This window comes from Dicentrarchus labrax, unplaced genomic scaffold (genome assembly GCF_905237075.1).
Source record: "Dicentrarchus labrax unplaced genomic scaffold, dlabrax2021, whole genome shotgun sequence".
NCBI classification, from domain to species: domain Eukaryota; kingdom Metazoa; phylum Chordata; class Actinopteri; family Moronidae; genus Dicentrarchus; species Dicentrarchus labrax.
The window spans coordinates 15,666,394-15,810,572 of record NW_026136704.1 but is presented as its reverse complement, the minus strand read 5'-3'; the positions used below and the strand labels follow the sequence as shown (position 1 = coordinate 15,810,572).

Sequence of the window (144,179 nt, the reverse complement as noted above, 5' to 3'; positions counted from 1 at the left end):
ACTGTTTCTCAGCAGATGCAATAATACACTAATGTAGTTGTGAGATATGTTTGTTTGTGTCTGATGCAGCCAAATATTAGTCATAAATAACAAAGTGCACAACAACACAAAGTCCTCGGCTACATTAAGATTTAGTGTGAAAAGAATTGTGGGTACTGAGGTAGGTAACCACAGCTCCATACTTACAACTCAACGGCACATTCAGTTCAACTGTGGACTGTTGACACTGTTCTTTTGATATGTTGCTTCTGAAAGACAATGGTTTTGTGTTGTATAGCTGTGTAACTGTATGTTTATTTGTAGTTGCGTAGTCCCTTGATTTCCCTATGAATCGATGACTAGAATGACGTTGGCATTAATTTTTCATTAATGAATCTGAGAGAGAAATTTTGCACAAAATAAGAAACTTGTTTTAATAATGAGTCCTACCTGTTTGTGTTGATCATGAACAGCATTGAACGTCACATTCAAGAAATATGAACGTGTTTTTGTAAAATGTGGACTTTAAAGTGTTTTGGCAATACAGAAGAAGCACTGATAAATGTGGATTGATCGCTTCCTTGCAGTGACTTGAAATTGAAATGTATTAGAGGCAGCAGTTCCTCGCTGTGGTTGTCACAGTGTACCGATCGTTAGGATTATCATACCACTGACATTCTCTAATCCCAACTTGTGACCACGCAGCGAGGGTCAGCGATGAATGTAGTATTGGTTGAATGTACGTTGTTTGGTATATTACTGTCAAAAAAAATGTGTTGCTGTTTTGTTTTTTGTTTTTTGAATTAGTGCTGTCACTGAATTGTTAGTATGTGTGAAATCTGCACAGGTGTTGAGAAAACCTGTGCATCCAAAATCATTATTCTTTGATAGAGAGGCTCGTGACTACATTTCTTTTTAATGAATCTACTATATGAGTATTTTGATTACCTGTGCTGTACTGCGCGTACAATTGTTTTGCATGCCTAAATGAATATTTAAGCTGTTGTGCTTGAATATGTTTCACCGAACCAGTTTGTGGGTAATGGCTGCTAATGCTTAATGCCTATCAAAATGCCTTATCCCACGTGGATACTCCAGGAAATTACATTTAAATTGATTTACTGAGATTATTTAAGAAGTATTTTTTTTTTTTTTATCAATATCAATAAACACCTAAAAAATATTGTTACAGGAGTTGTGTGTATGTTTGTATGTATAGATATTTGGTAACCACCTGCAGACTGACAGGAGGGGGCACTGTAGACTGGAGAGATTTTACAAGTTTTCTCTAATACGGAAAAGTTAATGATGCCGGACACGTTTTGTTACATAAAAACCGACCGCACAGACATTGTTTCTACTCATTTTTAAGAAGAACCGGTAAAGTCTTCGGGCTCTACCCCTGTTTAATATTCGTCCATAAAACTACACACTTGGCTGAAAGTGTACATTCTACACAATTTAGTAAAAAGATCCCAGTGATATTATTGGTTACTCGCTTCCGCTCTCGACCAATAGGCTCAGTGTTGCTATGCCGTAGCGGTTCTCTGATTGGCTGATTCAGCTGTCATTTATCCATCAAGTCCACGGCCAGAGAGGTTTTTGCCAAAGATCGTCACCTCGGGCCGTCAAGATGGTTCACGTCCTCCTGAGTGTGCGCCCAAGACCCGTCGTGTTAACGGTTAAGTTTTAGTAGCAGTGAAGTCACAAAGTAACGTTTATCAACCACCGTTGAACTGTATGAAACAACAGACGTTGTGTTGGTTAGCAACGGTAGGAAAGGACATCTTTTCTTTAAATGAGGCACAGTTATGATAGTAGCTAACCTCTATGTTACTTGTAAAACCGCGAACATTGCACATCTAGCCATATATTATAAACAATACATAATGACTATCGCGTTCATTCAGCATTTAATAATTTAATACAAACAGTAAATGCAACAAATGGACATTCCCGTCACTAAACTCACACTGAGCATGCGCGACATGGTGTTTTGATAATATTCGCTTGTATGTTTACGTATTACAGCAGCATAACGTGAAGTAACTAACGTTTTAAATGGCACTGCCACAACAACCAGACACTGGCCAGAAACCTACGGCGCCCTGTCCCAACAAAAGAAGCCGTCCCAACTACACAACAGTTTCACTACGAACACGGAAGTGAGAGGGAGTGAGCGCTCTCGCTCCGGCTGGCTGTTTCATCACTCTCTCTTTCTGCCTCTTCTAAACTCTGCTGGGCATCGTTGCGCGTCAAAACATTGCGTCTCTGCAGGACTTGCCAGAGAGGAGAGGAGAGGAGAGGAAATTTGCCTGGGAAGGAATGCGAAAGGGGTTTTAGGATTGGCACTGCCACGAGGAAAACGAGGAGGTGCGACATTTTCTAGGCTACGTGGAGATCCGTTTTTTCTTCCCTTCAAAGGTAAATGATTTCCTCTGCGTTATTTTTTAGTGGTGCATTTGTTGTTACGCACTGTTATTATATCGCTCTATGAAGCTTATTCCTGCGACGATGTAGTTCTCAGTACTTTTTTAACAGAGTCAACTTTTAATATAAAAAGACAACTTTAAGGTTTTGTTTGTAACATCATTGTGATAAGTGTTTGTCATGCCCGGACTGATGTTGTCTTCGTGGGATGGGATGCTGAGGTATACTGTGCAGTGTGGCTACAGTATCTAGTGGTTATTATTAGGACACATGCTGTCTGTTTGTGGTGGCGGTCCTGCACGTATGCGCCATCATCCCCCGTGCGCGCGCATGGCCGTGATGGTGCACGTCAGTGGCGATCAATGCGGGTTATCGTGTAATACGCTCATGTGATCATAAACTCTGACGGCAATCACATGATTCTCATCGATCTGTCAAAGTCACTGCAGATGTTAAAGCCTTTCAGAGCGGGTGGCGTGTGTGTGTGTGTGTGTGTGTGTGTGTGTGTGTGTGTGTGTGTGTGTGTGTGTGTTTTCAGCATTGCTGAGCTGAGGCATCCCCGCCATCTGTGCTCCGTGTGGTGGCTGAAGTTCTGCCCCAGATGAAGTGCGCCACTGCCTGTGACCTGATTCCTACCAATAATCACACACACGTACAGTAAACCTTAAACCTTCGCGTTTTTTTGTTTATTTATTGATGTGTTACCCCTGGTGATGAGGCACTGCTGTGACTCTACCATCCCATAGGAGTCAACGACAGTCAGGCCAGCAGGTGGAAATGCTGCATCTACCCCCCCCAAAAAAAACACCTACTGCATAAATAAGTCCATGTGAGTCCATATGGACAGTTGAAGAACAGACACTTTTATCAAGTCACAACCTTTGCTCTCTTTGCGATCTATTTCCATTGCAGAGCGTGCATGCAGATAGTTATTGATCATGCCAGCAGTCGATACACAAGGATCGAAGATGGTGGTTGGAGAGTTGCAGACCTTGAAAGGTGATCCTTCACCGCCAGGACTGTACATAAACAGAAGTTGTGTACAATGTGTTGCGCCTACAGTTTCACAGGTCTGAGTCTCTGACACGTCACCCACTTTGTTTTTTGACACTTGTTATGGCTGTGCTCACTTTTTATCGTCTGATAGCCACACACAGACACAAAATGGAGATTATATGTGAGTATGAACTGAGAATATATAAGTTCTAACTGCATTAAAGGAGTGTCTCCTTCAGGCTTTTTACTGAACTCTGTAAGAAAACACACACAAGTATAAGTTCCTGTAGCTCCTGAAAATGAGCTCCCTTCCTCTCCAAAGACGTAAAAACAGAGACAGAGAGAAGAAAATTAGAAGTGAGCACAGATCAGACGTAGCAACAGTAACCAGACACACACACCTGGGATGCAGGAGCATCGCTTCATCAGTGAGATTTGATACGGATGGGGGGAGGAGGAGGAGGAGGAAGAGAGGAGTGTTTTTTCTTCTCTAAGTCAGTGATGTCATGCTGCTGTATGCTGTTGGCCTTGGTGTAAGACTGAATGGTGAGCAGCATGAAAGTACATGAAGTACAGAAATCGTGTCGGTGCAGCTTGTGGGCAGCGTAGCACACACACACACACACAGCTCATCTGACGCTGAGGGGACACACGCTGCTTCTTCTTCCCTCTTTCTTCCTCTGCTCATTTAACTATCTGTTCCTCTCCAATTTGACTCTCATCTTTCCCCTCCTCCTTGTGTCTCTCCCTCTCCTGTCGTTCTCCGGCTCTCGATCACTGTCAGGAACAGCATCAGCAGCGGCAGCATCAGTGCGTTACATAACAACAGTTTTTGTGTTGGGATACAAGGGCCCTTTTGGCTGCTGAGACTCGTGGCACGTAGCCTTTTGTGATGACACCCAGAAATGACCAGAATGGACAGCTCGGCGACCTCAAACGACCCGCGGCAGAACTGATGAATGGACAGAGTGACAGCAGAGAAAATGAATATACAAACAGGCTGAGAGGCGCAGAGACGGACGAAGACGAGACACATGCAGGCAGCTTGAGAGATAAACTGGTATAAGACGGACAAACACCAAAGACACACACTGAGGTTGTACAGACAGTCAGTTGTGGTAACATTTCCCCGCTGTTGGAGCCTGTCGGTGCCTGCGATCGGTTCTTCTAGTCATCTGATCATTTATGCAATTTGTTGTTCTGTCAAAGAAGGTTGTTTTTTTTTATGTGCAAAGCAGCCCAGACTCACTCTTTGCGTCAGCGTTTTACAGCTCGTCAGCATCCTCTTTCCCGCAAACAATGTTGCCTTGCACAATGATTTTCGAGCATGTCCACCCACCAAGATAAGTGTGGTCCAGTTCTTGGAAACTAATTGTTGTAAAATGTCAAACAGAATTACAGTCCAGCCTAGGACGGGTCCGGGACATTTTCATGTTTTAATGTGGCACCAAAAACCTCGACCTGCTTTCTGTGAAACATTTCTTGTACTTTATGTTTGGTGTCTTCCTTCTTTTTGAAGTTACTTATTTCCTTTTTTCAACATTGTTAGTCAGTCACAACAAAATATAGCAAATAAGTTTTTTATTACGGTCACAATGTATATACAGTGTTATACATTGTCAAAGAAATATCATGGCCAAATCTGTTATTGCTATTTTATGCTTGTTAAGTTAAAGCCATAACATCTCTAGGGCTGCAACTAAACCAAATGTAATGTATGTAACCAAATGCTTCTCACCAAAAAAGGGCAACTTCATCGTCATATAAGAGATGGCAGTTTCGTCTCAGCTTCCTCCCACTGTACAAAAATGAAGTGAAAATATTCTGCATATGGATCTTGTGCTGGTGACATCATCCGGAGCCAGATGTTTTGGCTTTACTTTTGGGGAGCTGTCATGTCATCCATCTTTATATATGTCAATGGACAAACCCCCCAATGAATGGTATAACCCATGGGATCTCCACATATGCTTCAGATATGTTATATTGTTGTTATTGTTATATTATGCTACAGGATGTTGTATGTAGTCTGCTGTCTATATGCGGGTCAGTTAGCTAACTAGCTCTTCCACAATGTGATGCAAATGTATCAACAAGTAATAAAAGTTCAGACGATATGGTGATGTCATTTTAGTCATATTTATGCAGCCACAACAGCACAGACACACAAAAACATTTTCCTCCAGAAGGGCTTGTGCATGTCTTTGGTTGTTCCCAGAGTCTTCAAATATCTTGTTTTGTCCAGCCATCAGTCCAAATGATAAAATTTGTTTAAGGACAACAAATCTTCATAACTGAAACAGAGGAACAGTTGTAAGTGTCAAGCCACTGACATGCACTGGTACTCTGTTGTTATGAAGTGATTCTTCAGAGATAATACACAAAGAGGACTGCACATGGATTATGTATGACCCATGAGAAGATATGTAGCACGTGCAATACAATCCAATATAATCCAGCATTGATGTTGAACGTCGGTCCGTTAAGGGCACATTGTACCACGATGCACTGTACGTCAACACGTTGACAGTTTGGTGTAGCAGCATTGCACTGAGCTTTTTCCACAGCTGATTGTGTGAGTAAACATATCGCCTGTCGGCTGACGGCTGTCACAGATTCTCACCCATACAGCACATTTACATTTTAGACAGTCTCGACATGAGTGACTTGTAGCAAATGCAGCGGTACAGGCTTAGAGGAAGAAGCTTAAATTTAATGTAATTCAATTTGAAGCTTTAGTTTGAAGCTTACCTTCTCCTTAAGACTAATTACTGAGCCATAATCAAGCAGCTTTGTGCAAATTTAAGAGATTTTCTTGATTAGTTGCTTAATTGTTTGGTCTATAAAATGTCTTCATATAGCTTGTTTTGTTTGAAACTCAAATATATTCAATCTGCTACCATAGAAGCCTTAAAAAAAAGAAGCAAATATTCACATTTAACTAGTAAAGCTTTGTCATTTATGCTTTAAAATGGCTTAAACAATTCTAAATATTAAAAGAATCAGGTGGCAAACGTCTCTAATTACATAAATAAAGTTGCCAGTGTGTCAGCTCTGTACGGCACGACTCAAATCTCAGAGGACTGGATGATGCATAAACTTCTTTCTTGTCCTCAGTCCTGAAATGGCAGAGAGGATGAAACACGCTTTTGGTTAAACATCAGTCTGTGTGTGTGTGTGTGTGTGTGTGTGTGTGTGTGTGTGTGTCAGGGGTCAACTCTGACAACTGTACTGAGTGTGTCTTTGTGCCCCAAACCCACGCCGCTGGCACCGAGTCAGAGGAGAGAAAACAAGGGCACGTCTCACTGTCTTATTTATTTATATCCTTCGGTCCTTCCCATCAGCACTGGAGCCTTTATCAGCCTCCGTCCAACTCTAAAAACAATCATATTGCAGGGCAGTAAAGTAAAGAGGCCTCTCCCTCTCTCTCCTGTTTGTCCTGAACTCACAGAGGCCTCCTGCTCCCGTTCAGTATTTTATTAGTTTTTCCAGATGGTTCAGTAAAGACAGACAGGAAAGAGAGGAGACAGAATGGGACAACATTATGTGTTGGTGATGAAACACATCATAAAAAACTGAGTTAGTAAAGTCATTAGAGAATCCACCTGTAAACTATAGAAATTATTGGTTTTGTTTAGTTATAAAGGTCGTTTGAAACTGGCTGGTAGACAATAATATATACCATTGGGGAGAGGCTCCTCAATAACTTCATGAAAAGCAGCACTGGGGAATAAAACATTTTGTGTTTAGCAGCAGAGCTACAGTGCTGAAATCACAATTAAAGTTGCATTAAGCAATAAAAACAAAGATTATGACTGCACCACAAGGTGGAGAGTGGATGAGGCCCCAAACTATTTAGTTTCCCCTGTGCAGTTAGTCAAAACATACTCCTGTCCTCCTGGCCCCGAGCCTCCGGGATGGGCACCCAGGTCAGCTCACTAATCTTCTCAGTCACCAGGGCACACCAGCAAAAGTATTTTAAGGGCTCGGTCTATTTGGATATCATGGAGTGAGCAGAGCACGATCCTCACAGTTGTGCTAGGCTAAGCAGATTATCTCCGCAGCCTCACAGACCTAAACACAAAATGTGAGCTAGCTCTGCTGCCTGTGTACGTTGCATTGAGCTGCAGGAGGGTTCGGTTAATGGAGACATTGATTGTTTTCATCAGCAGTTTTCATTATTATTATTGTTATTATTGATTATTATTATTATTATTATTATTATTATTATTATTATTATTATTAATGTTGTTTAGTCCAAGCTGACTCAAATGAATTCAGTTAACAATAATATAAAACAGAGGAAAGCTGCAGGAACCAGGAAATGTTGTTCAGACAAGCAACAAACAGCTCTTTGAGGTGGTGCTTTGAGCTAAATGCTAATGTCAGCATGCTAACATGTTGATTGGCAGGTATAATGTTTTTAGTGTTCAACACTTTAGTTGAGTGTTTTAGAATGATAACATGATAATGCTAATTTTGATTGAAGACACCGCTGAGGCTGATGGGTTTGTCATTTAGTCATGAAATACAGATGGTGATGGTTGATGGTTGAGGATTGTTCGTCTGGGAACCGTGAACGTCCCGACAAAACTGAATAGAAATTCATCCAGTAGTTGTATATATTAGACCAAAGCAGAGCCACAGACTGACATTGTCATCCCTGCAGCTCTTCTGCTCGCATGGCTGCTAAGCAATGATCAAAATAGTCACCCATTAGTTTTTTGTCTGTCTTTGCTTTGGTGGCCCAGACTGTCCTCTCAACCAAACAGGACTCATTTTTGGCCTCTTGGTAAATGTGTTTCTGTGTGGTAGAAGCCTGCACCATGTTTAAATCTCATCTTCTAAAATTATCTGTGTTTTCAGCTTGAATCTGAAATGTGAAATTTGGTGACACAGCCTGGAACGCAGCTTCATTAATAATGTATGAAGTCTCACCACATCATAGCTTTGTGAGGTTTTAAGTGTTTCACTGGAGAGCAGACTTTAATCCCATCAGCGGAGATACACCTGTGGCTCAGTCTGCAGCACCAGTTTAAGGAAGCAGCTGTTACACAACCATGTAACCATTAGCTGCTCTCTTATCGCCCCGTGCTCAGGTGTTCGCCTCCCAACCCACCGCCCACCACGGCCCTCACCTGTGTGTTGCGGTGCTTCCCTTGTGAGCCGACCTGGGCTGGCAGTCCCTTCTTGCACCGCCCGCCAACTCCGCCCATGGTCAGAATGACGCGCTCCAAGACTTTCCAGGCATACCTGCCAAGCTGCCACCGAACTTACAGCTGCATCCACTGCCGAGCTCACCTGGCCAACCACGACGAGCTCATCTCCAAGGTAACCGGTGGCGACAGCAGCACTCTGCTCTAGACTCATCTTACCAACAGTGGTTGCCCCTGGAAACCATTAAGACAGGACTTACATTCAGGCAGCTAATTGCTACTGACTGAATAAGAATATAAGAAGTTTTTGCATCCTTAAATTGACAGCACAGTTCATTTTGCAGAATATAATTTACAAGCGTCAACAAAAAATATAGGGAAGTGATGAGGATTGAAAAGGAGGGAGAAGGGATGAGGAATTATTCATATAAACAGCAGGCTAAACACCTGTATGTCTGTGTCAGCCGCTGTCACACTATTACCTGTGGATGGATTATGTTATAAGCTGGTTTGTGAATTGGATTATGAGCGCACTATCACTTTTTCCACATGCGATTATGAAAACACTGCTTACCTGTGCACAAAGGCCTTCTGCCTGTCGTCACATATCTGCGCTGTATAAATCTATTTAATGTGTCGCTTCAATTGCAGCTTTCGTGTTGTGGCAAATAAAGACATTCAAGGAATTACTGCATTGCCAGTCATGAATATAGAAATAGAATATAGAATAGATACTTATGCATTAGTCAGCCATGATGTTATCAGTAGCATATGGGCTGTTACCAAGGGACTGTGCACCAAGTAGATATTAAAATAGATTTTGTCTACAGGTTTTAAAATAAGAGCTCCTAATAAAGTAAAGGCCTGTCTTAAATCAACATGTGGGCGTTTTTATAAGGAAGCCAATCCCAGGCTCTTATTGGACTGCAGCATTATGGCTATATAATAGCATGCTTATGTCATTATATAGAGTAATTACACTGGATGAAAGAGTCTTGTTTGAACCTTTTTTAATCTTTGTCTCATTTTGTCTCTGCAGTCGTTCCAGGGCAGCCAAGGCAGAGCCTACCTGTTCAATTCAGTGTGAGTATTTCTCTAAAAAAAACCAAAAATTTCAACCCACTTCTTTGCAAACGGCAAATGCAGTTGACGTTATGCGTTCGGAAAAAATGTCCCGCATACTGGACCCAGACAGGAGACAAGTGATTTAACATGCTCAGATTTAAAACAGGCTAATAATACATATTGTTCCACACAGCCGTTACGTTGTTTTTGAAGCCCCGGTGTAGACGAGGCCAGCCTGTGCCTCGGAGCGCTGTCATTATCAGCTGAATTGAGTGTGAAAATTAGGCTGTTTGAATCTATGCTCCGCGGCCTGGTGCCCTATCAGTATGCGCTGTGTGAGTGGGTGTGAAGCAGTGACTCACTCTGAGCACATCATACAGTACACTCAACCGAGCCACTTGCACAATACTCATTTTTAACTTTTGTCTCTCTCTGTCTCTGCTTGTGTCTCCTTCCTCCCCACAAACCCATTGTGCCTCTCTCAGGGTGAACGTCGGGTGTGGCCCCGCAGAGGAGAGAGTTCTGCTCACAGGCCTGCATGCTGTAGCAGATATCTACTGTGAGAACTGCAAGACGACCCTGGGCTGGAAATACGTAAGTGTCCTTGGCAGATTTGATGCACAGCACCGACTAGCTGCATCCAAGGTTAGAGGATGATAAACCGGGAGGTTGTTATTATAGCACACCCTAATTTTATTTGCACCCTAATTATATTTGAACCTCGTCTCATCTTCTCTCAGGGTCAGTGCAGCGGTACGGCTGTTGGCTGAATTCAGTATAAGATAGATCGTTTCAAACACACGGATACAAGAAGGAGAAGTATTTGTTTATCTTACGTGACTTGTGATGAGTTTTTATTGTTTTTTGTAAATTAAAAACATCCGGATCAGCAGAAAGGTTTTCATTTCATTTATCAAGCAAAGCTTAAGATTCAGATACAAACACTTAATTATTTAGGTTTTAAAGCCACTACAAGGATCCTTTAAGTCATATAGATGCATTAGGATTAAATTGAGACTTTTTCATAACCAGTTCAAAACTCCTTGTGGTACATTTAACAATAGATGTTGACTTTAGTTCATACGGCTGATTTCATCACAGCTGTTATTGCTAGGTGGTAATAATGTTGATTGAACATACAAACTGGCAGTGTAGTTGATTTAGTTTCAGAGTTAAAATAACATTGACAGGCTCACTATGTAGCTTTGGCTAGCATTACAACTACATATACCAGTCCCTCCAGGAAGTTTACTTAAATTCACTCAATTCCTGCAATTTTGTCCAATCACTCCAACCTTTCCTCACATTTGACCAATCATAGCAGTCCCCTATGTAACGTTGAGCTATATGCCACCAAACTACAACCGATTTTACTTTCGCTGGAACTCTTTGAAATTATTCTCTTTTTTTATCGCAACTATTTTTTAAATTTTCTTGCCTTTTTCTCCTCCTCACTGCAACATGCACTACAATTTGTTTTAGAAAAGCTGCAGTGAAATAAGGCATTTTAGGCCACAACAGTCCCTAAAAAAGCCTGCGCAATCATGGGGGGACTCTGTGATACAGGATGTTAAAATATACGCGCAGTATCTTTAGTATAAGTGGTATTTTAGGTGCAATGTCAGTGTGAACAAAACAGGATCCACCACTGTTAGCTTCATATACCAACAGAGCCGAGCATGTGCAGCTGTCACTGGTGAACCCTGTTCAGCATGGAGGTGAGAGTATACACTATAGGCCACGTGACTGCATCCTTAAAGGGTTAACACACACTCATATACACACACAGTATCCTTGTTGTTTGACTTCTGAAAAGGCTCCATTGACCAGCACTCTTTGCTTAACCTCTAACCGCAACATTCACCGCCACGTGTCAAACCTTAAACCTGATTCTTTAACCTTCCACCCTAAAAATAACTATTTTCCTTATGATGCCTGGTAAACACCTGGTAAACCAGCTCCAAAAGTAGATACTTTTCTGGGTAGTTTCTATTCCTGTCAGGACCCCACAAGGCAGAGAGGTCACATGCATGCACAAGCACACAGACACTAGATAGGACTTAATGGAGGGCTGCCATTAATATCATTTGCAGCAGTATTGATTTTCTGCAGTCGTCAAAGTTCTATTGAGAGGCTTGACCTACTGCACTTCTACACCGAGAAATCTGATAACGTGCCTCTGCAGCTTTGAACCAAAATAGCCAAAGACAAAACAGGTACAGACGCTCCACAGTGAAAGAACATTTGTATGAGCCTACTCAGTGACACTGTTTTTTAAGAGAGGCTTACAGTGACTGAGTGGCTTTTAAGCAAGAACACATGGTTGTTAATGGACTTGGACAGAAAGCAGAAGTTCTCATTTTGTGTTATTTTTATGGCATTGATTAGACACGCTGTTGGAAAATGAAAAAAAATAAATAAATAGTTGTGTGTCAAAATGACTTTGTGTGGTTGGGTTCGCGGCATGCTGCTGCCATCATTGTCAGTCACTGGGGCCAGAAATATCCAAATTTGGGAGGTGGAACTGGAACAACCTGAGGTGGGATTAGCAGCCACCGCAGCTGAGCGTGATCATGTGACCACCATGCGAGACATCTGTTAGGCTAATTAAAACCATATACACACTCCTGTTTAAACATCTTTTAGTTGAAACAACACATTGAGACACATGTTATATGTTGAAAATTAGCATTTGAGACACAAATTGCTAACGTTATCGTGTTAAAATGCTAACATACTGATGTTAGCAGGTATACTGTACACTATGTGCGTCTTAGTTTAGCATAGTAGCATGCTAACCCTTGCTCATTAGCATTAACCACAAAGTGCACACAGCTCAGGCTGATGGGATTATCTTTAGTTTTTCGCCAAAAAACACAATAGCATCCATTAGAGAATCTTGCCACCTGGTATCAACTTTGGCATCATGAATTGATCTTTTAGTTTTCATTCTCTTTTACTAGACTCTCTGACTGGGTTTACAGTATCTCAGTAAGCTACACTAATGACTGTTGCACACATGCTTTTGCAGTCAACATGAAAAACTAAAAATGAATAAATATTATAATAATAAGCTTCTGCATAGCTCAGACTTTCTTGTATCCCATTCAATCTCTCAGAGGAATTTGGATTACATACCTAACAGCAGAACTACATGTTACAGCCTGCAAAATAAGAGCAGGCTCTACATCTGTGTTGGCTGTTGCGAGGCTTGAACCGGTGGCCTTTTGGTTGGTTTCTTAGTTCCTGCCAGTTTAAGGATCCAGCCCGGTCAGAGTTTGGGTTCTGCAGGCTCCTCTGCAGTGTTTAGTGGCCGACGGTTATATAACCAGCTTCCAAAGAGCCAGTAGGAGAGACAGGCCAGGATTGAGTCAAGGATTTTCATGGACAGCTGAAAATACTCTCATGAGCAGTTGTTTTTTTTTTAATGCTGCTTGTGTCTTTTTCTAATTATCGTACTGTCTGTCAAAGATATAAAATGTTATTATTCTCTGTCCATCTGTCATTTGAATTAAATGCTGTCTCTCCTGTCCTCTGCCACACCCTCCAGGAACATGCCTTTGAGAGCAGTCAGAAGTATAAAGAGGGCAAGTTCATCATCGAGCTGGCCCACATGATCAAGGACAACGGCTGGGACTGAGGGACGAGCAGCCGGGACACGACCGCAGCAGAGGAAAGGAGGGGGCGGTGGGGGTGGGGGGACTGGGTGACTGGATGGATGGACGGATGGATGGACAAATGGATGGACAAATGGATGGACAAATGGATGGACAAATGGATGGGAGGGAGGGAGGGAGGGAGGGAGGGAGGGGAGGGGGAATCGTGTGTGGTGGGTGAGTGTGTGACTTTGGTTTGGCTGATTTACCATTAACCTCTGTAACTCTCTGCCCATCCCTCCCTACCACGCCTCTTGATGTACACACACACGCGCCCACACACACACACATCGAGGTCCCAGACATCCCAGCTTGACAGAGAGACAGACTAGGCAGGCTTGTAGGCAGCTAGCAGGACTAGGTGACTGGCCGGCAAGACAAGACGTCTCATTTTCATGTGTTTTATTTCTTTAACATTTTAAAAAGGTGGCGACGCTCCCTGCGTACCTGCTAGGAGACATCTTCACGTTGTCTAACAGTCATTCAGTGGAAATTTAGCCAGAAGGAGGCCAGTTGGGTCGGCCTGGTGGGGGGTTCATCGGCCTCGGTTGAAGAGCTGACGGGCATTCACTCTGTCTGAATGAGATGACCTAAGATGATTATAGCAAATCCAGCTGATCGGGGCCATGCCAGCTGGGCCAGTGATGAGGCCTCGGCGCTGAGGCTTGGCACGGAGGCCCGAGCACATGGGTGTTGGGTTGTGGCAGAGGGGGTGGGTGCAGGGATTGCCGCCCACCAGGCTGCTCCCTCAACATGGTGGGGAGAGGAAGATCCTGATCCAGTTATGCAGTGGCTTTGATGGCTTCTGGCAGGGATCCACTCCTTGTCTTGCCAGCAATGCAGCTCAGAGCGGGCAGGGTGGGACGAGAGTGAAAGAGATACGGACAGACAGCCACCAGCCTGTCCTAAAACCTCACAGGAGTTTGCCCTCGCATCAGCAAAGCAGCTCCCCCTGGGTTTAATTCATCCTTCGATACAAACGAGTCGTGTAAAGTGATCTGCTGATCCGTCCTGTGTATGTCTGGTGTCGGCGGACTTATCACTGCGTCCAACCGTTACTTGGTCAGATAGAATTACACAACATAAGTGTGTCTCAGGTGAACAACTTTGGCTGGGATTCCCAAAGGTTTGCGAGCACTGTGAGCATCTTTCTGCTGTTGTAGGTCGATGAGCTAAGGTGACGAGGTTCTGCAGGCTTGGTGGGGTGGGGTGGGGTAGCCAGCGATCGGTCAGACACAAACACAACCCTCGCTATCATGCGGAGAACAGTTTGATGTAAAGAAACTGACAGACAAATGGCCAATGCATGACTGGTTTCATGGGCCAAGGGAAAATGCAAATAGTAAAAAAAAACAACAGAAAAAGTAAGTTATTACTTTATCTGAAGTTACGAGGTATATACATGACCACAGAGGTGTGTACTGTAGATACATATGTATGAAAGGTAATACCTATCACTCTTAGGCTCTCTTTCAGTCTGGGATGACTGCTGTTCAACTGCTGTTACACTGGTCTTTGCTAACTGGCCCTCACAAAACATAATAACAAACCTAGTGGGCAACATTATGAAGCAATGTATTAGATAGACCTCCTTACTTATTCTTTTGTTCCTTAACGCAACAAAATATTATCTTAGGTTTTGACCCAGTTTTAGATCATTTTTCTTTCTCATATTCTCCCCGCCTCTGTTAGCTTCTTAAATATTCCTCGTGCATCATGGGCCTTCGAGTTATGACACCTGGGTAATATTTGAGGTAGCATTAATGGGAAGCATTGCTCAGGTACCGATGCTAACTTTTCTTTGCTAAGGCCAGGATCCTACTTAATGTGCTGGATGTGTTATTCTCGGATGGAAATGTATTATTTTCAAATGAGAGAATCCATTGCGGCTGACTACATCCCGTGGAAAAGCAACGTTAACACATGCATGAAGTAAAACAAGTGTTCAGGCCAGTTTTGTGCTCGGTCCTCATCACGTTTTTGTGAAAAGAACATTTTGTGTGTATTAGAGTTGCAATGAAACCTTGTGCTATACAACATCTTATCAGTTTCCTCTCAGCACAGAAGCATTACAGATTAAATGTGATCCTGGTTTAGAAAAGTAAAAGTAGTTGCCCTGTTTGTCACACGTACAGTAGTTTCCTGTTGTTGCAAACATTGCTCAAGAAGTTGCCCCTATATACATATATATATATATATATATATATATATATATATATATATATATATATATAATAAGTCCTCTCCAGTTACAACCAAACCTAAACAGATAACGCTCTTCAGTAACACTTCAGCAGCTGATCGCTCAGTCGGAGGCTGCAACATTAAACCCAGCACAACCAAAGAACCCACCCATCAACAATAAATTGACCAAACAAAAGATCTCATTTTGCTTGGACAAACAAGGGGGTGTGTATAGCTGAAAGCCAAGGTTGTGGATAGCCTTTCTCTGTGATTATATATAATGCATTATGATTTTGTAAACAAAAGATCTTAATATATGAATATATTCTATTTACTGTATTCACCATGAGGATTACCATTCATGTCAACCTCTGTGTTACAGACTGTAAATAGTGTTAATGTATTGTGTTTTATCTATGATCCATACGATGATGAATGAATATGATTTAGGTCATGTCATGCTTTCTCTCTGGTACCCCACATTGGCTGTACGATACTACTTTTTTACTGAAAATGTTCAATTTTAATGTCTTTTGTAAAGGAGGATGCTGATGTTGACTATATATCATTGGATCTTCATCTAATAAAATGCACCTTGATATCTGTATGGAATATAATGTTTGTTTCTTCTCATGCAACCTTAAATGTTGATATTGGGGGCGTCATGCACTTTAAAGGGGCGCTCCACTCCAATTTGAGTTTACATGAAACAGATTTTTTTCTTTTAAAGAATGATTAAATTTGGTGCAGCCGAGGCTCAGATCTGCTGAATTGCGTCCCTGGTATGAGTCAAGCTCTAAAAACTCTTGGAAATATTTGAGATTATTCTGGTTACATCATTTGGGTTTTAAAGTGAGACTATACAAAAGTGACAGTAATGGGAGAGCATCACTTGTATATAGAGTACTACAGAAACTATAGTTTTAGCCAAAATGTGTAACAGATATGAGATTTTGTAAAACTTTGATTAATTATTTACATTTTTGGGTGATTATTAATAATTGTTAGAGCCCTTACGTAAAACTCTCTTGACCATTTGAACTAATGAGCTAGTTTAATAAGTAATCTTTAATTGAATATATAAGTTAAAGGTAGTTTAACCACATTAAATCGCCACCATAGTCGGAGTCAGTAGAAACAGTAGCTAGTTAGGTTTTAGCAAAACTAATTTATCTGGTGTTTCTTTCTTTATTATTTATCTACTGTTTTATTTGTGTGGTTTTGCAAAGATATTGAAACATCACAATAGATTTTCCAATTCCAAGAAACCGTAACAAAGTTGAATAATTAGCTTTAGGCTATCTCAACTACTGTCAAAAGTCATAGTATGTACTGTAGGACAGTGTCTAAAGGTAATATTAGTAAATCCATCATAAGCTACTGGTATACCAGATAAAGTAAGGCTGTAGTATCATGGTTTGAACTGAACAAGGGTGTGAATTCAACTTTTCATCTGTGAGAGGAAGAATGCTTCTTTTTTTTCTCTTTCAAATGTTATATTGTCTTAAATAATTGTGTTAAATTGGAAAAAGCCCCTTTAAGACATCTAATTGGACCATGTGCACTTATTGCAGCCCTATCTTTAAAATAGATGTCTCATGAACATTTGGTAGTGTTTTGTTTTTGCAGACGGTGCCAGTACAGTCTCTGAACGCTAATAACATTCTTGCCTAATTAAAACTCACCAATAATAACAGTAATGGTGAGAGGAATTAGTCATTCACACAAACTAAGAGAGGTGGATGTTTATGTGGATTGACCAGGCATCATCGGACAGCGTGGCCACAAAGCCTGCTGTGACTTGATATTGGGGAGGACAAAAAAACAATAACCACAGCACCTTAATACAGAAAATGACATGAGATGTTCATCAGATATGTGTGTGTGTGTGTGTGTGTGTGTGTGTGTGTGTGTGTGTGTGTGTGTGTGTGTGTGTGTGTGTGTGTGTGTGTGTGTGTGTGGAGGAGGAGGGTTATGAGTGGGTGGTATAAGAGTCACACCTGTTAGTCATACATTAATCAAGCTTCTCATCATACTTGTCTCCCTCCCCATTCTCCCTTCTCCTCCCAATTCCCACTCTCATATCTTGCTTTTCTTTTCTCCCTTTCATCTTCCACTATCACCCTTTCTCCCTCCATCTCCTCCCTCTCCTCCCTCTGTCCTCTGTCCTCGTCTGTCTCTCCTTGTAGTGTTGTTTCCAATGATCCTCCTGGGCTGATTTGTCTCTCTCTCTCTGTCCGACTTGGCTAACCCACTCCAAATATCACTGCAGCAGATGGTGCTGTGTTTGCATTGGGCCAGGTCTCCTAGCAACCCCTCTCCCCCCCCCTTTCCTAAAGCAGAGCAGTGGAGGAGTCAGTGTCATGCACTGTCTGGGTCTGCCATGCCCACCCCCTCCTCTGTCTCTTTGATTGACCTCACCGCCTCCCGGTGTTGATGTCTATGTTTACGTCTGCGCTTCTGTCTCTCCCTCGATGCAAAAGTAGGGCAGGGGCTGACAGTCTGGATTACTATACATGTGTAATGATTAAATTTGATGTGAAAATGGCCTAAGCAGGACACAACAGCCAATGTGATTTGTAACCCCATGTGACCTAGATTTTTTACAGATGTTCATGTATGTTGTGGCAGCAGAGAAAGATCACATCTGGGTCATGCTGGGTTTAAATTTTACCCACATGCATTGTATCTCTAGAGGATGAAAGCTGAAAATGTTTCTCTTTGTCATCCCAGGATATAACATTTAAAATGCTTATCATCACCATACTGGGAGCCACGCTAATGAAAACACACCTTCAGAACTGCATGTAGAGACGCAGCAGATACAGGCTATAACATACAGTGCTCTGCCCACACACACACACACACACACACACAGCACAAAGACAGCAGGGCAAATAAGGACTTGTATCCTGACATGGCATTTGTTCATGTGCTTTCATGCTGCCTCTGGCCTGCAGACACTCACTCACACACTCATTGGTTTATCTCAGGTTTGGGGAAATAACTGCTAAGTTCATTATTAAATCCACGTTTCTCTTGTGTCTTATTTTAATAAGATAAATGGATGCTACGCTCTTTTATCTTTAACCTTACAGTATTTCCATCTTCTTGCCCCTCACCTCTTTCACTTCTACTATAACCATAATGTAAAATCTAATCTTGAACCCAAATCTTACTGCAGGGGCAAGGAGTTTTTAACTGAAGCCTCTATATATGACACCATATGAGACCATCAGCGAAAAGACAAAATCAGATGAAGTTATTTACATTAATTATTAAAGTTTCTCAGTGAGTAGTACATTAGCCAGGTTGTGTTACCTTTGGACAGAATCTGTTTCCAGTCTTTAAGCTAAGCTAAGCTAACCAGTAACTTAAAAGGCTTGAAAGTGATGTAAATATTCTCTAACTCTTGGACAGGGAATATGGATGAACTACTCCTTTAAACTGTTTCTGCTTATGTTTTTATTGTTGTGGCATCACTAGGTCCTCATAAATCCAGAAGTTCAGGAACACAATCACACAGGAGCCTCTAAAGTCTCTAATGGCTCACAGAGAAATCATCCATCATGCACAGACAAACAAACACACACACACACACACACACACACACACACACACACACACACACACACACACACACACACACACACACAAAACCGCCACCACTTTAGTATTGCTCAGGGAAAAAACACAATACAAATGGCAGCCACATGCCATGTTATGATGCCGCTGTCCCTGATTAATTGCTTTAATTTTCTTTTCCAGCTGCATCACACAGACAACACAAACGTTTAATCATTCTCATTGAAATCTGTTGACTCGGAGCACAAAGAACAACAACCCACTGCTTCATGGGAGTGCTGGATAACTTTTTTCGTGTACTTTCAGTAAAAAAAAACATGCTGTCTCACTCCTAAAAGCTTCTGTTATACACCTAAGTGGCACCAGATATTGATGATCGATGGGAAGCCGCGAAGCGCCCCCAGGTGATCGTCTGCACCAGCATCTAAAAGCTGCCTTTGTGGCTCTTCCTTCTTTTTGAGGGGAATCATTGGCCCTTGAGGGAAGCAAAGTGCCGCCTGCCTGTTTGTTTACTCGGGCAGAAGTGCCCACAGGCCTCAGCGGAGAGGGGGAGGCTTTTTTCCTCAATCCTGTGACCTCATATCTGTATCAGGCACTCAAAAGCGGGCCGAGGCCGGCTGGAGAGCAATGTGCAAGGCAAGCACAAAACAAAGCATTCAAAGGCCTTCAGTGAGGGCGGCCTGAGTGATGACACTTTGCTGTTCAGAAGGCTGACGCTCCTATTCAGATAAAACCGTCCATAAACAGTAAGAGCATTCAGATGGTTTTACAATACAAAGATTGTTCCTTTCAGGTATCGTTCACAACCTGAATTCCTCTGTTCTTCATCACAACCTGGGACAGCAAGTGGGCTCGGGACATGCCCACGATCCACCAGGTGATTCATGAGCGCTCACCAGATTATCTAAAAAGTGTGAACAGAATGTGGGTAACAATTTGCCTGCTTCATTTGTGGTTTTTTTTAAGAATTGATGTCATTTTCAACAAGTACATTGTCAGAGATTCCCCCAAGGACACAGCCAGGGAAGAAGCTGCTTCTGTTGAGGAAGTTGTGTGTTTTCTGTATGTGAGGGAGGAAGTAGCCCAGATTTGATATGGTAAACTGTAGAGTGAAACCTGTACACACCTGGATGTCTTCTCCTGCACCGTAGCTTATTAAACAAGCCACCAAACAAACACCACCGTTAATGTCAGTTTGCAGAGAAGGCAGCTCATTACTGCTCAGCTGCATTAAAATGCACGTAAAAAGACCTGCAAATGTCAGATCGAGTTAGATGATGGCGTGGTTCTTACTCTGCAGTACCACTAACAACACAACTTGTCAGCCCATCACAAGTTTAGTTATTTTGTCTCTAGTTTCAGCTTTCCAGCTGCTGTCAATCAAACACAGAGTCGGACACACCCCTCCAGCCAGCAAAGACGAAAAGGAGCAATTCTGATATTATAAACCTTTTTTCTTCCTTTTGATTACAAAAAACTATTTAAACAACATTTAAATGTTAAAACATGATATTGTTTCGTTACCAAACCAGGGATGACTGAATGAGCTTTCATTTGGACTTTAAAACTAATTCTTACATGTGTTTAACATGTGTAAGTATGAGCAGGATTTGTTTTTGACATGGAAACCTGAAGTCTCTAGCACACAGACTTGATTTCTGGAGACATCTTGTGTCCAGAAGGTAAACTTTGGAGATATTTGCATATTCATAGATTCTGGACTGAAGAATCAGATGCACGTTATTACTTGAAGCAGAGTATTTTATGTGTATTAAACATCCAGTCTGTAGGATTTAGTGGCATCTAGCGGTATAGTTGCAGATTGCAACTCCCTCGCTTCACCCACCCCTTCCAAGAGTGAAGGAGAAACTATGACAAACATGAACAATTCTATCTAAAGCCAGTGTTTGGTTTGTCCCTTCTGGGGTACTGCAGAAACATGGTGGTTCAACTTGGTGGTGTCTGTAGATATAAAAGGCTAATTTTAAGGTAACAAAAACACAACAATACTTATTTTCAGGCCATTAAACATGAAATCATACTTACTTATATTATATCCCCTTTTTGTCAGTAGACCCTCCAACAGGATTCACACTGGACCTTTAAAACATGAGGAGACATTAAAAATGAACAAATGTCTTAGCTCTGACCAGATGGGGGCTGAAACACCACATAAATATCCCTCACAAGTGCAGAGGACAATTTGTCCTTTTTTAAGGAGTTATTTTGGATTTACAAGTCCTTCAAGAAGCTAAGAGGCAGTGTGTTATTTTACTGGCCTTGGCTGAATGTGGTTTGGTGTATTTGGCTTCTTAACAGAGTAATCCATTGTGACCTAGAGCAGTTTCAGTGGGACGGATAGACATGATCACTGAATGTAATCTCTGTCCATTCATAGAGGTCCACAGCGCTGTGTGTCAATTAAAAGTAGCAAAAATACCAGGAATTATAAAATATATACATTTGCTGCTATGAAAAGTGAGACAATTAAAATGTTTTGTCTCAGAAACACATCAGCAGTCTCTTGGGCTACACCTGTACCTTATCTCCATGACAACATCATCTTGTGTTTCAAGGCATACATAGATGCTGAAGAAAATGATATACATTCAAATGCCCCCTCAATCCAGTCTGATACAGCAGTAATTCTGCATTGGGGACAAGCTTGTCAGAAACACCATCAACTCCAAACATTATGTTTTAAAGACAAGGGGTATATTCATCTGTAATAACATATAATGGGTGGGAATGAGACTCTGAATGCTGCACGTTAGAGCCAGAACTGAAAATCTGAGGAAGAATAATTAGGACTTATGTTAATTAAAGGGTTCATTATAGATTTTTTGAGAAAGTAGGCCTACTCTGCTGTTATGTGATCGTGTGGCTGTTATTTTGTTGTGACAGAGTCTGAGGGGTCAGGAGGGCTGCTGGGAAATGCTGGGCCTGCTGACAAATGCAACACTGGGACACTCGACCACATAAATAAATCAGATGATGTTAATGTTTTCATTGTGGTTAATGGTTTAACCATTTTACTTCAAGAGCAAAAATGCACGTTATTAAATCACTTTTGTTTGTAATTTGAGTCTTCAAAAGTCATTTTTTCAGAAAACAACTGAAAAAACATTATCAGTAACTTTTTCTTAATCCCAGTGCAGTGGCCTACGTATTATTTTACAGGATACAGACAATAATATCTGCAAAATTATTTTATGATGAAAATAAATAAGATTTTAGTGCGCACGTTAGGTTAGCCCTTTGCTGCAAGTTGTCCCCTTTCTCTATCTCTGTCCCTCTTTGTCTCTCTTTCTCTCTCTCTCTCTCTCTCTCTCTCTCTCTCTCTCTCTCTCTCTCTCTCTCTCTCTCTATCCCCCCATATCCTGTCTAACATCAGCTGTCCTATCAAATAAAAGGTATAAAAAGCCCCCAAAACATATTTAAAAAAAGTTTCATGGAAGAAGAGTAAAATCAAATTTCGACACATTTTGAAGGTTATTTTCTAAATCCCTAATGTTATATCAGATTAAACACTTAATCTTAATGTTTGAGGCCATATTTCTGTTGTTGCTCACACAATATTTGACATATTACTACACTGACCTGCTATATGTGGCATATGCATGATTTTAGCAGCAAAGAACAGATCAGATGTTGGCTCACAGAGGGTCATAATACATTTATTCCCTCCTATGCAGCCACACAAGCTACTTTAAACAGTTATCCTGTACCTGCTGACTTAAAGCATTCATATATGTGAGGCTGGCTGGTCCCTGTCAAATCCTGCTGGTGTTGGTGAGCAGAGGGGAGACAAACACAGACACTGCTGCTGCTGCTGCTGCTGCCAGGAGACCTGCTGTAAGGCAGCCCAGCTCAGGACTGCAGAGACTATAAATAGCTCAGCCTGTCTTTCTCACAGGCACCACCCACCACATTACCCATGTGGCAGCACAGCAGCACAGAGCAAAACAACACAGCACCACTGCATACTGTACCACATTTAAATCAGATCAGAGGTAACCTGCTCACCGCTGAATGTGAACGTGAAGTGATACCAAGAAACTGACAGAAGAAGAGAACAAGTTGTACAGATGAGAAGTGTTTTGGTTTGGAGAGTTAGGCCAAGATTTTAAAGCATTAGAACAACAATAGTCACTCATTTTAAGTTTAACAAGTTAGCCGACACACTATTATATCACAGTTTACATTGTAATAACTGACACTGATCTGCTGACAAAACAGGAAAACATGGCTCAATTTATGATTTGAACAATAATGTAAAGCAGCCAATGAGATGCTACAGTAACAGATTCATAGGTTTTCTCAGATTCATTGGAAATGTTATGCTGGAGTGCACAGTATGGGGCCCTGAATCGTGTAGAAAAAGCTTATCAGACATGTTAAAAATATAACTGAATACATAAATAAATAATATTGTTAGTTTGTTCATAAAAAATTTACTTAACCTAAAAAGAAATATAAGTCTAATGTAATATAAGGCTTTTTCACCAACTACTTGATCAAATTGTTTGAAAATGATTTATTTTACTCTTCCTCAGTTGGTCCTGTGTGTGTGTAAAATCAATCATCCGCATACTGCCGTAGCATCACTGATGAACAGCTTTTGGCAAGCTAATGGCTAACAAAGTTAAGAAAATAGGGTGAGGGTAAGATAAATCATGAAATGTGTCCCAAGAGCTGTAATTAAATTTAAATGTATTTTTCATTAACTGGTGGAAAATGAAAAACAAAATAGCTTTTTAATGAACCAGTTGAAGGTTAAGTAAAAGTATAAAGCTTTCTGTTTACACTCCATTTGAATTGTGTAAGTAGTAAATACTGACATTTGTTACATTCTTTCTTATGAGTCTTTATTTTCCCAGAATACTTTGTAAAAATACAACTATTAAAATGCACTATAGAGGTAATTTCACCTGGAACTCTTCTCAGCTTTCTTGCACCTGTAGGGCTTGGACAAATTAGACCTTCATTATCTTTATTAGTTCACCTTCTACCTGAGCAGAGGTCTAATCAGTGAAAATGACTGAGTGTGTAGGGCCTTCTGACCATTTCAACCTGATGTCTGACCATTTGTTTAAATCTATCTGGATGAAATCTGTTCCTGGTGTGAGACCCCAACATGCTGCTAGTTTAATACCCTGCCGGGAAGTTAATAACCTGTAATTGCATTCACCTTGCAGCTACCTGAGAGCCTCTACATCAGGGAAGCAGCATTTGATTAATGCCACGCACCACTGTAATCAGCTACTTTCCTCTCTGCAGCAGCAATCCCTCAGCCTGTTGCTGTTTCTTGAACACTGTTAACTCACTGGATTCCTGTACTGTTTATGGTCCTCGCTGGTGGTTAACGAGGGTACAACACGTGGGTCGTTAACATAACGGACACCTGTCCAATCTGAGTAGATTAATAGAACTTTTTTCACAGCACCCATTTTTGACATGAAATAATCGGGTAAACACAGGTGTCACCAATGATACTAAATAAAGCTCCGTTCCATTCAGGTCAAACAGAGTCAGGGTGCTGCTACTGTGCATATTGGCTCACTGGAAAGGCTCTGCTACAATAAAAGGAACTGAATGCTACTGTGAAAAAAGTCTATTGTATCAACAAGCAATACAATGCTTGGTATTTTATTTACAATACAAAAAGGCTTGATTTTAAAGATGGATATATCCCAGTGGAGAGATAAGAGATGCAGTAGAAATAGCAAGAAACTTAATCAACAGTGGTTGATAATAATAACCATTAGGTGTTTTTCTGCCTTACTGTCTCAGTGGGAGTCTGTTGCACTGCAGATACGAAGAAATAAGATGCTTATAAGAAGATGTGGTTGATCCTGGAGAACACTTTAGCCCAGATTAGGGACGGCTGTAATCTCAGCACAGTGGTTTCAGATTACACCGATTCATTCAGTCCTGCAGTGACTCCATAATATCTCTCTCTGTGCGTGTATATATTGTGTTTTTTCTACTGTGGGAAGAGCTGGTAGGTTGGGGTTGGAACAGCAACACACTTTGTACAAAGTTCATTTTTGTGTCTCTAGACTGACAGTATTTTATTTTGAATTGAATGCCAACAAAGCACTTTAAACTGCATGACTCGATGCTTTTACTGGAAAAGAATATACCTCCTAAAAAATCAATTAGGTGCATTAGGAGTTTAGCTCTGCTCTGGTAAAGATGAGAGGTTATTGCTCCTGTAAAAGACAGCTATGGAGCTAACACACACTCACTTACAAAAAACTGATTTTGTCTCCACCGAAAACATCCTTAATCGCATAAACATACATATTATCTCCTCCTAAAACAGCCGAAATGCGACCTTTAATCATTTTCCTAGAAGTCCTCGAGGTTTGTCAGACCTTTGCATCAGCAGGTTAAGAGGATTAATAGAACAGAGGCTGTTCAATTTATCAATCAGTGATTGTTACGCAATAGCCAACTTTTCCAAGAATAATACTATGTGGAGGAAAAAAAGAGAAAACATCAGATGAAAGGGCAGAGAAATTGCTGCGTTCTTTACAAGCAGAATTATCTAAAATTAGCTCCATCCCGTCTGCCTCCCTCTTCAGTAATTACATTTCACCATCGCTGAATGTTGCTGCTTTGTCCAACATGATAAAAACCACAGTGGTCCTGGGTCTGTATTAACAAGTTGAAATATTTATTTTAAAAACTGAAAAAATAAAAACACACCCACCAACATAGTTTTAGTATATCATACAAAGACATATTTCAATGTTGCTATGTGAGTATTTGTTTCTCTTTGACTACAGTGTGAGGCAGTTTGAAAGGCTGGCTGAGCTGGTAGGACTACAAACAACGACCCGAGAGAGAGAGAGAGAGAGAGAGAGAGAGAGAGAGAGAGAGAGAGAGAGAGAGAGAGAGAGAGAGGTTAATAAAGAATATTTGGGCAAAAGTACAACCAAACATCACTCAAGATGCATTCAATTCATCTTTAAAGACACTTGAAATACCATAAAAATCCTTCTTTGATGGTATTTTCTTTTGTTTCATATTCCAATTTCAAATTAAATCAGCCAACGTTTTGCCCAGGTGTGGAAGTGACAGAACACACCTAAAATCATTATTAAATACAAAGACCTGGTCCAACAGTACTGCAAATAATGCTTGCTGTTTGTAGTAGCAGCAGATGGGTGGTGTCAAATTGGAAAATGATGTCAAATTCTGATTAAAATAACGCTTTTCTGTCTTTTGACTCACCCATCTGCTTCTCCCAAGTGACTTAAAACTAGTTTTTTTAAAGAATAATAAGCAAATACAAATTTGACCAGTGTCTGTTAAATAAACCAGCGTCACAACTTTGTAGATACATAGCTGAAGCGGAGCGTCAAAACTAAGTATGTTAAGACACAGAGAAAGACAAACTCCAGGAGAATCATCGTTGCCATCAACAAAGGGAAAAAAGGAATACGGTGTTGGGGTTCGAAACGGAGGCCTTCTCATCTCAAGGCATGATCAGTCTTCTCACAGAGTCCACTAGCAACAAGTTCAGTCTCAGTTGGAAATTCTGTTAAATAACAACCTCTTACGGAAAAAAAATTACTTATATTAGTTTCGTGTGGCGTTCATGTGCATCATTTTGTATCCTTAATTCAATTAAACTGAATCCTTACTCAGAGAGATGCAAAAATGGATGCTATCAAATGCTTGTAGATGAAAAGAAAGCAAAAGATTATTTCCAACAATTGAAGGCCTGTAGTTTATATATACACAGCTACTTGGTCTTGAGGAAGCTATGGAAAACACTGCAGTCTGTATACTGCATACTTCAGAGTCCACTGTGGTCCTGGCAATGCAGACTGTTAGTGAAGGGTTTAGAAAACTGCAGTCCACCATCAGTCCTGTAGGTTACTTGAAGAGGCAGGATCATGTGATATACCAGATAAATCTTAAAACACGAATAAAAGGATTTGTGCAGCCTTAAGCTTTCCAAAACTGAACACTAAACATTCAAGTTTGATCTAAAACCCTTCAGCACTTCCTTTTGTTGCTTCTGTAGCAAGCAGGCAGTCGTCCCGCTGGCAGAGTCATTACATCTTCAGGAAATAACCGAGCTAACGTCTTGGACAGCCGACAGAAGACAGAAGACAACACCTTTAGCAGTTCATTATGTGACTGGATCCAAAGCTGCTTCGGAATCTGCTTCTGTGACAGATCTGCTGTAGTGCTGCTTGACCACTGACACTTGTATTATAAAAAAAAAAAAAAAAAAAAAATATGCACCAATGAATCAAACTTTATTTGACAACTTTTCTGCCAGACTTCCTTAGCAACTGTTGCTGCCTTAGGAAACAAATTAGCAGACCCAAAAGTGTTGTTTCTTTTTTTCTGTATAAAAAGAGGTTTTCTTCCCACAACCCTCTTTCCTTCCTTTAACCAATAAAAAGGGGAAAAGACAAAAATGACCCTGTGTCATTAGTGTTTGGGCAATGGTTCTCCCTCATCAGACCTACCCATGATGCACCGCTACCTCTGATGATGTAGCATGAGGTAGTTGGGAGTCTCAAAAGCTCAGAGGGAGAAGACTGTTAAGAGAAAACGACTCCCCGACTCCTCCGCGCGCTGACAGTCTGAAGCGGTTTTTAAAAGTTTCCATGCAAACTTCTGTTAAAAAAAAAGAAACAAAAAAGAAGGGGTCGGCTCAAGTTAACAGTCACAGGTCATTATAATGGTGGGGAGGTGAAAGGCAGAAAGTCCAGTGAACCAGCCAGTGAAGTGGTATGGACTTAATAAGGTGATAACTCACAGTGAAAAAAGCAGGGGAAGAAAGTAGGGAGGAAAATAAAGAGAGATAAAGAGCATCTCGTGCTCTAACAGCTTTATACGCTCACAACGTGGGACAAACGTTTAGTAGGGGAGCATGCATGCCATCTATGTTACACAGAGACATGATTTTGGGCCAGACAGTCACTGATCTCCCCCTCTTGCTGCTGAGAGCTTGTGCAATGCATCCTGGGATGTTTTGAGTAGAACTTGTGCTTGTAGCGTCCCTGCTGTGAACCCTCCCTCGATGGAGCGCCGTTATTAAAAACCGGGGAGAAGAAAAAAAGACAGTAAATACTCGGATCCACTTCCCTTCACGACTGCTTCGCACCAACACAGTCCTGGGGGAGAGGCAAAGAGGGGGTGTGAGGCTGTGAAGTCAGGCAGTGTCTTTTCTTCCTTACATCCATTAGTTCCTCCTTTTGACGCCCCTCTCCCGGCGCTGAGCCCTTGGTGCTGTCCTCTATGGAAGATTGGAAGATTACGGACGCGGGTGAAGAAGCAGGTTTAGAAAAGAAGCACCTTTTAATTTGGCTTAGATAACAAACAAAAAAAAAAGAGAGAGAAGAAAACAAGGGAGAAAGAGACTGAAAAGTGTGTGTATAAATAGAAAGAGGCAGACAGAAGCCGGTTTTCTGGTAGAGGAGGGGGATGACGGAGGAGGCAGGGTCTCAACCTGTGCCTGTGGAGAAGAAGACAGATTTGAGTCATTTCTGACACTTTTATACAATATCTTTAGGGTATATTTATTATACAGTGGCTGTCCTCGGTGCTTACCCTCTTCTCCCTCGCCCCAGCCTTCTGCTACCCCAGCCAGCTCGTAATGTTTCTTCCTCAGCTCGCCGAGACGCTCGCGCTCCTTCTGCAGACGGGTCTCCAGCTCCAGGACCAGAACCTGAAGAAACACAGACACACACGCAGAGGACAAACACACATTCGTCACTTCCCCGCAACCTTTTATTTCCCCTTTGAAAACCATGAAAAACATTATATGAGTCACACACAGAAAGCAGTTGCATGAAGACAGACGCGAAGGGAGTAGCTTTTACTATAAATGAAGAATACCATCATTTATTGTAAAGCACTGTATAGTACATACAATTTAAACATGAGCCACTCCTAACCTTAACATCCACTGAGGTATCGATCACTAATAGTCTTTAATGAACACACTTCACTGTTTTATCTGTTCCCAAAGATCAGCTAGATGTCTTACGAAGCCTCTTTTAATATACAAATAATTAATTATTCTTTCTTTAAACACAAAAATGTAATTCAGGCTAAATTAGCAGTGGTAGCAGTGGTAAATCAAATCCACGCATTTTCTGACATTTTTGCATGAACAATGACTTTAAAAATTACTTTAGTATAATAGTTATTTTTCTGTCGATCGACTAATAGATTAATTGTCTAATTGTTGCAGCTCTAAATCACTTTTTACCTAAGTTTTGATTAGACTGCTAAAAATACACTTCAAACAGTAGCCCTCTGCGTATTGACAACAATGGAGCGTGTGTGTGAGCAGGTCCAGACCTCCCTGTGTTTTTCTTTCAGTCTCGGAGAAGCGCTGAGCGACAACAGAGTGGAAGTGTTTGGATGGGTTTGAAATTCACACTCTCAATTATTATAAAAACACCTTCAGAGTCTAATTAATAAGTAGTTAATTACTTTATACATAGCCAAAATCACATATCAATAATCCTATCAAATTATTAAATCATTCATTCCTAAAATAAGATTTTCTTATGTTATGAGCCCAAAAGGGAGGATATTCCTAGAGCAAGGTTGCTTCTCGGTTTAATTTAAAAAAAATAATTTTAAGACGCACAACTGAGCTATGTCACTCAGTGTCTGTCTATATTCTGCTGCTTACCTGTGCATCCATCTCTTGCCGTTTGATCTGGGTGAGAGTCATGCTGGAGAAGTCCATCGTATCTGGACACAAACGACAAATTATATTCAAACACCTTCTGGCTTTTTCTTCTAACTTGTAGCTTCGAAGGTCCTCAAAACCAGAATATAACAACTTGACATTTTGTATTATGATCAAATGCAATATTAAACAGTGTTATTAATCCAACTCTCCAGTCAGTGAGGTTCTCTTACCCGTCTCTTCAATTTGGGACTTCCCAGACTTGGTGGAGGCCACGACAGCTGCGGTGGCCTGTGTGACGCCGCGGGACGCGTGCTGCAGACGGTGCAGGTTGGTGCTGTCTTTATCTGCTTTAACCTGGAGAGGGAGAGCAGCAGCAAGACAAGAGACATGAGAGCTACATCATGGTAACGCTGCTTACACCTGTATTACTCAAAGTCTATTATAGGGTCACTATACTATGGATTGGCGATGACCTGTTTAGACTCCACTGGGAGAATGACTGTTACTCACCTTAGAGGCAGCCACTAGCTGTGCTGTGCTGGCAGCTATTTCATGAGAACACACCATCAACTCCTCAAACTTCCCTTTGCCCTGCACCACCAGATCAGCGGCATCTCTGGAACGACACAACGCAGTGCAAAATAAACTCAAGGGGTTCACTGAATCAGTGGTTTTTAATGTCGAGGTTAAGACCACTCTGTGACACAGTGAGAACAACCTGATTTATGAACGAACTTCCATAAGTAAAGAACCTGATTTTGTTTGTTCTTTATTTATTTCCTTGTAAAGGTCAGTCACTCATTCTTTAGAAGTAATCACAGCTGCTTGCGATGCACTTTCTCACTGTTAACTTTATGAACAGAAGAACTTTCACACTATGAAAGAGACATCCGGGGGAGGACTGATACTCACACCATGACCGTGGCGCCCCATCCCACTGCTTTGGAGGCAGAGATCAGGCCCTCAGTCCAGCGGGAGTTCTTGGCATAAAATTCCTTCATGGAGGCTGCCCCCTGGTGGACAAAGGAGGGAATATCAATATAAAATACATGTCTATTTCAATATCAATTTATCTGCCAATTATTTTCTTCAATAATTGAGACACTGACACTTTGAATGTCTCGTTTTGTCTCAAACCGACCAAAAGATATTTAGTTTACTGTAATTTAAGATGAGGACTAATCTGTTGATTAACTAATTGTTTAAGCTCTAGTCTGGAGACGGTGCCATAAAGGTCTGTAAGTGCAATCCAATATTACACCCTGCATTAAATACAGCTTTTGTTGAGAGTGTGTCAGAGACTGCATTACACTGTAAGGAGTGCCTGATATTATTAAACGTATTATAGTATTTTTTAAAGCTGCATATTCAGTTGTTTGATTTAAAAAAAAGTTAAGATTTGTTGAACTCTAAAATACATATGCAAGTAAAGTTTTCCACCTGTGAATTTAAGAGAAATTATTATGAATGTCTCATCAAATCTGTAAATAGTACCATGCAGAACTCTTCTTCACTGATAACTTTAGGGAAGAAATAAAAAGAAAAATTGCAGCATAACTCACCCTGCCGCTCTCCACGATGTCCCTTTGCAGAGTTTTGGAAGACAGAATGAGCTCCTTGATCGCCTGCATCAGCTCCGTGCAGGAGGCCAAAATCCTGCAGGGGGCGACAGAGCAACACTCACACTCTGACTCTACAGCTGCTGCTACTATTGATGTCTCTTTTTTTATAGGAACCAAAACATTATGAAGCCTGTTCAGTGTTTTGTCTGCAAATATCATGAATGCAACTCATTCTTGTCCGGTCTGCTCAGCTTTCAGCCGACAAATATCACCCGAATTGACAGAGAGTGGCTTCATTTTAAAAGACAGAGCTCAAAATAGAAAGAAATCAGCCTCCTCACTATTAAGAAAGTTTCCCCACGGGTTAGTTATTGCAAGGCCGATGCACAACTGACGTAAATTCTCAATGTTTCTTTTCTTAATTATCTCTCTCAGCAGTGCTGCAGCAACTATTGAGAAAACAACTTTTTTCTTACATTAATAATTAAGTCAGTGGGAGAAATGAGAGGAAAAGGAAAAACTTAATTGGCTTAATTTGCACACAAAGAGAATTATTACACAGGCTTGATGAATAAAACATTGGTTTCTCTGAGTTTAAAAATGAAAAGATACAAACCTAATTACTAGAAGACTTAGATCATTATGAGACAAAAAGCAGCAGTACTGAATGAAAATGAACCGATATTTCTGATGGTGGTTTTAGTGCAGATTTATGTGCACGCAACAAATCACTCTGCTGGTTGAGTTTGGAGCAGGAAGCCAAGCTTCTGTCCAATAATGTAATCAAGAGATTTCTGAACTTCCTGGAGCTGTTAGCAGTAACAATATAAATAAACCCAGTGGGTGTAAGACATCTCTAATATGATAACAGTTTGTGGAGTTGCTCCACCGAAAAAGGAACAACAATATTAAAACTAATTCCAGGTTTGTATGGATGAAAAGGCCGTCGTGCAGACAAACATTGTGTGCCACTCCGGCTTCAGACTTCAGTTTTCGACGGCTTTGCGGCTGAACTGATGACATTGTTCACACATCAGCCCTCATAGTGTCTGACTGCCTGCAACTGCACTCAAATATCATGTGACTGTTGTGCTGTCTTGCTGAAAAGCATCTCTATTTTCTTTTCCAGTTCAACGCCTTTGTTTGCACCAATCACATTATGTGGTTAACTCTTTCACAAACAAATATCTGGAGGCTTGGCATGCTGTATTTACCCATAGCAGATGATTCAGTTCCTCAATCTTCATATATTTTCAGCCACTTTCATTTCTCTTTCACAACCAACCAGTATTTCTTAGTTATGGTTTCTTCTTTTATCTTAACACAACTCACTGCCACGCAGAGACAATAAAGCCATAATAGAAATAGAAAAGTTTGTTTGTGGGTCAACTGTGTTTCTATTTCAGGAAAATGTGATACTGTTGTAAGCGTAATGAGGTTGAACTAGTTCAGATCTTCCTGCACTCGACTGAGTCTCATTTAGATGCAATAATCTTTCAGTATTCAGTTAATTTGAGGTTTCAGCTTTTCTTATCTGAAAGATATAAGACCCTACATATAGACTTTTCCACCTGGGAGACAGTCGACTGTGTCTACTGTTATGGTAAAGTGATTCCCCGCAGCTCTCAAATCCAGTCCTAATCTGTGTTTTACCTCTCATTGACCTCCATCTTGATTCCTGTATCAACTGCACGAGACTTGTTAAGCATTTCCTGTTGGGATCCACAGAGGCACAAAGGAGACAAAAAAGACACTTTGAAGTTAATACTGCTGTAAAGTGAAACAGGGGGCAATGTTTTCTCACAGCTTGCAAGGAGCTGAGTGTGCACACACACCCACACACACACACACACACACACACACACACACACACACACACACACACACACACACACACACACACACACACACACACACACACACACACACACACACACACACAAACCTCTATCCTGGCAGCTGCCGATTCCACAGCAGCAGAAGTGGCAGCCATTTCCTGCTCCACAAGATCTCCCAGTTCCCCCTGCTGTAGCTCCAAACCCCGAGGACGCAGTTTCTGAACAAAAAAAGAGATTTAAGAAAAAGTTCTTCAACACACATTTAAACAATTGAATCTGTTATAACGGTCTAGATTAAATTAAACTCATTCCTGTTGTCATCATACAGCAACTCCCGGGGGCGCTTTGACCCATTTTATGCATCAGAATACAAACATTAGTAAGTATGTATGAAGTAAACACCTCTGCAGTTGCCAGGATGGCCTCCAGAGCTGCCTTCAGCTTGCTGTTGTCTGCTGCAGCCAGGCTATCCTGCTGCTTCATCTGGCCCAGCAGAGCCAGAGCTTCGGCCCCGCACGACTTCACACTCTCTGACAGGGCTGACAGGGACAGAGACAAGGACAGGGATGTGTTATTGCTCCGAATAACGGTCTTAAAATACACAAATATACACTGAAAGAAAACCACCAAAAAGTCTGATTTCCTTTAAAATGGTATCATTTACATTCAATTTTCTAATAAAATACCATATTATGTTTTCTGTAAACTCTGATGTGTAGCAGTGCCACTAGTGGCTGCAGCTGCAGTGTTAATTATAATGACATCCCTTCAGGCAAAGTGTCAACTAACAGCTGAAACAGCCACTCTGATGGAAGGAGGAGAGAAATCAAAACTACCTCGACAGCAGCTGCCAGACAGCCAGACGATTTACATCAAACTGTACTTTCGCATGCTGCATTCAAATGTTGCACAGGGTTGACTCGCTCTCAGTCGATGACCAGAGCCAGAGATGCAGCTTCAGTTCGACCCAGTTTCAATTAGCTTTTTGTTGCAGTAATAAGATCGCTGGCCAGGGCTCCATTATATTTGGGCATGTTCAGACTTGCTCAGGCTGCTAATATCCCCAGAGGATCCCTGCAAACATTACTCCTGAATGAAGCCAGCAACTTTGTTCTATCCTCGCATGTTTTAGCTCAAATTTTGCACTGAAGACACGACTTTTTAAAGATCACAGTATGAACACTGGAGCAGGACGTTCAGACGAACAGACCCGGCGTACAATGTATATCCCAGAAAATTAGACAATAGCTTTAACTTACACTGCCCAACCTTACTGTACACATGTAACACATGAAGAGGTATGAACGACTTAATGACATGTCAGAACGTGTCTGGGTTGACTGACTCACCCACAGATTAGTATCAGGAGAGGAGAGGAGACTACAATCTGCTCATCTTTCTGTCTCTCACACACACACACACACACACACACAGATGCAAACTTACCATCAGCTTGCTCCACAGGCACCATGTGGGAGGTGGCACTACCCTGAACGATGGTGTCGCCCACCAGGTGGCCGCACTGGGTGACCACTCGCACCAGCTCAGATACACCTACACAGAAGAATAAATCTTTAGGAATTTACAGATCAGATACATATACATATACCATATACATGTATATGGTATATACCATGGTCAGCTTTTTAACTTATATTTTTATATAAATATGGTTGAAATGACAAATAACAACAACAAAACAAAACAAATACAAATCTTGCGTATTTTCAGAAATAGCCTGACAATATTACAACAAGTGCTTTAGCATTTAGGTGGTACATTAACTGTAGTAGGCCAAACACATTATCCTAAAATACAGAGCTACCTGTGGTCAAACTGATTTTACAGTAAAAAATCACCATTGAAATGACTGAAATTAGAATTAAACTGTTTTTCCAAACCTCGCAACACCCTAGTATAGACACTGGCTCTACTTTCTCTCTCTGGTTCGTACCCTGTTTTTATGATTCATGCTTTAAAGCTCCTACACGTCTACTGTAAATTCATTCATGAAAATGTTGAGCAGCGAAAGAATGGATCAAAAGGCACCACGATGTATTATGTACTAGCTTATTATATAACTTTATCCCATATAATGAATCCTTAACAAAGTTAGACTGAACCCTCTCACCTGTGTTGTCGGCCAGGAAGGTTTCTCTGGTAGAGGTGAGTCGGTCCATACAGTCTAAAGAGGCCTGACATCTGGATGCTAGGTAGTCTGCAGAGGAAAAAGCATGCACGCGATCTTTACAACAAACAGTGCTAATTAGCATTCCAAAACTGAATTATTTTTGTGCTGTGTTATAGAATTAAGACATTAGTTTCTGACCCGCGGAGCTGGTGCAGCTGATGTGTGCTGGGTCATCTATCTGAGCCAGAGAGTCCTGGATGATCTTCTCCGCCTCCTCCACAGCTCCCTGCAGACTGGACCATCGAGCTGCTACCAGCTGGCTCTCCAACGCCTGCTCCCTACTCTCCTGTGGACGCGGATAATACACAGGCACTTTGAACTTAACTTTAACCGACCTTCATTAGAAATTCAAATGTAAAAAAAGATGCTCATTGGTCATACTGGTGTCCGGAATCATCTGCTTGATTTATTACAACATAATTGAGAAATTGACAATCCTTCACCTTCTCATTGAGCTGATTCTGCAGGGCTTCTGCTGTCTTCACCCCACTCTCCCTTTCAGTTGCCAGTGACGCTTGGACTCGTTCTAGCTCCTCCCCCCGGACAGCCAGCTCCGCCTCCACCTTCGACATGGACTGCACCAGCTCTGCCTTCTCAGACTCCAGGGCGACTAGCTGCGTGCTGAGCACCTCACTGGACTGCAGGGAGGAAATAAAAGATGGAGGAATAATAAAAGAAAAAAGAGAAAATGATTTCGAGGCACAATGACCACGCAGGAGGATGTGGTTGGGACAATAGACAGCTTTAATGACATGTCAGGATGTGGTATGATGCTGTGCTGACCTCACAATAAAGAAACACTTTATCTTCAGCTGCTGATTATAACAGTATTGTCTCCATTTAAGTGTGTGGAGAGGCGTACAGTCTCCAGAGAGTTTTGGGTTGAGGTCAAGCTTACAATCAAACAAACACTGGGAAGCTGTGGTTGTGCAACTTGGCTGCAATACAACAATTTTGAATTATGGCAACAGAGAGTTACATCAGATCCTGTGTATTTGAAGTACGTGAAATAGCACATTAACTATCCAAATGTTTGTAGGTAGGAGTTAAGAAATGTGCATGGAAGTGTTCTGCAGGTAAGAAAGAGAGACTTACAGCCTGGGTCACCAGCAGGTCCAACAGAGAAGGAGAAACGTTGAGAGATGAAGGAGAAACAGAACTGTTAAGAATATGGATGGAAACTGCACAGCAGGAGCTAGAGAGAGCTGGACTCTGGAGGCATGTGACAAGTGTGATAAAACGTGGGCTGTGTGTGTGAAAAGGAGTACGGAGAGATGGAGGAGGAGGACAGAAAGTGACGGGGAAGATAAGTAGCGGCTACCACAATGAGATGGAAGGAGTGGGAGGCAGAGATGGATGAGAGGTTGGGGGAACACTGCATGTTGAGAAAAACATCTCAAATCGGGGGCGGAGGGAGTCACAAGCAATAAGTGGGGTTGGGAGGGTTAATACCATGAATTCAGGGCTTATTGATTGATCTTATTTTCCGACATTCCCGTCATTGTTACCATTCAAAATATTTCTGCAGATCCATTTTTGCTCGCTGCTCAAGGGCTACATTGAAGCAAGGAGCCAAGCAGCTGCATTTACACAAGCAGCCAGATTTTACTGCTTCTGTGTTTTCATTCTGGTCTCGTCTTTTAAATAAATGCCTTCAGCGGCCTGTTACAAACGTCAACTTGGCTTCTCGGCTGTGCAGAGATGACAAACGCAGGGCTGAGAGAGGTTTAAGAGGAAGAGTAAACACACACACACACACACACACACACACACACACACACACACACACACACACACACACACACACACACACACACACACACACACACACACACACAGAGAGAACACCAATTCTCTAAATTTCAAAGAAAAGTATTAGCATATGAATCCTGTCAGGGACTGGATGTGTTTGAGATTCTGCTGTAGGAGGAACAGTCGCTGACTAAGAGGGAAGACAAAAGACAAAAAGCTCAAATGGAGGGAAGTGACAGTCCTCTTTATAGATGAAAGACGTGGACTCAGGAACATAACAGGGACGCATTTATCATAATCAGGATCTGCTGTTAGCACTTGCCGTCTAGATTTAGCTTCCACAATCTGAACAGTCTGATCAAGGATACAGACCGTTACATACTAATCATTCTTGGTTAAGAAAAAAAAAAGGCCAGTATATTAAGACTGGAATGTGTCTGAAAGCAGGTCCCATGAACAGCTGTACCGTATTGTTGACTTTTCCCAAACGCAGATTCGTGAACCAACTAACGCCACAAAAGTCGAGTGAAAGTGAAATCATCAAATAATTGATGATGACTAAAATAAGAGTGTGTGACGCCAGCAGCCCATTATTAGATTTTATCCAGACTGTTATCCATTAGGATCACACTGGTCTGTTAGTCAGGGTGAAAAATGTTATATCATTAATCTTTTCACACTTTCATGTAGTTATCTTTTTTAAATTGGGACCTTGTTAGCAGATTTAAGCTAATCTTATTGTGTGGGGGGCGTTGAGAGAGAGAGGAGAGTGACCTGTTGTGACGAAGCCATGGTGGTCTTCAGGGAGTCCAGTTCCACCCTGCTGGACACCAGCTCTCTCTGGAGTTCCTGAAGCTGATCCAGCTGTTCCCTCTCCTGGAAAAAAAAAAGTCAAAATCTCTCTTTAGGCAGCAATTCTCGTTATAACTCCACACCAAAATAGAAATACTATTTTGAAAAGCAGTTTGCTTTGTTTGGATCATTTAGCCAAATGACAGTAGTGAGGTCTAAGTATTGGCCTCACCTGCTCTCTGTGTGTGTGTGTGTGTGTGTGTGTGTGTGTGTGTGTGTGTGTGTGTGTTTGGCAGTGACAATAAAACTTATCTCACACTCACTTGTCTGTCTGCAGCCTCCTGAGCGGCCTTCACCTTCTCTTGCATCTCTCTCCTCACTGCATCCACTTCATCCTGTGCCGCCCGAGCCACCGTCATCTGCCTGGTCACCTCTGCGTTCTACACACAGACACACACACACACACAGACACAGACACAGACACACACACACACACAGACACACACACACACACACACACAGACACACACACACACACACACAGAAGGTCATGGGACACAGATGCAGACACGCAGAGAAACACACCAAAATAATTAGGACAGAGGCTGGAGCTTCAGCTGGAGGGGGGAATATGAAAGGTCAGCAGGAGGACAGAAGGGAAGGTATTTTAGGAGGGGACAAAGACGTAGAAAAGGATTTGATGAACATGAAGATGAAGTATGATTTTTTTCTCTCACCTTCCTCAGCAGGTCTGCGTGACTTTGAACAAGCTCTGTGTACTTCTCCTTCAGTTTGGTGTAGCGCTGCTCATTGGCCTGAGCTTTTTCTGGTTAGAAACACACACAGTTATTAGCAGACAGTAAATGACAGCAGGAAATCCAGGAGGGGAAAACTGCAGGTAAATAATCTAGTTTAATAAATTCCTTTTAGTTTTTCATGCTTCATTTTTATTTTGCTTCAACTCACTGTTTGATAAATTAAAGAGACCAACTTTCTGTTTCTTATTTTGATCATAAAGTGCCCTTAAGTGCACACTCTGAAACACTATTACTTTTCCAAAGTTTCCATATTTTCCAAAAATTCTTAATAAAGAAAGAACGCTTCAACAATCACAAACTATTCCGATGTGACTGCTACCTTTTTGAATCATATCTATACAGCAATAATGACGTAATAAGTCCAGCCTTACTCTCTATCTCCGTCAGGCTCCGCTGCTCCTTCTCCGTGTCCTCTCTGACCCTCCGCAGGTCGTCCAGCTCTGCCTTCAGGAACTCGCTCTCCCCTGCAGCCTGCAGCCTCAGGTGGCTCTGCTCTGCAAGCTCCGCCTCCAGCTCGTTGACACGCCCCCTCAGCGCCTGACACAAGCGACCACTCTGATGTAATGAAGCAGAAAAAATAAAGACACATTATGAAGTTGGTATACGGTTGATTCACTTGTTTCTGGGGTTATAGATTTCTTCTTCTCTACCTCCAGTCTGAAAGACTCCAGCTCTTCTTTGAGGGCCTGGATTTCCCTCGTCAGCTGTTCAATCAGACGGTCTCTGGTGGATACAGACAAAATAAAAATAATAAATAAACTTCAGCTTGATTTTGGTTTGGATTATTCATCAAATGTGTTGTTCTTAAACATAGATCCACATCTGGGCTGTGAATTCAATTAGTGATATTAGTGATCAGTGACGTGACGTTTTCAAGCCTTACTTGTCGTCTTTCCGCATGCCGTTCTGACTGTTGAAGTTGAAGGGGTCTATAGCAGCTGAGGTACCAAACAGGTCGTCAAACTTGGTCTCCAAAGCAGCCTGAAGGTTTATGAAAGAAAAATCACATGAAAAATATCTCTATGTATTAGGAAACACAGTCATTACCTGCTGGACGTTGTACCAGCATGAATATAAACCAGATATTTACAAAGAATCTAAAAAATATGTTTCTACAGAGGAGTCTGTTAATGTGCTGGCAGGTATTTCCTGTTTGTTTCCTTCATTTTTACCACTTTCCCTCTCGTCTACTCCCACAAACATCAGTCATAGATTTTTTGATCGCTGATTACAACAGCATGCATGTGAGTCGGGAACCGACCATCTAGCATTTCAGCAGGTACCATTCAGGGATACTTGTCTTGTTTAGTTACCGGCAGCACAGGGACGTCCGTGTCCACCAGGTCATCTGTCTCCACCACATGCTCCGACTCCGGGGACGACGACTCGGCGGGGATCACGACCACAGGGCTGATGTGCTCCGACAGAGCCGACGCACGCAGGAAGTTGGGAGGGTTCTGCAAGAAGCACAAATATAATCACTATATTATTTAATCAACCTGTATATCCATCAAAGTGAGTTAATCAGTTGCCTTTTGGGAGAATTTTTGTGTCCATAGCAACTTGCAACATAAAAAGTTTTAGTACGTGCAGTTTAGGGCTGGGCGATTGGACGGATATATTGGCTAGCTTTTGTCCTTGCTCAGTCACTGCATCTTAGTGATGGAGATGAGTTACACCCTCAAATTGATATGAGCAAATTTAGGACAAGGTATGAGCCCAAAGTTCTCATTTCCATTTATATCATATGTATATAAACAATATACAACTACTAGTGGGTACTGCCATAGCATGTCAGTAAAATGAAGTTGGGTTGGTAAAAAATGAGAAGTTGATATTAAAAGAAATACCTATAATATGATATTATTAAAAAAAAGTAAGCAATAACAGCTGTAAATGATCAAACAGCGTAATAGATGAATTAACCAGTTGCTAAACAGAAACCTGAAACAACCGTCATGGTCAACTTGGGGCTAAGGTGTGGTTAGAATGTGGAAAATGACTCAGTGAGAGGCGGTCCTCACCTCAGGCAACTGTGGGATCTGAATCAGCCTCTTGAAATACTGCAAGTTACTGGAGCGATAAAACAGACTCTTTAACCTGAAACAGAAAGAACCAGAGAAAAGGACAGACAGAAGAAGGAATAGACAGAAATTCAGAGTGAGAAGGGCAGAAATTCATTCAACACGGTACTAAACCTCAGACCTTGAGGTCACACTCAGTACAGTGACCGGCTGTGTTTCTGCCTGTGTGTGTGACTGCAAGTGTACTTCATACTTCTTAAACTGTTCCTGGAAGCGATCTCTGTGGCCCTGGAGAGTGTCTGCTGGAAGGCCTGCGAGCACACACAAAACACAAACACGTCAGTGCTCAGACACCAAAAATTCTCAGGTATTCAGAATATATATACATAACGTTTAGGTGCACACATAGATGGTGGGATTTTGTGCATCAATGTATCAAAATCTACTTTTCAGAAACAGAGAAAAGGCTTTATTAAGGGGGATTTCAGGAGCCCAAAGGGCCTGAACAATTCTTTAACTAAGAGAGATGTCGTCTCTGACTCTTTGGAGGAAAGAGTCACCCATTGTAAGTATTCACACACATTATGTACTGCAGTACGTTTAAGACCATAAAGTAAAGCTAGGCACTCAACAGGTAAATCCAAGGCTGCTCAAGAGGCAGTGGATCTCCTGCAAGAACTCTTATGAACAGACATGTTTCTAAGCAGTGAGTACAAATCTGTGGCATTCACCAACCTCCTTTCTTCAAACGAAATTAACGAGTGGTTCAGACCTGTCGTTTGAGTCATGTTCAGACAGTCTGCCTTTTGTTTCAGATGTGAGGATTTCTTGTTTTCATCATATATGATAGCAAATTAAATATTGTTTGGTTGTGACTGTTTAAATAAAACAAGCTATTTAAGAAAATCCCTTCAGGAAGTTGTGATCAACGTTTTTCACCACTTTTTATAGTCTATATAATCGTCACATTAATTGATAATAACATTAATTGCCAGTTGCAGTCTACGGACACAATGTATGTTTTCTTCTGCTGATTTCTGATATTCAGCTTTTTACTCTCTCATGACTATATTTTTGTGAATTCTTGTTCACATATGGAGCAGAACAAGTCACTTTATCAATTTAGGGTTGTTGATTCTGCTTTTGATCAAATCACATGAACATGCTCCTCCCTCATGAATAAGTGGCACCTATCAGGTTGAAACAAGTGATTTAAGTTTGGTGAATCCAACCTGGAACAACTGTATGTGCAAACCTAACACAAAAATCTAAGAGAGACCAAATGATTGATTAACTTTGCTGACCAATAAAATTTTTTGTTTAAGTTTTGGCACCCAAATAAGGTTGAAACTCTAATTCACATGAAACTGCACTACAGAAATACTCAAAAGAAAGCAACCATAGCTACACCATACTATTCCTACTGGGCCTGTAGTTTGACCAACAAGATGTGTGCGTCACTCACAGGAATGCAGCTTAAACAGCAGCTTGACGGTGTAGTCATACAGGTGGCTACTGTCCAGGATGACTTGTATGAGGGGGGCCAGGCGACACTGGCCCGCCGCTGTCACCGACACCGACCGTGACATGTCTAGAGAGCTGAATACTGCGAGAGGAGAGAGAAACACATACATCGATCAATACATGCATTCACAAGATCAATGTACACCCACGCAGATTTGTGCAAACCCATCAGGTAACATTACAAAAACGGCAGGAGTCACCACACACTCACACATCAGAGATTATTAAAGCAAACACAGAGACAGACGTGCACGAGTGTCATCCATCATTCATTTTTCATGAATCAATCAAGTTGTGCTGCTGTCCTCTCTGAAAATTAAGTCATAAAATTCTCCAAAGCAACATGCAGCTCTTTCTTGTTTATTGAAAAAAGGCAAGAAAAAGTGTTTTGAGAGGGAGCAGCAACCTGAACACTACCAGGATTGTCTGCCTCTCTCTCTCTCTGCCTCCATCATTACGCCTCCTCTTTCATTTCCCTGCCACCCTGCACACACCAGGCCCAAAAGCCAGGCCCTGAGAGAGCAGCAGAGGCGTGGTTTCCTGCACAGCTAGAAAACACACACACACACACACACACACACACACACACACACACACACACACACACACACACACACACACACACACACACACACAGACACACACACACACACACACACACACACACACACACACACACACACACACACACACACACACACGGACACCTCAGGCCTGGCCTCTTTACCCCTGGATGACGTGATGCTTTTAAAATACACCAGACTGGAGGAGGAAGCTGACAAGAGCTTTGAGATTTGGGTGTGAGGTAACACAGACTCTAATGTGTTTTAAAGAAAGCCATTTTGTCCTGAAGTTAGGGATGGAAGGGAGGGATGTGATTTTGGCAGATAGCTCCATGTTCAACATCCTCATACTCAGAAACAAGAAGGCAACTTCCCACTGTTCATTTATGAATGGGAGCGCACAGCTTCTCCAGCCTTTCTTCTGAGCTCCTGGTCACATCCCGGCCGTCTATTTTTAGTCCTGTCCATACTTTAAGAGACGTTAAACCCCCGATGACTCACCCAGACAACAACAGGGCTTACTTTACAGTATGTAACCACCGATAGACTGAGTCAGAGTAGGTGGAGCTCTAATGATACTGTGATATCATCTATAGTGTCTATTTCTGTACACATTATGCACAGTACACCTATCAGTCAGACAGCGTCTTCCTGTCTGTCAATTCATCAGTCTGTCTGTGTGTGTGTGTGTGTGTGTGTGTGTGTGTGTGTTACATCATGGTCAGATAAGCACAGCTGGTAGCACAGAGAACACAGTCAGACGAGAATAGCTTACCACCCAAGAAGAGGTTCAGCTCACACTCCAGGTAGTCAAACATCTCCACTGTCAGCTGGAAGCTAAAGGAGGGGAGGGGGGTACACAGAGATGTTTTCAGCAAACATACACAGGTTTCATTGCATCACTGGTATCTTCTGACTGAGGAGTGTAAGAGACATTGATGTTATTCCTCTTTCTTTTCAGTTGCACGTAAGTGTTTCCTTCATGATTACTTTAGAACACTGGGTCGTTTCCTTCCTGCATTCTGATTGGTTGAGTCATGGAGTAAAATCCCCAAAACACTGCACACCTGTTACTGCACAGTACAGTTGCTCTCAACCTGGGAAATAATCTGAGGGGTTGTTAAAGTGATACACAAAATGATCAGTTTGATCACCTCTTCTGGCCTCTAGAAATCTGAACAGTTCACCAATCTGAGAAGGTCATTAAAGCCACAACCTCTGATGGGCGCTAGTGGATATTAGCTTGATTTAAAGGGGAACTTGGCAACTCTAGCCATTTCTTCGCTGGTCTTCACTTTTGTCGTCACATGTTTTCTCAACGAGCTCCCCCTACAGCTCCGGGACGTATATTTCAAAACACGGTCGTAAAAAAACTCACTTGCGGCACCCTCCTCCCCCTTTCTACCGCTGCTGATGTGCATTTGTTGCCGGCCAACTTTTTCATGTGGAGCAATGTCTACCGAGATGGGTAATACATCGTAATACGATCGTTGCTTGTTCTTATAGCCGGCGTGGCTAACCGGTATTGAGGGGGGCGTGTGCGTTTATGTGGAATTGCCGTAAAGCAGTATGTGTTTCTCGCTCCTTCTCGCTTCTCCTGATACTTCCTATTTCCAACTTAACGGGACGGTAGTCCCAAAATTGCAAGGTTGGTTTTCCGCCTGGGGACGCTAGAGGGAGCAGGGACAGTCACCATTAACACCGGAACAGGCCATTTAGCCATCCAAATGATTTCTAAATGGGTTTATTAAGTTGAAATAGTTGCCAAGTTCCCCTTTAAAGGGGCGACAACCCAAAAGATTGAGAACCACTTGTAGAGGAGTTATTAAAGCAGATTATTGTACCAGCCTCAGAACTAAAGTACTGGGAGGGTGACTAAAAAAGGCAGAACCATAGATTAAAACAATGAACTGAAACCTTTCCTCTCCGTGTTTTTTTAAGGCCTTAGTCCTTGCTCAACAACACCTCTTGATTATTCTAAAATCCATCCCGATGAATGAGTTCTTGTGGATAACTCATGTGCATCATGATTTAAGTAGCGATCCAATGCAATCATTTAATTTCACACTTTGGTCGACACAGTTTGAGACATAACACTGAAACTCATTAATATCTGGATCACGGGGTCCGGCCAGCACAACGGTCATGCTCAGCAAAATACCACAATAACAACAACAACAACTGGCGAAGCGGCAGCGTGACAAACTCACAAGTTGTTAACGTCATTCTCTCCCGCCTCGTCAAGCTGTCTGTTTGACATCTGCAGGTTGCCGGGGAAACGAGGGTTCTGGAAGAGAAAGAGAAGAAGAAGAAGATCACAGGAGGAAGCTTTAAACTCAAGGTCAGCCATCCTGACGTCCGTCTGAGACGAACACATTTACAGGAAGAATCTGATGTTTATAACCATTAATATGCTGATAAAACTGGTCTTTAAGAATATATGGTTGTTTTCCAGGTAAGCCGGGCGGTACATTTTTAATTACTCAAATACTGTACTTAAACGTATTACAAAGAGTTTTACCTGGTTATAAAAGAGTCTCAATTTAATACTAATATCTGCCTCTATATGACCGCAAAAACAAACACAATCAGTCAAATCCCATGCAGGGGCACACATTTTATCTTGTACTTGAACTTTACTTGGGTATTTCCATTTGATGCCATTTTCCACTCCTACGCCACTACTTCTCCTGAAGTTGTTGCATATTTACACATACAGCAGCATAATTAATCTAGAACTGTAAACAAAACTCTCCACGCACTGCCAGCAACTGTCAGGTGCTGGTAGGTCGAAGGACCTTGTAGTAAAACATAAAGATTAACCACAGCACACTGGAATGACTCCACTTCATTTATTTAGGATTCACCAACCATTTTAACCATTTAAAATTGTGTTTGTGTGATGAAAGCCTGATATTCACTCTCTTTTAGCTCTGCTTTTGGTTTCGTCCAACTCTGAGGATACTATCTGGCTCTGCAGCTGCTGAATGCTCCACTATGTTCACCAGCTAGTTGCTAACGCTGTCTATCTGCAGTTTGAGCTGTGCCGGTAGACTACAGTGGGTCTTTTAAGAGTTTTTGGGTTGAAAATCAACACTGATGAGATGAGAATGAACCAAAACAGAAAAAGTTGCTATAAACCTCCGTAGAGCTGAGGGGATGATGCCACATCACTATGACTTTCATATACAAGTAATCATGTGATCCATTGTTAATATTAAACATACTGATTAGAGCAGCTTTAAGTAAAGGATCTGAATGCTTGCCCCACCACTGCTGGCTGCTAAGTGTTTGAGATGACACGCTCAGGTAAATCGTTTGGACTTTGGCTGCTCCTGTGCAGTCTCTAGACTTTTGCCCCACTAGTTGAAGCCAATCAAAACAAAATCCTGGCTCTTAATCAAACAGGCTGTCAGCCGTCACGCTTCATTTCTATAAAACGGCGGCACTAAAAACTGTGAAAACTGTTGTTGTTTTTGTCTTATTATTAATATATTATAATTATATGAAGTTTATCGACATTTCCCTGTAGTGAGCAAAGAGAAGTTTACACATCACCTCATTCTGTTAAGTCACAATATATATATATATATATATATATATATATATGTATATATATATATATATAGATAGATAGATACATGCACTGTAGAGGGTGTTTATTTAGCAAGTAGTAAAAGTTTTAAACTATATATTTTTTTTACTTTTATTGCCTTTATGATAGTGACAGCTGAAGACAGACAGGTAAGGGGGGCAGAGAGAGGGGATAACACGCAGCAAAGGGCTGCAGGTCGGATTCGAACCCTGGACCGCTGCAACAAGTACTGAGCCTGAGTACATGGGTCGCCAGCTCTACCCACTGAGCTAACCGGGCACCCAGGCAGATTTTGTTTTAGTTCAGCATTTATTTGCAGGTTAAAAGTGAATATGAGACAGTGTTTGCAGGAGCTGATTGTTGATTAATTGACCTTTATCTAGTGTGTGACCATTTCCTCTTCTGTGAGCTCAGAAGTTATTTTAGATATTGTGTGTAGGTTTACAGATCAACCTGCATGCTGCATGTATGAGCAACAAATTTAACAAATACAGAGTGCAGGGAGGTGACGTAAAATATGATCAATGGCTTTATCTGCCACACATGTCACATTACTCCTCCGACTCTGAAGTTACATCAGCAACCTGCCCTCACCCTTCAGCAGAGCAACGGCTAACCCCGTCTTCCTGTGATAGCATCAACACTGCCTTTTAGGTCCTTGCAACGCCCCGCTGTCTCATAAAAAGGCTACATTACAGACTCTTGAGAGGCCATTAGTGTAAAAGCCAGAATTTTCTATGATGCCAACCCCACCCCCACCCCCCCGCAGAGACACACTTGCACTAAAAGGAGAGTCTGAGACAAAGATAATGAGTGATGAGGGAGACTGGCGCTGGTTTTTATAGGCCAGGCCAACTCACTTTGATGTGAAACTCCATTTTGGTGATGAGCAGTTTGAGGTAGATGCTGCACAGCTTCCCATAGCCTTCACTCAGGTGACCCTGTGGAGGAGGGGACATTAAGAGAAAACAAGAGACACGATTCAAAAGGTAGAACATTATCTTTTTCTCTCCTGGAAGACGTGCAGGTTTGGTAGTAACTAAGGAAGCAAATCATTCTGTGCTTTGAGGACATTTGTTCTGGCAGCATAAAGAGACTGAGGCCATATTCATACTGCAGGGCTAAACTATACTAAACTATACCACAGCAGCAGCAGCCAAAAGAATCTTCACTGAAAAACATTATAAACCAGCAGGTTTCATTTCAATGTCCCTCGTCCAAGAGTGTGGACAAAGTTGAATAGAGCAGCTATGTGGCCAATTGCTTCTCACTTCCTTTTTCCTTCAGCCTGGGAGTGCTGGTGGGTGATGACACAACAGGAAAGAGAGGCCACAACCCCCGGTCACAGGGAACAAACTTCCTGTATCCTCCTACCTAGTGACATCAGCAAAAAGCTGAGTAATAAAACAACAAAAAGTAAATCCAGGAATACAGAGCTGAACGGGTTCTCCACCCAGCACAACACTGCTCAAGACCCTAACTGAAGTGTGACTGTTCAGTCTACGTGGTTTAATGCAGTGCAGTCAGTACAGGTTTACACAATAAACCTCATGTATTTCATCACTGTCACCAATCAGGGCTTTACACAATAATGTTACATGTTTTCCGTTTTTAGCTCTGCCACCTCAAACGCGTGAGATTCCCTGCAGAGAAGCTCGCAGATGAGCTTATGTAATGTGACTGTCTGTTAGTCACAACACGCAGGCGACGTGTTGCGAGCTGTGACAGTCACACTTGGCATGTTTTACGCGGCTTTGTCCATCACAGGCCGCACTGTCTGTCACTCCGACAGACAGACAAACAGCAGGCAGACTAGAAACAATTACACCCGTAATGTGATGACTGGAACGAGGAGATAAAGTTGGAGGCTGTTCTCTCGTGGTAGTAAACAAAACACACACTTCCCTAAATTCAATTAAGAGACATTCTTCTGGCCACACTCCCACTGTGATGTCAGAAAAGGTGTAACCAGTAATCATGTAGCTGCAATTCAATTATTAAGTTGTAGGGCTTCAAAGGATGCTAATGATTGTTTTCATTGTCCATTAATCTGTCAATCACTTTCTCAATTAATTGATCAGAATAATAATTATGTTTATTGCCAAGTAGGTTTTTACACCTACGAGGAATGTGTTAGTTCTTTGGCCAAGAAACTGTCAGAAAATGGTGAAAAATGTTGATCACCATTTCCCAAAGCCCAAGGTGACGTCCTCAAATGTCTTGTTTGGTCCACAGCCCAAAAGATATTCAGTTTACTGTCACAGAACCAGAAAATATTCACATTTAAAAAGCTGAAGTCAGAGAATTTGACTTCTTTTCAAATTACTCGATGATCAAAATAGTACACTACTTAGCTGTCTCTGTCTGAATGTCAATCAGACTTTGACAATAAGAAAAGGACTCATCAGGACAGTCCACATTTTTATCTTTATTTTTTCCTTCATTGTATGAGCTTTCTAATTCTTCAGTTATCAAAGTCTGCCATTCATCCATGTTTAATATTTTAATATTCATAATACAGAGTCACCAGTAGAGAACTATTCCCACAAGGTCATACTTAGACTTGTGACTGCGTGCTGTGATATGACCACATTAATATAATAATTATCTCTGTGTCCTTACCCACATCCTGCTCATATCTGTTAAATCAGCCTTGTTCCTCATGGAGTCTTTTATCACCTGCAGGGACAGCAGCAGAAACAGAGAGGAGGGGGGATCGAGAGGGGGAAAAGAGTTAATGTAACAGGACTCACCGGGTATAATTAACTAAATGTAGATGAGGTGTGACAAAGCCACGGCGTTACGGGACGCCATCTTTACGTACGCTTGGATGGCCGTCTCGCAGCAGCTTGTGGAAGACATGGCAGAACTTCCAGCAGAGCACCGCGTTGCTGGAGAGAGGAAGCCGGTTGACCGCTGCCCAAAAGGTGTGGGCGCCTTTCTCATGATGGGTCCCCAAGATGCAAGGTGACAGAAAGAGTCAAGGATCACAGGGTTACAGTGCAGGACATCTTTTGTGTGTGTGTTTTGTGTCGTCTTGCTCACGGCCGATGTTATGTTTTATAATCTTGTTTTCTGTCTCTTCTTCTCCATTTTTACTCTGTTGGCACATCTGTTTTCATGTCCTTGTCTTTTTATTTTTCTATTTATCATCCTTTTTATTTATTTTATTTTTTAAGTTAAAAAAACAAAAATAATGAGCCCTGGATATTCTGACTTTAGATAAATCTCCAAACAGCACTCTCCTCTGTCTGTGCAGCTTTGTGATTTGTTTCACACACGACCAAATTAGCTCTGCAGCAGGGCCACGTATAGGTGATGAGGTTACACTAAGTTTGTTGTTTTTATGTTACACAAACGTAACCCTCTCAGCCATGGAGGAACAGCTCCACACACACATGGAAATCAGGACAAACACACACACACACACACACACACACACACACACACACACACACACACACAATGACAATATAAGGATATTCCTGGCATGCTTCTCTTTGACAGCGACCTCCTGTGTGTTGATGGCCTTATTGATGCTGACAGCCTGTGAAGAGGAGGGAAGGAAGGGCAGAGGAGAGAAACAGAGAACACAAATCAGCCCACAGCTTTTTTCACACCGCTTACAGAGAAAAGAAAAAAAAAACTTCAAGTGTCAAGTGTTTCATTTTAAAACTTGGCACCCTTTACACCTTTCAGAAAGTTGCTTTTTCCTTTTCTAACCACCTGGGGAAAGAGAAGCAGCGAAGTTTTCAGTAAAGGGTGACTGACCCATTTTATGTGGAGTTGGTATTCAAGGCAGGAGCTAAGAGACCCAAGCTGCTCTCTGCTTTTGAGGAGCTCTACTTAGGCAAACACCTGTCTCATCGAGTGACACATGTTAAGTGTATCTAAGAGGGCAGGGGGTCAAAATAGCGAGTGTGATTTCTCTTCTTACACTCCCACAAAGAAAACTTCTCGTTTCTGCCTGAATTGTGGGATTCGGGATTGTAAAATATATAGAAAGGAACAGAAAAAATCACGTAACTTTCATCAGAGCGGAACCATTTCCAGGCCTGAAGCCTGCATTCACATATCCGAGGAACCGATCTTCAGTTAACATTAGGACTGTGAGCAGGCAAACTAAATGAGATAGCACCAATAATTACTCACGTGTGGATGATCAGGGGAGTATCTGTCTGTGCTGTGAAATCTACTCAGGAATGTTGGCCAGGATAAAACTGAACCCCTCCAACTTCAGCTCAAATTAAAGTATCATTTAACTTGGCTTACAGAAACACTAGAGACGTGTCTCCACTTTTCAGTTATATAGTATATGCATCCTGCAGGCGAACACCGTCATACTAACATCCATTATGACTATTACAAAGCTGCTGTGGTAGTAGTGTTTGATACTAACTGGCTGAAAAACATACATCATAAGGAAACAATGGTCTTTTGTAGAAATGTGGCCAAAGGAGTTATTGCTCTATTAGAAAAAAGGAGTGTGGGTGGATGGATTTCTGAATTATCTACAAATCAATTATCACATTTCTAAGCAGCTCCCTTCCCTAAGCCACAAAACGCTTTATACATCTTTTTTCCCCCCAGTAATACTCCCCAACACCTTTAAACAGACTTTGATGAGTAAGAGAGTTTGAGAGTTAAAAATCACCAAATAATTAGGGTTTATCCTCTGGGGATCATGGATATCCTTAAATTTAATGGCAACCCTTTCAATAGCCGTTGAGACCTTTCACTAAAAACTGTAAACCTCATGTGGGTCTTGAATAAAAGTCAAGGGATAACCAAACTAAGTAGGATTCATTATCTGGGGACCATAAATGTTTGCACAGTTATATTTCAGTCAGGACCGACCCACAGACATCCATAGATACCATGACTAAAAAACCCTGTACTTGCTCTTGCATGATACTTCTTTATGTCCCATCGAGGGAGCCACAAGAAAGCTGTATGATGAAATAAATATGAAAACGAGCCCCACAAAATGTTCCCGCTTTAATTTGGGGACAGTGTTGTTTGAGAGTTTAAACCGTTTCAGATGGTTTTCAAAACAAGGTGTTCTGGAGCAGCATCTGGCTGACATATCACGTTACACACGAGAGGAAAATCAAACCAAGAAAAGTCATCCATCTCAACCCTTCAGCTCAAAACCTGGGCCTGAAATGCCAAAGTTCAAAAAATAAAAGCCAAACTTGCATTTTGTCACTATCGTTTGCACGGTATCATGAACAGTGAGTGTGGTGGCCAGGGTCAGAGGAGGACGGGAGAGGCCTGTTTCATAATCTCACTTCCCACAGATGTCCTGAGTCTGCTCCTCCTCTTCCAGTATGTGAGCTGTCAGGACTGCAAGTTCACCGCGAGGAATCACTGGAGGAGGAGGAGGAGCGGGCCAGGAGGGGTGGGGAAGGAAGGAGGCAGGAATGAAGGAGAGAAGAGGAGGAACACTTCAGGAGCACTGGTTGCTATCAGTGTCACTATGAGACAAACCCAACCCACTCTGCTAATCTTCTATATCCTTACAGCAAACAAACATATGCTACCAGGTGTCACCGACTGAAACTCAGATCATATTTTTATTTATACCCATAATCCCCTCAAACACACGGCTGGAAACAAAAACTAAACTGTGATTAGAGAAGAACAACTGGGTTCAAAATTGAGCTCCTGTCTCGTCTGAACGACAGCAGACAACAGATTGCATCCTCCTCACACGCCACACTCTGAAGGAGATGTCATCACCAGCTCCAGCAAATTGGCAAACACGAGTTTTGTGTTCACAAAAATCTAATTTATGAGGGAGATTCAGATCAAGTCACAGGAGGAGGAAGAGGGGAATGCAGAGCTGGCTGCTGTTTCAACATCTCAGACTTGAAATTCCACAACGTCCGCGCTCGGCTCGTAATCCTGCCGATGGCGAGGAGACACCGCAGTGTGTCGTAAAAATGATGGCTGACTGCGCTTTCTGCTCCTGTCATTAAGTGTTGATTAAACACGAGCGCTGGAGCTGGAACCCAACACCTGTCCTGTTGCATCAGCAGCACCAACCTGAGCCAAGACTCTGGCTGTGAGTGTGAGAGTGTGTGTGTGTGTGTGTGTGTGTGTGAGAGAGAGTGTGTGTGTACTATAAAGGTCAAACACTGCAGGGCTTACGCTGTCCTGTCTGGGCTGTGCAGAAAAGAGCTGAAAACCCATTGTGGTCTAACCTACAGTCGGTTTTCTCAAAACCACTAGAAAAAGGTTCCCGGTTAAATTTGAGCATGCGCTTTGTAAGAACTTCCTGTTTGCAAATTAACTACAAATAAAACCCCTTGAAAAAAAATTAAACGCTTTTTTAAAAAAAAAAAAAAAAAATAAATTTTTTTTTTTATTTTAAAAGCTGGTGAGAACACATGAAACAACAGTGTTTAACATAGAAAGGCATATAGTATTATCAATGACAGCACACGTGAGGCAATAAGAGTCGTGTACGAGATGTATAAATTGATGAATGGAGTTTTTGGACTCTTTGGACTTTGTGGTTTGGATGCTGATTGGCTACAGATTGGAAACTGCTGTTAACTGGAGCTGCACAATTAATCAAAGTATTACTTAAATCTCAATATGTTCAACATCTAGATGGCAGAAGCTGCAGTTTTTTTGATAAAGGTAAAATGTTTGAGAAAACAGCATTATAATAAAGTATTGTAGCTCTGTGGAGATGACCTACAAATCTTTTTCTCCAGATTTAAGAAAACATGTTTGTTGTGATGCAAAGAATTAGGATTCCAACTAAACAAAAATCAGATCTGTCAAAAATAATCATACTAGGATTTATTTGTGTTATATTCTTTTCTCGGCTTTCATTGCCTTTAATTTACAAAAACAGCTAAAGAGTGACAAGAAGTGGGAAGAGAGTGAGGGGAGGACACGCAACAAAGGGCCACAGGCAGGACTCGAACCCACGAGGTCCACTCTCTTAAATCTAATAATGTGACCGAACTTGCACAATGAAATGTGCTTGAAAGCTACAGAAAAACTAGTCAGTGGACCTTGAGTTAAAATGATTCCGTCATACTACTATTTCCAAGATCGAGAATCAACTGTCACAGTCAACATATACCACTGTGTTCACACCTTGGTTCATTTGGTTATGACCTCTTTTAGGTCAGTAAATGTTCCCATAACCTGTGTATCTTGAAAGCAGGTTCCTGTTCGTGTTAAGTTTCATTCTCACCGTCAATAATTTGTTTATTACCTACATTCAGCATAATGTTGCTATTTACATTTAATTGGCTCAACAAGTTCTCAAAATGTGTGTGAATGCAATTTACACCACATACTAGTTTAATTTCCTCCACTAGCACATGAAGCTAGCCAGGGCTTTACTTCCTCCCCCCACTCTTCATCAAAGAGGTTATATTTCCAAAATCAAATTCAGCGTATAGCTTGGCCAAAACATTTTGTTTATACTCTGGCCACATCTGCCTTGCATTAGCAAAGAGGGAAGTGGCTTTTGTGTCATTTCCTGTCACTGCGCTGGTTGTTAATCTGTCAAAACAACAACAATGACATTATCTTGGTTGTCATCAGTACGAGGGTCACGCAGTAAGATGTTTTTACTTTTGATATCAGCTGCCGTTGGATGTTAATGTCACATTGAGATCAAAAGAAGAAACATCTCATGACGATGACCCCCCCCTCTTTCTCTATCACTCACACAAAAATCAAGGGATGATTGTGAAACTCCCAGTGCAACTGGTTCCCACATGAGGATGACCCAATTAGCCCACAGTGAGACTTTGTACTTTGTGTTTGGGTTGAATGAGACTGCCAGCTGCCTGGGACTCCTGGCATCGGCTGCTGGCATGGACGCATCAATGGCCTATTAGCTCCTCGCAGTGCGGCTGCGCTGACCAGATGACAAAGTGCGATGATGAGCAATTAAATCGGAGGTGAGAAGGAAGTGATTATGAGGGTGAAAAGCAAAGATCAGCTCCGAGGGAGTCCTCCTTACGTTGGTTAATGTGGCGCGACCTCAGCAACTGAACTTCCTCCCTCACTTTCGCCACTAAACCCATCACTTATAATAAGGATTCAATCAATTACTCGCCAGCTGAACACAAAACTCCTTCTTACATCTTGGTATCTACAGAAACATCTTTTTTTTCCTCCCCCCTCCACAGCTTTGCTTTCAGACAAAGTGTTATTGATACAGTGTTGAAAGCATGTTAAGTTAAGCCTGGCAAACCCCAATCAGCCCCTTCTGTAGAAAGCAGGGCATTGATATGCTGATCGTAGCCTGGCTGTGTCCACTGGAGGGTTAGTGCACGGAGCCCAGAGAGAGGAAGCATCTTCCGCCTGCTAAATGAAACAGCCCCCCTCACTCATTGACTCACTTCCCCACCCTCTGCCTCGCTTCTGAGTGACTCCTCTGACCGATCTGCAACAGCATGTGACAAACGCATGCCTCTGCAATTCGATTTTCACGTATGTCCCGGAGATATGTCATCGCGTCACTCCACGATGGTAGCGGAGCAAAGGCAGCGCTCTTGGTTATTTTTTGCCTCCGCTGTGGCACATTTTATGTCAACATTAACGATGATGAGACGAACCCTCGGCCAGGAGTGTTCAATCATGAGAAAATGACTGTGGAAAACATCGCCAGAGCCAAATGAAAGGGGGCAGAGTAAATTCGGAAACACTTGTTCTCACCGGATTTAAATTCTCTTGGTCGAGGAGGCGGTGGAGGCGTCCTTGTGTGACCCTGATGATTTAGTATGGGAGTGATTAATCTGAGTTACAGTACTATGATTACGTGACCCCAGTCTTTTAGGTCTTGAAGGAGGAGGACACAGAGCTGGGAGCACCCATGATACACTGCGCAGTCTTTTTAGCTTCACATATCTTCCAGATAATTTCTCACTGGCTCTTGTCTCGTTCTTCTTCTTATTGAGAAAGAAAGACATTTCGGTCCATCGCAAGTATTCAGTCATAAAGTCAAGATGAGTTTGAGCATTATGCTACAGATGGAGTCTATTAATGTGCAAGAGTTTTTCTGTTTCTGTGGGGCTGCAGATGTATTTAGACTAAAGCTGAAATGATTAGTCAATTAATCTGGTAATGGCTTAATCATTTATTTAACTTTTCAAGGAAACAAACATTCACTGGTTCTCAAATGAGAGGATTTGTAGCTTTTCTCTGATTTAATCTCCTTAAATTTTCCATTATGTTTGGATTTTGAACTGTTTAACAAGTTATTTGAAGATATCATGTTTAGAACTATGATGGGCTTTTATTAAAAAAAGAAAACAAGCCAAACAGTAAAATTATTAACGCATTTGCAAACTCCTGATCTTTACAGAATGAGGTAAGATGGAGGAAGGTCAGTGATATTTCAAAGTGGATGTTGTCCTTATCCAGACCACTTACAAATGGTCCACAGATCTTGTCTTCTAAACATTAGTTGCAGCTCTAATGTGGACCTCAGGATGTAAACGTGCACCTTGTGAACTGTTTCCCACGTGTACTTGCAAGAAAAAGCACAAATATTGCACAAACAGAAAAAAAAAGTACTCCACCTATAGTAGGATCCTAAGGGATGTGTATACGGTGCTCCGTTGGATGCCATTCTAAGTCGTGAGATTCCCTTTTGTCAAGCACTTCTCCTGATGAAGAGCTGAAGACTGCTAGCTTATTTTTATAAGTGAATACTTGCATTAGACCTAAAGTGTGTGGAGTCTTCCATTCTCAATATTTGATGTTTTTGTCCGTCTTGTACCTTTATAGGTATGAGTGCAGTTATTTTATCAAACACATCTTCCTGATCAAAACTACCTGCTGTCTCTGAAAACTCACCGAACCCCAACCAAGGACAAGGACATGCAGTTTCTCTTAAGTGAACTTTTAGAACAAATGAAAGGTGGGTCAGATGCCATATCATGGAGGAAAACTGCTGCTGCTCAGACAGCTACTGTAGTGTAAAGGTTGACCGGTAAACAGCGAGTGGATGGAGGGAGGAATGAAAACAGGAAACGTGCACGGTTGTCTATGAATGCAGCAGCACTGTAATACCGAGGTGCAGCGGTGGAGGCATGGTCATTGTGGCTGACGCACAGGGGTGGAGGTAGTGGTGGTGATGCGGAGGAGGGGGTTACAGGCGCTCAGTCAGGCTTCCTGTCTTGGCACACCCTGCACTGCCCATTTCCTGTCTGCCTGCTGAAAAAATGCTCAACTCCACTCCCCTTCAGCTAAAAACCTTGCTCAGTCAACCCAGACAGGTCGAACTTTTCATTCTTTCAACCCTCTCACGTTTCCTGGCCCAGACTCTTCCAGGTGACTTTAAAAGGAAAACTACAGCGGGGACTTATTCAAAACCACTTTATTTGGTTGTAAAACTGAAAGTGAGCACACGGTCAGTAGTAATCCCTCATTATACAGGAGCGCACATAAAAGTACGATAAACTGAACCAGGAAGTTTATCTGTAAACTGTGATGGATGTTAGATGGTGTGGATAAGAATCCACTTTTGCTTGACGAACAAACTGTCTCAATATCTGATTTTAAAGTTAAACTGAATATACTCTGACCTTCACTCCTATGTATGTGTCCTGTCCATACATCAAGCAGCTGGAGAAAGAATTGATAGTTAAAGGCACAATGAAATCAAGAGACTGAATCTGAGCCTGCTTTCACTCCCTAAATTATACACAGGTCCTTTAATACATGGACGAAACTAAATAACATAATATTAGCATGGTAGTCGCTATCTGTGTGTGTTGTTTGGTGCTGAGCAGGTAGTGTTCAGTGGCTTTATCTGAGTTTTTTTCACCGCTAACACCTGCCGGCTGCTTTTGGAGACAACGCTGGTGAGAGGTTAACCAGTGAGCTGAAAGAAGCTCCATACAGCTGAGATGAACTGCAGAACTGGGTGATAATTCTCTCTGGGTTCATCATTCGATTATGAGTGACCCCTTTCACACGCACATAGTAAATTGATTCAATTGTTAACATGAAAAATACAGATTATAGCAGTTTAATGTTTTCAGTTGAGGTTGTTAACAACACAAGTGTAAAAGTATAATCAGCTGAGAAACATCCTGAGTGTGAATATATCTGCAAAAATTACCAATTTGGTCTTTAATATAGGTATTTCTTGTATACTTTAATGGTACAAGGCTAAAGCAAGGTCCGACCAACTAAAAATACATGTCCATTTCCTTGAAAATAATAATAACTTGCCTCACGCTTCAACATGCACAACCAAAAATAAACACTAGAAACCAAAAGCTAGCCTCAGCATGGTGTGTTTCACACAAACACACATCCCTCCTTCACCATCAAACGGTGCTTTTTTTTAACCAACGCATTCAAAAATCAGATAATAAATGGAAAAGCATTTTGGGCCCAAACATTTTTCCAAAAGTAACTCCACCCGACTCTAAAGGTCACCCCTCTGAACAGAGCCCTCTGTGTTGCTTGTTTAAGGCCCATTCTACGTGTTGCATCTGACATGAGCATCCGCTCTCATACAACAGTCACTCCACACCTCTTGAAAAAATAGAAAAGGAGCCTGGCTGGCGCTGAGGAGAGGAATAAAGTGGAAAAGATGGTCTTTTCAGCTATTTTTCTTCTGTGTACTTGAATACACACAGGGAAAGACGCAGCTGTGAGAGGGAAAATTACGAGCTCAGAGAAATCATGTTACACAGGCTTCGTTGGAGGAAACAGGCTGTCTGCGTATTGATCTGCAACACGATCAACACAGTGAACAGAATCTGCATTGCAATTATTAATTCTGCTCATAAGTGATGGTGAAACCACCCGTCCATGCTGCCACAGCATCTGTCAGCGGAATCGCAATCAAAGAGCAGCATCATAAAGGCACGTACAGGCCAAGCAGACTGTAACTGGAAGTTTGTTTTCCACCGAGCATCTTCTATCCCATTAATAACAGGGCATTTGGTGATGCAGATAAGCCCAGTGGGATGACGGCGTCTCTTAAGAGCCCATTAAAAAGCATGAAAACATAGAGCTTGAGGATATTTGGAGTGTGTGACCTCAGAGCACCGGGCTTCTGTTCCTGAGGGCAGAGGTGGGGGGCAGCAGCTGGTTAAAGACACACACACACACACACACACACAGATGCTGACAGCAAGGCTCCAGCGTAATTAAACCCTCAGGCCGACACCCCCGTGGCAGGTTTATGAGCCTCTCCTAATAGGACGGCTTTCTGCAGCCTCGTGTGAAGGAGCTCAACTTCCTGCAGGACTGGTGATGTCACGACGACGCATTATAAAAGGAACATCTGTGCAGCTCAGCGAGGCTCCTCGGCCCACTTGCTCATTACTCCCCAACACTGAACACGCGTGAACATCACAGAGTTTGTGTGTCTAACTGTGTGTGTGTGGGTGGGTGTGTTTTCCTGAAGGGCTTGATGATGGCTTATGTAGCGATCTGACACCAATTAAAAACCATCCCACAACAGTAAAACACTGTTGTCAGTAGTTTCTTCTAAGCACCACAGTCTGTCTGACTGGCAACTGCCAGCTCAGTTTGTTAAAGAAAATCTTTTGATGTGCATCGTTAAAGACTTTACTGAAGTTATGTGGAGGCAAAAATAGGTATGTTCATTCAGGGATGACACAGTTCGCTCCTCCATACATGATTTGACATTCAGAAATTTCATAGCACCTGAGAAATAACTTAAGAGGTGAACAATATTAAAATAATAACAACATGAATCTGACGGGTAAAGGCTCTCTGAGGGCAATTGAATATCTTTTTAATCTGGCTTTTAATTTGGAGTATTGTTATAGCCTTAGGTTTTCTATTAACTTTTATTCATTGGTGTTTTACATCTGATTGTTTATTCTATTGCTCTGTGGGGCACTTTGGGTTGCATGTTTGTACGAAAGGTGCTTTATAAAAAAGAGTTGAGTTGCTGATTATTTTCTCCATCAGTGAATTGTTTGATCAGTAAAATGTCAGAAAATGCCCATCATATCTTCCCAAGGGGAAAGGGGGCATCTTCAAATTGTTTGTTTTGTCCGACCAGCAGTCCAAAACTTTTAGAACGGGCTGAGAAAACCGGCAAATATTCACATTTGACAAGCTGGAAGCAGTTTTGGGGGTGATTAAACGACCAAAATATGACACAAATCTGTCAAATGACTAATCATTTCAGCACTGGTTAAAAGCCAGCGTTTAGTTCAGTTAATATTTAACTCTGTTTTATTTTAAAATAAAACTTTTCTGTTGATTGAAAGAAATAGATTTGATTTTGTGATATTTACATTAAACATGTTTAATAGGTATCAGCAACCCTGTGACATCTAGTCTAAAAGGTGCATAATATAACAATCACATCATGGTTGCATGCTTTCTCTTTCCTGACATTCCAGATATAACTGATGCCTGGAAACAGTGCAGTGCAACAGGTACACTTCACCTACAGGTCCTAATCTCCTTCTCACACACGGGGCCCGTCCAGGGAAATTAAAAATATCAGTATCACCATCTGCTGCAACGACACTGAAACTGACTGTTTATCTCATATCTGTAAACATTTCAGCTTCATGCAACTGTAAGCAAAACATCTTTCATGTTTCCTCAAAACTCTTGAATCCAACAACTGATTGCCTCCGCTGTACATCACCAGCTTCTGTGCAGTGTGGGTATGTAGAGTCTGCATCTATCTGGACTTTGTTTTCATACCAGCGTGTCTCGCTACAATGGCAAACAGTCAAAACACGGAAAAAGAACCGATGGGAACAGCCTTGAGGAATTCTGTAAGGTCCACAATACTGAGCAGTTTGTCTCAAATAATCTGTACAGTGCAACTGAATGGAGAGAGATTCTCCCTCACTACACCTACACCATGTCTGCGCTACATGCCCCGGCTGACTTCATGTGGGCAGCTGAGATTTATTACAGAGATCGGAGAGTTAGGTTTCCTGTTTGGATTTGGTGCCTCTTCACACATTTGCTACTATCAGTGTGTACCATTTCTTTTATTGTTGTGCTGCATAATTTCCTTGAATACAAACTCTGTGGATCATTAAAAACGTGCTTTCACCACCCGGCGCTATACAAGTACAGGTCCATTTACCATTTACCACCCACCCTCCCCCACACCTGAACAAGGGCTAAAAGTACAGCCATCCATCCATGTTGGCAGTGAAAGGCCGGTCTCATGTGCACCTGCTCCAGTACACCCTGGAGCCTCTATCTCATCATTCACAGCACACAGAGTCAAAGGAAGATAAATGCACATAAGATCTGTTTAAATCCACACAGTTAAAAAAACATTGTTTTACTGTCCTGTATCTCACTTGACTTCAAATTCTGACCTAGTGTCTCTTTAATTTGTGTAACTCACTGATGGTTACACAAAGACACACTGTTAGCTCTGTCTTTAAGCTCTGTCTCCAGCGTCAGACATCAATACAATCTGTAATTGCCATTCAGGGCACATTTAGGCTGTGCTTTGCTGAACTTGTTCCACTAACCTGCAGCTGGAGACTGACAGAAAGAGACAGAAAGCTCCGGGCAACAGAAGGGGGACATCTCAGACATTTTCATGTCCCTGACCACAAAAATAGATGCAGTTAAAGCTGCAAAAACCGCCATGTGTTAAAGCCCTGTCCTCATTGAAAGGATTGTTTTGGTTTCAACAGTCTGGTCCTTCTGCAGTGCAAGTAAAGAGTGTGTTCTTACCACTAAGTGGCTTTAAACTGTTCTTGCATTTAGCTATGGACCCCCCCCCTTCAAGGACCCTGTGCCCCAGCTCGCTGCACAGACCTCCATGCATTCTTCCCCACAACAACAACCAAACTTCCCACGGCCACATTTAGCAGCAATATGGGCAGACAACAACAAGTCCCCGCTTGCATTCAGCATAACTTGCATGTATTGGCGCAAACAGCCCGTGTGCGCAACAGGACTGCTTGGACACCAGCCCCCCCCCCCCACTCCCCACCTCCAAAACAAAAAACACACGCAAAGCCCCAGTGTCTGTAGATAGAGAAAAAGAAAGAAAACAAATCTTCAGCACTTACAATTTTACTGAGATCCATGATCGACCCCCCTTTAAAGCGGCGAGCGAGGATCCTTGGAGCCGGAGGTCCGCTGGCTTTATCCTAACGCGGAGTAATTAGTAACGGGAACGCGACTGAGGCAACAAATGCATTTGGGAGGAGAAGAGGAGAAGAGGAGGGTGAGGAGAGGGGGAGGTGGAGCGGGCAGTTAGCTCAACATGTGTCCCGATTTGGTATTAAAAAGCTCCCCTTATCCTTCCTTCCTTCCTTCCTTCCTTCCTTCCTTGCTTCCGCGTCCCTTCTCTCCTGCTTCTCTGCGAGCCCTACGTGCTCCCTTATCGGCGAGCACTTCCAGCATCCGTCCGCCGAGGAGCACCGACGCTGTCTGGAAAGGAGAAAAACCCTGCGGAGGACTACTGATGGTAACAGCCGCTCATTTAAATCCCGCTGCACACTGGGAAACAAAAAGCACCCTGCTTGTATGTATCAGCCCACATAGCGGCTGAGAGCGAGACTGTAGGCTACCTTTATTTTGCAAATAGCCCGCTCTCTTGTTAGACAATAGTAGCATGGAGCCTGCAGAGTGGGATGGCTCAAACCCGGTGGTTCTCAAGCTGGGGTGCGGGGACCGCCGGGGGTCCTGTAAGAGGGGAGGTGAAGTCCAGAAAATGAGAAATAAACAGCTGAATTTCAGCCACTGTTGCTCCATTCCTTAGGATTGTCTTTTTTCTATTGATTTGTTCATGTCACCTGCAGCAGGAGGACTACAAAGATAAAAAATAATAATCTTACAACAGGATGTCCCTCGTGTGATGATGTCATTGTTGTGATTAAAGGGTCATTGTGAGGAGACCCCTCCACCTCCTCTGAATCCTTAAAATATCACACAAATGGCTCCTGTTGTAACACCACAAAAACACTACATGATGGCACATGGTCGGTTTAATAAGCACACACTTGTTTTGTTTTTTAAAAGGGTTGAGGGTCTCACCTTCTGGTCTTGTTTTTGTGTCATATTATGCTTATAGAAAACATATGAAGTCTTGAAATGAGTATGTTTCAAAAGCTGAAAAGGGGGGGAAAAAGCTTCCACCATGAGAGCAATTGTAGGTGACTGATGCCCCCATCTGGTTTCTCTGAGACTGTCATCAAGGCAGTACAGTTGTGTTTGGGTTTGAGCCTGGCGCTGAACACATGTTTTACAAGACTTTTAGAATAAGCATTTTATATGGAAGACATTTATACATGTCACAGTGGGATATGCAGTGTAAATAATAAAATGAATTAATGAATAGCTGAATGCCATTTGGCTGCTTCAGCATTCTGGTTTGTATCATAACATAAATCATATTATATTAATTATTGTAATAAATAAATGCACTAACCACAGTTATATAGCTGCAGTCATATCCTGTCATTTCTGTTTTACAGTCATTTATTTAAATAACAGTCATATCGTCTATTTTTTATATTAATATATATTGTGTGTTTTTATTGTCTGTATTTCAACCAATTCATATTCTGATTCATTACAATCTATACAAAAGGAAGATGCTTAATCAGACACTTTAGTTAGTTAGTTAGTTAATTAAATCGACAGTTAGTTAATATGGATCCAACTGCAGACAGGGAAGTGGCTGACATTTTTCCTTTCACCTCCTCAACACATCATATTCCTCGTGAAGGTGGAAGGTTTATAAGCATCGCTCCCACATTATCCTACATGTAACAAATGCTGAATGCCTTTACCTGCTGTATATGCAGCAGGTCACATGAGGTGTGATGTTGATGGGAATTTGTGGGAAGATGTAAAACCCATGGCTGACTGGCATTGCTGTAATATACTGTGTACCAGGTCTATTCAATTAGCAACAAGTGAGCCATCTCGCTTCCTTCCCATCTCTGTTGAGAGTGATATGTGCTGTACCAGTCAGGATGTGTAAGGATGAAACGACATCGGCAATCATATCTTTAACAAATCAATATGTGAGTTATGACCACGCTTATAGCTCTTCAAAACATCTGGATACTGATGGTCACAAGCAGGGAAGTGCTCTACTGATAATAACAAATGTCAACTATGAAACTTAAAACTAACAATGGAAACTGCCATTTCCAAATAAAACCAGTGTGTTTAACTTACAATGAGTGTGTTCTGATAGTTAAAGAATATACAATTCAGAAGCACACAACACCAAACTTTCTGGACAAACTTAACGCTAAAAGACGGTTTTAAATAGACTGCTGAAAATGTGTGGAACATCTACATTATAACATCTAATTGAATCTGTAATTGAATATCCCTGCTGTATACAATGTCCAGTGTATCTGCATTGATTACTGTTCCAAGCTGCATGCTGGTAAATATTAATATAAATAAATATGTTCAGCCCACCCCATTCACAAACATTAGGAGGGGATAAATATCACAAACACATTTCAATATAATGCGGTCCAGTACAACACAACCACCTCTACGAACTCAGTAATTAACATAAAGTTAAACTAACACGTCTCTATATAATGAGCCTCTATTATGAGCTTCTTAGTGGCAGAGCTGTTGTACTGGATTGCTTTAGATTATATAGGAGTACCTAATAAAGTCTCCATGTTTCAATCAATTAGAACTAAACGGATGTGTAACATGTATTTGTGAGAATATAATGACATGTTACAGCAGTGTTGAGAATAAAGCTTTAATGATCCAACATTATTATTATTATTATTATTAGTTTTTCTAATGTACATTTGTTTATTAAAATGGATAATAATGCAACTCTCACAACAAACAATAAGCGCATAAGATCCATTTTAAAATCCAGGCCACTTGTTTAAAAAAGGCCTCTGTACACTCACAGAACATCAGCTGACCAACTGAGGCCAGGCCAGCCACAATAATCAATATGCTACTCATTATACCACCGGGCTGCTGAACATAAACAGTCTGTGTCCAGACAATGCCGGCTCTTCCCCCCCCAGAGTCTCTTCACTTCCTGGTACGGCGTGGGCCCTTCGTTGTGAGGGCAGCCTCACAGAGCATTTCTCACATACAGAGAGTCCCACTCCGTCTTTGACTGGCTTTTCACTCAGCCGCCCAAAAAACCTTCCTCTTTTTATACAGTTTACCAGCCTGGAGTCCTCATCTTAACCAGGGTGTATAAAATATTAAAAAAGCACCTGTTTCCTCTGCATAGACAGATATGTGAAAATGAACACTGGTGAGTTATGAGGCAGGGCTGTTTGTTTTGTGCTGTCAGCGTCCATTATGTGTCATCTCCTCTTTACGTCTTTCCATTTCAATTAGCTTTTTAAAATCAAGTCAAGCACTAATGACACAGAGTATCTTCCTTCCTCAAGTATTACAGATTTACAGTGTTGAAGAGATGAAGTTCCAGCTCCTATTTAGTGCTGGAGAGGAAAGTTAACTTATCAAACATCACAAACTTCTTCATGTAATGGTGTCATCAGACACACTAAACGCTTCTTTATGTTTAAAGGTTTTCTTACGCTTCATTAAGTCTTTAAGTCCTGCTAAAGTTTTAAGTCAATCAATACCTAAAAAATCTGTTATAAAAACAAAAATACGAATGAGTCTTAATGTTAAACGGACTCCTAACTGTAGAAATAAAGATTCACTGCAGCTATGAGGTTTTCAGCTGACAACCTTTGTACCATAAGTTATACTTTTACCAGGTATAACTATTAGGTGATCCACATTAATGTACTTTGAATCATTTCTGTTGAGTAATCAGGTTTAAACTGCAAAGGGGGTTAAAGTCCTCTTGCGTAGAGATCTCTTGCCCTCGCTCACGAGGGGGCTGAGTCTGAGGTTATGATGTGTTGTGTTTGTGTCTCAAAATGCAAAAAATGAAAACAGATCAGGTGCTCTGCTTCATTAAAGCAGGTTTGCAGAGAACATTTAGGCCAAGACATCTATCAGACTACCAGCTAATCGAAAGTAAAATCCTGCTTGTGTCCTTTGAATGGGAGCTGGGTGCTGAGCAATCTGGCATAAGGAACCATTATTTAATTAAAATGTTTAAACTTTCTCCTTTTTCACTGGGATTTACATATATACACACACTGATATTTGGGCAGGAAAGAGGTTTTGCCTTGTTTTGTATCAGTTTTATCCACTAGAAAGTTATAAGACTTTTGTAAAATGTTGTCAATATGCTATAAATCATTCTGCCCCTTCAAATTAATGTAATAACCACGTACTTCATGCATTTAGCATTTAGTATGATGTCATTATATATGCAGACTTTCTCTCAGCGCCTCAGACTGTGACTGACTTCCAGCGTCCCTGGTCCTTTGTGCTTATTTTAGCCATAACAAGCTTTCCCTTTCATTTTGACGAGTTGTATAAATTAACAACAACCCATGTGAGTTGGCGTGTTCAGTATGAGGGCTGGGCAATAACACAATATTATTGTTTATGAACTTTTAGTGGAGTCATAACCTGATTTGATCATTTTGCAAACCTCGGCTCCTGAACATTTGTTATTCTAAACAAGTCATTAGAATAAAGTTTTGTTTTTCAGAAATTGAGTTTTGTCTGATGTAACGTAGAACAGTAAGAAAGTTTATTGCGTTAAACATCAGTTTAATCACTTATATCAGAAACTATCCATATTGATATTTATTTCAACCATATGCATTCTGTAGCTGAGGACCATATTGTATTTGTATGATTATTTAAAATGAGGCCACTCACATTGAAGCAGGCTCATTTGCATACCACACGCTTACACCCATGATGCAGGTTTCAGCCTGACTTCTGACCTCGCTGCATGTGAAACAAAAAGCAACACTCCATCTCTGTCTCTCTCCCTTTCCGCTTTACTGTGCTGTAAAACACAGAAGAGAACTCCAAAACAATCTGTAAATCAAAGCCATTGTTAATGCCGCCAGGAACTCATCGGTGCACTTTGTTCCACTTACAGACCTGTCACTCATGTCCAGCTCTATTATTCTACAGCCAGTCAGTGCAATGAGGCCACAAACCACCGCCTGCTGTTTCTGCTGCCTCAGTGCTTTTAATGGTCTCGCTTTCATGCTTGCATGCTTGTCTGTGTGTGTACTGCATGTATGCGGATGTCCTTCCATAACTTCCCTGCATTTTGAATTGCAGGATGTAAAAGAAGCAAAGGGAGACTCGACACAATGAGCAACGGAGGGGGAAAACAACGAGACAAAAAGAAAGACAAAAGACGGAGGGAAAAGAGAGGCAGAGACGGGGTGATTAAAAAATTCTTGTCTATGTCTGCCCTGCTGAGTCCTGCTGGTGCCCAAGGGCCACGGCCCCCACTCCTCCACTGAATTCCACAGCTGCCAGGGCACAAACAGCACTAAAAGAGGGCTGCAGACCAGGGGAGCCACAAATACTGTACAACAGGGATTCCCAACCAGGGGTACTTGTACTGTACAGAGGGTGCTTCTGCAGTTGCCAGGGGGTATGTGGGAAGAGAGTAGTAACTCAACTAATTTGATAAAATGGTCGAAAAAGAGACCTTAAAGTAATGGATGAATGAAAAATGAATAGATATAGTTAGCTAAAAGGGGAAATAGCTAAAAGTAATGGATAAATGGTTGAAAAGTCGAGCTTCTGCCGCTCCAGGTAGAAGAACAAATGCAAACTTGACCAAATCGACCATAACTTTGACAATAAGTTGTGAAAAACTGTCATGCAAACAGCCTATTTGTATCAAAAACAGATACAAATAGGAGTGACCTCCGTGTGCATGAGTAAAGGAGGTGGATGATGCTGGCAGGCAGTCTAATTTTAAGACCTTAATTATGTAACATACAATGTGGTGTCACACTGCATGTCCCAGCTGAGGAACTGGTGCCCCAGAAGTTTTCCACAAGCACTAATTATGGTTTCGTATTGGTCCAGAGATTACTACCTACACCAGCTTTTAAATGAAAAACCTCTTCTGGCCTCTGACAGCTCGGGAGACTGTTTTGCAATCTAGGAGAGAGTTGGCATCTCTGACATTCTTGAGCCTTCAGATAAAGGTTATAAAATATGCAGTGTTCAGAACTAACTTGTTATTTACTCGTTGGGGTTTTTTTTTCATTTCGTGAGAAAACGGGAGAACACGGAAACCAAAACATGCAATGACGTTTGAGACAAACAGACCAAAGATTAAATCCTCCTTAAACTCTAAATGAAAGAGTCAGCTGCTATTATGAGGCCAAACATGTCATTAAAAAGCAAGCGCTGTGCGCTATCTGGCTGCCCTGTTTCGTTCTTTTTATAACCCAGTGTGGACACTACGACAGAGAGGATTTTGAACACACCCTGGTTGTTTACCCAACTCAACAGAGAGATAGAGAGCACTTCTCAGAATCAGCCTTTTACACAACTATGGCTTTAAGGTAGGCGACCCTGTTGTACAGTGCTCACTGCTCATGTTCACATGTAGCTGTATTGAATTCAGGCTGAATCGACTATGCACTCTTTGTACTGCCGTTTCACGACATATGTCTCTGCACTCATCGCAAATGGTTACACAAAAGTTCACACACTCACACAGCAACACACTTATGGGGCAATAATATGGAAGAGCTTCATCAACAACACATTTATTAGTCTAAACATTAAGCTTTCACCAAGTGCACTTAATGACTAAAAGGAGAGATGATTGGAAATTGAAAAATCTAAGACAGACAGGCAGACAACAGGAGGTGAAAGCCAGCTACCCAGCAGATTTAGGCAGCTTTAGAGCACAACAGATCAGATGAGATTATCTCTGGCTGATCCCTTGTAAAGTAGACAGCAGATTCATTGATTCCTGCACCGCCTGCCACAGCTCTGGATCCCCAGTCAAAAATCAACCACAGGACACACAAACAGCAAAACTTCAGGGGTAACAAATCCTAATCTGTGAATTAAAACCTGTAAAAACTCAGGCGTAAATACATTATGAAAGAAATCAGGAGAAACTGTGCATTAAGAACAAAACAGCTGAATGTGTCGTGCTTCAGTCTAGACGTGTTGGAACACTGATAACTAATAGCAAATCAAATGTAGGCTTGTTTTAACCTGCATGAGCATTTTCACTGCTCATCAGCTGCAAACCCTTTGCTTTGTTTACCTGATCGCAGATGATTGAGACCTTTAATAAAAGGCAGATAAACCAAGCAAAATCCATTCAGACACGTTTCTTTTTACTACCACGACACATTATCAGAACTCCACGCGTTGACAAGGCACGGAGAGGAACTGTGTGCACGCATTGTGATGTGAGGCTGAAGCCCATTTTGCGTTGACACACTTCCAGAGGGTGTGATCTCAGGAGCCTGACAGTGACCTACTGACCAGGCTTTGCTCAGATGAATTCCCAGCCTCTGATCCTCTGTCCCGAATGGGTGAGGCATGGGGGGGTGGGGGGTGGGGGCAAACTGTATGAGACCATCCAGACGCAGAATTCGCCAAATACCTGCTGTGCACATTTAGCCTGTGTTGACTGTACTGTCCAATTTAGCAGCCCCTGTAAATGGGAGAAGCACGTTGCAGCACTACCACGGCAGTTTGGCTGCCTTGATTCATCTGACCTACTTTCTCCCCCCCCTTCCTCCCCTGTGCCTGGGTCTGGGAGAGAGGGGAGGGGAGACCACCAGGCAGGAAGCGGCAGACTCCACAGCAAAACAGCAGCCTATATACATATGCTCACTAGGAGAGCACTTCATGCAAAGTCACATGCAGCTCTTGGAGCTACACAGCATTCATTATTCACCAGCAGCCACAAAACTAAACAAAACAATATCTCCTTTGACTTCAAACAGGCGGGTCTCACTTTAGATCTCTTCACCATCATCATCCTCCTCCTCATCATCAGTGATCCTGCCCTGACTGAGGGCCTACAGGAGGCACTGACAGCCTGCCATACAGGACTCCCCTCTTGTCTGGTTTTATCCTACAGATAAACAGCACATTATCTGAATTCAAAAGACCACTGACCTACATTTGAACAGCTCTATTGTTGCACAGTGGACTCATTGCTATCTCTGCTGATCACAGGCGGACAGCAGGGGAAGTAATCTAGATCAACTACTGTACAGACACAGTGTAAGTGAATAAATAAGATTTAATTATTAAAATTTGCAGTAAAAAAACACAGAAATGTGTTTTTTGTGTGCCATTTGTAATAGAACCTGAGCTCACTTTAAAATCCCCCAATGCATACTTTACAGCTGACAGAAAACATCCAGGCATGAATATTATCCTCCCACCTTATAAAGTGGCTCCCAGCCAGGACCTTCAATCCCACGCTTTCAGCCAAATAATGTTAATAGGCTATTATTACATTAATGTGACCCTCCGACCCCCCCCCCAGCTCCATACCTGCCCTCTCTCAAAGTTTTCCTTCTCCAGCTCCAGGCTGTTGGCCCCTCCAGTCCGTCGGATCACTTTGGGGATAGCGTTGGGTACTTGCTGCATGGAGCTTTTCACTCGATCCATTGTCGTCTGTTTTTTCACAGCAGCGAAAAAACAAAGAAAAAAAGAAGATAAACTTTCAGCGGATAAAAAGGCGAGACTGTAAAAAAATAGAATAAAAAAATAAAAGCTGCACTAACTATGGCGGGCAGCCGTCCATGCTGTGCTGGACTCGTCGCCCCGTTTCACTGGATCATTTGGCCTTTCTGTCCACCACCCCAGTCAATGACAGGAGCAGCCTGAACGGCACCAGAGTAAAGCGAGGCAGAGGAGGATATCACTTCCGCTTTTCAAAATAAAGCGCCTATCGGTTAACGCGCTCTTTAATTAAAAACTGTTTGTTAATTAGATTCAACTTGAGCCTTGAATGGAAACTCTTTGTACTTCCAGTGCTGTGTGCAGTGGTGGAAGAAGTACTCAGATCTTATACTTAAGTATAACTAATAATAATAAAGTGTAGAATGACACTAAAGTTTACTTTAATCTAGAAATACTTTGTTACAAGTAAAAATGCATTAAAAAATGTAAAAGTAAAAAGAGAGCTACAAAAGTACTACCTTGAAAATACATAAAAATACACTTAAAATAGGCTGCCAAAAGTAAAAGTACATATTATGAAGAATGGTCCATAATGTCAGCATAATGTAGCTATATTATTGGATCATAAATATTTATCACTGAGCATCATTACTGTTATAGCTGGTAAATGTGGGGATTATTTTAACCACAGCTGCTTAATGTATAATAATGCTTTAATAATATTAACTAGTTGATCATTTCTTATATTAAAAATCTGAATCTGCAAAGTAACTACCTGCAGCTGTCAGATAAATGTAGTAAAGTAAAAAGTATAATATTAACTACAGAAATGCAATCGAGTAGAAATATGTAGCATAAAATGGAAATAATAAAAGTAACGTATAAGTACGGTAAGTACAGTACTTGGGTAAATGCACATACATAATAAATAGGACAGATTATTGTTATTTATTTTCTATTTCACAGGTCTGTTGTTCAACTCTTATCTGAACGAGGACATCCACAAACACCAGAAGTGCTTTGTGCAACAAATTGCGGAAACTTTACAGAAGTCAATCTCTGTCTTTATGAAGCGAGCTGCACAACCCCCCGACCACTGTGAGCAGCCTTTACGCACAATGTCTCAGAGAAATGTGGTCGAGCTTCTTCTGCTGCTGTTGTTGTTGTTGTTGTTGTTGTTGTTGTGACGATATCGATCAGATGCGTCGCTGTTATTTGGATATTTTCTCTGGCAACTGTCACTGACTCCTCCCACTGTTGTCAGCTACTGGCTGGAGCTCCAGCTGGACCCGCCCACAGCATCACTACCGTGTTGAGATTTTAATTTGGTTGTGTAAAATAATATATCAGCAGTCTTATCAAACACACATATAAGTCTTTACCACAACACGAAGCACAATATTCAGTCTGAGACATAATTCACACAATGCTTCAACAATTACTAAAGCCGTTGCTGTGTGGGATATTTCAGGAGTAAATTAAGACAAAAACACATATTGACTTTATTATTGTTGTTGAAATGATGCTTGTTAGTGTAGGCAGCAATCATTTAACGGTAAACATCACAATAACTGCCTTTTTGTGTGGAAAAGGCTCAAATCTATTCAACAAACAATGACACACAATCAACAGAAACCCTTAGAAGTTTGAATACATTATAATATATTATGCACAACATCACATTTTACCAGTTAGTCAAAAATCTCTTTCCACTGATAATACAGCAGCTACTTTAGCCCATAAGCTGTGCAGGAAATGAACAATGAGTTCCCCTCATGGTGTCACGATCAGTGCCAGCTCCACTTGTCCAAGTATCAATAGACTGACACTGAATGCTGTCAGCACCGTCTGATCAGTGACACTGTATGTCATCAAATATTGATTGCTAAGTGGGAGTGCTTATAATACCTCTTCTTTGATCCTCTTTATGTCACCACACAATATTTTATACAGGGTTTTCCCTGGAGCTACACCGTTGTAAAGCACAATGTGAATTTGGTTGGTAATAGCTGGTTACAGAGAGCTGATTCTGCTATTCTATTCCCTGGAGGATATAGGAGAGTGAAGCATAATCACCTGTCAGTGATCATTACTATAATTAATGAATCAAAATTGCAACAGACTCAACCTTTGCTCTCAGTCTTTAACATAGGAACAGCATCTTTTTGGTTTGCATGACTCAAGGCTACCCTCTGTTGGTCAAACATGGTAACCACAACACAAGAGTAGTGCACATTTAACCAAGCTTTGATCTACAGTGGAAAGAGCAAATTAAGTTTTTTAAATTCACAAAAATAGAAAACAATAGACAGAAAGGCAGGAAGAACAGCTACAAGTTTTTATTTCAGTGGCACAGAAATATAAATCACAATCAAACAGATAAATAGACGGAAGAAGAATTACTCAAGTCCTCAACTAAAAGCACCAATAGCACAAAAAAAGTCAATTTGAAGTAAATATCCTGCATTGAAATCCCACTTCTTCACAAAAGTGAAGAAGTATCATCAGCTAAATGTACTTAAAATATCAAAGTACTAACCAACCAACCAGTGAGTCAGCACCCTCCAGAGAGTCACAAGATAGATCATCAGATGGGTAAAAGGAGAGGAAAGAAGAATAAACTCAAATCTGTGCTCATTTCTTAAAACATTCTCTAATATTTGCTTTTTGTGAAATACTGGTGTGTTACCTCTTTGGGCCTCTAACAATTACCTTAATAAAAACCATCTGAAGCAAAATCATTCTTTGAACTGCTAACAACAGACATCTGAAATGGGACAAGGGGCCCCAACCAGATATTGTTTCTTTTGCAGAGGGTCAAAAAGGGTGGAAACCGCTGGATTTAACTTTATCAATGCAATATAATACCTGTCATACTTATACCAAATTTACTACTGTACATATTATACTGCACTGACTTATACCTGCACCTGCTTAATTACCATGTTTATATTTCTTTATATATAAATGTAGTACTGTTTATAGTATATATACATATGTATGTATAGAAATATGTGTATTTTACTGTTTGTTAACAAGCTGTTTATCAATCACAGTATATATATATTTAGGCTATGTCTACAACCTGTTCTCATTACATTTATAAATGTATAACATTACAGTTTATATCTTTTACCACTAGGCTACTGTACACCTGTTTACTGCTGTATCATATTTTATTTTAAACATCATATTGTGTTATAAATTCTGCACTATTTTATGTCTTGGGTACTTTTTATATGTATCTTTTTTGCTTTTATAACACTGAACAGCTGAAGATTGAGAGGAAAGGGGGAGAGAGGGAGGGGAGGACGCCCTGTATGTCACAGGTTATCAGCCAGCTCTACCAGGTGAGCTACCAGGGCGCCCCATGTCTTAGATTATAATTTTACTTATATGATGATTTTCTTTTTATACATATTTAAATGAGCACTGTTGGAGGCAGCCTGAGGACTAAGAATATCATTGTAACAATTGTTGTGTAGTTTGTGTACAATCTTAATCTGGAGAGAAATAAAATAGCACAAAATGAAAGTAAAAGTAAAAGAAGAATAATAAAATAAAATAATACAGTACTTGAGTATGAGCTACTGCCACAGTATCTGATGGATAAATAAATAAATAACACCCAATGTGTCCACCCTTCCTTTACAGTACATACAGTACTGAGGAGGATGAAGGCGCTGGGAAAAAAAAAAAAAAAAACCCACTGAGACCATGAAATCTCGCGAGATTACCACTGTAACGGAGGACTGGGGCTTGGTCTTGAAGTTTTCAGATGCATCTGTAGATGAATCATAACAGCATCAAGATGTCGGGACGATCAGGCCGCGCTGAGACACGAAGTCGGGCTAAAGATGACATTAAAAAGGTGCTGGCGGCCATCGAGAAAGTGCGCAAATGGTAAGTAGGCTGTCCGAGGCACAATATGGAGGGAAATGTATTAGTAGACTGTAGCCTGATATGTGCTGCGTCGCTCAACAAACTTCAGTCGGAAAAGTTAGATGATTGACGGAGCTGCGGACCAATCAACGCCCCGGGTTGACAGGAGAGGCGGGGCTAGCTGAGTTTTTTTCCGCCGAGAGCTGTCAATATGGCTACAGCCTCACATGCTGAGCGCCGTAATGAAGACGACTGTCCTGTTGTCACATCACAGTGAAATTAATCAACATATTCCCACCCTGTTCTCATCATTTATATATAAACATATATACATATATATTAACATGTGTTGTACATGCTCCTGTAAAAGTAAACGACGGCTTATCAGTGAGCATGATATGATATTTGATTAGCTGCCCTCCCTGCTGTGGACAGACACGAGCATGTAGTATGTATGTCATGTTACAGATTAATGGTATTAAAGCAGATGGTGTGAGCGGGAGCTCCTCTCGATAATGAGACAAACTAATTTCATCCCCAGGGAGAAGAAATGGGTGACAGTTGGAGACACATCCCTACGCATATTCAAGTGGGTGCCAGTGACAGAAACAAAGCAGGTAGGGTCCTCTGCCATGTATAAATGTATTATTACTGTCATGGGTGCATTTGAATGAATGCAGCTTATGGATAAGGAGTCTAATCTGACAATCCCTCTCTTTGTTGTCAGATATATCGCACCAAATCCACAGGTGGAGATGTTAGAGGACTGAAAGATGTGGTCCTGGAAAATACCAACTCTTTACTGGATTTCACTGGTGAGTCTTCAATCCACTGCCAATATGACAGAATATCACACAACCACACAATGTGAGAGTCAAATCATTCGCCTGGTGTTCAGTACAACTCCTGTGCTCTCTGCCACTAGATGAAAACAGCAACCAGAGCTTTCTGTCGGACGTTTACCAGCCTAAAATGGATAACAGCAGCAGCACCTCCAGCTCCCAGCAGGTCAGCCCTCCGCATACCTCCAGCCTCCGAACTGAAGACTCTCAGCCCCCAATGCTGGGCCAGGAGAGTGTGGATGGTATGTTGCACATTATTCCACACACAATAGATACGGTGTTGTATCGATGCTTAAGCTAAATGACAAGGAACCTCGGCTCTAATAATCAACTGGCCCAACGCGGATTATTATGAGGATTTATGGGACTTGTGTCCTAATAAGGTGTTTAACCTTCAATTCTCTGATGATTGGTAACAAATATAAACAATAAGAAATACATTTACATATCACCAGGGTTGGGAGGGTTATTTAAAAATGTAATCTGATACAATTACTAAATACAGTCAGTAACGTAACCACAGTAACACAGTATTAAACTAGTGTAACATGATACTTTCTGTTACTTTTGGATGAACTCAAATATGCAAATAAAGACAAGAGCAAAGAAATATCAAGAAGAGGTACTGATGTGTTTATTCTATAAGATAACAGAACAATGTAACCTTAGGAAGATTACCAAGATATTTTACATTAAAATGTGTCCTCTTATATTTTAAAATGTTTAATAATCCTACTGTAATCTGATTACGACTTTTATTGTGCAACTGTAATGGGTTTAATCTTTTTGTATCCTGATTACGTAACTCGTGTAATCTGTTACTCCCCAAGACTGCACATCTCTATGACATCTCAGTTGTGTGCTGTACTGTCTCTGTCAAAGCTGCATTAACGAGGATATAATTCCTCTCTTCCATGTGGATGCAGAGCCAGTTCATTCAGGACAGGAGGGGGCTGATGAGCCCCCGACTCTCATCAAGGAGGACCTTCTTTCATCAGGAACCGTCAGACGGAGTACCCCAGACACACAGGTTCACTCTCTGAAAACCAAACGTTTTCCTTGATTAAATAGGAATTAAATTTGTATTTAATCAATCTGTTCCATTGTGTAAAACTGGTGTTAATTATACTATAATTTTTTCTAGTTTCTCAAATTAAAGTAACCTATTTAATCTATTTCTTTTTAATCTACAGGAGGAATTGGATGAATCAGGAGCGCCTCCTTTGAAGAAGATTTGCACAGGAGAAAATGTCGTTCTGAGATAGCTTATTTATAATGATTTTGTTCAAACACACACGATACCTGTTCTCAGTATGATTAGCTTAGCTTTCAAATTTATTCTGAGGTTCTCTTGACATATTTACGCAAATATTACATTTCAGCAAATTACAAAAAAAAATATTTACTGCAAAATCTTTGTTCACTTCTAAAGGTCTTTAAAGTGTTGCTGTTTTAAGTGATTTCTGAAATGAATGGAGAGGATTTTCCAAACATTGTGTGACAAGTCACTGCTGTTGCAGGCGGTGCGTATTTCGATTCACATGCTGTAAATGTTTAGCTTTATGGCAACTAACTATTTCATATTCAGTCTTTATGCAGTTCAATTTTACTTTAGCATGTTTCCATACGGTATTGCTTTATTTTTTAGGTTCACAGGCCATTTTGAAAAGGTGTTGAATGCGTAGCGTTGCTTGATGTTTAAATGTGCCATTTTGTTTTAAATACAATGACCTTTCTGGAACAGATCTTCTTTTTCGGCTTATCACATGTAAGAATAAAATGCTTTTTTAAATATTTATAATATAATTTGCCCATGTTTATAACTGAAGCCGTTGTAAACCATAATAAATGCTACTTTCTATTTCAATCCATCAGTGCTGCAAGGTTTGTATTTATTCACCATAATGTGACAATTACTCTACTATATAATGAAGGCAGGGCCTTTTGTTTAATCAGACCTGCTCAAAATGGAGCCCAGACAATGGGTTCAATAATTAATTAGATAATTCAAAGAGGATCGAGTCATCATCAGTTTTCTACAGATACATAATCAAAATGTTGAAGTGAGTACATTAATAATCTAAATCGATAATATAATCTTATTGTCATCAGCTGACCTCTAGCCTCCACTTTATATTCTGTACGGGCGTGGTTTGTTCGAAGGGGCAGTTCTGCACGGACAATGGACACGACGTATCAGCCAATCAGAGGCCGTATCAGACGGATTCGACGAGGGCGCTTCACCGAGGGAGCCAATGAACGCAGAGAGAGGGCGGGACTTGCATGCGACGCCGCTTGCTGCCGGGGAAACGGAGTAGTGACGGCGTACAGAATTGTGCCGGTGGACTAGAATCTCCCGCCATTTCGACAAGGAATTAACCTCTTGATTGATCCAGGTTACTTTTTCCCCCCGTAACACTTCCTAACGCTCTTATCTGATAACGAGAAGCTCCGACAGTACGAACATGCCGCGAATACAGCTGATCAAACGAGAACAGGCCTAGTTTGCAAAGACTTGTGACTGTAACAGCGCGCCAGACCTCCCGCTGAACTGAGCTTTGGCTGTTTGCCGCGAGTTTGATTTCGGTGTGGTTCGCGTCCTTTCATGTTCATCTGGAGGAGGTAAAAGTTTCCCAACTATACCGAGAGACGAGTCCGGCAACCTGTTCTACACCCAAGGGATTGCGTACAAGCAGCATGAGGCCGCTACAAGAGGAGAGGAGGAGGATGCGATGAAGCGGGCGGCAAGAAGCGCTCTGTTATTGTTTTGCAACCAGATAGCGATCCAGCCTGCTAGCTAGCCAGCTAGCTGCTACACGTTGAGAGCCGGGCCTGCCGGCGGTAACGTGAGACGTGCTCAGATATTCCGGGACTCTTGGATACATGCTAAGGACAGACTATTGTTTATTATTGTTCTAGTTTGTCGCCAGAAGGTTGAATCTGAGCGTGGGCGTCCCGTGCCGTCTGTGGATTTGAGATGGCCCCGCTGTTAGGCCGGAAACCGTACCCACTGGCTAAGCCGCTAGCCGAGCCACCAGGCCCGGGAGAGGAGGTCTACATCATCGAGCACACCAACGAGGCCTTCAGGAACAAAGAGTATCCTTCAACACGGTGCTGCTGCTCAGCCTCTTCTGGTCGAGACCGCCGGCACACAGCAGCCTTATAACTGAGTGAACACCGCTTTTATCCGAGGCCGGTCACATGTCGGCCACCGTGGGTCTGACTAGCGGCTCGTAATTTGATGTTACCTGACACTTTGCCCACATTCAGCCCGCATGTCCACAGTTCACACTGGGTGACGAGCGTGCTAGCTAGCTAGCTATCGTTCCGCTTTGCTAATCAGCTCCATTGTAGCGTTAGCTGCCTGATTCCCAATGCTAACACAGAGGTACGATTGTCGTACGGCACATGGCTCAACTCTCACGTCTAGTTCAAACGTAGAGAGTTGTTCAGAGGCGTCCTTTCACACTGTGAGCCTTTTACGGCCCCGCTGTCAGCTACCAATGCTAGCGGAGTTAGCCAGCACGTTGCTAACGTTAGCTCCCCCGTTATGTCACAATAGCCCGTCGGCTAATTACAGTTAGCCTTAGCTACCGGTACATTTGTTTCTTCTTATTCTTCTTTTGTTTGTTGTTTAAGTTTTCCAAGAGAGAGGACGACAGTTGAGTGGTGAAGGTTTGGTGTTTGAAGGAGATCTTTCTGGGTCGATATCGCGGTGTAAAAGTTTTATCCGCTTGTTTTGGTGTTTATGTGAAAACTTTGAACGTCACCGGTCCTGAACTGAAACCAGCTATGACAACTCACAGTGACACACTAAAAACTGCTCTTTACATGTGTTTATGGCAACTTGTACATCTGCTACAACGTGTTATAAGTTATTGTAAGTTTAGACTTCTGCCAACACATCGCTTTGTTATCCACTAGACTGTAAAGACCTTATTTAACATCAGTATCTCTATAATCACTGCTATGTGAAGATGTGAAGCACAGGCCTTCAACCAGCCTTTCCACAGAAACCCGTCCAACGCAGACGATTTGTAAATGTCGTTCACTTTACTGCTGTGGTTTTTACAATCAGGGAGAGGAAACTTTTTACTCCAGAAGTGTGTTTTACTTTTCCCACTGGGCTCCGGTTCATCTTAGTGAGCCACAACTGTTTTTCCAGCTTTCCTCACCATCATTATTCTTTCCCAGCAGCCCCCTAACTTTTCCCCCAGGTTTACATTATTTAAACCCTTTGTACACTTTATGTACATTTAGATTTTTATTATGAGATTATATGTGCGTTCTGGCTTTCAACCTCAACCTATTACTGACACCAGTTACACTAATGTGTCAACAATGGACCACGTATGTCTTGCTAGTAATTAGCAAGCAAATGGTTAAATGAGGAGGAACAGTTTACATGCGACTATTGTAATTTCCTTGACAACATGTTTCCAGAGAGTATGAGGCTCGTGTACAGCGGTATAATGAGCGCATCTGGACATGCAAGAGCACTGGAAGCAGCCAGCTCACACACAAGGAAGCATGGGAGGAGGAACAAGAAGTCACTGAACTGTGAGTATTTCATCCTGTGTGTGTGTGTGTGTGTGTGTGTGTGTGTGTTCACGACTCCATCCAACTAGTGAATTAAGGGTCTTCTTTGCTGACTACAGTCCACCTCCTATATAGATTTTGTATAGGCTGTGTGTGTGTATCATTAGATGTACAGAAATACAGATTATCAGAAGCTCTGTAGTATCAGGAAAGGGCTATACTCTCCCAGTGAAGGTCACAAGGCCCGCTGCTTTGCTATGATTGGATAAATCTAGTGCTCCTCCTCTTATTCTATTTAGAGGGTGTGTGTGATTGAGTCATCCTTGAATCTGCAATGGTCTGGGGAGAGTTCCCATATCCTGATCTGCAAAAGGAAAGGGTGGAATCATTTTTTAAGAATAGTTTAACTGATCTCTTTCAGTCCACTTAACACCAAAAAGGTGTATGTATTCTATAATGTACATGTGCTGTCAGCAAGAGCAAGGTGGCCCAAAGAGATGTCACAGCACAGAGCAGTGCTCAGCTGCCCAGAGCTCAAGTCACTTAGGATCACAAGCTGTATTTAAGCTCTTGTCTAATCATATCCACTGAGAGATTTTACTCCCCCTACTGGTCACTCTCCGCCCTTTGTTATGCTGTTATTCAACGTTCTTGTCCCTGTGATGAAAGAAATCCAAACAATGTGACAGACCTTATGTCATGAAGAGAATAGATCACACCCATGATTAAATTTAATTTATGTCTGATGTGATAACAGTGTCTCATTTTACATTGTATAAAAGTATGAAAACATGATGGAAATGCAAGATGCAAACTATATTGTACTTTTATTTGGACTAACCACTTTCTGTGTGCAGGCTTCAGGAAGAGTATCCACAGTGGTTTGAGAAACCGGTTCTGGAGATGGTCCACCACAACACAGTGTCTTTAGACAAACTGGTTGAAATGGCCTGGGTGGAAATCCTCACCAAGTATGCTGTGGATGAAGAATGCGACTTCCTGGTCAGTTTTACTCCTTAAATGTATAATCCTGGTTATGTAAAATTTGGATCATAGGCAGCGACTCCTGTGTTTTTTATTCCTTGTGTTACACACAAGATGACACATTAGATGACCGTAAAAATGTTTTTGTAGTTTTAACAATACATTAGCTATATGTAAAATTATTGCTCACTGTTTACTAAAGCATATTACACTTTTTAGATTAATATTTGGTAGGGCTGAAATATTTTAATAAAAGAAAAATGTGTGACAAACAGCATTATAATGAAGTGCTTTAGTGTCACAGAGATGCCCTTTCCTACAAATCTTGTTTTCCTGATGTAAAAAAAACATTTGTTGTGTGGAGACGCCAACAAGTGTCACATCAGGATTTTAATCTTTTTTTTTTTTTGTAATAATGAAAATTGCTATACAAAAATGATTAATCCCACTAATCGTGATTCCCATGGTTATTATGATTTATTTCAAAATAATCACAATATTAGTTTTTTTTATTGTTCAGCCATATTATTCTGCTTTGGCAGAACTTTGGTTATTAAAAATTGTGATCACTCCACAGGTGATTTTAATGCAGTAAGGTTTGGCTGATGACGTCACATTAATGTAAAATCTAACTGATACCCATCCTCAGTGGTAGTGCAGCAGTAAGCAGGTGTTTAATTGAAAGCTTCTTCTTGATGTGGACTTTTCACTTCAGGTTGGGAAGGACAAAACTTTGCAAGTGAAGGTGGTAAAGATCCATCCCCTGGAAAACCCAGAGGGCGAGACAGCGGAGAAGAAGCTTGAAGGTGCCTGTGACTCTCCATCCAGCGACAAGGAGAATGCAAGTCAGGAGAACCAGAGGAAGGAACCTCCTCCCCGAGAGGAGGAGAACAGGAGAGAGAGTCTCAGTGAGTACCAATCAGTGCTTAAACAAACAGAATTTTTGAATGGATAAAACCACACATGTTGTAGAATGATCAATCAATTTCTAGCCGCAGGACAGGTGGTTGTATTGTTTGATAAAAGCAGGACCAGAATAGTTGGTTTTTGTTTAGTGAAATAGGTAGAAAGTAAAAACATTTAATCTTTCAGTTTTAACCACTTTTTTCTGTTTTTTGCATTATATTGTTTTCTTACTATCAGGTGACAGGGCACGACGTTCACCAAGGAAACTTCCCACTGCCATGAAGGAAGAGAAGAAAAAATGGGTGATGCCCAAATTCCTTCCTCACAAATATGACGTGAAGCTCATCAATGAGGATAAGGTGTGTATCCTGTTGTCAGCAGTCAACAAAAAGTGTATAAACTATTTTTCCTTCCTGGTCCCAGATAATGATTAGTCTTGTTTTGAAAACAATGACAGTATATCACTCTTCTGTAATTTTTTTTGTCAGCCATGTCCATAACCAACCTGGTTCATGATCTTTTGAGGTCTACACAGACTTTTGACACTTGGTCTTGCCCACTGATTTCTCTCATAGGTAATCAGTGATGTCCCAGCAGACAGTCTCTTCAGAACAGAGCGCCCTCCAACCAAGGAGATCATGCGCTATTTCATCCGGCACTATGCTCTGAGGCTGGGAATGGGAGAGAGTGCTCCCTGGGTGGTTGAAGATGAACTGGTGAAAAAATTTAACCTGCCCAGCAAATTCAGTGACTTTCTTCTTGATCCACACAAGGTAATTTACTCATGGTATGTTTTTGCACTTTACTTGATTTAAAAGAAAGTAGTTTGTTCTTTGCTCACACTCTGTTTGCCTAAAGTTTTTAGCAGAGAATCCCTCGGCAAAGCGTAAGAGCTTGTCATCACCAGAGGGTAAACCTAGCAAGAAGCTGAAGGCATCTGAAACACCAGATGAGGATTCAGGAAATGAGAAGGGAGAGAAGAAAAGGAAAAAGAAAAAAGACTCTTTGGGCATGCCCCTTAGTCCGACCATCTGGGGCCACATGCAGGTTAGCTGGCTTGTATGCACACCATCATGTCTAAGATCTTATTTGAATGTTGTGGTGTGTATATATCTTAAAAGTCAAAGCTTTGCTTAATCGTCTTGTGTTGTCTGTATTTCAGAAAATAAAAATAAACGGCTCCCCACTCAAGGTAAAGAACTCGGGAACCCCAAAGAAAGGTGATGGCAAAGGCTCGGCTCCCTCCACTCCAAAATCAGGCAGAAAGTCTGGGGACAAGAAAGAAGGAAAGAAAAGTGGAAAGAGCAGTGACAAGAAGCTCAACATCCTCAAAGCTTCTAAAAAGGACGGTAAAGCTGGTCCTAAGACACCTAAGATGAAGCAGATGACTCTGCTGCATCTGGCTAAGAGCACCCCGGCTGGGAGCCCCAAGAAGAGAGCCCGTAGTACTGGCATGGGTACGCCTAAACTGGGGAAGCCACTGCACCCTATGGCTCTCCATCTCCTTCGTTACTATAAGGAGAACAAGGGCAAAGAGGACAAAAAGAACTCCCTTTCCTCTCTCATCTCCAAGGCTGCAAAGACCCTGTCCCCAGACGAGCGGGGCAGGTTGCCGGAGGAGCTCAAAGAGCTGGTGCAGAAACGTTGGGAGCTACTGGAGCAAAAGAAGCGATGGGCAGCCATGAGTGAAGAAGAAAAGCAGGAAGAGATGAAGAAAAGGCGTGAGGAACTCAAAGAGAAACTGCGAGAAAAGGCCAAGGAGAGACGTGAGAAGGAGATGCTTGTCCGCCGCGAACAGTCACGCAGATACGAGGACCAGGAGATAGAAGGCGACAAGAGCCTGCCCACGTTCAAGCTTGTAGACATGCCAGAGGGGTTGCCCAACACCCTGTTTGGTGACGTGGCTATGGTCGTGGACTTTCTTCAGTGCTACGCAGGCCTGTTGATGCCGGACGACCAGTATCCCATCACAGCAGCGGCTCTGATGGAAGCGCTGGCCGGAGAACGGTCCGGTTTCCACTACCTGAACCGTGTGCTGGTGGTGTTGCTTCAGACGCTACTGCAAGATGAGCTGGCAGAAGGATACAGTGAGCTCGACATGCCACTATCCGAGATCCCGCTTACCATGCACTCGGTGTCGGAGCTGGCACGGTTGTGCCTGCGACCATGTGACGCTCATGGTGAGGAGAGCGGCCAGGACTCAGAGGACTCCGGAGGTTTGGGGGGCTTTGATGATGTGGTGACCAGCGAGTTCTTGGATAAGCTTGACACAATGGAGGTGTTCGAGCTGAGTCCTGAGGAGAAGGTCAACCTGCTTGTGGCACTGTGCCACCGCATACTCATGACGTACTCCGTTGAAGACCACGTTGATGCAAGGCAGCAACGGTCAGCTGAGTTGTGGAAGGAGCGCCTGGCAATGTTGAAAGAGGTCAATGACCGCAAGAAGGCTGAGAGGAAGATGCGAAAGGAGATGGAGGTTAAAGGTAGGCGGGGATTTCCACAGAGCTCTATCTATATCTATCTATGTTCAGATTATAGAAATATCTTGAGTCATTACACTTTTATTAACATCCCCAAAATGTAGATACAAGCTGATGCCAATCATTTTAAATTTTTTTTCCTGGGCTCAAAGGTGAGAAAAAAAAAGAGGGCGGCGCTAAGAAGGAGATCAAAAAAGAAGTAAAGGTGGAACCAGAGCCGGAGCCAGAGGACATGATCAGCTCAGTGAAGAGCCGGCGGCTTATGGCCATGCAGGCAAAGAAGGAGAAGGAAGAGCTGGACAGACAGAACAAAGGTAATTTTTGTAGCAGCAAGTGGAGCAGATGACTCCTCAAAATTTGCTTTTTTTAAACAGATATATGATGGTTAAATGACAAGCTTCAGTGCACATATGCAGTGCCATTGTGTGATACATCAGTTTTGATGTTGTTCTCTCAGTACTTATTTGTTACTGTAATTTTCCCCTTAGAGCGCATGGAGAAGGAGGCTGAAGAGGAGCGGATGCGTAAACAGAGGGCTGCTGCAGAAAGGGCCTTTCAGGATGGTATAACCAAAGCCAGACTTGTCATGCGTAGAACCCCACTGGGTACCGACAGAAATCACAACAGGTCAGGACTGCACAGACATGTTGAAAGAAAGAAAGAAGAAAGAAGCACAAATGTGTGTATATAAATCTAAAATATTCTCTTATAACCATGGTTTGCTCTGTTTTTTCTTCAGATACTGGCTTTTCTCTGATGTGGTTCCTGGTCTTTACATTGAGAAAGGCTGGGTGCACGAGGGCATCGACTACAGCTTCACTCCTCCACCTGAGGAAAAACCTGCTGAGCCTGAGGTAGAAGAGGAAGAGGATGGTGTGTCCACCACTACTCATGATTCACAAGGTACCTAAAGTTATCCTGATCAATATGTTGTGTGTTGTGTTAAAATATTTAAAAAGTTGATATTGGCTGAAATCTCATCCCTTTTGAAGTTGATGCCAGCAATCCTCTACAACCCTTCTTCAAATGAATGTCTTGTTTTGTTTAGTCATAATTTTTTTACTTTATTTAACTAATTAACCATTTATGTTGTAGGAGCTGAAAAGGATGATGGCAGCATAGATGGTGCTATTAGTGAGGGAGCCCAGCAGGGAGCAGTAGCAGACGTCTGTATAGAAACTACTGTTCCCAAGCAGGGACAGAACCTTTGGTAAGAGCTTTGATTTTGTCTTTATTTTTTTTTGTCTCTATATTCTCTTTAATTTTTCTTTTTACACAATCGTTTATTCATATTTTTATGCCTCTCAACACAGGTTCATATGTGACAACCCAGCTGAGCTGGACGAACTGGTAGAAAGTCTTCATCCTCAGGGTGTTCGAGAGAGTGAACTGAGGGCGAAGATACAAAGCAGGTGCGTGCACTCATTATAAGAGATACTTACTTTAACAAACACGAAAGCAAACCAGCAGTAGCAAACTTTTAGGCTATGGAAAAGTTTAGAAAAAGTATGGACAATGTTGTTAAAAAAGAGTAATATGAAGCTGAACACAAAGCTGTCCCATTTCCTGTTTCAGATACCAAGACATCCTCCACTCCATCCATCTGACCCGTAAGGCCAGAATGGGCCTCAGGACCTGTGATGGCCATTTAGAGCTACTCAACTACCTGCGCAGTGACATCCAGGAGGTCGCCTCACGACTCCATAAAGGAGGCCTTGGATACCTGGATGACGACAAAGACCTCAAAGATGAGGTGATTAGTTTGTCTGACTACATACAATATTAGTAGCCTTGAAAGTTCAACACTGAAGGAATGGATAAGATCTCTCCCTTTCGGGTTGAGTGATCATGTGCAACCTTCTTTCAACACCTAAAATATTCACTCTTGTCAGGCTGTAGGAATGAAACTTACATTTAAGGATGAATTTAAGCACCTGTTTGATTATATTGTCACTCTTGTGTAAGCAGATGTTTTATTATTAAACCGTGAAGTATGCATGTCTGCATTTAATTGCACTTTATAACTGTTTAAATGTTTCATCCTCTTCTCGCAGTTGAAAGACACGGAGAGCTTGAAAGACTTTGGCGAGTGCATCATCACCATTCAGGCATGTGTAATTAAAAAGTTCCTGCAGGGATTCATGGCCCCCAAGCAGAAGAAGAAGAAAAAGCACGGAGGGGAAGAAAGCAGCAAGGCCGAAGAGGTGGACGAGGAGAAGAGGCTGGCGGAAGAGGCAAGGGTAGGAGAACAAAACTGCCATGTTCATGAACATGAAGAAGCAAAATGAAATCTGTCCATGAAACACACTGACACATAACACATTAATATAGATGGAGCTACCACTTCTTTGTGTAAAGTTTTGCTGAGTTTAAAGAAGTCTGTGCTCTTTCCTCTTAGGTAGCGACAGCGGTAGAGAAGTGGAAGACTGCTATTCGAGAGGCCCAGACCTTTTCCCGAATGCATGTCCTGCTGGGTATGTTGGACGCCTGCATAAAGTGGGACATGTCTGCTGAGAACGCTCGCTGCAAAGTCTGTCGCAGGAAAGGTAAAGATGGTCTTCAACTGCTGTCTCACAGAAAAGAATTTTTTTTTTTTAAACCGATGACTTTCAGCTTCTTAACACATATACATATATGATCATGACATTAATACTATGAACAAACCCAAAAACACTTTTGACTCTTTAAATGGAGATATTTATTTTCTCCAATGAAAGACTATTGGCAAGCCTCTCAAAAAAAAACCAAAGACCCTTGAACTAATGCAAATACATGAATCGGGATTACAAACTGAAAAAGTGTATTCCAGAAGTAGTTTAAAAAAAAAAAAAAAAACCCCCAAAAAAATATATATATATTTATATATATATTATATATATATATATATATATATATATATATATATAAAAATAAAAAATTGATGCACTGACACAAGTTAGATTCAAACATTTCTATTTAAACGCAATCTGAAAAAGTGCATTCCTATTGAAGCTCGTGCTACTTTTACCTCCTTGTGGAACTTGCTTGGAACATTTGTTACAAATAACAAGCGACCCGCCTTCTTCAGAAACTTTGAAAAAGTCCCACACAATCGACGCCATGTCTGCTTTCAAACATAAGCACGCTGTGCTGCATTCATGGTGTGACAGAAATTCCCTGTTCCCACGTTTGCTAGTCGTTCTTTCGGCCTTTTTAAGTTCATGTTTCTATTGTTTCTGTGTAACGTGTGGGAAAAACACTGTGGATATCAATTCAAGTCAGCAACTACCAAAATTATGACCGAGTTAACGAGGACTTTTGCGACATGAGGGGGTATTCTTGAATTTTCCCAGTCAGAAAGAGTTTTTCTGATTATGCCAACGTCACTTGAACGCAGCATTCACTGCAGCCCATTCAGGTCTCACAGTGGGAGCGGGGCACTGCCGTGCTGACAAATTTATATATGTTATCGGGGCTATTCGTCATGATATCGAACTTATCGGAATGACGTAACAATTTCCTGTTATCGGTCCGATAATTATCGTGCACCCCTAGACAAAGTATTTGTAGCCAATTAGATCATTCTGCCTTTATAGATCTTTCTCAGTAAACACTCAGTCCTTACTACATGTAACTCATAATTTTGAGTTGCAGTTAGAGTGGAGCAGTGCTACACTACTACCCAATGCTCTCCTGCTCCCTGTCTAGAGCTCAGGCAGAGCCCATCTGTGCTGAAGTTGAAGGAGTCTAAGCCCAAATCCACAGGGCAGGGCAGCAGCGGCAGGCTCAGGACAGAACAGACTAGTGTCAGGCAGGTCTACATACAGAACCGGCAGCTCCGCAGGGCAACAGGTGAACCTGTAGTGATAAGATGACAATAAACAGATGCACAAGGAAAACATGCAAGACGTTTGTTGACCTTTTCAGATAATGAAGACAAAAAAAAGTGAAACAGGAAGAACAAAATGAGGGCATACTGAATACATTTTAGGTAAAACCATGGAATAGATTTAAACATAGCTCAGTTTTATGATGTGTGCTGATCTCTTCCAGGTGACGATGAGAAACTCATCCTCTGCGATGAGTGCAACAAGGCCTTCCACTTGTTCTGCCTGCGACCGGCACTTTACCGCATTCCAGCTGGAGAGTGGCTTTGCCCGGCCTGCCAGCCCACTGTGGCCAGACGAGGCTCCCGCTCAAGGTAACTGTCCACCTCACACTGTATTTCCTCCGTTGTCCATATAAACTGTTACATCTGGGTAACTATAGAGTTCATGTGTCCTTACTTAGAGGTTGACAATCTGTGAGCACACAATAGGGCCGTCAGTATGGTAAAAATACAATCCTATTGCAATTTATTTTGACAGCTATTACGATTGTAATATGATTCACGATTAGTTGGAATTATTTTTGGGTTCTGTACCAAACATGTTTCCTTACATCAGGAGAACAAGATTTGTAGGCCAGTGCATCTCTGCAGCACTACAGTACTTTTGACCTTTTTCATTAAGAAATTGCAGCTTCTGCGATTTGCATATTGCACTTTAAAAATCAGTGTAGACATAAATTATCCTGCTTTTTATGTTAAATGTCTTGTAGATTACTGATTTTTCTACTGGTTTCAAACTTCCAAAGCGGTACTTATTCCCCCCCCCCCTCACCATGCATATCCCCAGCCCCAACATTTACACTGAAGGAAAATAGCGAAGCAGTGGTGTTCTGCCTTTATCAATTCTGATTGTTAACCTCGTCATTGCAGGAACTACAACCAAGACACAGATGAAGAAGAGGATGAGGAGGAGTCTGAAGAGGAGGACTCTGAGGAAGATGAAGAGGATGAGGAAGAGAATGACTATAAAGCCATGGGCCACAGCTGTGAGTATCAGAGAAAGAAAATGAAGTCCAGGTTTTGCTAAATTGTCTCGGCTCTTAGACTGTTCACCCAGAGGGTTTTAACCAGGATACTTTGTGTGCTCCTGTCACACATCAGTAAACGGATGGTTATAAATGTGGTTGTGTATAAAAGTGGTCGTCTATCCAGGTTTTTATATGTACCAACTCAAAACTGGAATCCTTGTGTCATTACATTTTATTTAAAAACTATTGCTCAACAAAAGGAGATCTTTATCTTTATCTTTTTTGGATTTGGTAATCATTGAACACCTGGGTTGGTTTTGGAAAATGGAGCGTCCTTGATACCGAAGGTTGGGAATGAGAGGAATGCTGACGGGGAATTCCAGCCCCTGTCTCTATTGTCTGTGTGTTGTCATGTAGCGCAGCTCAGGTCTGGACCTTTTGCTTTGAAGCCATGTTTCACTCTGGCTTCACTCAGAGTATGTGGCAGGATGATCCCCTCTGTCAGTTCAAGCCTGCAGCTCAACGATTAAGAAAGTTATATGCATCAGTGCTGAATAGTTCCGGAGATAACTGCAATGCACTGATTATTTTTCTACTTTCTAGTCTGGGTCTGGGTTTGGTACAAATTAAAACAATACAATGGACAGTTAAGCATGAATCTTAATATCATAAGCAGAATTGGAATTTAACTGCTCTCACGGTGCACATAGCACTTGTCAGGAATAATTGATTAAATATTACTTTCTGCAAGTTGAGTGACATGAAAAATAAACAGAAATACATTTTGGTTACATAGCTAAATTTCCTGTACCCTTTTTTTTTTTTTTTTTTTTTAGTACAAAAGTGCTTTTTCCATTTTCCTCTGATCATCTCTCATTATTTCTCTACAGTGAGACCAAGGAAGAAAAACAAGCAGTCCTCATCCCGGCAGAAAAGTTCAAAAAGTAAATCCAAGAAGCCGTCGTCGTCAAGTAGTCAGAGCAGCAAACCGAGGACTGGCCCCAACAGCCCTGCAGACATTGATGAACTGGTAAGAAACCACCGGGAGACTCACACTTACAGAAGATACATCTTGCTTCTGAGAATAATTAAACAACACACTTAAAGTGCAGGCGTTCATCTATGTTTCAGAAACTTGTAGACATTTGTGATGAAACTGTTCATTGAGAGCACAGAATAAACTCAATGTTTCTGCAGGTGCGACAGAGTTCCCAGTCAGGAGTGCGCAGGCAGGCGCTGGAGCTTGAGAGGTGTGAGGAGATCCTCAAGAAACTGATAAAGTTCCGCTACAGCTGGCCGTTCAGGTGAGCTAAGAACATAATCTGTATATTTTGAATGTACAGTCAGTTTTATTAAGTACTCTGGAGCAGCATCAGCCACCATACAATGTTTAGAGCAGCTTATGTCAACTGTAAGCTTGCTGTGCTTAGTGCTTTGTCTGTACCACTGTGGAAACCAGTAGTGTGTAAGGTAACTGCCATGTCTTTGGCTCTTCAGCTGCAGTTGACTGTGACTATATTTAGATTATCTGACACTGGCTCACATGTTAACTTTCTATTCAAGGCAGTTAAGTTGCCTCACCTCTCCACAGTTTTCACACTAGCTGTATTTACCAAAGCCAGAGCTTCTGTGACACTCAAAAACCCAAATTAAATATATTCAAATTACAATATCCTTACGAAGAGTCACAGAGAGGTTAAGAGATACTGAATTAAACTCTGCAGTCTAACGCGGCCCTTATCTCATGCTCCTCCTGTGACAGAGAGCCTGTTTCCCCGGAGGAGGCAGAGGACTACCTGGACATCATCTCCCAGCCCATGGATTTCCAGACGATGCTCGGAAAGTTCAGCCAGGGCTCGTATCGCCACGCCCAGGACTTCCTGGAAGACTTGAAACTGGTCTTCTCCAACGCAGAGGAGTACAACCAGCAGGGCAGCACCGTGCTCTCCTGCATGGTCAAAACGGAGCAGACATTTACCGAGCTGCTCCAAAAGCTGCTGCCTGGCCTCAGCTACCTCCGACGGCGCTCACGGAAACGCGTCAGCCAAGCCCCGGCAACATCGGAGGAGGAGGGGGAAGAAGATGAGGAAGAGGAGGAGGATGAAGATCAGGAAGAGGAAGAAGTACCGAAGAAGAAGATGCAGAATGGCAAATCAAATAGGAAGAGAGTCAGAAACGGTCGGGGGCGGAGGGATGAGGAGAGCGAGAGTGAGGAGGAGGAGGAGGAGGAGGAGGATGATGATGATGGCAGGAGGAGAAGTAAGCGGACCTCTGCCACCTCAAGCAAGAAGGATTACAGGGAGCAGGATAGCGATGGCGAGCGGGACACACGGAGAACTCGTCAGCGGGGGGGCCGGGGCGATGCCGGGGGTGCGAGCAGCGACGAGGACCGGTCCAACCAGCAGCGACATTCCAAGAGACAAAAACGCTCATGAAGTCCAGGGTGCTCTTTCTTTTTTTTTTTTTTTTTTTTGGCGTCTCTTTTTTTGCTTTAAATTTCTGTCCCGCTCTTCTACAAATGATGAAGAGCCCTCCGTCTCCTCCTCCTACAGCCAGCGGGACTTAATCCTCAGAAGGACTTTTTTGTGTTATTAAATTTCTGTTCATATTTTGAAAAACGAAAAGAAAACTGATTTATATTTGTAACATGTTTAATATTGGTGATGCTTTTTTTTTTTCAACCAAGAAAAATTGAGATAATGGAGGGATCCTCATAGCTCTTAAGACTTTTGAATTTCAGTTCCAAGTTGACAACCTCTCACACACATACACAAGTGTAATTCAAGTCAAAATGTTGTCCTGTGAACTGCTTTGTTTCTACATTTGCGCTCCACAAACACCAGTACAGTGTAATCAGAGGCTTGTCGTCACTCGCGACACATGAGCCAAGCCGTCACTTTACTGCCGTGTTTCAGGATGAGTAAATCTAGCTGTAAAATGTTTGTCCCAATCACATCTCTGTCTCTCAAGTCATTGTGTTTCCTCTGACTTAAAGTACTTCTTGTTAAGGAGATGGTGTCCATGTAGCTTAAAACCTCTAGGAAGCCTGTCTTCGCTTACAAACTTGCTGACATGAATTATTCCTGTCACCTGTTAAATCTCTTACTTCTAAGCATCTCGACGCCAAGATTATCTCTGGTCAAATGCGAGTCTATAGATAAACACGATAGGATTTTAATAGCTGTAGTAAAATTTTCTTTTGTTTCCAAGCCCATCTTCAGATTTATTGTCAAAAAAAACTGGGTGGAGGTTTTCGCAGATCACACATCACATCACTTTGAGTGCTAAGAGACTTTCATCTCAGCTCCTGGTGCCAAGACGTTTTTCAAAAATAAGGGGACCCGACTTGGGAGTCTCATTCTTGGCCTGTAGAGCTGACCAGCCTTTCCTCCTCTGTAGTGCCCTGCCACTTTAAAAGAACAGGTACCTCAATGCTCCGTCAGTTTGCACTCCTCCTGTGTAAAGTGCACCTATTATGCCAGCAGCTGCAGGACCATACTTTATTGAAATTATGTGCATAAACATTTGTAAACAGTGTTTAAAACAACAAATGTGATGTTTGTTAAAGAAAATGGGCATTTTTGAATATTTGATATTTTTTGCACATTTTATTTGGTATTGTAAATGATAACTTGTTAGTTGATCTTAATCACATCCAATAAATTGCGAAGGTTTAAGCAGGGCTCTCCTAGTCTATTCAAAGAACATGTCAGAGTTTTTAGTTTTTTTTTTTAGTTTTCCACAGCAGTAATAGTTGAATTAGTCACTTGTACATTTTGTTAACAACGCCTAAAAGCCCCTCGAACGTGGGTGAAACCGCTCCTCGGGGTGCAAGTGAAGTTTCCCTGCTTGTCCTGGTTCGGACACCAGGTGGTGCTCTACTCCTGCACTTTGAATACTTTTTGTTTCAGCAGTTTTACAAACAATTCAGTGACAAAGTTGTCAGCTGGACCGGTGTTACACCTGACTCCAGCTGCTGTGTGCGCTCACTGGTCATGAAAGGATGGGACGGGACGGGGCGGGGGGGGGGGAGCTCACTGTTGTATTTTGGCTCTTCAGCTTGTTTTGTAATAACTTGTACACATCAGGCAGGAAAATTGACTTAAGTGTCAGTCACAACACCCACACAAAGAACCTTTCGACTGTGCAGAAGTTCCTGCAGTTTGTGGCGAGGTAACCAGACGTGTGTGTGTGTGTGTGTATACAGTATATACAGTATATACAGTATATACTGATGAGGCAGTGGTTGGTTTTCCCTTTTCTTTCTGTGCTGTGCTGTGCTGTGCTCCTGTGTTTCTCTAGTGCTGTTATCATCAAGACTTTACTGATTTCATTTGGCCACTGATTGTTTTTCCCCTTTCTATTATTTTTTGTTTTAATTCGGCTTTCCTGACATGATTAACAGTAGTTTAAAAATGACTGTTATAACTGTTTGGCATTTCAACGAACAAACAAAAAGGTGACTGCCCTTCTCAAGTTGAGACCTGACTGTAAATGTTTTCTTTGTTCTTGGAGGAACTGCAAAAGTCTTTTACATTTCCTTTTTTATATATATATTTATAGTCTCTAAAGCTGGGTTTGGGCAGGTTTCGGAGGATTCACATGTAAAGAATTTCCAATAAAGGCTATGGACGAAGACCGTAGTTCTCCCTGTTTTATTTGTGTTGAGTTGATGAGCATCCCCATTGCAGGACAGACGTCACTGCCATCTGTAAACTGTGTGATAAGACAATGAACAGGGAGGAACACGGGTTAGCCGTGACCACAGACTGATGTCTAATTTTACTTTTTAATAAAATGTCAGTTTTCATACTCTCTGGTGTAGACTCATTTCTCACAAACCTGCATCTTCACGTAGAAGCCAAGTAAGCTACAAATATGGCGCGTTGAAGCCAAAACTGACATTACAGGGAATAAATGGTTTCCTTATTCACAGAGAAGGATGAGCAACTCGGACTCAAACTGTTCCATGAAAACATTTTGTGGAAAAGGTGAAGCTGACAGTGAGTTTAATCACGCAGCTCTGGCTCTGCTGTTTGAAAGTCAATCTGTAAGATACAAGATTTGTATCATTAATTTTGGTTGAGAGAAAAAGAACAATTCATGTTTGGCCAGTGGAAAACTAGACACAAGAAACATTAAATATTTGCACAAGGCTGTTACAGTGTCTAGACTTCCACTCTGTGGTTTCTAAGGTTGTTTATGGACCAAAATAATGATTTGGCTGCACTAGTCAGAGCCAGTTTCACAGGGAGCTCTCTCCGAAGATATGTGCGTGTGCAGGTGGCGGGCAACGGCGATGATCCCGACCCACTGGGAGAGAGTCCCACAATCATATAGCCAAAATGAGGAGTCTTTCCGTGATGTATGGAGCCAGAGGAGAGTGCAAGGAGGACAGCAAGATCTAATGAAATATGTGCCGAGGTGCTGACAGCCTCTGAGCCATCTGTAACTTGGCAACAGGTGTAGAGGCTAAGATGGATCAGAGTAAAGGTCAGAGATGTGAAAAGTCAGTGGAAACGTAGCACTTGATTAGTGGCAGTTTGAGCAGCTGCATTCAAACATAACGATGTTTCACTTTTCGGACCTTTTATTCTCCTTTACTACGTTTATTTTCTATTATTCCATATTTAAAATGAAGGTGTGTCATTTATGTCCCATCTTCCCACAGATAGCTGCATTTGGAGCCACAGAGGGAGAAAGGTTGCCGGTCCATGAGTTTGACCCACAAGAGAAGACGTTAATGGCAGGTTGAGATTATTATGAGTTACAACCACTGTGGCATTAGAGAAAAATTGCAGCCTTTTATCTGTTTTGTTGTTATTTCTGAGACTTAATTTGCTTTGTCAGTTTTAGTAGCTCACTGTTTTGGGAAATGGAGCCAAAACCAACTGAACATTGTTATATATCCTACCAAAATGAACTCTGCATGATATGAGTGAACTTCTGATGAACTCTGGGCAGTGGATCACTTTGCTCAGGAGGCTCAGCCTCTGTAGCATTAAAGAATTTGTTGTTAGCTTGAATAAAATACAATACACTCTTGATATATTAACTCTAAGAAGTTTATCAGGGTCTTTCCAAACTTGGGACATGAAGTATTGTTCATTCCTCACAAGGTGCATCCTACGCAGTGAAACATAGTTTAGACGTGCATTAATCACCCAACTTTTACTCCCCAGTGAGGTAAAGGAAATCAATGGCTGTGCACGCTGCCATGTAGCACAGACGACTGCTGAGTTTTTACAGGAAGCAGGACTCAGAAATAGTTAAAATACAGTACACACTGCGATGGAATCCAATATGATGAGTTATACTTATGGCCTTGCCTCATGTTAAATATTTAACCTTGAAAGTAGCATGGTTTGTTTCAGACTGAAATACCTCTTCAAGTATTGGATCGTGGATTGTCACAAATGTTTGTACAGTGATTTATTGTCCTCAGTAGATGAATTCCTCTGACACAACTATTAGATACCATTAGATAGTTTGCTGTGAAGTTTGGCCCAGACATGCCTGCTCCCCTCAGGATGGACAGTAGTAATTTAGGTAACACCCTCAACTTTTCCTTGTCCAGTAGATCTTTTTCACAGCAGCCTTTTTGACATGAAATAGTAGGGTAAACACAGGTGTTACTAAATTAAACTAATTAAGGCTCCATTCCATTTAGTGTAGCAGAGCCTTCCCAGAGAGCCAACAACAGCCGCACCCTGACTCTGTTTGACCTGAATGGAACCGCAACACATTGGTTTACGATGTCATCGAGAGCATATTGGCATTCTAGCATTAGCATTTATATCAAAGTACCGGTGTGCCTAAGTACACCATCACAGAGCCGCTAGCATGGCTTGTTGAATTATCTACAGATACGTTTATATTGTCCATGTTCATGAGTGAGAGCCTCTATTTGGGTAAAGATCATTTTCACAGGTATGAAATTAAATGATGATTCTTATTGGCAGCTTTATAGTGAGTTTCAGCTCATCGTGTTGCTGTCGGGTCCACAACTTCACTGTTGTGATTCACTCTTACCGCACTCATTGCAGTGTTGCAGTGCAACATGGTTGCTGCTGAAGGGCCTGATCTTTCTCTCAGGAGTTGATAGAGACCAAAGACAGAGCTGAGAGAGAGTGAATATTGGACTTAAATTCATCATGGCCAAGACACGACTTCAAATGAATGATAATGTGGCTCCATATCTTGATATCTTTGATACCTACTGAGCAACTGTTTGCTAATGAAATAAAAACGCCTGGCTGATCCTGCTCTCTCTCTCTCTCTCTCTCTCTCTCTCTCTCTCTCTCTCTGTGTTTCTGACCAGTGGATCACACATGGTTTAAATAATACTGGTAAATAATTCACTGTGTGTGTTTCACTTATTGTAGTAGCAGATGTGCTTTGACAAGCTACTGAGCAACACAAGGTCAACTCAGGACATATGTCATTGATTTAATGTGCCTGATGCATTAACCTCCGCTGAATTACTTAGAAATATCATGTAGTTATTAGGTTTTATGTTGTCTCCACTATTATATCACAAAGTCTGACTGAACAGGTTAAAGCAGCAGCAGCAGCAGAAGCAGCAGAAGCAGCAGAAGCAGGCGCTCTTGCTCTGTAACAAGCAAACACTGGCCATGCGCTGACTAATCTTTGAACCCTGTGCAAACTGACAGCGGCAGCGTATGACCGAGTCATCCGGCAACCCACCCAGCAAATATTTACCTCAGGTCCAAGTCGGTGCAGAGGGCATCTGGCAAGGAGCGCACAAGTGTTTCTCACTCTCATTCCATCAGAGGCGATGAACTGCGGGACTGTGAGTGGAAACATTACTGTAACCACATTAAAGGACAGTGGAAGCATTTTACTGCTCATCAGTGTTATAGTCATAGATACAAATGTGTGTTTAAATCATTCATAAAATGCCTGCAATCACTATTTCATCATGTTACATTCCTTATGATTGTCTTATCTCTTTGTGCAATTAACTGTTAGCTTTGTTAACTTTTTATTAAAAGTTAACAAAGTCATTACTTCACCTCAATGTCCCGCTTACTTTTTCTTCTTAAAACGCATTGGTTGAAATCAAATGAACTACCGTAATAATAATACAAATAATATCTTTGGTGTTTTTATAGTTACTGTTGTAGCTAAATCAGAGTGCTCTTTGCTTGTTTCCTGCTAGGGAGGGACGTCTCGTGGTAGACGATATACACTGGACAAAAAGGGCCTGTATCCGGAAAGATCCAATGGATTTTATGGATCTGTATGCAGATCTGTCAAATGTCTTATGATGATAATTCTTACGAACCAACGTACCAAGGCAAATTCCTAATATGTGAAAACTTGCTTGGCAATAAAACTGATTCTGATTCTGATTCTGATGTTATATCACATAAAAATTAAAACCACCCTATATTTTAACGCTGAATGTGCCTTATGTCCCACTGCCATGCAGCTATTGTTGTGCTTGTAGCATGCTGGACTGGGAGCTTCCAGTGAACAGCACGGCCGAATCGGGTTGGAATACATCATCCAATCACAGTGAGTTGCCTTTCATAGAGTCCGCCATGTTTCTACTGTAGCCCAGGACGGACAAACCAAACACTGGCTTTACATAGAGTTCTCTCGTTTTCTGCAAGTTTCTCGGCCACCATAATTCCTCCTACAAACATCACAGCCCGTTCTCATTCCCAACTTCACCGCTAGATGCCACTAAATCATACACGCTGGTCCTCATTGGCTTCACTTTTAAAAACTGTCTCCACTGTTTATTATACAGTATGCGGGTGAAACCCTGCACACTTACCTACACTTTAACCTGAGAGATCAGTGAAACACCGCTTTTCACCCTGGTATTAGCTACCGATAAGGAACAAATTAAAGGGAAAACCTCAATAAACGAGTAGAGAAATGTAACAAATACAGGCGCAGGACGTCAATTCATAATTTAATGAGCATTTAAATGAATCATGTGCTGGAGATGTGGTTAAATCTCCTCTTACATCCTCTTAGATGTAAACAGGTGTCCACAGTCACCTTGATCTCAAACTGGACCGACAGCACTCTGAGTGCCATCATAACAACACCAAATGAGGAAATATCTCTTGGAAAGAATGATGTTCATCCCTCCAGTGCAGCTCAGAGACTTGCAGTCTATGTCAAGACTAAGACACCATCTGTGCCTTTAATAGCAATCACCTTTAGATGACTCCAGAGATCAAATCTGTATAAATATCGTCCTACATGTTGAACAAGTCTTCAGCTTGAGATGAGGTTATACTGAGACCTACTTGGTGCATTTTTGACACCTGTCCCACCGGTGCCGTCACACAAAATAAATGACACAGTGTGTCAGGCTCTCCTGCTGGAGCCGGCGTTGAGGTGCATGAAGGCAGTTTTGAGCTGTAAGCGTAAACTGGATTTGTGTCATATCATGGCACACTTCAGAATGAGCTCAGTCAATAGTCTATCAGGCTGGCAGCTGCAGGAACGCACACAGAGAAAATGAGGACAAGGGGGAAAAAGAGACAAAAAAAATCCTGACAGTCTGCCAGAACAGAAAGAAATGAAGTAACATAATCATTCACAGAGCATAAAGGTGACCTGAAAATCGCACGCCAAAACCAACTTATATGACCGCAGCGGCGACATGCCCTAAATTCTTCTCTCCCTTCTGTTTTAAGTGCAAGTACAAATGATTATTAATGCATTATTCACAAAACAGAGCCTTCTCCCCCAATTTTCTCCACTCATGTGCGTCCTCTCCCTTTGATGATATAACCAAAGTAAGAGGGGAGAAAAGCGAGGGAGTGCAGAAACAGAGGAGTTCAGAGGATGGCTTTTCTCTGGGGAACACAGCGCTCTCATCCCAAAGGGGATCCTGCACTCTTCTGAAACAGTCTGAATGTTCCTGTACACCGGGCTCCAAACAGCAGCATTAACATATCAATCATACATCCTCTCTGACGTGACTGCAACCAGACACATCAGTGCCAAGATATACACTTGGCTCGCTTATTCCGGCTGGCTTTCCATCAAACGGTTAAATGTAGGGTATTCCTGTACATGTTGCCTCCTTCTTTATCAATAATATTTTAATTCAACATTTACACGAAGGCACAAATCTGAAAAAATGTTAAAGGCAATCTGAAAAACGACCGGAGAGAATAACCTCAGAATCACCCAGGGATTTCTTTGAACTCGGGAATCCAGATATGGCAGCAGTAACAATTGGATGAGCGTGCTACGGGGAAGATGAAAGGCAGTCAAACTTGTAGTCGTAATAAGTGGGTTGAGGCCTTTCATGATTCATTCTGCAGCTTCATCTTACCATTCAGTCAAGCTAGTGATCGCAAATGTTGAATAGGCTTATATATATCTGGATTCTTTGTAAAGCTTAGCAGTGGATGATAGAAAGCCAATTAACTTCCTCCCACTGTTCTGAGTAGGTACATAACATTATTTTTAAAAGAAAATGCCCAAATCATGATGAATTCTCCTACAACACGTGCAGCCGACACCAGCTAATAGATAAATGTCTCGTTTTACTAATGTTTTCTGTTAAAGGAACAGTTGTGGTAAATACACTTATTCACATGATAAGATGCCGCTCTCATTTTTGAGTGTTTAACATGAATCCAAGAATTAAGATGATCTGATCATGGATCACACTGTTTTATTACATATATATATTTTCTCCTTTCTCTCCAAATCAGATACATCTAAAGTTACATGATGGCCTTGCTGCTGTCACAGCTCATGTTTCTCTGGAGTGTGCATATGCCCAGTGAGGGGGATGTCAGCAATAAATAGATTAAAGTGTGTAATGGCCCAATAACCACCCCTACACTGCTCCACCATGCACGGGTGATTCACTTAAGAAAAAAAGAAGAAGAAGGCTGCAGCTGTTGGGGCTGACTTAAGTTCAGATTTTTGGTTTAGCAAGAAATTGGAGGTGAGTGTGTACATGTATGTATGTGAATGTGTGTGTGTGTGTGTGTGTGTGTTTGTATGACTAAGAGCAGAGTAAGACAACATATTATATTTGAATAATTCCTATTCAAATGTAGGCATAAATACAAACCTATGTGCACTATGTGTGTGTGTGTGTGTGTGTGTGTGTGTGTGTGTGTGTGTGTGTGCGCGCCAAGGTGTGCATGGGTACCAAGTGTGCATGTGTCTTAATAGGAAGCAGTCACAGGGCTGCTGACGGCTCCATAAAGGAGCCTTTGAATGGCTTGGCTCTGGTAAATTCATAGCAGATGTGAGGGAAAGAATATCCACCCAGGTTGAGTGGCCCTTCACTGCGAAGGCGACAGGAGTCCAATCCAGGGGAGGCAGACGGACGGCAGACAGGAGCCAGGAGAGACACACACACACACACATACACACACACACACACACACACACACACACACACACACACACACACACACACACACACACACACACACACACACAAACGTTGGGTGAACTCCAATCAGCCAGGAGGGAACTCTTCACGGCACTAAACAGGAGACAGGAGTTTTTCTCTGAGCCACTCTGGCTTTTCAATTGAAAATAATTCTCCCTTTTATTCCTTAAAGAACAACTTTGAGTTCCCTGTGTTGCTCTCTGGGCAGGTTTTCCATTCAAGTGTACAAGTTCAGGCCAGGTGTGTGCTTCAGGGATGGCCTCCACACACTGGATCATGCATTCTGGTTCCCTCTGGACCCACGGAGTCTGGAGCGCTCCGAGGCCAGGCTTTATGCCACCTTTCCTGGCTCTGACTGACGCCAGAGGAGGGGCGGGGAGAGACTGGCGCCTCACCGCCAATTAACATCCTCTCACGCTGAGAGCACGGCCAGGTAACACACGATAGTCCAGACTCTTTCTAGCAAAGAGCCCAGCAGACAGTCAAGTGGGGTGAGACTCATTAACTTATCCATGCGCTGGACATCTGTCGGTGATACTACCCGAGGCAAGCTTTCTTTTTTTCAGAGAGTTAGAGCCAGTGGTGGTGTAAGCTTAGCTTAACACAGAAACAGGGGGAACAGCTACTCCGGCTCTGTGCAGAAGTAACAATATCTGCCGACCAGCATCTGTAAAGCTCACCAACTGAATGTGTTATATCTAATTTGTGTACGCAGTACAGTGACAATGGTGGAAGGAATCCAGGAAGTCACTGTACCCGGCAAGAAAAAGCCAACTGTGAAACTATTACTGGTCGTTTTTACTCTTTGATTTTATTATTATCTGTCTTTATGCTAAGCTAGGCTAACTGCTGGCAGTAGCTTCATATTTACTGTACAGAAATGAGAATGGTATCAGGCGTCTCATCTAAGCACCAAGAAAGTGTATTCCCCCAAATGTCAAACTACTCAGCCGAAAGAGCAAGGGGCCCTGTGTGATGATGACTAATAATTACGATATCTATAAACTGTATAAATAAAGTTTAATCTGGACTACATGGAGAAATCTAGATTTGCATTTGTTAACTTGACAAGTGTGTAAAAGTTCCCTGTTCAGTGTCAGCATAACCAACCCGGCTTTAATTAAAATTAGTCTGGAACATTTATCACGTGGGGGGCCCTGAAGCTCATTCACACACTCTCTGCCTTCTAGAGGCAATTACAACTGATAGATGGAAGGTTTATTACCTGTGTTGCTATAAACAAGGTGTACGTACAATGAGCTTTTTTTAGTTTAAAGTGATGAGGGAATCTCTGTGCCAGCTCATAAATGAGGCCCCAGCACTTTGTATCCGGAGGCGATTGGTAAACACAACATGAGCTCAGTCTCACTCGTAAACTGCTGCTCCGACTGCGACCGCAATGCGAAAAGCTGCCGCAGCGTCAGGACTTCACGAAAATACCTCACAAAGAAAAAAAAATTCCCAAAGAAGAGCACCACCTAACAATTCTCAAAATCTTGAAAACCACTAAACGAAATGAATGGATGTGAGGAATTTCCCCCTAGCTTTCCTGGTCCTGGCCAAGGTCCTTAATGTGCTCTAAGCCAGTTGAGGTGATCTTGCATGCAAGGGTGCTTCTGGAAAACCAGACTCTGGAGAGTAAGCAGATTTTTCTGTAAGCAATACGCCCTCTTCTGTGTGTGGGGGCAACGAGCACTTTGTCTGTAACTGAGGGTGTTCCATCCGACTGCAACTGAAAACAAACAGAACATTTCACACCCTGAGCACCTCCTGAGTGGATAAATTACTCTACATCTCCTTTCTGTATCTCTTGTCTTGTGTCTACATTTGTCTATTTGCTGCTTCTTCTTTTTTTCCTGCCATCTGTCTGTCTCCTCTTCTCTAGTTTTTCATTCCACACTCAGATGAAGCTCAGGGGATAGACAAAGCTGGGGGGGTTGGCCGGCGGGCATCGCTTTCACTTTTAATTAAAACTTCACACCCAAATAAATGTAGCTGAGTGTCACACCCACTCATATCGCCCTATGAAAAGAGCCCGCCGGGGCCAGATGTTTGCCTTAGCGAGGATAAATATCTAAGTGGCAGCTTTCTCTGTAAGGGAATCTGCTCCCTCTGTCGTTTCGTCGGATTAGCTGGGGTAAGGAAAACATGGGGATCGTGTTGCGTGCGTTTCCCACTCTCTGGCTGTTCAGCATAAACACCATGAGTTCTTGGCCTTCCTCACATCCGCCTCCTCAGCTCCTCCGCCACTCTCCTCAGCCTCTGGGGTTCCAGCGCGGGGTTTGTTTTAGTAGCATAGCCCCAGAAGAGTGTTTGGTTGTGTTGTGTGTCACACTGGGTGAGTGTTTGATTATGTTGAGTGTTACACAGTGCGGGTGTGCATGAGCAGAAAGGCGGGAAGGGGGGACGCTAATCCCTCTCTGCTTTGTCCTCTGCTGCACAGCTTTAGTCTTTGCAGGACACTTCACACTGGAACGGTGGAGGAATTCATGTAGCTGCTGCTGAGAGAGGGGCCTGTGGGATGTGAGGGTCTCATAGTTATGCACACACAGGAAGGACTACTTGCACATGCACAACCAGAAAGAAAGGATGACTCAAGGACACTGAGGTTGTGCTCAGACTCAGTCATATTGCTGGCTTGGTTTGCACTTTGTGTTCATGCTCACACTATGCAATGAACTTCCTCTGAGAGCATAAGCATATTTTATATTCTCAAAAGACCAAACAGTGAACGTACTGTGTGCGCAACACTAGGTGACACTTGTCTTCATTATGATGACACTGTAGATTGAGTGGATCTGACATACACATTGTCTTCTTCCATAAATATCCACAAGCGCACCAAATGCGTATTAATGATGAAAACAGTCTCCTCCTACTGCTGTTTGTGTAATGTTTGGTAAAGGAGTTTTTAAAGGACAAGTGTGTAGGATTTAGTGGCATCTAGCGATGAAGTTGCACATTGCATACTAATAACACCGCTTGTGTCTGTATTTGAGGACCTGCGAGTGAAAATGTGCTGTGAAATGTGCAGGAGAAACTACAGTGATTGGTTTGTCCGTTCTGGGCTACTGTAGAAACATAGTGGTTCAACATGGCGGACTCAATGGAAGTCGACCCGCGGCGGGTCTAGATAAAAACGACTCATTCTAAGGTAACAAAAACACAACAATTCCAGTATTCAGGTGATTATACACTAATGAAAAACATAACGAATATTATATTCAATTTTTCTGACAGTAGTTCCTCCTAAATACTACACACTGGACCTTTAAAGATTTACATGTTTATAATTAACCAGCAGACTTGGGACTGAGTGCCACGGGCCAGATGTTGGAGAGATGGACGAAACTGATGATTTTGGTGTTTTCATGGGATTTACTGAAAAAAAAAATCCCTAAATTGTCCAATCTGACAAATCATCACGGATGATAAAACATGTGGCGTTTGAGAGAGGGGGGATTTTCGGCTAAAATTAACGATGCACACTTTTCTAATGAGTAAGCCCTGTTTAGTCCTGTTTGGCTGTGTTGTGGAAACCAGGCTGGAGCATGGAGCACCTGGCCCAGTTGGGTTCTGGTTTGGGGCTACAGGCCGGCCCCACTAATAGGCACTTGAGCCCCCCCACATCCGCCTAGTACCATGTTCCACTTAATGAGGCTCTACTCTGGGCTGTAAACAAGCCCAGATGCAACCCCAAAACACTCACAGGAAATGTCTCATGACCATAACAACACAAGGATCCTGCCAGCTCATGCATGATGGGGTGTGAACAGGAAGGCTGATCCTTGCAGGTTTTCTCCCTCTCTGCTCCACAAGCAGTTATTATCCTGAGGGAAAGGACTGCATGTGGTACTGCTGCTCCAGCTCTTGCTCTGCATGCCAAATCCTCAGCGGCCGCCAAGATCATCACAGACCGCTGCCTCGCTCCTTTTCCACAGCCTACAGTTACAGTATGTACACAAACCACAGTTTATTCAGCACTGTGCTGGACCTGGCATGTCAGCTTTGACACGCCACAATAGGAACAATGTCTGCTTCCACACAAAGGGTATCTCTCATGCAACAAGGTTTTTATTTTACTTGTAGGGGGGCTGAGACCTTGACAAAAGGTCCAGTGTTAGAGTGAGTGTGGCCCCAGCTGGTTCCCTTTACTACACAGACTGGCTAATGTACAGTGATCAGCCTGAGTCAACAGTCCTGGCCGGAAAAAGGGCTTAATTGATGATAGGAAACTTTTTGGCTAAATGTGTTTGAACTGCCTCGAAATGTCCCATTGAATATTCTGTCATTTTGTTCACAAAATGCAAAAAAAAAAAAACCTGGACCACCTCAGCAGGCACTTACACTTTGTTCAAAAAACATAAACGTGAGTTAATTAACATCTTTATTTGGAGAAAGCAAGAACAGAAACCAGGACTAAAGAGTGGTTTCCACTGGTAAAACGACGAGGACATTCTCCACACACACACACACACACACACACACACACACACACACACAAACACACACAGCTTCTCCTTAATTAGCCAATTACATCCCCCTTACAAACCTTTGAGCTGGTTCACAAAGGACTTTTATACCTTTAGTTTAGACAGTCTGGTGGAGTAAAATCACTCCTCTGTTTCAGACTACAACACGGGTCACACTCACTCAGTCACTTGTCTACTGTAAGTGCACAGGAGTAAAGGTTACCTTTAAAGGAATAGGTCGACATTATATACTTATTGGCTGACTTTCTGGGAGTTAGATGAGAAGATACCATTCCCATGTCTGTTAGATATACAAGACTACAGCCAGCAGCTGGTTAGCGTAGCTTAGCAGAAAGACTGGCAATAAGCAGAAACAGCTAGCCTGGTTAAAACCGTCCTCTAAAGCTAGTTAATTTATATGTTATACATTATTTATTTAATTTGTACAGAAAGCAAGTACACATAACCTTCTGTGAAACTGCGACTCAGGTTTTTGTACCTTTGGATAAAGCCAAGCTGGTTGTTTCAGCCTTTTCCCAGTATTTAGTCGACTGAGGCTTTTTTAGTGTAAAGGTATCAGATATACTGATCAATCTTTCATTGAACTCTCGGAAAGAAAGCAAATATTTATTTGGGAAATATGCTTATTCACTTTCCTGTTTAAAGGATTGTTTGTATGCTAAATATGAAGAAAGCAAACAAGGATAATTGCCAAAATTGCAAACAATTTTTTCATTTTTAACACATTTTCTATCAATGTAAAACCGAGTGAGTCACAGCAGGTACATTACAAGTGATTAAAGGCAGCATCAGAACCAGCAGCGCTACAGTGCCAAGTTTGCAGAGCGCACATCATCTGGAAACTTCATGAATCAAGACAGTCAATATGAAACACAACCAAACCAAAAAAAAGAGTGAAAAAAGGCAGACAAGAACAAACTTCAAAACTCAAAATCAAAGAGTGTGAAATGCAACGGAGAATAGCAGATCCTTACCGAGCCTGGGGCCGGGGTGGGAGGGAGGGGATCAGTGCATGTGTGGGGGGGCGTGGGGGGGATGTGCCTCCTCTCTGAGAACACAGAGCCGAGGGGTGAGCCTTTGATGGCGGAGCGTGACATGAGCACATTTAGGATGAGGGTGCAGTGGCAGTGTGACAGCAGACACACATGCCAGACGACCCAGCCCCAAATGTGAGTGGTTCTGATCCATCCTGACCTGTTGGTAAAACTACATGTGTCCAAATCCGGACTCACATCGACTCCCACTTTGTTTTTTAAAAGCTAGACGCTAAAGGGTCGAAGATTTGGGTGCTGAATCTACCCTGCTATTGGAGTTGTGTGATTGGTTGATCATCCTTTAGTTATTCAGTCAATCACACAAACAAAACCACAGGGGTTTAAAGATGTTCAGGAGGGCCAGAGTGGGTTTCAGGGCCGAGCTTAGACTCCCACATCCTGTCCTTTTCCACTCCCTCCCTTTAGAGTGTTTCTAAAAGCAGTCCTTGCATGGGTTTGTGTTCTTTGTTGATGCTGTTTTCACTTTTTTTTTTCGTCCTTTGTAACTCCTGCTCCCTCTCTTTTTCTCCGGGGAGAGACTCTTTGGTACAAGAGATTAGAGCGGGTGCTGCCTAGCAACTGAATAAAAATGGCAGCTACAAAAGGGGCGCTCTCACTCTCCAACGTCTGACCTACATAATCCCGAGCCTCTGATCGTGCAACATAACAACATGATGAAAGGCCTGCTGTGATTTAACCCTCAAACAAATACTTGCCATCACTGACCCCTTGGCTCAAAGAGCAATCTCGCCTGCTGCAGAACACCAAAGGGTGACTTCTGAAATCTTGACGGTGCCTAATTAGAAAGGAAGAAGAGGCCGCGAACACCATTGGAAATGAGATGAATGTATTTGAGGAGATGGCAGCAGAGTGGCAAAGGAGATTAACAGTGATCACAGCAATGCTGTTGGCTTCAGAGAGCGAGAGCGAGCGGCGGAACCTCCCTCTGTTCACTGATTCATCTCTCCTTCAGCCACAGGCAGCCGGAGCACAGGAATGAGTACAGAGGGATGAGAAAGCTTTACTTCTCTGTCTTCTGCTTATTGATCAAAGGACATGAAAAAACACTCTGAAAAAAAGAAGATACAGCAAAAAGCTGGAAACTTTTTCTTGAAACTTTCTCCTCCTGCACCGTGTTCTTAATATAATCTGCCTGGCCTTTACTCTTCCTCGTTACCTACAGCTTTCATCTGCACCCGTTCTGACCTGTCTGCAACTTTTTCAGATTTTTTTTTTGTCTAAAGTAACTTTACAATCAATGCGTTCAGTCACTGTAGGAAGTAGATTTAGATACAAGATTCTAAGTGCATCTTTTCCAAATAAACATCTTAAAACGTTGATGAAGTGTTGAGCAGTGGGACTCAGACAGTATCAGGCAATGAAATCCACACAACTCTTTGCTATAATGTAAAAAATATTGACTCTTCTTTTGGTTTGCACTTCATTTAACCTTCTCCTTTTGGTCTAAAATGCATTTATTTTGCATTGTAGCTCTCTCTATTATTTCTGAACATTGTTATGTGGAAGCTACTCAAACAGTCTTTTCACAAACCTTTCATTTACTCTTTATAATGGCACCAACGTCGTCCCTGATTGTAACTTTACTGTTGTTGTTTTTGTCTACTCTGCACTCACAGCATCTCTTGCAGGTCTGACCGTCCTTGAAGAGGCATCCCTACTCTGTTGCTATGTTTTTCCACCCCCATTAAAGGGTTTATTTTTTTTTTAAGAGCTTCTCCTTATCCAGCACTTTGAGGGTCGAGGGTTTAAGGATAGTAGGGGGTCATACGCTGCACAGATCGTAAAGCCCTTTGATGGTGATTTGTGATTTTGGGCTATAGGAATAAAACTAACTGATTAATTAATTTAGTTAATTCAAGTTCAAATCTTCTTTTTGAGTACTTCTTGCGAATGTTTAATTAAAAGTTCATTCTGATTTAAATTCAAGAGGACTTTCCTTCCAGTGGTATTCATGTCTTCACTCCCGTTTTATACCAAGATGAAAGGATGAAGTCTGGAAACTGAAACTGAAGTTTTTTGGAAGTTAAATCCATCAGGTCAGCTCAAGTACAGTTAGAGTCTTTTATCCACACTGCAGAACACATCAATATTAACCGATGAGTCTGTCTATTATTGAGCCTCAATGTCTCAAAATCTGGTGTGAAGTTATTTCCAATAAACTATCTTGAATCAACATTTTCTTGATACCCGTGCAGCAGTTCGCCTTATTTGCCAGTCTTGTGTTGAGATAGTGACACTCATGTCTAGAAAATACCAGAATTATCTCAACCAAGGAAGAATAAATCCTGAAAGAGAGATTGAGTGGGAATATGAAAGAGAGTTTTGATTCATCTAATTGTATATAAACTCCTGGTGGACGTGTTGCCGTTGATTAGACAACATGTTATTCTGAATAGAATAAAAAAAGCTTTTCTTCTTTCTTTTCTTTTCTTCCTCTGCAGGGTTTTGAAATTCCAAGACGCTGAACAACGCCGCCAATCCTCTGTACTCCAAAACACACTTTTAATCTCTCAGCCTGTGCGCTTTCATTTCATGGAAGTGATAGATGCTGCACAAATATTTCAGCTGCTGTATCTCTTCAGACACTTGACACTGTATCCTCACTTTCAAAAAAAAAAAAAAAGTCACAGGAAAACCAAATTCTCAAACTCGCCTGTGCAAGTTTTTTTTACCTCGCCATGTAAATGTTTATGTCTGCACAACGTTATGAGTCAGCATGTGTGTGTGTGTGTGTGCACAATTGTGATTTCATGTGTGTTTGTGTCTTGCTCTAACAGGCGAGACGGCAGCGGCGTATACTGGGTGTCTGATTGGAGTCCGGTTGCGAGGAGTGGTGAGCTGTGTGAACTCCGGTGCTCTCTGACTGCCGCATTTTCATGGAAAGCATCTCTTTGGGGGCCTGCAGGTTTTCAATACGCTCATTTACACATCAAAACAGCACAGGAAAGGGATAGTGCTCAAGGGGGGTGAGGGGCTGCAGAAGGAGGGAGGGCAGGGTAATGAAGGATGCTTTATTTTCTCTTTTTTTCCCCCTCAGGGCTGGGCAAGGGTTTAAGTCTATGAGGGAGGCGCATTGATGCCATAATGATCGCCTTTAATCAGACCCATGACCAGATGGAGGGATTTCTCCTCAGCAGACAAAAACATGGTGTCAGCAGCTAAAGCGGGAAGGTGTTTTTACGCCTTTCTATAAAAAACAAATTGTACAAATCCTATGTAAAGAGACCTGTTCTGTGTTGCTTTAGAATCAATAAATACACGCTCGGGCTCACAGTCAACACAATGAAATATTCCTGTGAAAAGTATAAGGAAAAGTGTTGCCTTTTCTGGGAGTAGTCTCACTTCTGGCCCAGACAAACTTGCTGCTCAGTGCGACTGACACTATTTAACCTCCTGAGCCAGAAGAGAAGAAAAACAGCGCGGAGGCTCAGCCAAACTAAATCTTTCGAGCAAGGCCGAGCTTACTTACTCCTGAAATTTGGACATTACTGGAAGACGGGGTGGGGTCTTCTTCGAAACAAGCTTGGTGTTGATTGGCTGCCACTGCTCCGGCACTGCAGACCTCAGGTGTGTGTGCGTGTGTGTGTGTGAAGGGAAGGTGTTCCTGGCAGCCACATCTCTGGCGCCAAAGGAACCACAGTTCAAACAAACTCTGTTTTTGGAATGAACCTTTCTTTCTTGCCTCTATCTGAAGCACTGTGTGCTGTGTGATTCCTTTCCTCTGCGAGAAGAGAAGGAGCTAAAAATAGCTGCCAGTGACCTGGAAATGCAGCGATAGAATTCATATTTGTGGAAAAAGAAACAGAGCAAAGACATCCTGTTGCTGCTGTAACAAGTAATTTGTGTTGACCTTTGTAATTTTTCTTAGTCGTATTCAGCAATATACGGAAAAATAAAAAAATAAATGCAGAAAGGGCAAGAAAATGAGAAAAAAAAATGAATGCAGAGAAGGGAAAAGTTTAAATAACGCTGCAGAAGACAAATTGCCCTCTGTACTACCCCCATGTCCTTAACCCTCTGCAGCTACCTACTTCCTATCTAATCAGTGCAGCTCAGCGCAGGTGGGACAAGCTGGTTTGTGTCTCACACAGCAAGTGTTTGGCCTCTCCGGGTCATGTCACTGGAGTGTAAACTGGGGAGGAAGCACGCGCCCCCGTTCAGGCGCCCATGAACTGGAACATGTGGCTGAAACACCACCAGCCGAGTCTCTGGCTGAGAGCGCGCTCCAAGCAAAACAGCCCTTTTTAATAGTTAAATGTGATCCACACGGTGTCAGAGTCCAGGACTCGCAGCGCTCGCCTGCCAAGCCATGGACAACGTCTACAATGGCTGAGCAATGAAAACAAAACCAAAAAAAAGGGGGGGAGGATGTTAGTAGTTAACCCACATGTTGTTCTGCAGGAGGAAGGAATAAGTCATTTAAGTTAACTCAGGCGTTGCACAGTGCATAGTGGAAACGTGGTTAATTTACTACAGAGACATAACGCAGCTTTGATTTGGACTGGTGTGTGTTTAGTAAATGAATACTAACATGTGCATGGAACAAGCTGTGTAGTACGTGCATCTTATTATAACTCTGCTGGAACCGCAAATGGTGGAAAAATGAAAACAAAACAACTTTTAACCTCTGGAGATGTCAGTGAGCACACGCCTGCTTCACACTGCGGAGGTTCCAGTAATGTAATGAAAACAAGCTCCTGGTCATCACATTTTTTCCATGCTATCACTCTCATATGCTGCTGTTGCTGCTGCTGCTGGTGACACAGCACGCAATTACACACACACACACACACACACACAGACATAATAATCAATTTCACTTCTGTCAAACATTGTAATTTCCACAGTGTTTTGCTTTATGTGAAATGACTTGCTGTGTGTGGCTGTAATTTACGTTGGCACTTAAATTGTTAAAGTCCCGTAATGTAAAAGCTATTTATTTTCACTTTTTTATGGACCATCTGAGAACATGGTGGCTCTTGTGCATCATAAAATGCACTTTATTACTGAAATGTTAGTTGCAAGATCCCAAACTTAGGGTATTTATTTAATGAAAATAACGTTATGCACACTTTTTCTCTGTATCCGTCAGTGATTATTTATGCCTGATGGTAGCTCTTCAAGAATTAATGATGCATTGTTTCTCCAGCCAAACAAAATGCCTTGCAGTGAAACAAATTCAAACATTTAAACATGGAAATTTGGATCTTTTGTAAAAAACGGAATTCCCTTTAATTTATCCCAGAAATATAAATTCAGAGCCACAAACCACATATGAACTTTAATATTAAGTTAATAATCCATCTACTCAATGAGCAAACCGCAGTTTTGAGTGCCTGTGCTTAACTTAACTCTGCCAGTGAAACCACGCAATGAGGCTGAAATCCACTTCAGATTTGTCCTCTCAGATCAAAGTGCTCAGTGTTTGCGCAGGGATCAAATGGAGCAGCGAGAGGGCAACAACACTCATTCTATGCAAGGATTAAAACTGCCATTAATTAAATATATTCCTCCGCAAACTGCTCCTGCATTTTAAAGAAGATGATGCAAACATTAATACTTGCCACGGATTGTCACTCTATTCATCAGCGATTCTCTTTGAGGATTATTGTCGGGGACGCCTCTGGGATGTGTAGCATGCACTTGGAAGACAACACATTTGGCAGGGAGTTCTCGCTAGTGGAGAAAAATAAAAAGCCTGAATCCCAGGAGAAGAATGGCAGGAAAATCAGGAAAACAAGACTGCAATGAGCAATCATTTGTGACTATTAAATCTGAAACAGTTTAAGACTGTTAAAGTGGTTAAATATTCATTCTAGTGTGAGACGGTTACCAAAATGACAACAATAACACCAGGAAGTGAAGATGCTCAACATGAATTCCACAAAATTTATTATCCTCCAGAAGGCCAGAACCAGAGTTCTTATAAAAGGCACTTAATTTCCCTTTACCTTTAATAAATGCATCTAAACAAACACATCTGAGAAGAGCAAACTTTAAATTAAATATATTTACAATAAATAAAACATTTATACAGATTTATACAGTTAATCATGCCACTTTCAGGGAGGAGAATAAACTATTTCCCAAGATACCTCCCATAACAGTCTTCTTTTTTATTTATTTATTTTTGCTTTGAAACACTGGGCATGTCTACTGCACAGAACACTATGAAACAGAAAAATATGGATAACAATACTGAACATTTCCCTTTATGCATTGAATACTGTTTATAGATAGTTTCTCATAGTGAGTCTGTCCTGACCTGTGTGTCCCTTGGCAGCAGCAGAGCAGTTACTGACAGTTCAATTCAACCACTCATCTTCTTACAAAGTCTTTAGCAGCTCCTTACTCAGGGCGTAAGTGTGTGTGTGTAGTGTTTGTTTATGAGTGTATGTGGTTGCATGTGGCAGTGCGTGCATGTGTGCGTGTGTGTGTGTGTCATGCCTCCCTCTCAGACGTGCGTGGGGTTGTCTGAGTGCAGGTCTGTCTTGGCCATGTGCAGAACCACAGCAGGAGATTTGTAGTGGCAGTGTGTGCTGCCGCAGCTGACGCCGCTGCAGGGTTTCCTACTTCTAGTCCTGTCTGTCAGCTTCCTGCTGCACAGGCCCTGCCAGGTCTGCAGGGTCTTAGAGCTCCACACCCACACCCCGCTGGTGATGCCGACCACCAGCGACATGAAGATCTTCAGCATGAACACTGCCACCGTGGGCACGGACGTCTGCAGCGAGCAGTCGCTGCTGAGCCCGTTGAACGACCCACACTTCATCTGCAGCCCCCTCAGCTTCCAGTAGTCCATGTTTAGCCTCTCGTAGAAGTAGCAGACTATGACGCAGGTGGCCGGCACCGTGTAGAGGATGGAGTAGATGCCGATTTTCACCATGAGCTTCTCCAGCTTCTCTGTGTTGGTGCCCTCCGTCTTCATCACTTTGCGGATGTGGAAGAGAGCCACGAAGCCGGTGAGGATGAAGGAGGTGCCGATGATCAGGTAGCAGGACAGAGGGATGAGGACGAAGCCGGTGAGCGCCCCCGAGTCCATGCTTCCCACGTAGCACAGCCCAGTCAGCTCGTCTCCAGCCACCTTCCTCATTGTGAGGATGATGATGGTCTTGAGAGCGGGAATGCCCCAAGCGGCCATGTGGAAGTAGTTGCTGTGGGCTTCGATAGCCTCGTGGCCCCACTTCTTCCCTGCAGCCAGGAACCAGGTGAGGGTGAGGATGACCCACCAGATAGACGAGGCCATGCCGAAATAGTAGAGAATGAGGAAGACGATGGTGCAGCCCGTGGACTCCAGCCCTTCCTGGATGATGTACAGCTCGCCGTTCTCCCTGTCACAGGCGATGTTCTCGGCCCCTGCCACCGAGCGGATGATGAAGGCCACGGAGTAGACGTTGTAGCACATGGAGAGGAAGATGATGGGACGCTCGGGGTACTGGAAGCGGTGAGGCTCTAGGAGGAAGGTCAGGACGGTGAAGGCGGTGGAGACAAAGCAGAGGATGGACCACACCGTCATCCAGATGAAGGCAAAGTCCTTGTCCTGCCTGGACCAGAAGACGTCTACGGCAGGGGAGCAGCGGGGCGCACACGACTGGCTCTTCTCCACAAACTGGAACTTGTCCGGGTTCTCGCAGGAGCCCATGCTGCCCGGAGAGCGCCCGCTGCTGGTACCCGGCTGTCTGGGGCGAGGGGGCACCGGAAGCATGCCCTCACCCTTCTTGCCCTCCGTCCTGGTTTCGTTCTCAGGGGCCTCCATGCACAGGGCGTTGGGGTCGTTCCTGGTGGGCAGTTTGGAGCAGTCCAGCGAGTCCGGCCAGGTGTAGCTGAACTTCTTCATGATGGGGGCACACCTCTCCCTGGCCTGCTCACACATGGGTCTGCAGGCGGGGATGGAGGTCGACACTTTGTCCGTGCACATGGGGGCGTAGAGGGAGCAGAGGAAGAAGCGGAGGTGCACATCACAGCCGTACGCCACCAGAGGGGCAAACTCGTTCAGCTTGATGGCAGCCTCCTTCTGGTCGTCGTGGTCCATGAAGTTGGGCATCCGGGTCAGGTTGTAGCCGATCCCCTCGCACATGGGGATCACGATGGGCTCGCACTTGGCCGGTCTGCCTCGCTCCAGGTCGTAGGAGCCGATCTCAAAGCTGGAGCCCGAAATCACCAGCAGACACCACAGGAAAATCACCACCTTCAACGGACAGCCATCCATGCTCATTGTTTTAGTCAAAAAACTGAGCCCTGTCTTTTAAAAATGATCATGAACAAAAGTCAGAAACACGGTGGTGGTGGTAGGTTACAGAGAGATCCCCGCTATTTCCCCATGGCGAAGGCAGGTCCAAATGTTCCCGTTACCGCTCCGTTAGAGGGTAAAAAAAAAAAACCTCCAAAAACAGAAAGTAGAGAAGTGTTCAGTTAGTCGGGTCTTGAATTAAAACGATTAATCCCACAGACAGTCGAGATAAAGGTCCGTAACTAAGACGTGACAGTCGGAAACTTCGACAAACAATGGAGGAAAAAACCATCAAAAATCAAACAGCCGGAGCTCAGTGTAAATCCTCAAACCGACCGTTAGCAACCGTTGACATGCAGCGCGGATCAAAGCGGCCGTTGGCGCCGTTGGTCGCCGGTCCAAAAGAATAATAATAAAAGAGGTCTGTTTTAGCTGCGACTCTCTCCGTCTGTCGGCTCCTGCTCCTTCAGTCCTCCGCTTTCAGGCTCGACACTGAAGTTTGAGAGCCGCTCAGTGGGACTCCAGTCAGGGGAGAGACCGAGGGGAGGAGGGGGGTGGGCGCTCCGTGACGCTCACATTTCAACCGGCAGCACCACACAAGGAAAATTATCAGACAGATGCTGGAGGATGGTCAAAATACCTCTGACATTTCTGCTCTCGATTGAGCTCAGACTGTTTTACTTCAGCGAAACAGCGTGTAAAACACTAATTTACTGGTTAAAAATAGTGCATTCAAAATGTAAATGAATGAGCAGAAATGTACCTGAAGTGGTGCAATCTATATTCAGTCAATATTTTCCACACTTAGTCACTTCACTACAGTTTAGAGGAAAATGCTGTACTTTATTTGACATATAGTTATGCTATAAAGATTTTACATGCATAAACACAATGAGCTTATAAAACAGTTCCAGTACCTCCTAGACCGAAAACAGTAAAAATGCTACTTAGACACAGACACATCTGTATGAATAATGTAATGATATATCAGAATAAACACTCCAGTGTTCAGGGTTATACTTGAGCATGAGCAGGGCTGGATTAACCTGCTAGGGGACCCCCGGGCAAAAGTCAATTGTGGGCACCCAACTCACCCGCTCACCTTCACAAATTATACGTTTATTAAATGTAAACATTTATTTAATAATCTACACTACGTAAGCATAATAACGACTGAAAATAAAGACGCTTATCACAAAATATGGGGCCACCGAGGGTAAAAGTATAATCAGCAAAACACCTCAAGTATTTATTAAAAGTACTCATAATGTTTACAGCAGAATGGCCCCTGTCGTTATAGGATGGGTTATTATTACTGATGCATTAACATACAAGTAGCAGTTTAGTGTTGTAGCTGTTGTAACGACTTTATATGTGTTGAGTAGTTTTATGTAAATACTTATAAGTATATTGTCTTATATTTGTATTTTATGCGCTTTTAACTTGCAATGCAGGCCCTAACTAACTGTAGCTGTTGGATAAATAGAGTAAAAAGTATAAAGTAGCATACAATTGGAAAACTCAAGTGAAAACAACTCATAATGGTATTAATGCAATAGTGAGGAAATGTATATAAAATGTAACAACTCAAGAAACGTGCAAGTACAACTGGTCGGGGACTGTACAGTCAGTTATCAACACAAAGATTCATATTAACAACCACCACAAATTGATCTGATATTATTATTATCCTTTATTAAGCAATTATAAGAATTACAGAAGAACGTTAAAAAGGTGAGGCAACAACTTTCCCCCCTGGATCCATAATAAGAAACCTGCCTTTACTGCTCTGAGTTTCCACCAGTATAGTTGTAGAAAAAATGCCCACTCCTCTTGTAAAATGATAGTCCCAGAGGTGTTTTACTGTTGCTGACTCATAATTACTCTGTCACCGTTTTCTGCTAATGTTTTCATGCAGTATAATGTGAAACTTTATTGAGCCCTGCAGGATAGTTCTGTAAAACAAAGCTGGTATAGTGGTTTCACTTGCCTTGCTTGAGGACACTTCGGCAGGGGTGGGTAAGGCTGAGGGATGGTCTCTCTAAAACACACAGTGAATCCACAAACAGGATGATTTGAATTGGCACTGGAGGACAAAACAGTGCACAGAATCAGGCATAACATGCAACAAATGAATGCAAGGACTATTGTTTCCATCTAGTGGCTGAATGGGGAGAGCCTGCAGCTCCACAGCTGTTGCACTGAACATTTGATCTTTTCTCAAACAGGGGTGGAACTCAAGGATTTTGGCCTCTCGCCCTGCAGGACTGAATTGTCTGTCAACTGCATACTGTCTCTATTAGTCTCTGTGTTAAAACTCTGCTGAAGGCATTTTTGCATTTGTCTGGCGTGAGAATGGATCAATACTGGCGGAGAAATAACGGCGTGGCCTCTTGCACACAAACTGAAACACACAAAAGACACTCTTTCTTTTTTTAAAGGAAAAGTTCAACATTTTGGGAAATACTGCTTATTTGCTTTTTTTTTGTCGAAAGTGAGATGAGACGATCGATACTAGTCTCATGTCTGTATGCTAAATGTAAACCAACAGCAGTTAACTTTAATGATGTCCAAAGGTCACAAAATCCAACTACCAGCACCTCTAAAACTCACTAATTAACAAACTGTGTGTTGTTTCTTTAATCTTTGTACAAATCGTAGCGTAAAAACACATATGTGTTGTTTTATTGTGGGTTTGTGCGAGTTTTTATTGGCTGTAAAACAACAAATTCTAGTTTTAAGACTTCAGTTTTCATAAACAAACAATATATAATTAGTTAATTAGCTGGAGGATCCAAGCTAGCTGTCTTTCTGCTAAGCTAAGCTCATCAGCTGCTTCATATTTAGTATAGTGAAATGAGAGTCTATCAACCTTATCACCTCTCAGCAGGAAAATCAAACAAGCATTTTTCCTAAATGGTGAACGATTCCTTTAAGATGACTCCGTCCCACATCTTGTTCAATGAGGTGTGAAAACACTCTCACTTAAATACTGCACTTTGTATTATCAGGCTATAAACTGGGGCCTTATGAAAGGAAATATTCTCTTCTTATGCTTTCTAGATGACAAATTGAGGTAGATGAAGGCAGTGTGTGCTGCTTTATCAGATCTGGCGTCAGGTAGGAAAAAAAAAAATTAAGCCAGATCGACCGGGGTGGGGTGGGGTGGGGGGGAAATACATTCCAGACTCTGAGATGATATCTCATTGTACGTCAGCGCTGAGGTTTTGGTGAATCAAATAGAAATGCTTTGACTGAAGTTCCATTACTACTCAGCAGCCTCTCCACTTTAACGTTTTCAAGTTCACACTTCAAAGACAAGGGGTCACCGGAGAGGACCTGAGTGTGCCCTTAGAAGGCTTCAGATTATTATCGGTCTGATATCTTTCTCCAAGGTAAGCAGCGCATATCAGGATGCATTAGTATCCAAGTCATAAAGCCTCTTAAGGTGGGAGTGCTCGTGGATCAACAGTTGACCCCGAAAGCAATTTGGATCATAGTTAACTGACCCTCAGTCTGTATCAGTGAGGCCTGAAGGACAATAATCCTCATTAAGAAAACTGATTCATGGTTTTATTTGCTCAAAAACATTTTTTGTGTAATTTAAAGGATCAGTGTGTACGATTTTAGATTACAACCATTGGTGGCAGTGAAACTCATGAATAATGCAAAAGGCCTATCGACAGCCAGTGTTTGGTTTGTCCGTTCTGGGCTACTGTAGAAATGGTGATTCAACATGGTGGACTCACCAACAGCTCATCCTAAGGTAACAAAAACAGTTCCTATATTGAGATGATTATACACTAATGAAACATACACATGAATATTATGTTCCAATTATACCATGTTCTGGGTGAATACTTGATTCTGATTGGCTGCTGGGTGTCCATTAATACCTGCTGTAGGACATCTACTAAATAGTTCCAGTGAAAACTATTTAATGTTCTAAATTAATGTGAGGAAATGAACCGAATGAAAACTAAATCTAGTTAAATATCTTATAAATATATCTGCCTACACTGAGTGCAGTCCTCCAGTGGCTCATCCTCTGAACACCACAGGATTGAGACTGTAACACACAAGCCCCTCCACTGCCCCTCTGAACTTACTGACACTTTGTATGAGCGATCTTCCCACATCCCCTCCACTATTCAGCTCACTGCTTTGGGCTGTGGCTGCCCTGTCATTCGTGAAAATCTTGATATTGTATTTGGGGACAATAACATGGCTGATAGCTAGCTGGTTGTTAAACATGGTGTCACATTATATTTCCTGTTTGTCGACAGTACGCAGTGTTATTGACTAACTAACTGAACCAAAGCGCTCTATAAGTGGAGGGAACTAGAAATATCTCCTGTTGCTAAGTCGTATCTATGGTTTATCCTATTTACTAGACTAGTGAACAACGTTTTTATTGCATTATCGCTTATCGGATGGTAATGATTCTTCCAGGTATTATGAAGGGCCTAAGGTGTTACCATGGAAACAGAGTTATAGCTTGTAATAAGCTTTAGATTTAGAGCACCAAACGCATGAAAATATAAAATAAAGAAGTGACCATGGTATAAGCGGGATAATGTCCTTCAAGGTGTCCATTATGAGGAATTAATGGACTTCGTGGAGGCCACCATCCTCCTCTGTGGATTGTTCTGGTCTCTACTGATAACAGACACCGCGTTGGGCATTATCTTTTTCTTCTATCAATGAATCCTCTTAAATGTGACACACTGGACCTTTAAAGAAATATTTTGACTTCTTGAACTCTATTCGCTTTGCTTGCTGACAGTTAGATGAGAAGACCACTTTAATATTGGCACGGTCAATTTGAAAGTACCACCAGCAGACGGTTATCATAGCTTAGCATATAAACTGAACACAGGTGGAAACAGCGAGCATGGCTCCAGTTAGCACTTCTGTTGTGTTGTTTTTACACTTGAGTTTTGTATGAATTCAACAAGCTAGATATCGACCTAATGTGTTAATTAGTGAGCTTTAGAGGTGCTGGTAGGACAGAGCCAGGCTAGCTGTTTGCCCCTTTTTCCAGTCAATATGCTAAGAGAGCTGGAGAGTGGTATAATTTTTCTCATTCACAGTATTCACATTCACAACAGTATTTCCCAAAATGTCGCACTATTTCTCAACTTTGGAAGCAAGGATATAGCTACCCTCTGTCGAATGGCCCAAAGATCATAAAATACTTCTACCAGCAACCTTTAAAGCTCACAAATTAGCGTTTTATATCTCAGGAAGCTACTTTGCCAGGCCAAGAAAAAGTCATGCAGCGTAACAAATTTTGTGACTTACTTTTAGGCTAGCTGTTTTACCACATTTTTAGTGACTAAGCGAAGCTAACCTGCTGCCTGTAGCTTTATATTTACCATACAAGAGTGGTATCGATCTGCTCATCTAACATTTGGCAAAAAAGTGAATAAATAAACCATTCCTTCAATCCATTGGGGCATCACTTACTGGCTTGATTAATGACTGGGTACATTCAGTTTGGGTGGCTTTTGAATCTCTGCTGATCAGTTTAGGAGACACACGGTCTGACCACAACGCTGCTCTGTGTCCTGGGCCCTACAATAGGATACCATTGTGCTTTCTTTGTGTGTTTTTATTTCACCTAATTGTATTATTTCTTCTTGACCTGAACGGAGAGTGGGGAAATAGTAGGAATATGTGCAACTGAGTATTTTGATTTGGACAATCGCTGGCTTGCAGCAGATTTGTTTTAAGAAGGTCAATACTATTTGCTTTGCCATTTGGTGGAGGAAATGGATATATGCTATTTATTTCTCCCCCTGCTAGCGCTCTCCCACTTATAATACTGCCGTGTGTCAAGTCTCTGTATGTCTTTGTAATAACCAGCCTCCACAAAGAACCCCCCATCTTTTATTTCACGCATTCATCAGGCGATCCGGTGGAGTGTGGGCCTTGTAATTACTACCTCTTACTTATTGGTTATCATATATCAGGCACAAAGCTATAAACATCCCGTCGAGAACAATGGGAGAGCCTTGCCACAGCCCGGCATGACATTACTATCCTGTCTGAGATTGTTATGGGTGTAATAAGAGACACCTCACACTTAAAGCAATACATCTGGACCAGAGCACTGCCTTTGACAGGGAGTATAATGGCATATTGTTGAGGCTTGGATCATGTAATTGTCTATTTGTTCATATTGTGTAGTAATTTATGTAGTGCTAGGAGAACAAGTAGACATCGGAGACGAGTGAAAGCTAGCAGCAGTTTGTAGTTTTCTTGTTTTCTAATCACGGCTAGAGAGTTATGATGTTCCTTTAAGTGACATTGTTCACTTCTTTCCAAATCCGCAATTTGAAATAGTTATTTGCTGTAATGAGAGGACAGTGTGCACAAAATGTCTCAGTTTCACTGTTACGCAATTTTATGTAGTGCTATTAAGTGACTGAGTGAATGGGCCTGATTCATCACCTCCGTCCATCTGTGTTCCTCATCCTCCAGTGTTTTGAAATGAGATAATGTCCTTTACAGCCTGTGGCAGGTATAGCAAGAACGACGCTGCTGTCATATCCTCAAAATGTCAGCATTACTGGAGTCAAACGAGCGGATAATTTAGCTGTTTCACCATCACGTTGAGTTTCAACTCTTTTGAAATGTGTTTGCAAACTGATTATAACTGTGGATATAAATGTCTCCGAGCTACTAACTCTTTTTGGTGGTATGTCTGCACTTGAAAAATTACAAAGTACACATAAAAATGCCAGCGTGGATAATCACTTGATTTATGATTGTGCTGTTGATGGTCCCACACTGCAATACACAGCGGAAATGAACGAGCTACTCACAGCTGGGAAAAAAAAGGTGGAATAACTGTGGTAGCATGATGGCTAAACAACAGCTCAAAACACAGAAATTAAAGCAATAAATCCTTTTTTTAAATTTATTTGTGAATTATGTTTCATACAATCATGTTATTTGGTCAATTTTCTTGATCTTAAAACATCAGTTTAGTTCAGTAATTTCTTGTTGTTGTATCGGCTAACAGCGCTGTGTCAACCTACATATACAGTGTGTACTTTATAGTGTAAACATGTTATAGAATTAGTACACTGCTTAGTTAAACACTGCTGTTTCCTGCAGCTGTTTTGAATTTAAAATCCATCCTACACTGTTATATTTATAAAACTAGTGCATATAGTACATATATGTCTTTGCCACCAGCTGGCTACAGGCAACATTTTAACAGTGTTGCCAGCTCTCTTTCAAGGACAGTGGCTACTTGTTGCTAAAAAGGCTTCAACATGTTGCCAGATGATGGTTCATATAAATAGGATTTTCTTTACAGTATCTTGTTCAGAGTGAGGGGGGTTGCACAGTACTTCAGAAGCAGTCTTATCTAGTGCTGCCCCATAATAGTCGACTAAACTGCAGAAAAGACAACAACATTATCAAACTCTGCTTGTACGCTGCGCTTTGTGACCGGGACAAAAGTATCAGATTGTTGCAACACGGACTTTTGCTCTTGTAACACGGGACTGCTGCATGTGCCAGCTGTAGCTAGCTGCCATTAGTTGCTTAGCAGTCCTATTAGCAGACTCTACCCGGTCTGGGAGCTCAAAGGACTCGGGGAGCTTTGTTTACACTACTAGGAGATAGTATAGGAGAATGAGCACCAGAGCTGGGCGAATGGGCAAACGAACCAGGTTCACATCCTCTGAGACGGACCGAGGCCTGGTGAATTACAGTGGTTCAACCGGGACATAAATGTTATTGTTTTACATCATCCATCGTGTTGATAAGTCAGCGAATATTTGTTTTAGTGAAGTTGGAAGTTATTTATTTTGTGTTTGGAACAACAAGACTTGTGTGATGTTACACTGTGTTGAAATAAATGAAATGTTCAGTTTCCTTGCTGGTTGTTCTGACACATTCAGAATTATTACCACGTCTTGTCATTTAAATAATGATATTAATATAATAGACGACCAGTGGACTAATGGCTGTAACTAATAACTACTAGTCAACTAGGATAATCTTTAGTCGGAGGCAGCCCTGTTATGATCCCACCAGGGTTATGGGTAGAAGTTTCCTTTCCTTCCTACCTTCCTATAACCTATGACAAAGGACCCATCTTAGTTATTTTTGCATTTTTTTCTGACATTTACCGTTCATTCCAATGCCAGGACCCACAAAACAGAAATAACTAATCATTATTATTATTATTTACACGTGTGCTTTTCTTACTGTGATGTCAAAAAGGCCTCAGTCATCTGATCATCACACTATTCCCTTAATCAGGCGCCTAGTATATATACTGGTGCACCAGCAGTTCATTCATTGTTTATAGTGCTGGTCTTTTTTGCCTTGCTGACAGCTTACTTGTTACTTACCCTGCGTACATAACAACACTTACCAGAAGAAACTGTAAATCTACACATATGTGAAAAGTTGCCAGATTTGTCACTAGTTGCTCTTATGAAATTATGTAAACCATCTGAAAAATGCTACAACTAGTCAATGCCAAGTTGGCAACATTGAATTCTGGTAAAAAAAAAAAAAAAAAGAGCCACATTAAAAGTGAGGCTGGACTACATATGGAACAATATATAGACATCTTATATTAAAGTCCAACTGAAATGAAAAATGTAATTTTAACCATATAAGAGTTATATTGTAATAAGTTATATTTAACAACTTCTGAGACAGACTAAGGATGTAACACACAACGTTATTGGCTACCGCGACAAGTCCCTCCCTAGCTGCCACAGGAAATATGTAAATATGCGGAAGCAAATAGCTGATTTCAGTTTCACCTGTACTTTAAGTTGCAGCCCTATTTGGCAAAATCTTCCTCTTAATGAATTATTTCCATACATTTAAAAAGGTAAAGAAGTAACATCTGCATGGATTTATCACTATAGATGAATAAGTCTGATACAAGAGAATGATAATAGTTTGTCTAGAAATGAGTTAAACAGTTGGTACACAACAGCTGGCCTTACTCTGAACTGTCCCACTCTGATGGTGACATAAGTTCAAAATGGCTCCTGTGGGAAAGAGGTCTATAGGGGTTTCAGTCCATCCTGCAGCTGAATCAACTTAAAAATAACAAACAGAAACACAAAAATAGAGTTACAGATGTTTACAACAGCACTGAAGTGTCCTCAACGGGAAGAAAAATGCCAGGTTTAGTGATGAAATTTTCTCACAGTGCCTCAGTCATACGTAAACTAACCATATTTAATTTTCATGTGTCAACTTCAGGATGTTTATCCATACTTTTTAGAGATCATGAAGTCCGAATGTCAACACTCTCTCTGGCTCTGCTGGACTCTTTCTGTAAATATGTCCTGAATGTGAGGTGCCAACAAGAGCAACACATTTTTAAAGGATTTTCTAAAATAAATGAGCTCTTAGTTCCTGTGAGATGGCTTTATTAAAGTATCAACAGTGTCCTAAACGTCTGTGTGAGAGAAGAATAAAGAGGTCAAAACAAAGAGTTCAGTAAATACGGATTATAATCTTCAACCCCTTCAACCACGTAAAGAAAAAAGAAACAGACTAATGATGTATGTGTGTTTATGTATGTCATGCATGCAATATGTGGGTGTTTGCACTGGAAGGCTAACTGAATGGCTCAGTTTGCAACAGTTAAATGACTCTGCTTTGTTTTTAAAGGCTGAAGTTTCTGGGCACACTCAGGTCCACTCTCGGATGTCCTTGGGGAGCAATGCAGTTGAAAGCAATACTACTGCGCGGTCATGCAGCCGTAGTGGAGAGGGGGTGGGGGGGGTGTTTTGAATGGCTGAGGCTTTGCGCAGAGGGAAAGTGGGGTCAGAGGATTTAGAAATATTTAAAGATAAAGTTTTTAGGGAAAGGAAGCCTAAACAATGATATTTTGTTATTTAAATTGTTAGAATTTCTGTGGGAGGATATGAGAAGAAACAAAGCCTGTTTGCCAAGGTTGTATAACTGGAGAAGCTGTTTTATTCTTCTTTCCCAGAAAATGAATTCTCCGCAGGCGTTGTGCACTGGTAAGTGCTGGTATTGATTGTATTTCACTATGGGTCGGAGTGCAGCTAGTGAATGACTTTAGACTGTCAGCCAGGCTGGCCTGGAAGGACTAAAAATGGACTGAGGGGGGGTAGTGGAGTGAGCAAGGTTAAAGGAACAAGTAGCATATCTGACTTGAAATAACACTTGCAGTTGCTGTTTATTTTGCCAAGGCCTGTCAGTCATCTTTAGAAACTACTTACAGAAAGGTTTACTTGAATTTCAAATATACTCTCCTCTCTTCAGATTCGAATACGGAAGTATTTGGACTTTTGAGATTCAGTTCTCACATTTTGGCTGAGAGTTAGATAAGAAGATTGATTCCACCTTTTGACTGTATGAATTTGGAGCTGGAGACAGCAGCAGGTTAGCCTAACTTAGCAACTGGAACAGCCTCGCTCTGTCCAAAAGTACTGAGATATAAACCTTCTGTAGCTATAATATCCTTATTAGTGAACTTTAAAGACGCTGGTAGACATTGTGGACTGTAGGACAGAGGGCAGCGAGGCTAGCTGTACCTAAGGAATAGTTGAAATACCAACCATATTTTCAACTTTCTTGCCAGGAGTGGGATGAGATTGTTAAGAATCATACCACTCTGATACTGTAAACATCCGTAAAGGCTAAAGCCAGCAGCTGGTTACCTCAGCAGCTTAACATATCAACTAGCCTGGCTTGGTCTAAAGGTAACAAAATCTTCCTACTAGCACCCCTAAAGCCCACTAAAAAAACACGTTGTATCTTGTTTGTTTGTTTTGTTGTTTTAGCTTTGCACAGAGCCAGGGTGGCTGTTTCCTCCTGCTTCTAAGCTAAGCTAACTGGCTACTGGCTCCAGCTTCATATTTAGTATCAAACTCTCTGCAAGAAAGTGAATACGCTTTATTTTCCCAAATTCCCAAATTATCCCTTTAACATAAAACATAATCTTAGTTCAACTATTGGGTAATATGAAGCTTATGGGAGGTAATGCGTCAAATTTCTTGGCTGTAAAACCACTTATTGTCTATTCTTCACTTCAGTTTTTGTATCAAACCAATAAAATATAACATGATAATGTCATTTTATTCATTTAATTTATAGGAGCTGATAGGTGGTTTTTGTTGCCTTTGGACAGAGCCGTGTTTCCCTCTGTCTTTATTCTAAGCTAAGATGGCGAAGCTGCGTATTTATTGAGTGATATCAATCTTCACGAATGTGAATAAGCATATTTCCCAAAATTGTTGTTTTTGACAAAATCAGATTACAAAAAAATGGAAACCAAAATCACAGGAGAAAATCCACTCACAAGGGCAATGCACACAGTCAAACACTCTCCAACAAACACAAACAAACACATGTTTATTTGGTGTGCCATGCTGTCTGTCCTTGTTTTGAATAGTTTGGAGATGTTTGGTCAGATTCAACATGTTCAGTCTGTGTTTTCCGTGTTTGGTGGTCAGTTAGCCATTCTTTATACACAAACAGCATGTGTAGGCGTAGCAATGCAGCTTGCACATGCCGAAGGACTGGCAGTAAACTCCCTTCACCAGTTGTGTATTTGTTGTTGTTATCTTGTCAAGTGAGGTGAAAATTATTTAACATGAAGATTATTCACGAGTTATGTTCCCAACAGCCTGTAGTACTACTCTGCTGCGACTCGAGAGAAGTTTACTAAACCAGATCTTTCCTCATTTTCCAGATAAAAAGCTCCCTTCTGTTGTCTTCTTAATAACCACTCTGCTTGCTCCAGATTTCCTTCTGATGTTTCTTACGTGTTTGAAGACGTCTTGCCACTTTAAAACACAATAACACAAGGAGTGTCTCTACAGTACAGAGGATATCCTCTTCACTTTCCTTTTTGAGGTCAGTTTCGAAGGCAACCGTTTTGTTTGGATTTGTTTGATCAGTGTGCCATTGAACAATGTTTAATTGGTGTGCCATGGGCTTAACAGTAGACATTAGCCCACTACTTACAGACCCTTTTCATTGTAAACAGAATAAACAGGCTAATGTTTAATAGCTGTTGGTCTAACGAGTGCACCACTCTGGAAAACCCTCCTTGGTGCGCAGGTGCAAGTCCCAGCCCCCTGCCAGGCCCTCACATTTCTCCCTCCTCTCTTTCCCTTCTCCTCCTTCATCACTGTGCAGTCGGAAAACTCATAAAATACTGAAGGAGGGCGGATTGCTCGCTCTTCTTTGAAAAAAAAAAAAAAAAAATGAAGGGAGAAGATTACTCCTCACAGCTGTGCGGTCCTGAGGCCATATCTAAGGAGCCGCCACCAGAGAGGTCAGCCCCGTCGCAGTCTCATACTAGCCTTTAAATCAATCACATGTCAAGGCTGTGAATAGCAGGCCAATAAGCTCAATTAACACCAAAATACTCTGAATCCGTGCCCTTCTGCCGCCCGTCACCACCTCTTGGGAGAGGCCTCTCAGATCTCAGGACATGAGAAGACACCGACAGTCAGACCAACCATAGCTGCCCGCCCCGCCGCGGCCTCGCAGCCACGTACAGCCCCTATCAAGCTATAGTCACATAACTTAAGCCTGCACTAACACACAAACAGCTCAGTGCCTATTTATACATCACATCCTGGCAACGTACATGGGAAAACAAGACCCCTGCACTATCAGTGTATCCAGTGTTGTCTGCCTCTCACTGTTCTGTCCCTGTCTGATGTTGGAGGGGACAGAGACATAAGATAGCTGCTTAGGATAGCTGAAAGATGGCTGCTTTAGATAGCTGGAGATACCAAAACAACTTGATTATGCATTTGGCAGCAGGGAGGAGTTGTTGATATTCCAGACGTTGCATTCCCTGCCGACATCCCTGTGCGTGTAATTGTCTGTAGTGTTGTGTTATCAAATCATTATCAACATGAGTTAGCTACAATAAAACAGCAGGGCAGCATGATTTAACTCTGCCTGCGGTGCTTTATGCCATGCTGTGAAATAAAAGAGACACACATTATTCTTTAACCGCCGTGCTTTATTTGGATCCTGATTCAACTGATACCTCGATCACAAAAAAGACTTCCCAACACAAATAGACAAAGTGCAGCGTGATAAACATGTGCCAGGCAAAATATCTGGAACACCTCACAGTATATTGCAATCGAGTGTACAACAGTATCTCTGCAATAAATGGGAGCTCTGTGAAGGTTTTAGTGTTTTTAACTCGCATTATATTGTAACATGTTCCTGTTATTTTGTCCACCTCCTCAGCTATTAAAGTCAAAGTTTGACCTGTTATCACAATCTAAAAAACTTTATTGAAAACTAACAATATAACCAAGATATAAATATCAAAAAAACAAAATAGTGAATGGAGCACAAACAAGCAAACAAATCACAATAATCCTGTAAAAAAAGACATCACAGAAAGACAGTGAGACGTTTCCTCAAGTACCCGGCAGCAGCAGTGAAGGCTGAAAAACTCTCAAGACACCATTAAAAGCAGGCCTGTTCATGGAGGAATCCCAGGGTGGTGTTGTGTTACAAAAAGGACATCTGTGCAATTTATTTCTCAAGTTTCATTTTCTCCTCCTTACAAAATAATTATTCTGTGAGCTTGGCATAACAACAACAACAAAAAAAAAACCTTCTGTAATTATCATCATATTACACACTTGTTTTTTTTCCTGTTTAATAAAGGCAAAATAAGAAAGGTTTTTGTTATCTCAAAAAACAAGTTTGTTATGTAAGATCACAAAACCTTTACCATCTGTTGTTGATGAGAAAATAAAAAAAAAAAATTAAACATGTCGTTTGCAAAAGGTGCTGAGACAAAACAACTAAAGATTACAATGACAACAAAATATTAAAACAAAAAAGCAACATAAAAAGTTTGCTCTTTACCTCGGAAATAGTCGTTTAATAAAATAATCGTCATTTTGGGAAATACACATATTCACTTTCTGGTCGAGAGCTAGATGAAATGATTGATACTATGTAACTATGAAGCAGGAGCAAGGATACAGCAAGCTTAGCTTAGCATAAAGACTGGAAACAGGGGTGGACAGCTAGCCTGGCCATGTATGAAGGTAACAAACCTTCCACCTACGAGCACCTCTAAAGCCTGTTCCCCAAACTGTCTAACTAACCCTTTAACTAAAGGCCACACATTAACTTTTTCTGCATCATAAGTTAAATATATACTGTTTTAAATATATAAATTTAATAACTGTTTCATATTGTTATAAAAGTGAATGCAAGAGAAGCAAAAACAATGTTCATATTTATTAAAGGAGATGATATTAGAAAGAAAATCCCTATTGTGAATATATATCATGTCTCTTAAAGTTTGTAGATGTTCTGAGTGACCGAACCAAACACCTTTTTATCAGTGTGATGTGTCGGGACTGACAGTTGGTGATCAAACCCAGGTCCCAGAAATCCAGCATGGTTCCTCCTGTCTTATCTTGATTCCTGTTTTTATCTGTGTTTTCTTACCAGGAGAAACCTCCAACATGGCACCAGGAAGTTTGACCCTCCAGACTTGTTTGGTTTAGAGCACTTCAGAGGTAGATCACATGACGTGAGCCAATCCCCCTTCTCTCAGACTTAAGAAGGGGGTTTAAAATCAATTTGTTGTTCTCCACTCACTTAGACTCTGCATTTAATCTACAGATCTTGTTTGATCTTGTTAATCTGTATATCCCTTTTTCTCGGGGGCTCTCTGTTGGGAAATACGCAGGCCAGAAGAATCATAATTCATATATTAACACGTGACGACTTATTCTGTGCTGCAGCCAAGTGTGTAGACATGGTCATGGGGGGAGGGTAGAGGGTTTGGGGTCCATTATAATTATGATGATGAAGCACAAATATCTCCGACCATTTGCCATGTGTCTGAGCAGTTCGATTACAAGCTGTCAACCGAGCTCCAGCCGAAGGGAGAGAGAGAGACACTCTGCAATGATGATGATGAAGCACAAATACCTCCTGCCATTTGTCATGTTTTCATGTGTTTGACCATTTCAATTACATGCTGTCAGCTGGAGAGAGAGAAAGAGAGAGAGATAGAAAGAGTGCATGAGACATACAGTGCATGCCAGAGAGAGTGCGAGTGACACATGTTACACAGAGTGAGTGAGGGCGGACACATGGTGGGCAGGGATAGAGTGCAAAAGAAAGACAGAAAGAAAGCGAAGGGGCAGAGTTGCATGTAAGAGAAAGCTGGCAGCAGAGAGAAAGTGTGTGTGTGTGTGTGTGTGTGTATGGGGAGGGGGGGTTATATAGAGAGAGAGAGAGCGGTGAGAGGACAAGCACAGGGATATCAACTATCTTTGACCCTCCATCGCCTTCTAAAAAACCCTGCCCCGCCCCCCATCGGCCCACCCTGTAAGCCCCAGTACTGGTACGTCAAATGAGTCCTATTTATAACCTGTGGATGGATGAGGGAATCAGGTGGACAGTACACATCTCAAGGGAGGTGGTAGTTGTGAAATTATTGTGAATTTCTAATAAGTATGGTGTGAGTTTTTTGTTATATGGTCGTTTGTTTGAGTCTGGTGTGGAGGATTTATATCCGGTACCAGAAAACTTAAAAAAAAAAAATGGTAATATAGAGATATATGTCTGTCTGGAGGGACGGGAAGTTATCATATGTGCATTTATCCCTGTAAACGTGTACTGCAATGTGTCCCAATGTGAGAGTCTGACTTTACTATTTTCTGTATTGTTTGTTGCAGGGCCTCAGGATAAATCGTGTCTCCTGAAAAAAGCATTAGTATTTGACGACCTGGAACAAGCCACTCTCTTTCTCCAGAATGACTGACCCCACCTTTAAAGGCCCAGTGTGTGGGATTTAGTGGTGAAATCGCAGATTGCAAGTAACTGAAAACAGCAGTGTTACTTCTGCTGATGTAAACATTTTCCAAACTCATCACCCTCTTTCCTCTTCCCTTCGGTTGCCACAATCAGCACGTGTGTGTCCAGAGCCCGAGGTGTAAGGCTAAACCTGTGCTAACACCGAACAGCTAATAGGTTCATCCATCATGGAGGAAATGAGACTCTCCCCCGCTCTCTCTCTCTCTCTCTCTTTCTCTCTCTCTCTCTCTCTCTCTGCCCTGTCTCGCTCAGCCAACTCTCGAGCCCAGACACACTCACACACTTACAGGCAAAATTACTGCAAAGTTCTCCACCAGGGTATCCTTTCTTTATTATTCTAAGTGAACAAGGGGGCCCTTCATAGTCAACGTAATTTATCCAGTGTCTCATTTCGGATAAAAAAGCTAAAAAATGAAGCGAAAGGAGTGAGAAGGTCGTTGTGGTTAGAAACCTCCAAACCTCATGCCTTCCTGAGCGGCCTGAGTGTGGAACCGAGGCCAGAGGGTCATGAGGAGGCCCATTCAGTCCTGGCTCTGTTTTGACATGGGCAAAAACACTGATCCATCAGTAGGACCATTTACAAACCCTTGCGCTCCTGCACTTTGTTCCCGTCACTTCTTAATAAATTTCTGGCCTGTTGTTTCAGAATATTAAGCGACGGCTCTAAAAACATCTTGAACATCTTATTTTCTTAACACGATGTTAAAGCAAATGGCAGAAAATGTACAGGATATTTTAAGGAGGGCATCTTAGAGTTGAGGAAGCATTGTCTAATAAAATAAAATGTTTACAGCGATGGTGGGAGCCTCACATAAAAAGTTTGGGCTGTTTCGCCAAATCCAGTCCAGTGTACTTATTTAAAGTCAGTATAGACTGTGGTTGGGGTTTGTTTTGGGTAACCTACTTATTTGGTCAAAATTGTAATTAGCAAAAAGAAGAAATCAATTGGTATTTATTTTTCTCCGGGTAGAATACATTTTTTGGGTCCAACTGAAAAGTTGTTTGTAATATCACTTTAAACTCGCTGTGGGGCTAACATTGTTAACTTACTATTCCTAATTTAAATTTTGCCAGTGTGAACATTTGCCGTCACCTGGCCAGCTACAGCCCGTCCTTTTTTCTAACGTGGGACAAACTCCGCGCAGTGTGTGAGAGATACCTACAACTCAACAGGTGTCCAGTTGGAGTCGGTGCTAACATTAGCAAACTAGTGCCGTGTCTCAATTTGAGTTGATGAACTATTTTGAGTTCATAAGTACATTCACACTGTCGAGGGTGGCAAAATGCACTGCGAGTACCCGGATGGTTCACACCAAAAAGTTGAGTGGTGAACCCTGGACACTTCTCACCCTCAGTGGTCACCATTTTTGCTATGTGGCGGAATTGGGGCAACATTTTCCGTCAGTAGGAGTAGTAACCGTTGGCGAAGACGGTGTCATTTCCACCTAGCATGAAAAGGGGAGGTCACACAGGCAATTAAAAAGTAGAGGCAAGTTAATTTTTGATTAATATTGTGAAGAAATCCAGTGAAAAATCACCGGGTGTTGACACAGCATAGGCTAAACAACATTTGTGGAAGCCAATAAGTCTATTTTTCTAACTTCCGAATGTTGAATGTTGGGTCAGATGTCTTAAAGCACCAACCAGACAAACCCAGCGCTATATGTGGGTACAAAAATGTTAGCATTCGTAGGATATAGTGTTACAATGTACTCAGGTAAGTAGCACACCACAGAAGTTAACAGTGGGTCTCCTAGCAACAAAAGTTTCCTTAAAGTCAACTGTTGCCAAGGGTGACACCAATTCAAAGGCCTGAAGCTTAGACAATGTTTACACTAAAATGTCCAAAATACAAGTGTTATCCATGTTTTGAAAATTGGGAAAATATGCACAACAGCTGCAGGATCATTATAGTTTCCTTACACAAAAAGAGATTATAATACATTTATTAAAAAATTTAATTACTTCCACTTCAAGATTTGTTCGGCAATTGGTTTACTTTATGTACATATTGCTCATGCAAACATGAGAAGGTTACATACAGATAGACAGACATGCAAACACACACACACACACACACACACACACACACACACACACACACTCAAACACCTTTTGATGGTAAAAGACGTCTTTGATTTGGTCCCAACTGCTATACCCAGAACTCTGTATGTTTTCCTGAACGCAGGAAAATCATAAAAAGTCCAGGTTCCTAAATTACTGTCACTCAAAGAGTTCCTTTCTCCTTCTCTCTCTCTCTCTCTGTCTCTCCCCGTCTCCATTCACCTCTCCTCCCGCCAGCACCGCAGTCTCCGACCCTTTCCTGCTTCCACCAGCAGCAATGGGGGCTTTCTCTTGTTTCCTGGTGCTGGCGCTGCTGGATAAACACACAACCTCCCCCTCATATAAAGGCTCAATTCTTCTCCATCATGTTTAAATATGGATACAAAGAGAAACTTGTATGATAATTTTTGGCATATGGTGGCGGGGGTCAGTGGGTGGGGTGTGTGTGTGTGTGTGTGTATGGGAGGGGGGCAGGTTGGTACAGGCTAGACAGAGTTCTGCCTTGTTCTGATACTTGTCTAAGATTTCGAGGTTTTTGTTTTATCCAAGACCAGACCAATGCCATCTGACAGAGTGAGTGACTGAGCAGCCGTTTGTGTTTGAGTGTGTCTGAAAATGTGAACTTTAACAAACGGTTGGCTCCTTCCAGTCGTATGTGCTGATATGATAAGTGCTGGCAGGGTATGCTGCAGCATAAAGCAGCACTGTTATGGAATTTGGGTGGCATGTGGAAACACACTGGGAAGCCGGAGATTAAACAAAGACTTAATTGCAAAACTCAAGGGAAGAGATTCGCTTCCCCACTCTGATGGTGGGCTGTCCGATCACACAGCTCAGGGACCATCTTTCATCTTTGATTTTGCGATGGAGTAATGGAAATGGAGACAGAATCTGGCTCCTGGGTTGGAACATGCCAGAGATGACACAGATACCCTGGATGATACTGATGGCCTGCTGATAGCCCCGTAGATCACCTTACTGCCCCTGTGCCAACAGCAGTGCAGCGAGTTAAGTACAGCCCCCTAAGGAGAGTGATGTTACCCTCCGTGGATGCTTCAGAGGCCACCACAGCTTCTAGTAATACAAGCAAAGTAGCTGCTTAGTAGCTTTAAAAATATACAAGAAACCTCTTGTTCCTTCAAGGTATTAGTGGGATCGGTTTATGATAAGGCATACTTTATAAAGTATGTATACGTTATAAGTGGCAGTCTACTTTATTAATAAATATTAATAGATTAGTGGTTATAGCCATTAAATAGCCAGGTTGTGAAAAAAAAATCTAGCATCTTTTGCCACAAGTTTAAATAATCTGGATGATATTATAAAACAAGAAACTGACTTTACTTACATTTATAACTGCAGTCTTTTTGGCTTATTAGAAAGTGAGTAAATCATTTAAAGGTCATTTTACACTTGAAGCCATAAAGGCCTGCAGTTGTAAAATAAAAATTATACAAAATTCTTCAAAATGCACAGTTTTTCTTTAGTGCATTGCTATTTTATCATCACAAAAAAGCCATATCTACAGACATAAACACACAGCATTTGCAATATAGTAAAACTGTATTGTACCTCATGAGGTGCGAGTTGGTGCACAGGACTGAGCTTACAACAGATCTATCCTCATAATAACTGAACAAACCATCCGCTGATGAAGACCCTGAGATTCAGTTGGGTCATTTTGTTATTCAAGAAATGTTTTTTAAAGAAACAACACAAATTAAATTAGGTACAAAAAATAAACACATAACCAAAATAGCACATACTACACAAAAAAAGCACAATACCCTCTCCGTCCCGTTAGCGCAGCACCAGTCCTTTAAGGAGTCTATTCAAATCTACGACTCAAACCTGGACACAAAAGAAAAGTCCATGTGGCACCAACCAAAGCAAAAACAAGAGCCCACTCATTCCACTTGTATTAACACATTCAAATATTCATAATATTAATTAAACATGAGTCATACATTTAAAATTCAAATAAATTCTTTAGAAGTACACTGTCAAAAAAATACATAAAAGACTAAAAACTGATTCAAGACGAGCAAATAATGATCATTTACAGTTCTGCAGGTCGGCTATCATTAATCTTTAATTCACTAGCTTAACCCACTCTATATATTCAGTTCTAACTAACCCAGCAGCTGAAATAAAGCCTGTTAGTGCAGAGCAGATGCAGGCCTGGGTTAACACTACTACTATACGCAGCCACTCCTGTATTGTTTTGATTATCTTGCTCCAGAAAGGCAGAACTAGAGGACATGCCCACATTGCAAGGATAAAAGCACCTTCATACCTTTAATATTTCCAGCACAAATTTTTCTAGTAGACCCATTTTATGAAGACGGACAGGTGTAAAATAATATCGATTAAGTGTGTAAGTTTCCCTTGACCTTCTCTTATAAATCAACCTGCACTAGAAATTATCTTTTCCCCTGATTGGGTTATTTTGGACTGACAAATGTGTATGAGCTGGACATAGTAATTGATGCATATCAGCACTGGAAATAAAAGTTAGAAGAAAGGCAGCAACCAAAACCATCAGATAGTAGCTCGCTCCAGGATTCCTTTCTGGTGCGATTCTGGTGATAAAACAGGATCAGCTGGGATTTAAGCTGGGTTGGGAGTGTGCCACTGGGAGTAGGTGGAGTGTGGAGATGGTTGGGAAAGATGGGAGGATGTGGATTTTCCATGACAGATAAAATGACAGCAGTGCATGGCAAAAAGGTGGAGAGATTACACAATCCCCTTTGTGTATAGGGACTTTGTTATTCATTGCAGGAACGCCGTGTGCACTGCAGACCATTGTGTTGGAGCGACAATGAATTATGTGCACATGGAACTAAATATCTCAGTAAATTCTGGCTGTTTTTGCAGTAGTGTGAGGGACACCTATAATGATTGGCAGCCGTGCTCAGAGGTAATAAAGCAGTTCATTCTTCTGTCTGTCAGAACATAGAGCGCACATTCACCAGCCGCCAACAGACACAGCCTACTCTGGTTTGCTGAAGAGGACGTATAAAAGTTCTGTTTCTTTTGTAATCGTCCCAAAAGCTTATTTGATATTTTAATCCAATCGCACCTTACCCCAGACTCCCAAAAATGAAAACTCCAAAGATCCGGAAAAACAACACATTAAGTTTACATTTGGCTAAACCCTTTCCATTTTGACTTATTCCAATGAAATGAATGAATGTTTGTATTTTTGTGGAATAAGTAAAAAAAAAAAAGTCCACATCAAATGACATAATTACTCATGCCAGCCTCAAGGTGGAATTATTGACAATCACAGTTGGATCCCTGTACTAGATTTCCAACCAGATAAAAGTGCAGAGACTCTTTATTCGACGGAGCAGGCGTTTCCGTCCATTTACTGAGCCCGGGCTGTTGATTTTTACACAAAGTATAAAAACTTGCTAACTTCCAGTGACCTTGCTTCATTAATCCTTCACCAACCACGACTCCAAACCCTCCCATGGTCATCACAGAAGAAGGAGATGCATGAGACAGAGTAGCAGAAATACCAGAGGTGTCTTTATCAGCGGTGGCTTGTCTGAGCAGTGAGTCTTTTGTAGCATTTTGAATTCACTCACAATTAGGCTGTGCTACACGGAGAAAGGCCTCTGCTGTATATCTGTGTGTGTGTGTTGGGTCACCTCATACCCTCATCTAACACTGAGGTACAGGGGGAGATTAGGAGACATACTGTAGGGAGGATGATGTGAGATAAAGCGCCCCTATGCCAAACTGTACAAACTGATCTCAGAGATAATAAAGATCTAAAAGCCTCATGCTCAGGTTTTTCGAGTCAGTAACTCTGACTCATAACAACATCCTCAGTGCAGCGGGCACGAAAGAAAAACCTTGAATGATTTTGACATGTGGAGGAGTGAGAGATATGGTCAATGAAAAACGCAGGAAGAAAACAGACAAGGCTTTTAGTGTTTCCAGTGAGACAGTCTGTTTGGTAGGGAGGGTTGTGTACACAAATATATATACTCTCTGACTGGTCCTTTTTTTTCACAGTAATCACTAAAGACTATGAAAGCTATTGTTATCTTTATCATTACACTAAATTGACCAGCAAAATAGCTGCACTGTTTCAACCACAAGTCCAATTTTTGTCTAATACTGCTTTGTCATGTCTAAGGTTTACAAATAAAAAAGTCAATCTTCATAAGAAATTACAGAGGGGTATAAAGGGGGGCTGTAAATGGTGATGCACCAGCGCAAATTAGAGAAAATGTGGGCGGAGATAATCCATCAAGTCTTTTAAATTAAACAACAAAACATGTTGTTTGTCCAGTGCCCTCTAGAACGACACATAGGTGTTTCCTGATCTGACGCCCTTATTACATTACTTGTCTGACAAAAACAACTTGGTTAAGTTTAGGGAAACTGAACCAAAAAGAATGATGAAGTTTTTATATGCAGCGATGAAACAAAGTTACGATTATACTGTTAATGGTAACCTCTTTTAAAATCATGAAGGTTTCAATTTCTAAAACCAACTGATATACATGCAGGGGAACTGATTTAGCCCAGACATGACATCAGGACTTTTGGTTCATTGTTGTCACATGACCTGTTGGTGCGCTTGCTGCATTCAAAAAAGAGTTTTTTCCATCTCCAAAAAGACAGGCGTGCTGCAACAAATGTGTGCCCCAACTGCTTCGCTTTTGCTTTTTAAGCACGCTGGTCGCACGTCTCAAAATAATGAATCTGCACACCAGAAAATCTACAAGTCTGTTGCATCCCCCCGGGACACTACAGTTCTCCTTATCCTCCTCATCTATATTACTGTAACAGTGCAGGCTGAACTCACAGATTATTTTCTTGATTTTCTGGCTTTTGACTTTAGGACAAAGTTGTTAATATTAACTAAAACTAGGTTAGCTCAGGCCGGAGCAATAAAATATTTGCACTGAGATCTCCCTTTAGCTTGTGGGTGAATATATTCTGCCTCATTCTGTACATACGTTGTCTCAGCATGTCAGTGCAGTGATATGATTTTGGGGAAGCTGCCGCTGTGTAGGGCATTAATCAGCCAGAGCTTAGCCTGTCAACATTCAATAAAGTACTTTACTGTGTTCTTGATCCTATAAAGCTCCAGCCAGCATTGCAAACTCTCTCAGCCTCAACAGTGGACTGGAGGATGAGCTAAAATATTGATTGCTCTCACTTCTCTACATAAAATCTGTTAACAAGAATCCTTCATCTATCACAGCTGTTGGATGGAGAACCTTGTGTCTCTCAAGGATTGAGAAAGACATTAATATTGTATGTGAATTTCTGATAGATAGCCATGTCTTCTGAAAGCAACATTTTTCACATTGTGGGAGAGAGACCGAGGTCATGAAAGATATATAAGGTAATGTAACTCTTTCGTTTAGCTCAAGATTTTCATCCAGGTGTTGAGCGCTCACTCCCCCTCAGATTAAGCCATGTTTCTCCCCAGGTTAAGCAGACATGAGTTATGATCCGTGTTCACCGACAGGAGAGTTTTAGCTTCCTTGGGTGTCATTGTTCTGGCCTGTTGATTTACAGCACATGTCTGAACTGTTAGGCCTACTGATTTACAGCACGTGCCTGAACTGTTTCCCCCAGCCCGAGTGAGCTGGGGGGCTCTCGGCCAATCGGGGGTATGAGAGGTCCAGGTCACGCTGGGCGACATGGTTCCACAGGGAGGCATACTGAAGTCTAATAAAGCTCCAGCGTGTCTGTGAGCAGAGAGGCCCCAATCCATGGGGGGGACTCAATCTGTCATGGCCCATCAGTGAAGCCCTAAAGCACAGCAATGGCTGTATTCCTAACAGCTCACTGGGGCAGTGTTTGTTACTGAGCAGGTCTAAGCTGCTACTACCTCTACTGCTGTCAGTCTGTCCCACTAACACTACATGCAGTATGACCAACACTGTCTGTTCTGTGAAGGCTGACCAGGCTTAGTCCTAAAACTGTATGAGACAACTGATGTTGACTGACAAACTCTGTGTATTGCAGATTGGGGAAGAGAGAGGGGGGGATGACATGCAGCAAAGAGCCACAGGTTGGAGTGGAACCGATGGCTGACGCAGCAAGGACTCAGCCCCGGCACACGAGTCGCAAGGTCCGCCAGGCAAGCCAGGACGCTCCCTGAAAATAATTTCTGCTGGATTTAAATTAAAATGATTTCAAGGATAAGGGCTTAATACTTAATACTAACCACCAGATCTTCTTTCAGCGCGCACACAGAACAGACAGCTAGCAGAATGTGAGGAGAAAAAAAGTGTATTGGATTAGAACTGCATACCCCACCTTTAGTTTACAATCAAATATAACACCATGAGCAGCAAATCCTCACGTTTGAAAAGCTGGAACAAACAAATATTTGGCATCCTGGCTTGAACAATGAATGAATGACTGATTATCAAAATAGTGCAAACGTTTCAGCTCTTCTCTGTAGAGAGCAGTAAATTGAGATTTCAGACATGTAATCAATCATCATTCATCACTGACAGGTGTAAGTATTGCATTGTATGATTTTAAGCAAAAAGTATCACTTCATGTACTGCTGATACTATATTATACTACATGCTCACTATATAGCCTAATGTTTAAATGTGCAGCCTCAGAAATATCTTTTGAGGTTAGTCAGTCCTCCTCAAACTCCTCGAAGACTGAGCTGCATTGTGTCGCCTTCAGATAATTTACTGTGAAAAACAAATTGTACAGGTGGTTTAACGACACCTTCAAGCAACACTGATGATGTATTGACCTCTACTGTCCCATCATCTTTCCCATCACCTACAGTTGACTGATTTTGAACCTTATTTCCACGTATTAGTCATACTGGAGGCAGGTCTGTATCTTCTACAGCACTTGCCAACGCTCTCTGCAGCCAGCTGAAGCAGCCGAGTTTCTGCTGTCATCTCCTAATAAGTTCTGACATCAATGGATGGTGGAAGAATTACAGAGACAGTTTGGCTCAGATAGGATTCTTTTTTTTACTCTCTGCCAGGGTTGTGGGGTCATCACTACAGCTCAGAGTTGAAAAAGGCATTCTGGTCAGCTACAGTGACATCCCAGCATAGCACATTATGGATTACTGCACATTTTCTAACTTGTTGTCAGGGTTAAGGCATACTTATGTGAACTACAGCCCAGTGCTGAATTCAGCTTTTTCCGGGAGACGGCACCAACTGCAGGATGATAGGAGCCTCCAGGAGCTGACAGGTAGTGTTTGTGCTCCAGCTGCTCACCAGTGCCAATTCAAACCAAGTCACTGCTGCAGTTTCAGAGGGGCCAACAGAAACAAGAGGGCAGTTTGGTGAGTAAGTGTTTCTGTTGACTAATTCTGGGTTTCTATATCTAATAAATTTATCTTTTTTATTTTCATTTTAATTATCTTAATGTCTCTGTAAGTAAATTCACTTGATTCAGTACATAATTTGGTCTGGTTATGAATGCTAAATGTTTTCCTTTCCTTTCCTGATTACACTAGAGTCATTGTTCAGTTACATACAATGCCTGTTGTGTTTGCACACTGGTCAGGTGAACGGAAACGCTTTATCAGCAGGTGTGATAAGGGACTGAACAGATAAACAACCCATAAAGTTGGACTGGTCTGTGGGTTTGCTTCTCCCAAGTTCATATACAACTCCCACTGGTACCTGTAGACACTCAGTATTGTATTTCTCAGTAAATTTTTACTAAATTTTCTATGTTTACCTATAATATTGACATTCTTGCTTCTCCATATTGAAATTACAACTGTTATGTCTGCTCTGTATATACAACATCCATCATATCTGTCCATCCTGGAAGAAGAACCCCTCTATTGCTTTGTGAGGCCGAATGCTAAGTAAGTTTTTCCTTATGCGGATCAACGGGCTAAAGATAGAGGGTGTTGTATCATGTACAGATAATAAAGCCATTTGAGGCAAATTTGTGATTTGTGATTTTTTAAATTAGAACCAGACGGATATGGGATTTTGGGACAATACTGATTTTAGAAGGGAGAAATTTACCAATTATCAATACGTTGGCTGAATTATTAAACTTCTCTCAAAATTCAACTGTCACTTCAACTTTTTTCAACATTTTAACCATTCAAAACGTTAAAACTGCAAATTTCCTGCAACAAGTGCACATGAATTGTCTTTCTTCTGCTGTTAAACTCTGGAAATATAACATTAGTTTGGCCAGTTATTATCCAGAGGAATTATAAAAATATACTCTCAAACAAAATGGGTTTTAAAAATGCAATGTTTGTTGCTAATAGTTTTCGTTTTTTACTGTACTATTGGGTGGGTTTTGAACTGAATAACCAAGGAGAGTCTTAAGAATGCTATTTTCATTTTCAAGTGTAGCTGATACTGAGCTGACAGACACGCCTTTCCTCTCTGCACCTCACCCACCCCTTCAATACTGTCCACTATGTTTTCAATGCACGGAGGAATGCTAGCTTCCCTCTGGTCATAAAGGCCACTTTATACAGCTGTACATCTGTGACCCAGCATGTGGAAATGTCACACTCGGGCTGTTTGCGGCCTCTGTGCTCTTCCTGGCGTGAGGGAGACACTCTGTTACACCCTCTCACCCACAGATGCCAGTCAAGGATGACCGGGCCTCACTAATACATGCTAATGCATTCAGAGTGGAACATGTGCTGCGAACCGCACATATCTCCGGAGCCGGATTAATGCTGTACGACGATCCTAATGTTTAAAACATTTGACCTCCATAGTCTTGATATCAGTGCAAAGCAAATTGAGTTAAATCTGGCCTCGCTCGCTGTGATTGGTCCAGCGATTGGATCTCTGCAGCACATGTGCGCAACGCCATCACGAAGCGTATTTGCAAGGGATTACCTCGGTGATCTGTGATAAAGTGCTCAACTGTTTTCCACACACTGCTCTCATGGCCACAAGGGCATTAGAGGCAGACAGACACAGAGAGAAAGAGGGAGGGAGACAGAAATAGTAAGCGAGCAAGATGGACACATTAGAGTGACAGGCAGACATTGAGAGGTAGTAACAGAGGAAGACAGACGGCCGTGCAGAGGGAGAAATGAGCGGTGGCAGAAGCGACAGACTGCGGGTATGAGATGGCAGAGAGGGAGAGTGAGAGAAAGAGGGGAACAAAGAGCATATTGTCCGTGCTGGGCGCTAATCGTCCCCTCTCAGGCTGCCAGAGACAACAGGTGAGAGCAGTTTGACTCCCAGCAGGCTCCATGAGGCTTTCAGGGCTGTGTATGTGAGTCTGTGAGTGTGTGTGTGTGTGTGTGTGAGTGAGTGTGTGTGTGTGTGTGTGTGTGTGTGTGTGTGTGTGTGTGTGTGTGAGAGAGAGAGTCTGTGTGTGTGTGTGTTTATGTGTGCGTGCAGGGGCCAGGGGACCTCAGGAGAAGTCTGCCAATGCCAACTTAAACGGCAAATGAGGAGTGAGGACCGCGCCATCAAAGAGTTCTTTTCAGACATGCCCTTGGCAGTATATACGGTATATAAATATATATATATATTTATATATACATATTGTGTGTGTGTGTGTGTGTGTGTGTGTGTGTCTGTTCTGTGTGCGTGCCAATTTGCATGTGTATTCTGTGTGCAAGGTACACATCTTCCAAGAAATTCTTCATCTCCTCACACCAGCAGTAATAATGGTGTGTGTGTTCAAAGCATCAACGGAGGGGACGTTGCACCGACATTGAAAAGAAGAAGACGGTCTTTGATGTTTACAGGAGTGCGTGGGCTTATTATGTGTTAACAGTCTGACAAAGCATGTGACCCAGAGCAGCTGTTTGCAGAACTCTCACCTTTAGGGGGAAAAAGTGGCTGCAGAATTTCAAGCAGGAAAGATTAAGAAAGAAATGTGAGGAGAGTAGTTGTTATTGATGTGATTTTAATAGCAACAGCAATATCTGAAGAGGAACAGAAGAAGTGGCAGATTATCAAGTGATCCCCTTGAGACATGTATTATAACATATCAACAAATATTCAGCTTGGAACAATAATGTGTGTCTGGTATGTTTTTCCATGAAAAACCGTACAGTTTCCACATTAAAATCATTAAAAAGGCATCTACTCATTCTACCTCATTACAAATGACAGAATCTATGAATATGCTAATTATTTTCCTGCTGGACACAAGATGTCTCCTACTTCACTGTGAAGTCCATTCTCAGTGCATGTGCACTGGAGGCTTCAGGTTTCTACATCACACTTGTATAAATTGGACCAGGATTGACTTTCAAACTATTTGTGATGTCACAAATCATACTCGCAGGCTCGAAGTTAAGCTTTCCTCTGACACGGGTGGAGATCTGGACTCCATTGACAAGATCTTTTTCTAAAAATATACTATAACAAGGATTATTATTACTACCGCCATAGCTAATGCTGGCACTTCTATCTGTTATGATACAATTGTACTCAACAAGTCTTTGCTGTGGTTACAGAACATGGCAACATTGATAAAAACAGGTAGAGGTATTAAAATAAAAACCCAAGTTGTAGTAATCTTTGATTACAGTCCTCTCAGGACAAATTTGGCTTGATTACAGCTCTCTCAGTCTCCTCTCCTGTTAGCTTTGTTGCACCTGTTAACCTCTACACGGCACCAGGTGAATCCCAGCAAAGCAGCCTCCAGCTTCGACCTGACTGGAGGTCTAATTTGAAAACATCTGTGACAGTGAGCTAACAGTGAAAGACACATGCTTAATAAAAAGCACAAAGCTGCATTAGTAGTTGTATGATAAATATCCCCATTCAGCATTACTGAAGGGCACTTTTGGGACACCTGCCATGGCATGTCTGATAATGCAGTCATGGAAATATGTGTTGGTTTGCTTGTGGTCATTCATTTCATGCCAGAGAGCAGATGTGTGACAAGAACAGTGGCATCTTTTGGCAGAGATTTTGTATTTGTGAGTCTGACTCTTCGTCCACCAATGAAATAATGATCACTTTAATTCAAAGTGTGCAAAAATTAAAAAAGAGATCTTGAATATTAATGAATATTTATAATGTGCTTCTGTGGTGGTTCAGGAGACGTATGAAGGAGTGAGTGGAAAGAGTTCCAGAGGAAAAGTGCGGAGCTCTGTTGTGCAGAGCATGGAGAGTTAACTATGCATGCAGGGATAAACAAATGTACTGGAGTCACAGCAGACCATGTCAAGAAACATCTGGGGGCAGTGTGTGCATGTATTTATGCTGGCATATTTGAATTTGTGTGTGGGAGACCACATCCCCGTGATCATCACAAGATAAAACCCTTTAATCCATCATACACGTAAGTGTAAGACGTCATTCGCCAAAGATAAAAATAAGAGCGATAAGGTTACAGCGTGGAGTTTGAGGCGTGTTACTGCTGAAAGTATTCTCAACAGAAGTTATGGCCGTCGTTACTGGACTGGCAACTTGAGCTCAGATGGATTTGCCAAGAGATTGCCTGACTCAAGAAAAAGAGCCTAAAGTAGTACTTCATCTCAAAGCAAGACGTAGTACCTCCAAGGACGCAGCGTCCACACGGAGAACTAACATTATTCATCTTGTTTTCTCACAAACACACAGTTTAAACCTATTAGGATAACAAAAATGTTTACCAGTTCTGGGTAGTATTTTACTGGACTACAGTAATTGTAGAAGCAACCCTGCAGACCTATGTTAACATATCATCATATACAGAGTACATAATCCATCCATAGATCCATAGATTGATTGATTGTCTCTCAGTAACCTGTTGATGAGGTCTCTTTTTTGTCACACTTTTGCATATTTTGTCACCCTTTGTACATGAAATATATGTCAGTATTTTTGACTTAGTTTGACTTATTGTAGCATTTCTTCAGCAGCAAATGTCATGAAATGGTACACAACTTCCACCGGGTTTTTAGACCCTCAGCGGTGACACCCTACGGCTGCAGCATTGGTGTCTACATCGCTGCCCATCTTCCCCGGACTCTCCTCTCTGCTCCATTTGCTAAGATACATCCCTCTTTCCCTCTTTCCACTGATGGCCAGAGCAGCCAGGGATCGCAAAACTGATGCTGCAGGGAAACCTCTGCCGCTGACCTCAACAGGGAACAGCCACGCTTTCTGTTTTTTGTAGCTAAACTTGAGGGGAGGTTTACTCTGTAACTGCACAAGACATCCTGTAAAAGTGTTTGTCAAAAAGAAGAACAGTAACCTGAAAAAGAAAGCAGTGGCACTATAGAATAACTCTTACGTAGACTTTATTCCACAGCTGACGTTTCAGGCAATAGTCTTTCTTCAGAGCTTGCAAGTCATTAATTGGATCGATTGATTGATCACATTGATTACATACATTTCATAACAGAACTGTCCTGATACAGCGCTCTCTGTCTTAGCTGCCAAAACAAAAACTCAACATATTATTCTTGTTTTTACAGAGAGGGAAGCAGCAGGGTTACCACCTGTTGGAGACATGATGAGAGTTATTGAATTGAAACAAGAAAACCTGTAATAGGGATGTTTTGAATGAATTTATTTTTTACATTGATTGTATAATCTTAAGGACACTGAGATTGTTCACTTACCTGATATTAACCCGATCATGATGCTCCTCCTGCGATGTCCATGATTTAAATGCTTGTGTGTGAGGTAGAAGGCGGAGAGCAACAGTTTTCCGACAACATCATTTTTCAGGAAGTTAGTTTGAATGGAGTGTGAGAGGAGAACATTTAGATATACATTAGCCCATTCACCATCCTTTCACCCTTG

The 144,179-nt window shown here is 41.9% G+C and overlaps 6 protein-coding genes and 1 long non-coding RNA gene across 9 annotated transcripts in view; 5 read left to right on the top strand and 2 right to left on the bottom strand.

Moving 5' to 3' along the window:
- Positions 1-1,162, top strand: part of gdpd1 (glycerophosphodiester phosphodiesterase domain containing 1) — a 9,384-nt gene extending 8,222 nt beyond the window's left edge. The window contains exon 11 of the mRNA XM_051398432.1: positions 1-1,162. This exon is cut by the window's left edge and continues 2,048 nt beyond it. The gene's annotated coding sequence lies outside the window, so the exon portion shown is untranslated.
- A 1,006-nt stretch (positions 1,163-2,168) lies between these two features.
- Positions 2,169-13,406, top strand: LOC127362249 (protein yippee-like 2). Of its 2 annotated transcripts, none has more exons than XM_051397729.1 (5): positions 2,169-2,403; positions 8,505-8,736; positions 9,601-9,644; positions 10,112-10,220; positions 10,367-10,612. In XM_051397729.1, the coding sequence occupies exons 2-5, from the start codon at positions 8,620-8,622 to the stop codon at positions 10,394-10,396; spliced, it is 300 nt and encodes a 99-aa protein (XP_051253689.1). In that variant the 5' UTR covers positions 2,169-2,403; positions 8,505-8,619; the 3' UTR covers positions 10,397-10,612. The 2 variants fall into 2 exon arrangements, with proteins under 2 accessions (XP_051253689.1, XP_051253688.1); XM_051397728.1 differs by lacking the exon at positions 10,367-10,612 and adding an exon at positions 13,177-13,406 and having other exon boundaries at positions 2,187-2,403.
- Positions 13,407-25,710: 12,304 nt separating this feature from the next.
- On the bottom strand, positions 25,711-70,090 carry hip1 (huntingtin interacting protein 1). Its single transcript, XM_051399583.1, has 31 exons — positions 69,762-70,090; positions 49,875-49,938; positions 49,216-49,358; positions 49,014-49,070; positions 47,252-47,332; positions 45,007-45,083; positions 43,572-43,633; positions 42,175-42,315; positions 40,963-41,020; positions 40,710-40,785; positions 39,999-40,142; positions 39,569-39,666; positions 39,336-39,408; positions 39,057-39,240; positions 38,605-38,693; positions 38,191-38,307; positions 37,850-37,951; positions 35,767-35,961; positions 35,462-35,609; positions 35,264-35,350; positions 34,579-34,686; positions 33,535-33,671; positions 33,240-33,350; positions 32,948-33,006; positions 31,295-31,388; positions 30,645-30,745; positions 30,243-30,348; positions 29,963-30,086; positions 29,730-29,791; positions 28,634-28,751; positions 25,711-28,538 (listed from the first exon to the last, which is right to left on the bottom strand). The coding sequence occupies exons 1-31, from the start codon at positions 69,876-69,878 to the stop codon at positions 28,528-28,530; spliced, it is 3,144 nt and encodes a 1,047-aa protein (XP_051255543.1). The 5' UTR covers positions 69,879-70,090; the 3' UTR covers positions 25,711-28,527.
- Positions 70,091-73,627: 3,537 nt separating this feature from the next.
- Positions 73,628-76,488, top strand: bcl7bb (BAF chromatin remodeling complex subunit BCL7B b). Its single transcript, XM_051399582.1, has 6 exons — positions 73,628-73,796; positions 74,317-74,392; positions 74,503-74,590; positions 74,701-74,859; positions 75,544-75,647; positions 75,811-76,488. The coding sequence occupies exons 1-6, from the start codon at positions 73,684-73,686 to the stop codon at positions 75,880-75,882; spliced, it is 612 nt and encodes a 203-aa protein (XP_051255542.1). The 5' UTR covers positions 73,628-73,683; the 3' UTR covers positions 75,883-76,488.
- Positions 76,489-76,930: 442 nt separating this feature from the next.
- baz1b (bromodomain adjacent to zinc finger domain, 1B) lies at positions 76,931-92,039 on the top strand. Its single transcript, XM_051399581.1, has 21 exons — positions 76,931-77,713; positions 79,061-79,177; positions 80,014-80,158; positions 80,856-81,048; positions 81,284-81,405; positions 81,622-81,819; positions 81,905-82,093; positions 82,209-83,529; positions 83,679-83,840; positions 84,015-84,153; positions 84,266-84,429; positions 84,622-84,736; positions 84,840-84,938; positions 85,102-85,279; positions 85,581-85,766; positions 85,925-86,072; positions 87,559-87,706; positions 88,265-88,380; positions 89,253-89,392; positions 89,560-89,666; positions 90,125-92,039. Exons 1-21 carry the CDS (start codon positions 77,595-77,597, stop codon positions 90,795-90,797), a joined length of 4,779 nt encoding a protein of 1,592 aa, XP_051255541.1. The 5' UTR covers positions 76,931-77,594; the 3' UTR covers positions 90,798-92,039.
- A 19,159-nt stretch (positions 92,040-111,198) lies between these two features.
- fzd9b (frizzled class receptor 9b) lies at positions 111,199-114,079 on the bottom strand. Its single transcript, XM_051398756.1, has one exon. The coding sequence runs from the start codon at positions 113,533-113,535 to the stop codon at positions 111,778-111,780; it is 1,758 nt and encodes a 585-aa protein (XP_051254716.1). The 5' UTR covers positions 113,536-114,079; the 3' UTR covers positions 111,199-111,777.
- Positions 114,080-123,363: 9,284 nt separating this feature from the next.
- Positions 123,364-137,582, top strand: LOC127362216 (uncharacterized). 2 transcript variants are annotated; one of them, XR_007884396.1, is made up of 4 exons: positions 123,364-123,569; positions 125,318-125,430; positions 128,023-128,090; positions 137,464-137,582. It is a non-coding gene; the product is annotated as an uncharacterized LOC127362216 (long non-coding RNA). The 2 variants fall into 2 exon arrangements; XR_007884397.1 differs by lacking the exon at positions 137,464-137,582 and adding an exon at positions 129,261-130,111.
- The last annotated feature ends 6,597 nt before the right edge of the window (positions 137,583-144,179 follow it).

Excerpts from the sequence above, each read along its gene's own strand:
- LOC127362249 (XM_051397728.1), top strand. The coding sequence starts at position 8,620 with ATGGTCAGAATGACGCGCTCCAAGACTTTCCAGGCATACCTGCCAAGC. Across the intron at positions 8,737-9,600 it reads ACGACGAGCTCATCTCCAAG|TCGTTCCAGGGCAGCCAAGG; the intron begins GTAACCGGTGGC and ends TTGTCTCTGCAG. Across the intron at positions 10,221-13,176 it reads CGACCCTGGGCTGGAAATAC|GAACATGCCTTTGAGAGCAG; the intron begins GTAAGTGTCCTT and ends CACACCCTCCAG.
- hip1 (XM_051399583.1), bottom strand. The coding sequence starts at position 69,878 with ATGGATCGAGTGAAAAGCTCCATGCAGCAAGTACCCAACGCTATCCCC. Across the intron at positions 49,071-49,215 it reads TGCGAGACGGCCATCCAAGC|GTGATAAAAGACTCCATGAG; the intron begins GTACGTAAAGAT and ends CTGTCCCTGCAG. Across the intron at positions 35,610-35,766 it reads AGAATCAGCTCAATGAGAAG|GAGAGTAGGGAGCAGGCGTT; the intron begins GTGAAGGATTGT and ends CCGCGTCCACAG.
- bcl7bb (XM_051399582.1), top strand. The coding sequence starts at position 73,684 with ATGAATCATAACAGCATCAAGATGTCGGGACGATCAGGCCGCGCTGAG. Across the intron at positions 74,591-74,700 it reads CTCTTTACTGGATTTCACTG|ATGAAAACAGCAACCAGAGC; the intron begins GTGAGTCTTCAA and ends CTCTGCCACTAG. Across the intron at positions 74,860-75,543 it reads GGGCCAGGAGAGTGTGGATG|AGCCAGTTCATTCAGGACAG; the intron begins GTATGTTGCACA and ends ATGTGGATGCAG.
- baz1b (XM_051399581.1), top strand. The coding sequence starts at position 77,595 with ATGGCCCCGCTGTTAGGCCGGAAACCGTACCCACTGGCTAAGCCGCTA. Across the intron at positions 84,430-84,621 it reads CACTACTCATGATTCACAAG|GAGCTGAAAAGGATGATGGC; the intron begins GTACCTAAAGTT and ends TTTATGTTGTAG. Across the intron at positions 87,707-88,264 it reads AGACGAGGCTCCCGCTCAAG|GAACTACAACCAAGACACAG; the intron begins GTAACTGTCCAC and ends TCGTCATTGCAG.
- fzd9b (XM_051398756.1), bottom strand. The coding sequence starts at position 113,535 with ATGAGCATGGATGGCTGTCCGTTGAAGGTGGTGATTTTCCTGTGGTGT.